At 40.9% G+C, this 117,183-nt stretch overlaps 1 protein-coding gene and 1 long non-coding RNA gene across 2 annotated transcripts; one reads left to right on the forward strand and one right to left on the reverse strand.

Moving 5' to 3' along the window:
- Nucleotides 1–239: 239 nt before the first annotated feature.
- CTDP1 (CTD phosphatase subunit 1) lies at nt 240–110,601 on the reverse strand. The gene is made up of 13 exons (XM_033069683.2): nt 110,525–110,601; nt 96,935–97,018; nt 93,626–93,719; nt 92,049–92,177; nt 90,592–90,742; nt 85,421–85,511; nt 83,610–83,776; nt 79,987–81,072; nt 71,785–71,926; nt 67,823–68,053; nt 59,123–59,288; nt 32,398–32,576; nt 240–1,276 (listed from the first exon to the last, which is right to left on the reverse strand). The coding sequence occupies exons 2-13, from the start codon at nt 96,973–96,975 to the stop codon at nt 1,135–1,137; spliced, it is 2,619 nt and encodes an 872-aa protein (XP_032925574.1). The 5' UTR covers nt 96,976–97,018; nt 110,525–110,601; the 3' UTR covers nt 240–1,134.
- LOC117001388 lies at nt 8,445–15,690 on the forward strand. The gene is made up of 3 exons (XR_004419040.1): nt 8,445–10,059; nt 15,276–15,318; nt 15,469–15,690. It is a non-coding gene; the product is annotated as an uncharacterized LOC117001388 (long non-coding RNA).
- Nucleotides 110,602–117,183: the final 6,582 nt, after the last annotated feature.

The following is a 117,183-nucleotide window of genomic DNA, read 5'->3' on the forward strand; positions in this document are numbered from 1 at the left end:
CAAAGTTGCGAAATTTGCCGACTCCCGGGGGTGCGCCTTATAGTCCGGTGCGTCTTATGGTTGTGAAATTACTGTAATCTTCTAAGCCAGCGTTTCTCTTCCAGCTACCTGCCTGAATCTACAAATTTGCACCTGCTTTCAATATTTTTCATTACTTTCAGGCGGAATAAAGGAAAGATAACATAGAAAAGTGCCTTATGTTTGACGGAAGGAAATGAACAGGAAAGAGAAACAAAGCATACAAAATGAACCTTTATTAAATGAAAGAAAATCTGTTTTGTGGGTCAAATATGAAATAGAATATACAAAAACTTTACATCAGATCTCTTGTCAAAGAAATTATATTCTATCTAGACTGAAGTAGCACTTGTTCTTTCCAAGACAACACAAATGTGTGAATATGCATCTTGTGGCAGTACAGGACCACATAGTCTTGCTGTGCTGAATTTCTGCTTATAGAGAAGGAAAGTTAAAAATCTAAACAATGCCTCTAAAGAACCCAACTATTCAACAAAGTAACCTAAAAACATGAATGTCGACCACAATGTATTCTCTTACAAGCAAATGACAGGTGGGTCAAGTGCAGAGTTCACAAAGCTTGCATATCACATTCTCTGTTTCTATACAAATATAAATAGTTCTGTTTATTTCAAAAATCCTTTTATATTTGATAGCTTTATTTGTGGAAAAGGATGACCAGTTCCATCAGGTTCCTGCTGTACTACCCAGACAATTCCATCTCCTTCATCTCCTCCTCCGTTTTAAGACTGTAACCCATAAACCACAGCCTGTAATATTTTTAGAAACTTGATGTCTGTTTAATCACAAATCTTTGTACCACTGTCCCGTACATGAAGGTTCTGCAGCGCTCCTAACATGTCTTTGGCATAGCACACCATGTCCCATTTAATACTTTTTTTTTTTGCTTAAAAAAGTATATATTCCTTTAGTAAAACAACTTAAAAACATCTATTTCTGATTTTGTAAAATAACGTATCACATCTTGAGTTGCTTTGCAAAATATACACACACATTTTGGAAAAAAATTGAGTACTGACATAAGGGACTCATCTGAAGTCCGATCTGTTTATGGGAAGTAAAATATAATTACAAATTCTGTCTTCTGCATTAATCTCACATGAAGTCATTCAGTTCAGCTTCAAGTGCTGCTGCCATTTCATCTGCTTCAGAACTGCTTCCTTCCTCATCTTCGTTGCTGGATTCTTTACTGGATTCACTGGTAGCATCATCTTCATCCAGTTTGCGCTTGTGACCCCTGGAAGGACAGACAGAGACAAGGCCCATGAATGGAGGTGTCTCAGTGCTTACCGAGAGACTCATATTCAACAGGAGAAAAAGTGAGGCTAAAGGACTCATCTTTTTTCAGGCCTAGACAAAAAGTACAGCACTTGTTTTTACATGAACTAACAGTAGCCAGTTCACACAATTCATATTTTAATTGCTGTTATGTACTGTCAGCAGTAGGTGTAAAGAACAAAGTAGTGTTAATTTGTTTCTTCCATTCTTCTGAAGACCATATGAGACTGTTGGAAAATAATGAGTAGATTTACATTCCTCTTGCATCCCAAAAGAAAGAAGAAAGCCACTGTGTGAAAGAGATATTACTAAAATACAAATGTTATATGATTTTGAAATATTCAAGTTTCTGTTTTTTTTTAAATAAAAATAAAACTGTAACTGATTAACCAAATCTCACTGCACCAGCATCTACACTTTCATGTTTCCAAACTTTGGGGTCCCATCCTTCTCTTTTGTGTCTCTTTGGATTAGTACTGCCAGGCTGAACAACACATTTCTTCGCATCTCTGGAGAATGAACCAGTTTAAACAGGAAATTGATGTGCACCATACCCTGCTGAAAGAATCATGTTCCTGGCTCTGAAAGATCTCCAAGGAAAATCTAACGCTTCAACTGGGATGTAGCCATAAGCAAAAGAATTCGGATTTGTGGAATCCTAAAATCCCTTTTCCTTGCCAAAGGGAATTTTATATCAGACGTGTACTTCTGAGACAAAAATAAAGTTGAGATTTTTGCACTGCACAGAATTCATAATGACATGTAGAAACACCTTCAAAATCTTTCCGGATAATTATGTTCAAATTTCAAGCAGAAAAATACATGTAGAGGGGCAGGCATCTCTCAAATAACTTTCCTTGCTGGGTGGGGTTTCATTAAGAAGAGAATGCACCCACTTGCAGTCATGAAAAACTAATAAAATGATCTATCTATTTTAGCTAAAAGTAGTAATTTAACTGCTGTTAATCCTGTTACTTCTGAGAGCACAGAGAAAAGCATATAGCAAGAAAGAAAGAAAGAAAGAAAGACCTTTGATAAATACTGACATGAATTGTACACACCCAAAAGAAAAAAAAGGCAAAGACCAACAGCCAAACTTGTGAGCTTGTAAGCAATGCTGAAATTCAAACCAATTTTTGTTTATATGGACACTTTTATTGCTGTTTTCCAAGAAAGAGGAATTCTCATTAGCTCAGACAGCTTGGTTTGAGGACTGGTTGACTGATACCTGACCTGCCCTTTTCTCAGTTTTTCAGGGAGATGGGCAAGGTGCAAGGTGTGCTGGGAAGTCAGAAAGGGTGGGAAGTGAGCAGTACTATGTTCTACCTTCCCTTTCTGCTGCAGGTGTGGGACAAAATGAGAGACTGCTGCTGCTTTACAGATCACCTCCTCCCATTGATGTCAGATGGGTTTTGCTGTTCAGTGTAGGGTGGTAGAAATAACATTCCTGGGTGGCAAGGCTAAAAGCCTGGGATACACTCTGGGCTCTATATCCTCAACAAGGAAAAATAGGATGAAGTAAAAGCATTACCTGAATACTTTGCTACTGAAACTCAAATGTGGTGTGCTGAGGGAGTTTTAGGGCACTAAATGTAGCCTAATTCACAATAAAAACCAGTTTCTCAGGCATAACAGTGATTATTTTCACACAGCCTCTATTAGCATGCAGTTTGGACAAGGAAGCTCCTCTGCTTAAAATGCCCAGTTGGAAGAAATCTCAGCCCATTTTCATTAAAAGCCACACAAATGTATGGAGCCTTAGCAACGCTTGCTGACTTCGTGATGAATTCAGCCTTCAGAGCTACAGTGCTATTTCAGGCATTAATGACACTATTAGCAAAGGAAAGCTAATTGGGAATTAAACCTGAAAGCCTTACTCAGCAAAAGAAGAAACGAGCAGAGCATCTTTAACAAGTAGTGGGTAAGTATACAGGCAGTGCGAACTGAGAGATAAAGTCATGAAAGAAATCTATACCACAATGCTTACAGCTGAAAACATTTGTATTCATCTGTTTGTACTGTGGAATCTGATGGTATTTGCGCACTGAAAAATGAAATTAGCAATCCGACAGTTGTAATTTACACACATGAAACATGTACACACAACTACAGATACTGTATCAGAGGATATGTCAGGACAAGCAGGCTTTTAGAGCCAGCCCAAATACTGCAAGTTTACTAGGACATAAATCAATAGCACAGATCTCATAGAAAAGAAAAAAAAGGGCCTATGAAGAAATATAAGAAATAACAACTCACTGAAATAATACCTCACTGCCAGTTCATTGTTTCTTGAAAGTGCAGAGCAGTTAATTTACTAAATAATTACAGCAAAGACTAGCAAAATTATTGATTTATGCAAGAAAGTAACTTTTAAAATTTCAATGCACTTCACAGCAACTAGACTTTGGTGAGGGCAATCAACAAAATACAGGGATCTGAAATACTGTGACTAATTAATTAAAGAATGAAGTTCCAGCCTACAAAAAGTCTTTACAGAAACCTTAATGGATGCCTCTCCCATATTTCATCCCTCATTCGGTTGTATTAAACAGTATCTTTGGAAACCCAAAAGCATGACCATTATCTATTTTGCCAGTTCTTGTTATTTCAGCAAGGCTAGAATGACAGCTCTGTTCAATCTTGACATGAAACATTATGTAGGTAAGAAAAAAACATGTAAGAAACAAAAAAGAAAACACAGCTAAGTATTAGTTTTCTATAGAAAAAACAAAAAAAATCTCTCCTGAATGTTAGCATTTTTTAAATTACAATATAAAAATCTTTCAGTATTTGTGTACTGTAAACTGCAGCTTCATAGGTATTCAAAAAACATTTAAATGAATATTATGATATCAAATAAAAAGCTAACCCTGACAGAAATATGGAGGAAGAACATCAGGAGCACAGAACTGCATTTTTTCTTTGTTAATTCAGAAAAAAGTGGTAACATTCTGTTAATAATTTCTACCTTCAAAGAAAAAGCAGTATTATCCCCATGGCAGTGTATCTATAAAATAACAAACCATTTAGAATGTATATTTTCCTCACTGCTTTGTGCCCATTCTTTGTCACTTCCAGTTTCAGAGCTATAGTGCGTAGCACTTTTCAGTGGAGAACTTAAGCTCATACAGGATTCCTTCTTACCATTTGGAGAAAATGATTCAGCAGCATTGCAGGCTTCCATTAGCCTGATCTGCATTTTTGTAACAAATTTTGCTTGACTGCTTTTAAAAGCCAAACACGTCGATAATAACTGAGTATCTTTAACCTCACATATGAACAACTGCCAAAACACTGAATGCAGAACTTTAAATATCTGACAATTCTGTGAATAAACTTCTACAATCCAGATTTCCTTTTCCTTTACATTAAGTATTTTTTCCTTTGTAATACCAAGCATTAGGAGGGAAAGAGAAACTAAATTTCATGAAATCTAATCTATTTAAATGAATTGTCAAGAGATTTAAATAAACTACAAGTGTCATTCACAATGATATTAAAAATGAAAAGAAAAAACCACATTTGTAATTATATACATATAAAAGTAGTTTTTAAGAAAATTTCATATACAGAATCCTAATGAGAAACAGTGATATTCTGAATTGACAGGTTTAAAAAGTTGCAATAGCACAAGGTGTATGCCTATAAAAACAGCACAGAAAAATTTACTGAAAATAAAAATTTAGCTCTTGATCAGTTAAAATGACCACTAAAATGTGATTGCAATGTACAGGTTGACTGAAAACTGCATTCTTATGAACTCACTTTAAATTTAGTTCACTAGGAGAGCCATAGGGAACAAAGTGAAAGAAGTCCAGTATTTTTTGTTTCTATTATCTTAAGGCCTTAATTTATAAATGGCTGAAAATAATGTTGGAAAAAACACTCTTCTTAACTGAAAAGCAGATTGACTGTGGTTTGTTTTGCATCCCAATGGCACCCCTTTAAGAAATACAGTGCTACATTAAAATAGAAACATCTAATTAGCAAAGGAACTCAAAGGGCAACATAACCCTTGCTTTAAACAAAGCAAACTTAAATCTTTTCCAAACCTTATGTTAAACTCATAAATGAAAACTACAGAAAGTATTTAAATAGATGTTCACATATCCTTTAAACTCCAAATACCCACAATCCCCATCACTATTCTGACAATGAGTAAACCTCTAATTTTTTGCAAGTCGACCTGACTTTTTTCAATAGCTCCTAAAATCAGTACAATAATAGAGTCTGCAGACTAAACGTGTTTAGTCTTTTACAAGCAATCAGCTTACAGCATTGACATTATAAATTAGGACTTCAATTTGCTACCAAATACAGCCAAGTTTCTCTCTAATGAGAACACTCACACAGCAGCCATAAGTAGTTTGGAAGGCAAGGGTTTGGAAAGGGCATTTTGAAACTGCATGCTGCCTTCCAACATCATCACAGCCCTGCAACACAACCTACACTGCCCCTGGCACGCCTCTGAAGCTCCATGGGGAAGGTCTGTCCTGGTTTCCATACACACCTAGACCACAGCTTTCGGTAAACTCCTTTCACAATGGAAAGAAGGTGATGCGGCATTTGGTGATGCAACTAGAATTTGACTTCCTTCCATAGGAATTTGATTATAGGGACAACATATTCAGATAAACTAGTTCTCTGGCAATATTCTTCAGTTATTAAGAATCAGGGCTGGTTATCCAGTAAAACTCTTCCTCGACCCATTCTGAAGATGCCAGCCCAGTACTTGGCTAACAAGCTGTAGTGCCTTGAGCTCTGAGAACACACAAACTGAAAATCAATGTTGTGAGCATTAATATGTTACATGAGACAGACAGACAAGATGGTTAAATTTCCAGAGAGATGTTCCAAGTTTTGTGGTTATGTTTTTTTAACATGGGATACATGGCAATATCTTCAAGGTCCCTTCCAAGCCAAACCACTCTGCTTCTATGCCCTTTTATGTACACTTGATACAAGAGTGAGCAATTGTCCATAGCCTGCCTGTAACTCAGGTGTCTACCCTCTGGCAATTTCCCTCATACATCTGTGCAGGAACATTGTATTTTCTGTCCCCGTGCTCCCCCCTGGCACTAGCACAGTGCACTGCCAGGCACAGAGCCGTGGGAACAACAAATAGCCCCACCCCAGCACTACTGGCAAGCTGCAGAGTGCGTTTTCACTTGACGCTCCTGCTGGGACAAACAGGACACTATTTAGCGCCGCAGGAACAAATGCCAGACATCTCATATATCTCCTCAAGAACTCATCCAACGCTGTCTGCAGGATTACAGGATCATCCAGAAATCTAATATGCAGAAAAATGCACCGAGAATGTTCCTTGCACAGCCTCAGGGTGCAGAGAACCCCTGCAGTTGGAGGAACAGTGTGCTTTCAACACTCCTCACAAAAACCTCTCCCAGGCACCCACCAATTCCAACTGACATCTCCAAAGAGTATTTCAACTAACACAACAGTAAAGTGAGAGCTAATTAAATTTTTTACAGCCTCAGTGCCTTTCTGTTTTAAAATTTAGCACACCTGTGCACAAAAGCAATGGTGAGAAACTATTCTGGAAGCTTAAAACCATCCTACAACAGCTTTATAGGTAGTTCTCTGAACTAAACACTCAACGTATATCTAAATTGAGAGTATTTTAAGTCAGGAAGTCACAGAAAATGTAAAATAACACACCATAAGTAATTTCTGGATTTAACAAGGATAGTTTGTAAATTTTGCTTAAATTGTCTCATTGATGAGCCTGTGTTTTCCTAATATTCAGAGCAAGGGGAAAGTTAAGTAACAACTTACTTCCTCAAACTAATTTCTGTTATAGGAAGGCAGTAGTCTCAGAGACGAAGAATAATGTCCTCATTAGAGATCTAAATATGAGTCATTGTTTTAAAGAATGGTTGCATGCAATAAAAAATTAAGATGAAAAGTGGGCAAAAAACCTAAGATATATGGGCAATTTAGAAAATTCAAAACCATACATCAAAACAAGAAGTTGGAAAAGACGCATCATCTGATTTATCTGAGAAGTCAAACTGCCTTCATTTTTTCTTACAGGAGCTCAGTGTGCATGTGGAGGTACCCCTGTGCCAATATAATGGAGAACCAACGCCAGTTTGAAGACCCCCAGCACTGCAAAGTAATGCTTGGAGTCCTGATTGGATTTGCCAGCATTACTCAGAAAGCACTGAGAGCACTCTTCAATGTGCATTATTTGGCTTCTTAAACTGTTAAGATGAAATTTCGCTGATAACACATTGACTTTGCTAACCAAGGAGACTGGAAGTATATGGCAGCTTTTAAAATTAGATATCCATAGATTATCTTAATCTGTCTATTATGGACTGCACCAAGTTATACTGAAAGATGATTTTGTCAAAGCCTTCAACTCTGATTTTTACTTGTTTTAAATAAATAATTGAGATCAAATTGCAAATAACTAAACCAAACATCCTTCCAGGATGTTCATTCACTGCTTTGCTCACAAGAATATTAATTAAGAATATTTCTGCTTCATCACAAAATATTGAAAATAAGATAAAACACATCATTGACTCTCTATGGATACTGGCAGTACTGTCATCTCCACTGAGGCACAAAAAACAGACCTCAAATCCCTTTAAAATGTTGTGTTCTATGGGCCAAAATAAACCCGCACTTTCCACACAGGTGTATCCTTTCATGAAATGCACTAGCTCACTCCTGCCAAAAATGGTCAGACTTTCATCCTCCTCACACTGCCATGTGATTTATCTGGATAATCCCCCAGTTTATTGACTCTGCTCACAGTCTGGTAAGCCAGCTGTCCACCATCTCTGTAGTCACGTTCCAGTGAGCACTTCCTGCACAACAGTTGGGGAACTGGAGCTGTTACAAGGCTGAGGGTTACACCGTGGTACCTGGGACTGAGATTGCTTCATCTAGCAACAGGTTGCAAGATTTGTTCCCTGTATCAAACATCTTCCTGAAATATTATATTTCTCTACTACTTATTTCTTTATCCCAATGGCAAGACATGTTATTATCACTCCTCACTTCTTCCTTCCCCAAATTCCTAGCCCTAACAACTTAGATTTTTCTTTTACTTATTTATTGAAATTGTACAAAATAAATATTTTTTCATGCATTAAAACAGGTTTTGGAAGACTGTTTTGAAGACACAACTGCATTATGATACAAAGCTGCAGAGAACCTAGAAAATAATTTATCAGCATTAGAAAGTCAACACTTGACTTTGAACAGTTCATTTTTCTACAGGATGTTTTAGAAAAGCTAGTAAGTTAGAAAAAAAAATGACATCAAGGCAGGAGGTCACTTCTTGGTAAAATAGATTTTCAAAAATTTGTTAGAAATTGATTTAGAAACTGCTAGGTTTCCATTAGAAACAGAGCAAAGTAGTGTCAAGGCTTGGTTTACAAGTAAGAAAAATCTGAGTTGAGGTTTTAAAAATATCTGCCAGAACCTTACGTGAATTTTACAGCAGTTTTATAAAGTTAGCATAAATTATAATATACAGCATAAAAATACATGCAATACATTTGAAATAGAATGCCACCCATCTTTCTTTTACTGGGCAATTCCAACAAACTCCCTAAAAAGTGGGTCTGCATTCATTAAATTTGGATCTCTACAATACTGGGTCAGCAAGCATCACAAATTCATCTGGATCAAAAGGCATGTGCCAACCCCCAGCCTATGCCAAACGGAATCACACTGTTGAGAATTCCCCGTACCTGTTGTTTTCACACCAGCTATGATGTGACAAACGACCCAGTGCAGCAGATCACAGCTCTCCTGCCTCACAGTCTTGATCCCCTCTACAGTCTGCTCTACAATTTTTCTGTCGATATTTCTGGAATAAATGTGAACTAGCAAAGGCAGTTTATACTTGATCTGTACTTTCTGGTGCAAAGCTGCAATTTTTATGATGGTGCTGTCCAAAACCCAGGTTCAAGGTATTATTCAGCTGCAGTCTCCTCCATACCACTAATGAAGAAGGCAGCTGAAGGAGAAGCAGCTCATTATCTTTTATCAGTTCAGAGTAAAAGGCAGATACTGAACCTGTGTCCTGGAGAGTTAATTTTCTTTCCAATAGCCAGTACAGTGTGATGTTTTGAATTCAGTATGAGGCTGATGTTGATAACATCCAGATGGCTCAGTTGTTGCTCTGCAGTGCTTGCTCTGAGGCAGGGGCTTTTCAGGTTCCCATGCTCTGCCAGTGAGGAGCTGCACAAGGACTTGGGTGGGAGCATGACCAGGACAGCTGACTCAAACTGGCCAAAGGGATATTCTGGGCCACAGAATATCATGTGCAGTATTGAAACTGGGGGGTCATTGGACAGGAGAGACTGATTGCTGCTGAGGGAGAAGCAGCAAGCTGGTGATCAGTTGTATCGTGCATCACTTGTTTCCCTAAGAGTAATTAAACCTAACTCCTTCTCATTACAATTATTATGATGCTATTACAATATTTTATTTTGCTTCAATTATTAAACTGTTCTTATCTTAAGCCATAGGTTTACTTTCTTCCTGGTTCTCCGCCACAGCTGACCTCACTCAGATACCCTGGCTCCTTCTCAGCCTGCACAGGTAATCCTCAGGGGCGAGGGGGAAGCCTGGCCACCTACCAAGATCTTGCAGGCAGTTCTGGCCCCACTGCTCAGATGCTGTTTGTTCACCCTTGCTAACATCTGGGACACTAAAAACTACCATTCAGTGGTCTGAAGCAAACGGCAACCTCAGGTGAGATATGCATTTTTTTGTTAATCTGCAAGCTTTACATGTTCTCTACCTAGCAGGAACATCCTTCGCAAGAACATTTACTGTGATGGGTTTGTCTGATGGGTTATTTCACTGCAACTGGCAAAACATACGCTGTCACGTATTCAATTGTGTTTTCCAGTAAATATTTACTGGGATAGCGAAAAGCGCACTCAAGCCACAGTGGTAGTGTGAGAAACAGCAAAAAGAGGCTCTGAACAGGAGCCATTTCCCTCATCCAACACGGACCTCTTCTGTGCAATGCAGTGGAAATATGCTCGGTCACACAGTAAAGGACATGTTTGCTGCTGTGACATCCACTGTGGTGTGGGGAATTAAAACATCTCTATTTTGCTTTCCAGCTGCATGGCTGACAACAATGCAGGGACAGAGCTCCACAACTGGCTTGATACAACAGTCTTCTGAAGCAAGTTCAAGTTTTCTGAAATATCTTTGTTCTTTCCAATTGAAGAACCTATTAGGAGTTCAAGTGATTAATAAACTACTTGGAAATGGGAATATCTACCCATTTTGATTCCTAGATTTCCCCCCTCCATTAAGAAGCAGCACTGCTTCTCTTCTAGCAACATTTTTAGCGCACACTTCAAGCTGGCATTTTAATTGAGGATATACACTGCTGTTTAGCAGCCATTAAAGACTTGCAGGGATCAAGATAAATGCACATTAGTTATTATGTGGAATTTAAAGTACTTTTAGAATTCATTAGGGAAACTCGAGCTATTTTTCTTGATCGGAACAATGTTGCCTTACAGTATTCCTACTAATGTCCTAGGTCTCAACACAATGAAGGATTAAAAACCTTCACTGACAGTTCTTAATGTAATTCTTGGTTTCCTTATTCTCAAGAGATATTTAGATAGCCATATATCTTACTAAGGAAAAACATAAGTTGTTTAATAGCTCATAAATTTCGTTGAAGCATTCAGCCTGACTGAGGAAAAAATGCTGCCCAAATTACCTGAGGGACAACCCCCTGCTATACTTCAGTTCCCAGTACAGCTCTCTCACCACCACGCAAACCAAAGCTGTATGTTATGGGTTTGCCTCACCCTGAACTTCTGCTTTACATCTCTCTTATCCCACACCATTAGCCACAGATGCAAAACAACATTAATATCTATGGACTGCTGGAATGGGCTAGTGGTGCTGGGAGTCATAAGTCCATAAATACTCACACAGTGCTAGGGGAACTGTTATGTGAGTGAAAGCAGGTTACTGGAACCTGATGTTGTTAATTACTCCTGTGCAGGAACAGAAATACATCCAAAACAATCTGATGCTCTAGTTTCTTACCAGAAGTCAGATTCCATCAGAGGAAGGAACTGTCCCCTCTGTGTGTCGTAAGTGCTCTGAAGACAGAATGGTTTTCCCACTCCTCCCTTTTTGAGTGAACACTAGGAGCTCAAGCTTTTAAATTCACTCAGGGTTCTAGTTCTTGCCGTGGCAACCACATGAACCAAGCTGGGGGCTGCTCATTCTTCAAGGTGGAAGACCATTAAGCAGATCAAGTCAGTAACTCCCACATACTTTTCCCATTATCCTAGTTTACTGCAGCCTTCATTTCTTCAAACTTAAATTATGCTTTTGGGATTTTTTTGGATCAAGGAATACCTAAATGAAGTGTTTCACACAACAGCATCTCTCGCTGCTGGGCTAAAGGAACCAGCATCAGGTAGCTGCCCTTTGTGCATTGTTCTGAGAACTCTTCACTCCCACAACCTAGAAGCTCAATGGGTAGCATTACATTATCAAGAGTTCTCCTTGTCTGGAAGCTTTTCATACAGGATCAGACAGCTCCTAGTACCCTGGGTTAGGGTTAGACTGCAATGTCATCAACACAAGCTCTCTTCCTTCTTCCCCGCAAGCACATAATTCTGCTGTAGGCTCCCAGAACTTGTCCAGGGCTATTCTGACTCCCAGGTAGTTAATCCATACACTTTTTATCAACTTCGATCTCGGCAATACAGACTTTACAGATCACTTAACTGTGATATACTAATTAATGCTAACAAAACATTCTTTATTCTGAGACAAACTCATTGCTACTGCACAAGCGCAAGAAAAACAGAGCTAGATGAAAAGACAAACATGTTGACCTAATTTCTTCTCACTCATCTTGATCACTGCTTAAGCCTAGGTTTGGGGGTCCTGGAAGGGTGCCAGGATCGTCCCTGCCACATATGGCCTCTACTCCAAGCTGAAGTGTTGTTTTTCATTGCTTTGTACTTCTTCTTCAGCTGGCCTCACAGTTAAACAAGAATCCTCTGCTAGAAAGCACATCTCTTTTCTCTGTTCTTTCTCTCTGATTATGTGAATGCCTCTCATCATTTTTCAGCCCTCACTCGTCCCAGAATGATTGTAACAAATGATTTCTAAAGTCTGCTTCTACAAAAATCCAGCTCTTGTAGACTGGTGCTTCTGCAGATATATTACTGAAAATTATTTTCCCTCAGGCTCTAGTCACTTCATTGTCCCAGGATGGAAGCTATTAGTTAATGGCTCTGCAGTGATAAAAGGCAACGACTGCAGAAAGACTTCTATTTCAAATACATTGACGCATTAGTGAGAAATCAATTACATTACTTCACTCAGAACTCTTAAGTTATAGACAGTCATTGAATTATTATAGACAGCAAAAGTTAGAACAGGGAAATGTAAGAATAACAGCAATTCCTGTACATACTTTAGCATTTATTAGTACATTTAAGGAGACAAGGAGAACAAGGCAAGTACTTTCTGCTTGATGACCTATACTGATTCCAAACTTTTGCTTTCATCCCTAGAAAAAATGGCAACTTAGATTCCCAAGTTCATTTTGCAGATACCAGTACAATCCTATTGAAAAGCACAAGTGAAACCTATTTAGTCTTAAAGTGAATTGAGAAAAATGAGGATATATTTTAACTGCATTTTCTAATACTTGTAAAATGCTAGTAACATACAGACTCTTAACTGCTTGTGTATCCTTCCCCTGAGGTACTAGAACTGTTAGAACTTACCACTGTGTAGACTTGCACAGTTAGTGGTACTGAAACAGGTACACTGAAATACTACATGGTATTGAAATAGGAAAACCCATGACCAATAAATGGTACTGGTAACTTAAATCAAAAACATACTAAGACAAACTAGCTTTCAAAACTTACACTGAAAGCAGTAAAGAGAACTTTACGCTATTTTTCAGTTTTCCAAAGATGCTTCTTTTCCTGATCTCAATTGCACAATTGATATATTAATTAACAGGTATAACCACAATATCGGTGAAAGCCAAGTAATAGCTGCACATGCAGACACAAACGGACTGAATAATATTGTATTATTGCATCTGAACAACTTCTAGGTATTTTCACAGTAAAAGAAGCTAAAAGACAGACGTTCATTCTAATCACATTGTATTTCGGAGCATTTTCAAGCTTCCCATCTGATGTGGTCTAACACAAACACAAGTATTATAATCCACCACTTTGTAAGAAAAGTAGTCTTGTGCAGTCTGTATATATTTGGCAATTTACATACTGGGAAGGGAAACATGAAGATATCACAGAATTATGTTACAATATCTCACACAAGTTCAAAGCACCACTCTTCAGCTTTTTGATGAACAATGAAAAAATCTTTCTAGAACTATAACAACTTACATTATTCTTCACATAAAACTTAATAGATTTAGGTGACAGTTTGGAGAACACCTCATTCGTACCACCAAATGCTAGAGAAACTTGCCAAAAGAAGCAACATCATACCCATAGAGAAGGAGGTCTGGAAAAAATCTCTTAAAAAAAGGAAAGAAGGTTAAAAAATTCAACTGCTTTTTATATTTGATAGGCCAGATGTGAAAAAAACCTTATGTTTTGTGGATATAAATGTTACTGTTACCATTTATTCAAGTTGTTTAGGAACACCGTACAAGAAAATAGCTCAGATATTCTTTCCAAAAAGCCTCATCCTAGGAGAAATCAGCAAAAGTAATTCAGTCCTACTGAACTTCAGCTATTGCACCTACTTTGTAAGACTTGGGGAAAAACTCCAGGTATTTGTGATAATATTGCTGTTTACAAGGACACAATGAGCTCCACTGACCAGACAACAAGTCAGCAGCACACTGGATGTATTCCATTCTGCTGCTGCAGCTTTGAGCAGAGCCAGCTCTCTTTGGACAGCTGACATGGACATAATAGGCATACCTACAACTTTGGTCATTTTAGGACTGTGGGAAAGGCCCACCTATACCTTAAAGATGCCTTGAGATCAACCCACGCTCTCACAGTGCACATTAATTCTGTGCCAAGGTTTGCTTGGTTGGACCTGAGAACTTTTAGACTGTGCAGTTCACTTTCTAAAAGCCTTTAGGAGAATAAGAATCTCCATTTTAAAAAAAGGAAAAAAAAACCCTGCAATGGAAATTTAGTAGCTTGACACTTTGAGCAAACATGCACAAGCTGTGCATTTGCTCCTTGTAGGAAATACAGAGAAATACAAGACCAAGACTGAAGTCTCATGATCGAAATGTGAACCAGCACTTTGGTTAATTTTAGCTGCAGTTAATAGTCTAGATGTGTGAAAGTTCACACTCTCAGTTCTTGCCTGTGATTTTTTTTTCCTTATCCAGTTAATGATCTGAGGCTTTCCAAAATGCCTGTTCTCTTTAACAGATATTATATTAGACCTTTGCAGTAACTCCAAGTATTTCAGAACGTGTCAGAAGCAGCAATGAAGTGAACAATGTCCTTCTGTGATTCTTCCTGAAGCAAACTTTGCATCTATCATTTGTGCTTAGTGTATCAATGATGTAAATTTGTCTTAGGAGTCTTGGAACAAGAACCTTCTTCTTCAGTAGTTGAATCAGCACACTTTTGCTTCTCTATGCATTTTATACATTTTTGAATATGCAACACACCTAGTTAGACCTGTATCTTCTCAGTAGTCTTTCAGTGATTTTGCAGCAAACGAAGATTGAACCAGTTGAGTATCTCAGCATTCCCACGCACAGTGCAATCCCTTTCTCCTTTCTTTGCACATGAATAACTTCAACACAGGAAAACTATTTTGTCAAAAAAAAAATTCAGGATACATCTCTGACAAATAGAAAGAGGAAAGCCTTTCATGTAAGAATACAGTAAGAAGAGAAACAGCTATAAATATACAGAAGAATTAAAATTGCTTATCTGTTTTTACAGGAATTGTAAGCCTAGTGCAGTAACTGGAAAACTGGAATTTCAGGTAATTATACCACATCTGGGAAGCTTTACTGAAGAACTATTCCAACACATCTTTGTTGAAGTCTCAACCCCAAGTGTGAAAGTTTGAGTGTCAGGTGTCAAAGATCAGCTCTGGAATAATTAATATCTCATGCAATCTCTTTCATTACAGAACAGTAACTGACACCAGAAGAACAAGAGGAAGATGTTGCTCCCCCGTTAAGTTCTAACTACAACAACCCTCATGTTGGAATCCTCAGTGTCTTGCAAAAGAGAGCTTAAGTTTCTTAATGCAAATTCTGGACAACAAAAGCAGCTCCTTTTCATCTGCTCATCATACTAAAGTATTTTCTAATACTAGAAAGTTAGGCTAGTACTTTTTCCATGCTGTCACTCTGGAAATATTGTTATCCATGTTATATAACTGCAAATTTTTAGTTTTTTTTAAACAAAAGGGGATTTGAGAGAAAAAGCACTATGCAGTTCTGATGTTTGTATCTCTCTGAAAACTAGCTTATAAGTTTCCTGCTTCCCACAGGATTAAGAGTATGCTTATGTGAAGGAGAAAAATGTACAAATACGAGTAGTAGTTAGCTCCATGTGTGTGGTAGTTTTGCATCTGCAACATTACCTTCTTATTTTCATTTAAAAACATATTTCTTCCTTTAAAACTGTTTGGAAAAACCTGAGATAGCTTAAGGGGGAAAAAATAAAATATACTTTGAATTTATCAGTGCTTTCTCACATTGGTTCCTCTCTAGTGACTCTTTTTGCTGCTTTGCTTTTGAAGATTAGGGAAATCAACACATTTTTCCCATTTGTCAAATAAATCCTAAGTAACTTCATCTGAAACATGATGTTATTCTTCAGTAGGCACAAATGTGCAATAGGGAAAGGTAATCTCTTTTAAGTATTCTGTGAGGAATCTATGAAGGATTACTTATACCTTTAATTTCCCTCACAGAATCACACAACTTTTAAAGAAACCTAAGGCTACAGGCTGTCAACACTGTTGTTTAAGCTGTTAAATGCCACCATCAAGAATGAGAGTAAAGAAAACAAAAGCAATGCATGTTTCCCAAATGGAGTTGCAAGCACAAAGCTTGCTTAATCACACCCCATATCTTTCTTAAATCTCCTGATTTTAATAATTTTCATAATATTTTTCTAAAGCATTAGATAGGCACACAAAAAATATACAACACTATATTCCAGATAAGCAAATGAAATGTGTTTTAATAAGAATACACAGTAATTTTCCTATAAGATTCACTGATGAGTCTTCAGGGCAAAACTACCCAGGCTGAACTGCAGAGATCTTTCCATTGCACACAGGCTTATCCCTCAGAACTGATGCCTAGGTTTTGGGGAGAATTGTCCATTTCCATCCCCTTTTCAATTTTTATAAATAATTGTCTAAGGCAAAAAGCTACGACTATTTATATCATTAAAAGCTGATCGCTTTATATCAACATATGTAACTTTCAGTATGAAAACTATTGCTTTTAAAATGCTTTATCTTCAACACATATACAAGACAGCAATCACATAAAATTTCTTCTTACAGAGATTGTAATTTGGATTTTTTTTGCTAGTGGAACACAGCTTTTTGTCCCTGCTGCCCAAGAAATTATGAGTTTCAATCTCTGTCTTACCATATTTTATGATCCCCAGATAGGAATGACAATCAAGATATACATAAATATACACATATGCAGTAAGAACTTTGATTTCTGAAAGGAAGCCATCTGAAGTGTGTAATAGACTTGACAGTCTCCTTTTAAAATCAAGATAGGGTTTTATCAATTGCCTTCTAGAAACCTTAAGATTATTTAAAAGCTTTTATGTAACGGAAACAGATGACAACTTTCTTAAGCCTAAGGAAAAGAAGAAGACAGATGATGTTTAAGAGAGTGATGAGAGAAGAGATGATGTTGAATAAGCATTCAAGGGAGTATAAAAGCCTCAGCCAGCCCATGGGAATTATTCATTCACGTTTTTATTTATAGAAAGATACTATGGCATATTCATTTAGAAGAGTGGCTTTAGATAATGGGAAGTCTAACCAATTATAGAGCTGTAAAACACTACCAGCAGGAGTAACTGACAGAATATCTAAGACAGGCACTCCTCTACCTAAACTCTTAAGACATTCAAATAGCGTGATTCAGAAACTTCTCTTCCTTCAGACTGGGTGCCACTGAACGACATACCTAAAATAAAATGCAGTCATCCCATTACCCCTGCAAGGGTTTTACCAGTCACAGAAAGGGTGTACCACAGCATCAAGAAACTCCAGTGATGACTTGGTACCACAAATACCTTGTACCATAACGTATGTGGTGCTTTACATCCAAAACACCTAATTTTGTTTTATGAGAGCAGATTTCTGTCTCTATTGTTTTTAGGATTTGATTTTGCTGGGTTATTTTTCCTCTGATCCCCCAGAACTATCCAGTTCCTTACATCAAGACATCATCCCTGACACTTTACATCACTTCTATTAGTTTCCCTAAAATTTCTACCTTCCTTAATTAAAATTCTCCATCATCCTCACAAGAAAAATCGGTAAAAGTTGAAAAGAGATGAGATGGAGAAGGGTTCCCCCGCATACAAGAACTGCGGAGTGTTTTGCTGGAAAAAAAGATGTTCCTGGGATAAGCAATGTAAATGTCATAGCTATTACACTCTAATATTCATCTTATATCTGTGCTCAAAGCTCCAGCATCACCTTAAAGCTCATATATTTCCCTTTACGAACAGTAAAGGAGGTTAAATCCATGAAGAGCTGGAAGAAGAACTTCACAAACATAGGCAATGAGAACAGTTTGAGGGGTTATTTTTAATATAAGATTTAGCAATGCTAAAACTTTGCAGGAGGTGACAGCAATTTTCAAAGCTGCTTTAATTGGTACAGTGAAAGAAAACTTCCAAGGCTTATAAAAGTTTGTCATTGTTGCTGAGCTCTTTGGGAATGTGAGCCTTTCTACTGAGGAGAACACAGCATTTCTCCTTCTTTCTTCCATACTTTGATGCAAAGTGTCCATAGTATCTAGAGAAAGTGATTTTTATTTGGAACAGCTTTTAATAACAGGCTATGTATCAAATATTTTTACAGAAAACTATCCTTACAAAAAATACTCCTTAGGTTTTACACCTGTACAAAACAGGGGCAACACGACTTTGTGGGGAGGATCATTTCCCTCTCTTTCGTCCCAGTGAGATACACAAAGATCAGATCAGTATCACAGGATAAATGGGGTTATTCCTGACAACAGAAAACTCACATTATTTGAGCATTATCAGGTGCAACATGAGCACATTGCAAGAGACCGCAAGCAAAAAAATTTAGACACACTGATAGAAGCTAGACCTTTGCAAGACCCAGATTTATGTACTACAACTCAACAGAATGTTCCCATATGGGTGTGAAAGCAGCAGAATAATGGTAAACACACTCAAAAGAAGCCCTTCAGAGATAGCACACTGGAAACATCCTATATGTAGTCAGTTCTGGTGGGTTCATAAGCTATTCAAAAGAACTTGCTGGTCAGGAAGTTGTGCTGCTTGGAGGTGCTGGACCTGAATTTGTACAAACTCAGCTCCAGCATTTCAGTGTCCATTGGTATGTATCCAGCACTCAGTTATATTGCTCAGATATTTACTCCATGGTTCTCTACTCCTTCAGTGCACAGTATGGCCTCAGCCTTCCTGTCACAGCACTGCACAGTGCTGATCCCAAGCAACAGGGAAGCCAGTGAGGATAGCTGCTCTGCTGGATCTCAGGTATGAATGAGGCAGAGGCTTGGGGGTGGGAAGGCTGAAGCCAGCCTTAGCTGCAATGACCATGAGATGCTGATGTTGTCAAAGACAACAGGAAGGTCTTGTACCATAAGTGTGAAATGGAAAAATCAGAGCCTGCTGCTGAACAGGGCAAGGAATCCGGTGACATGGACATGGAAAAGGCTGAGGTAATAGTGCCTCCTTTGACTCAGTCTTTCTTTACTAGCAAGATAAATCTTCAGGGGCCAGAGAAGATGGTGAAAGACTCCAGCAAGGAAGAGGATCAGCACTGGGAAGGACACCTAAGCAAATGGGTCGCACCTGACTCCATGGTTCCTGATGAGACACACACACCCACGTGTGCCAAGGGAGATGGGTGATGTCATTGTGAGGCCACTCTCAATCTTTAGAGATTATGGTGGTTCAGAGATGTGCCTGATGATTGGAGCAATGCAAATGTCACTCCTACCTTTAAAATGAGCTGGACTGAGGGAAGGTCAGCCTCACTTCAGCCTCTGGGAAGGCTGAAAGAACAACTGATCCAGGAAACCATTGCTAGTCATGTGAAAGACAAGGTGATCAGTAGTGCTAAATATGGGTTCATCAAGGGGAAACTGACTGACCAACCTGATACACTCCTACAATGAAATGACTGGCTTGGTAAATGAGGGAAAAGCAGAGAATACTTCACTAAGGCCTTTGGCTCTGTGTCTCAAGATCCTCAGACACACTTGCTGTAGGAGTGGAGTATAGATCTAATGAACATGTACAAAATCCTGAATGGATAGTGTAAAGAAAATGAAGCCAGGTTCTTCTCAGTGGTGTCCAGTGAAAGAGAAACCAGGCACAAACTGAAATATAAACGCTCCCTCTAAACATCAGGGAACAGTTTCTCGCTGTGATAGTGATTAAGCACTGGCATGGGTTATCCAGAGAGGCTGTTGAGGCTTTATCCTTGGAGATACTAAAAACATCTCCTTGCCTCTCCAGCTCTTTTGAGAACTCCTGTCTTACACAAGTATTTCAGGCTTCTCAAACACCAGAGAAGTCATCAAACACTGGAAACTTTATGATCCTGTGAAAAACCTGATGCAGAACAATGCTAGATGATGCTTGCAGAGATACGAAATTATTCATCTTTGTTATGGAAGCAGCTACCAGTGCTGAGCACCTGGGCATCCATCTGAGGGCCAGAAGAACTTGAGGAGACGTCCAGCACTTCATTACTCTTGCCTGTTCTCCCCATCTTTCACCCAAATATATTCCAAAACTTCTAGAAAAATCCCAGCAGCATGCTGGTCCTGCCTCTACCACCACAGCACTAGGACACACAGATGAGCAGACTTGCTATAATGAGATCTACTTTTCCCGTAATTTTCATTCTCTGTTGCTTCAAACCCAATCAACTGCTTCCCAGGTGCAGCTGTGGTAGTGATAATCAATCATTGCATTCTCCAGTTTTACATACTGATCCATTAGCTCTCAGAGAAAAAAGGACCACAGCCAAACAAACCCAGGCTATACATTATAAAGACAAGATATTAAGTGATCTATCTCTGCAAATCTGCTGAAAATCTGAATTCCTTCTCCCTGGACAACAAGAAAACAGTGGAAAAAACAGAACATAGGAACAGTTTTCTGTGGCTGGAAGAGCTCGCACAACGTCATCTTTCTCATTATGAATTTGGGAAGAGGGTTCCTTGCAAAATTCCGCAAAAATTCTCAGGGGCTACTCAAGGTTTCCGGAAAAAAACAATAGAATCCCAGAGGCTTGGTTTCTACAACTTTCTTCAGTTCATCTGAATGTATCTGATTTTGTGCCTACATTTCTGTATGTGGATAAAACACAGTTTCAAGCAAGAAGACACCACATGACCATTGAAAACACTAAGATTATGGTAATTAATGACTAAGACTCTACTGAGAACAGAGTGAATGCATGAATCATATACAATTTTCTGATTTTCTCAATGCAGCGGCAGCTCATGTATCTAAAGCTGAAGATGGTACAAATTGCCTGTTAGGCTCTTCCCTGAGTGTGTAAGAAAATGTTTGTATGCATTACAGATAATTAAGCTGTTGGCCTGCTTGCTTTCCTAGGTAAGTATCCTAAGCAGAGGAAAGGACTTTTAATTATTTCAGCTTTTCACTTCTAAGTCTTGCAGGTTGCAAATGCAATTTATATATGTAGCCAAGAGAAGACCTTCCAACACAAATTGTAATTTTTCAGTGTAACTGGATGACAGTAGAGTATTACAGACAACATTATGGGAGTAAAACTAACTGTAAAATTGCAGAGAAGACTTCTCTGAAAAAAACTGGAGGCAAAACTGCAATGACATCTTTCCCCTATATACTGAGTATTCAAATTCCTTTTCTCAAGTACTTTTCTTGACAACTGGATGCGCACTGTTTACCAACAAGACTAAGCAGCAGCCAGAAACACAACTGCTATTTAGTCTGAAACTTAAATGAAGCTGTAGTAGGCATATTTTCGGTAAGAGCTTGAAACTTTGGGCCATTAAAATCATTAACAAGCTTGAAGATATGAATGACTCATCTACTTAAGTGCTTTCATATAGAAACTGAGCCATGTATTCATTTGCTTATACAGCTCTTTTTACCATTTATCAGTGTCATGCTTACAGTAATTTAACCACTTGAAAATTTAAAATAGCGTACTGCGATGTCCCAACATTTAAATGATCAAGAAATAACTGCTAAATTGTGTTCACTGTCTAGATATATGAATATCAAAAGAGATTAAAAAAAGGAATCCAACTCTGTAAGCATATAAAAGTTTAAACAGAATAATTCCAGTGACTTTATTACTTTTGTCCTGTTGACACTGTATGCACTGAGACAGTACATTTGGCATTCATACAAGTGGGTCTTACAGTTGATTAAGGCAGAAATAGGGTTTTAATCTGAGCTCTCAGTTCATTCTCTGGATTGAAGGTGCATTAGTGGCTGGCCCACAGCAAGCTCTTGGAGTGAAACCCCAGCTTACATTGACCTAAAGGAAATAAGAGTCCTGAGATCCCTTTGGGAGCCACGCCAAAGCATTGCTTCAAAAGCACACTCCTCACCTGGGTTAAAACACTAATGGAGTTACACAACCTCCAAGAACCAAGGGCACCCTCACTACCATTTGCTCCTTGGCTGAGTACTTACTTTGCGTACAGAAACGCCTTAATTTCTCACAACTGCTTTCAAACATTTGCCAATAAATGTCCTACAGTTTGCTCTCTGATTTAACCCTGAGGAAACCTGAAATAAATAATATATCAATTTATTTTGTGCTTTTGCTAATTGTTTCCTGAGCAGCTAGAGTAGTTCAAACGATACTTGATGATTTAAAAGCTTTTAGACCTGTCCACATTAATTTTTCTATATGAGATCATAAAGCTCAATTTATTTAAATGAAGAATAAAATAAAAAGGTCCTCTACCACAGCAGAAGAAAACTAAACACAAAATCTAAAAGTGAAGGACACACAGACCAGACGTGGATGTTTAAGATAGCAATGGAAAGATTAACTTCTCATTAAAAACCTAACAAATTGATACAGATTTTATCTCAAAAATCCCACATGGGAACAGTCCACAGTGCAGAATACCAAATGAAGAATAAAAATATTTTTCACCAATTCCAAGGTTTTTTTACATGTATTTGAGAACTCCATTCAATTTTTCCAAAAAGCAGTGTCAACCTCCCTTTCTAACAGCATTCCCTCTTGCAACAGATCTCCCAGATACCCTTTTGTAGAAATTAATTATTTTTTGTTTTAAATAGAAATGTAATATTTTCCTAAACTATCAATTTAGCTGGGCATGTCAGCCATTTTTCTCCTCTCTACTATAAAATAAAATCGTGTATTGAAAATAGCACCACACATTTATACTCCTTAGAATACACCTACCTACGATTAATTTCCAGCATCTTTCTATCCTACTGGATTTACAAGGGTGTAGAATATCCCTCTACATCTTCACCTTCTCCTGACATCAAGGCCACAAAAACATGAAAGAACTCTCATGAATGCATTTTTCAACCCAATTATTTCCGTATGATTTAAAGTTGGTCTTCCAGGCTTAACATGCTCAAAGCTTTGGAGAGGGCGGAAAAAACATAAGCTCTAGCTTTACAGGGCATTCATTATATCAGAATGGAGACTCAACCAAATTTAATATTGAGAAAAAACTTGAAAATTCCATTTTTAGCATAGAGAAACCTACAGAGACCTTTCCATCAAGTAAAGACTTCCTAGGAAGATTATACAGAACAAAGCAGAGCAATTTTGGTATAATCCTTTCACGGTAATGAAATTCTGAATCCTATGTAAAAAGCTATTTAAGAAGCACCCAACAACATACATCTGAGCAAACTCCTGCAATGCATCCAAGAAAGACATATTAGCCAGTTCAGACACAGTAAGCAAGCAGAATGTTACTGCCATTTTGTAAATGACATTATTTCAAATATTGGGTATAAAAGAATCAGATGATTCAATCTTAAATTCAAAAAGATTCCTTGAAATGTTAAGTAAGTAAATATTAAGTGAAGTAACTTTGAAACACAATGGAACATATTTAAAATCTTAAATGACCTGAAATGTAGACCTAAAGAGAGAATCCCTTGTGACTTTGACCAAATCTGTGTGTTCATTGTACTCCTTTCTGCTCAGAGAAGAAAAAACCCCTAGAACAAAAGCAAACTTTAAACAGAAGTGAACAGTACCCCATAAATAGCTAAAGTCTAAACACTGTCTGACCAGCTGGAAGGCACCTAAGGAGTTAGGGATCCTTCATACTGTTAACCCTGTTTAGTGAGCCTGGTAAACCTCACTGGAGAGCAAGTGTTAAGACCCAGATAAACTGTTTCACAGCTTTTTTAGAAGGTAGGTATCTTACCAGTAGAAAAATCCTGGCATATTAAGCTGAAAAAGAAAGAAGAAAGCAGAATTCTGCAATCCCTCTCCACAGGAAGCACTCCTTTCCTCTCACCTGACTAGGTGACTTGCCCACAACAATTCTGCTCTTGAACATAAGATGACTGGTAACTTTCTCATATGGGGAGACACTGACAAGGAGCAAGTGGCCAGCATAGTAACTTGCTTTTTGAGCCACAAGTAACCAACAGGCCTCACAATTCTTCTGGTTGCTGCAGACATAAAAAGTAGTTTTCCTCTTAAAAAATAATTTCACATGGTGGAAAAAACCCGACTCTCTGCTCTGCCCTTCACTCTAAGAAAACACACAGGCGAGCATTGACTACAGGTGACAGCTTCCTCAGGCCAGAAGTCATGCTGGATCCCCATCTTGCTCTAACAAGAAGAAAAAAAATGCAAGCAGTTTCTCTTATCAAGAGAGCTTAAAATCTATTTTCTGTAATAGTTTTAATTAATTACAGAGTAACTCAGCATTTTATAAGAAAACACAATGATGCTTAATCTCATTAGTGAGAAGAAAAATCTCTGTCTTCTACTGGCACTGTTACAGGGCTTGCACTGTCATAGCCATCTGAATGCTTGTATTCTCTCTATTGTAAAAGTCTTCAAATACTCCTTTCAAAAGAAAGATCTTTTACCAAACTATGTTACTTCACCTGCAAATGAAACACTACTCAATATATATAATATTTGTGAGGCCACAGTATAAGAATGACTTTTTTTAGAAGTGTGTTTACAGCCAAGTGATATAATTGGCATATTTTAAAAAATGGTATTTAAAGATAACTGCTGGGGTGATAAACAAAAATATGATGGCATGTAGATGCAGTTTCAATAGTAACATTTCCAGTAACATTTCCTAATTCCTTTCTCTTAAAATTTGTCCAAATTGTCTGGTAAACCAGGAGCCAAGAGGACCTGAAAAAGGCCCACCCTTGATACATTAACTATCAACTGAGATACAGCATTTGTTTCCATTTATTCAATCCTCTAGAACCTGGATCTACAATTTTCTAGCTGGCAAACTGAAAGTTGTTGATTCAATGCAGCAGAAGGTGTAGTACTTGGGACGACACATACTTGAAAAAAGTCTCCTTTGGAGAAAAAAAAAGTTAATTAAAATGGCTGCAAAAAGCTGTTATTACCTCAATATTGACTTTCTCATGTGGAAATTTTGGGTAACAAGAAAAAACAGAAAACAGGAACAAGAGATCTTTCAAATAAAAACATTCCTATATGAAAAGTTATTTTTAATATATAAGTACAGAAGCAAATTTCTCTTTGCATGCCCAGAATCCTCTTCCATTTTAGAGTCTTCATCAAAATCACTTCCAAACAGGAATGACATTAAAATTTTGCAGAACAGCCGGCTCATGTAAAAACAGCAAGATGTGCTGCCAACAGAAGCACTGCTCTTTAGAGGCTGATCCTGGATTTCAGTCTGGAGTGTTTCACCATTGCTTCTGGGAAAAAACCCTCACTGAAACTGCAGCAATTTTTTAATTGCTTATGTGGACTACATCAAAGAGTCTGTTTACTTCCCAACTGTTAGAAATGTAAGGAAATTCAGTCATTTAAACACACTCTCGGCTTGCAGAAACTATGAGAACAATTATTATGCCAAGGAAAAAAATGTACCAGAAGAAATCAAGAAAAAATTCTACTTTGCAGGTTGAATGCAATCAATAGTTTTGGGAAAAATGAAGTTGGTGAAAGTTTCAGCTCTTGATGTTTCAAAACGCTCCTCTGAATAGCCATTTAAACTCATCACAAGAGTACTATATAGACTTGGAACATGTTGGCCAATCCAGGTGTTGTACTGAAGCCAGGTGGGGCATTGTTCTTTATCTTTTCATAACCCATCCTTCCTTCCGGGAGTCATTTTCTGCTAATGGCCCATTGAGTTCCACTGTGTGACTGATAAAATTACTTCATCCCATTGGAAGTTGCTCCAGCCAGGGGGAAGAACCCAACATTTCTTACCAAGATAAAAACAGAGGTTTTGGGACACTAAGGGAGCCCCTTTCTCCACTGGACTCCAGAGGAAAACCGGATTTCTCCACATCACCACTGGACCTCCAGAGGGAAAATGCACCTTCTGCATGAGCACTGCTTCAACTGAATCACATCTGTCCCTGCAGGAGGATGCAGCCACCATTTAATGGGACTGCTACCAACACCCTGCCTGACGGGGGTGTCAGGCTGTACTCTGACTTTGTCAGGATTTGGAGTTGTTTCTTTGTAGTACTGTATTTCTATTTTAATTGCCCTAGTAAAGAACTGTTATTTCTAATTACCATATTTTTGCCTGAAAGCCCCTTGATTTCAAAATTATAATAATTTGGAGGGAGGGGGTTTACATTCTCCATTTCAAAGAGAAGCTCCTGCCTTTCTCAGCAGACACCTGTCCTCCAAACTAAAACAGCAGCTTTTTGTTCTTTGTCCATATATAAGCCGCACCTGATTATAAGCCGCACTTCTGGGTTTGGACCAAAATTTTAGTCAAAATGATGCGGCTTATAATCGTGAAATTACAAGTACAAGTACCACCTTGCAACTTGCAAAAAACCAGTCAGAATTTGGTTACGTAAAAAAATATTCATCACATTGTCTTATTACCTGATGGATGCTTTCTTCTCCCAGATGTTTAATTTAGAACGCTGAATTAGACTGAACTTACAGGACATTAACCATGGGAGACAAATTTGGGCTGTTCTCTGTGAAACAGACTCAAACAATTTGAAACTTCTTAAGTGTAATAATCCATAAAATTGGAGCCATCACATCATCTATGTTGAGCTTCCTTAACTTGCTTCACCCTAAGAAAAGAATTTCCAGGGAAGCACCTTCAAACTGACAAATGCCACCTATCACTGCAAATTCTTAAAGCAAATCAGCCTTTCCCACAACTGGGAGAGGAGGTGGTTGCCTGTCAAGGATCTCTAATTTTGCAGAGTTTAGGTCTGTTTTTTCCCCTACTCAGTGATTATACATTCTCTTTAAAGGCTGAGTGGGTTTCCTGCTTTGTTAAGGAGACATATTGGATCTCTCTAAAATAGAGTGAGACGCTCATTAAAATGCATTAAATGCACTCAAGTAGGAAAACAGTATTTACTTACCAAATTTCATCAAGGAACAATGAGTTGCTGCTCCTATCAAACATACTTCCATTGATTTGGGATTCATTATCTCACTGCCAAAATCAATAAAAGGGCCACATTTGCTTCCTTTAGATTTCCAGCAATCTTAATTCTATGCAGAGATCTTAAATCCCCTGAACAAGCTGCAAGATTTAAGCTCATTCACCAACGTTTAACTGAAGTGATGCCTCTGCAACACGAAGGTAGATGGAATAAGCTTTGAGAGAACAGTCTTTAAAATGAGACACGTTCCTCTGTAATCCCATGGCCACTGACATGGCAGGCCCACAGCCAAAACCACAGTGCAGCTTTAGAAATGAACTGATCTCTAGCTGTGGCCAATTCCAATAATGAACTCTGGTTCTTACTGAGGGAGTCTGAACAAGAGATTTTTAGAAGGACCTAACTATTGCGCATGACAAAACTCTAATGGCTCCAGAAATGTGAAGTACTTTAGAATAACCACGCATCGCAGAATTCAGATTACAAGTTTGAAATAATGATGTGGGAGAAGCTCTATCAAGGAGAGTAAAATTTCAATTTTCTTGAGACACACAACATTTTGCAATTACCTGCAAATGTAAGCAATTGTTTACTTTAGGATTTGTTCACTCCAGAGTTAATGTTTTCCTGAACATCCAAGCACTGACCATATACAGAAATTTCTGATCTCCTTTCCTTTCCCAGTTATAGGTATAACTGAGTGTCCCCTTAAATAAAATCTATTCTAAAGGAAAGGAGATAATGAAAGATTTAGTTCTTAAAATTAACTTCACACAATATATTTTTTCCTAGGGTGACCTTACACAGAAGTTCTTTAACAGACAGACTGCTTGATGATTAAGTGAGCTATGCTAATGCAACAAATGATCCAGGAGGCAGGAAATGATGACTTTAAATCACCAATATTTCTAAATTTAGATCTTCAGCCCTTCTATACTGTAAAAATCAAATCAACAGCATACTCACATGATCTAGAAAGGAATTTTGGAAGACTGTTCTGTGTAATAACATTGCAACTTTACTAGTGAAACAATGCAAAGACTTGCTTGGGTAAGAAAACAGAGGAAGCATCATTCTTTGGCAAAATGATTGAATTTCTACAATTATTTTGTCAGCCATATTTGAGATGTGCTGCTGGCTATTAAGGGTACTTTCAAGAAGACTTTGACCACATACCAGATAATTCTTTAATATGTTTTGAATGGTTTGTCACTGCAATTGTTTTTGAAAAATATCCCAGACTATAACAAATCTGAGTCTGACAGCTTGGGAAGCACTGAGCTGTAAAAGACTTAAGTCCCAGCATTCTCAAAGTAAAGTGTCTCAAGACTGGGAACAGGAATAAAGTTACAGTGACAATGAATATACTTTCAACTGAGATAAAGGATGTCACCAACAAAATTTGGCACTGGAGTTTGCAGCAGTCTTTTGTGTCACTAAGAAAGAAAGAAAGAAAGAAAGAAAGAAAGACTGTAATTTCTGTTTTCTAGAAGAATGGCTGTGGTAAGGAAGTACAGTAAATTCACGAATACAAGCCGCACTGAGTATAAGCTGCATCTCTGGGTGTTGGCAAATATTTCGTTTTTTGTCCATAAATAAGCCGCACCTGAATATAAGCCGCTCTGTCGTTCGCAGCGAGGACCCGCGTGCAACAAAGTTGCCAAACAGTAACAGAACAGCGGTAGGACAGAGTTTACTGGCTCAGCTAAGGCTGTGCAGGCTCGGCCCGCTAGGGGTTGCTGACGGGGCCAGGGGGCCCAGCTTAGTGGGGCCGCTTGGCGGGGCCACTGGGGGCCAGCCGCCACTGCCACTGGGCTCGGTCACCACGGCCCGGTGCTGCCCTGTGGTGGCAGGCAGGGACGGAGCCCCCCACGCTCCCGTGGTGGCGGGTGGGGACGGAGCCCCCCGCCGCCGCCCCGAGCCACAGTAGTGGCGGCCCGGGTCCCCCGCCGCCTCCCAGAGCCGCGGCAGGGGCAGCCCGGGTCCCCCGTCGCCTCTCCAAGCCGCGGCGGCCCGGGTCCCCTGCCGCCTCCCAGAGCTGTGGCAATGGCAGCGCGGGGCCCCCCCGTCTCTCCCCCGGGCTGCGGCAGAGGAGCGAAGGAAAGAGCTCTCCCGCCTCTCTCCCCGCCCCCCGTGCTGCCTGCAGGCAGCCAGGCTCCACCCGCGGTGCAACAGAGTAGCAATTTGTAACAATCGCAAAATGCCGACTTTGCAGCAGCTCAGCTCTGCACTCTGGCTGGCACTTCTGAGGTTGTAAATGTCATAAAATTACTCACATATTAGCCGCTCCTGAGTATTAGCCGCATTACCAGTTTAGGAGCAAAATCTTAGTTAAATTGGTGCGGCTTGTATTCGTGAAATTACTGTACTATTATACTTGAAAAAACCACTTAGGAATCAAAATATCAGTGTTCCTTTCAAAATTCTAGCAAATGGGCACAGAAAAGATAGTTGAGGGATTTCTGAGGCCCTGAGTTTAATTTTCCTTGATTATAAGTTAGCAATGGATCTAGGAGAAAGGCTGCATTTCCCCTCCAATAGGAGCCATCAGTTTTCGTGAAGATTTTTTTTTTTCTCCATGCTTGAGAATTTCAGAAGTGGCACCAATCACAGAAATTAAGGTATTCTGTAAGTTTCAAGACTGAAGACTAATATTAAATGTAAGCACTAGATTTTTTTTGTGAGAGCTATAGCTCCAGTGTCAGTAACTGCTGGAAAGGTGTTGAGGAGAAGCAGAAACCTCTCTACCGTCTCTGTAGGTCTCATCTCTAACAGGAATGAGCTGAGCCAGATTATAGGAGTAGTGGATCATATCTGGACTGTTTCTTGTTCATCTTCTGTTCTTCAGAAACTGCTTTTACACTACCCCTCTTACACAGTATCCCTTTAGCACATACAACACTGAATGAACATGAAAACATCAATTTAAAGCTTCAAACTTAAAATGTAATTGGAATGATGGGTTCCTTTCTTATCTAGCAGAATTTCCTGCCTAGTAGACACTGGGTCAGCATCTGAACCAGCACTTTGTGAGTATGTTTTCCAGTGTGCCATTCAAGCTCAAACCTGAATGCAATTTAGCAAACTGACAAGGAAACTCTTCAAAGGTGAAGAGGCTGAAAATAGAAGTTACTTAAGAAGCTGCTCAAGGACTTTATCCCAGCAAGAGCACTACTATATCTATATAGTTTCTGAGTGAAGGAGAATTGCCAAACCTTCCTGTACGTAGAATAAAACTTAATTACAAGTGCACTTGCTCTATCTTTTCACACCATACTTGTGGAATAGTATTTAGCAATATTCCTTAATGTGACTCTTTCTTCCTTTTGGTTTCCAGAAACTGGTATGTCTTCATACAAAACATCACAGTGTTAGGATGCCTGAACAGTGACATGCCACCACCATGCCTTGCTACTTCAAGCTGTGTTCTAAAACATTCATCATTTGCATGCCTTTCTTCTTCCAAACTTCAATTAGGAGAAAATTTTTAACTATCCATTTGTGAGAAATCGAATTCTCATAACTTTCAGACCTTTTTCTGAAGAAGTTCAATGACTAGAAATACCCATGATAAACTAAAAGAAATACCCATGATAAGTTAAACCAAAACCATGCAAACTTCCCCTGTAGCTCTTTCTCCAATAAACCCAACACACAGTAACATTATTACCCCAATCAAAATCTCTCCATAAACATTTATAGATCACATTCTGTGGCAATTTTTTCAGTTTCTGTCACACCACCTTTGTGTGCTAGAACAAAGGTCAGAACATAAAAATAATGTAAGCCAGTTGCTTAAGACCTACTTACTTGTATTATCTTATCCAGTACAGTAATTTCACGATTACAAGCCACACTGACTATAAACCGCACCGCCAGGTGTTGGTAAACATTTTGTTCTTTGTCCATACACAAGCCGCACCCAATTATAAGCTGCTCTGTCGTTCGCAGCGAGGACCCGCATGCAACAAAGTTGCCAAATAGTAACAGAATCGCGGGATGGCGGGGTTTACTGGCTCGGCTGGCCGTGAGGGCTTGGGGCTGCCGACGGGACCAGGTGGCCCAGTTCGGTGCTGCTGCTCGGCTCGGGGTCGGCTGCCGCCGCTGGGCTCGCTCGCCTCGGCCCTGCGCCGCAGTGGCAGGGAGGCATGGAGCCCGCCGGCACCCACGGTGGTGGTGGTGGAAGGCGGGGATGGAGCCCCCCGCTCCCACAGCACATGGGGACAGGAGCCCCTGCCTCCCCCTGAGTCGCGGGGCCAGCAGGAGGGAGTTCCCCCGCCTCTCCCCCACCCCTTGCTGCCTGCACAGAGCCCAGCTCCACCCACCACAGTAACCAATTTGTAACAATTGTGTTAATGCCAGGTTTTACTGGCAGGTGCTCGACTTAGCAGTTTGTACTTACTTTGTTTTCACTTCCGGGGTTGGAAATGTCAGAAAATTATTCACATATTAGCCGCTCCTGAGTGTAAGCCGCATTTCCGGTGTGGGAGCAAAATTTTGGTCAAAACGGTGCAGCTTGTAATCATGAAATTACTGTATTTATATATCCTGAAGTATAGGATGATGACCTATCCAATTCTAAATTAAAGTCTTATATTGCTTGCTCTAAATTGTTAAGCTTAAAAACTACTAACAGGCTGCAAACTGAGAACCATTCATTACCATATTTAACATAAGCACTTAGTTTATTAAGTTCTACTATACTAGCAACTTGGTTGATAGTCATCCAACAGTTAGTGCTGGGACACTAAAATCAGTTTTGAAGAAGAGACTAGCAAGTTTAAATTTCTTTCTAAGTGGAAAAGCATCCCAACAACTTCATTGTTACAAATGACCAACATAAAATCATCTCAAAAATTCAGGACAAAAAAAGCACAGTTTTCCAAACCATGCTTTATTTTACTTAAAGTGACACTGCAGAGGACATGGTTCTATATCTAACACAGGACTGCATCAACTTTGAAAGAAGTGCATTCAGTTGCCTTCAGTCCTTTCTGAACAGGTGATAATCTCGATCTCAACATGACATTTACTAAGACTACTCTCTTAAATAAATCCCAAAACATTGCAGAGATAAGCATGACAACTTCACAGACTTACAAGAAAAAGTTGCCTACACATAGTTTAACATCATATTGCAAATATCAGATAGTAAGAAAGCATGCTGAATAGCACAAACACAATGAAACATCATTAACACTTCTTAGATTTGAAAAATTCATACCTGGGTAAACTGCCTGTTAAACTTCTTTCACTTGATGATGATGATGATGATCCAGGTCTCTGATCTGCCTTCCTCCCTAGAGTCTCTGTTGCACTTGTCTGAGGTTTTTCACCTTCCTCTTCTGGCTTTTTTTTTTCAGTATCACTTTCATCACTGCCTTCTCCTAAGATGTCATCCACCTGCCAAAGAGTGGAGGAGTCAGTTTATCTTCCAGCAGACTACTCTGTAGTAATCTTTCATAATTATTGGATCACTCTTCAATAATCATTAAGAATATGCTTCAGGTTTCCTTGGCCTGCTCTGTCAAAATTTAAATTAAACACCAATGTCTTCGACACAGCCTCTATAACAATTCTAGCAATATTTTATTCAAATAAAGTATATTTTTTCTATGCTTAGCTTAAGATATATATACATATAATCACATACATGATAGTCACACAAGAAACTATTATAAAAAGAGTGCTGTCTTCTGTAATTAAAGGGATAGATGATTTATACTATCGTAAAATACTGTTGCATACTGTCTCCCAGATACATTTTATAACATATAGAATCAGTTGGGTAAGGAATATTAAAATCTCTAGTAAGAATTCTTGTATTTTCAGGTATTCCTTGATGCATATGTAACTGTAAAGTCTATTTCTAAATAATACAATATGAATGAAACAGAATGTACAAACCCCATTTTAACACAATTGCCCGATTGTGCTAATTAATAAGGACAAATCTATCAAAAGGCTTGCATATTTTGTTAAATAACTGTTTGTCCTTTACTTTTGAAAAGTTACCACAGGATTTGATAGTCCTCTAAAAACCTATGAGTTTGCTGTGACAAGTCTGGATCTGCTGAAACCATCATTAAAAGCAAATCATAATGATAAGCCACCCTAATGAGCTTCAAAAGGTTATATTCTCTTTGAGTTAGCATTCAACCTTCAGACTTAGCATTCAACCTTCAGACAGATATGAAAACATAAGAAAACACAGGTGAAGATCCCCCAGTCTCTCAATTTTTTGAACGGTAGAAGACATGGAAATAAGCCATGTGTGAGCATTTCTCTATTGATATTTAAGAATTTTTCTTAGAAGCAGCTTATCTCCACATAAATTATGCTTCACTACTGTTCTTTGTTCTCACTAATCTTCACCTGCTTTAATCAAGAATGAAAATATCTGTATGGAAAATGGACTAAAAGGTTTTATGTTGTTTATCTGCTGCTTTTACATGAATAATCCCAAAAGCTAAAAGAAAGCTGTAAGTCACTTATATCTGGTTATTCATAAATGGACCTTTAATTTCTTTGTTTAGCTCATTAAAAGCAACTGCAAACCAGTTTAGAGCACCCAAATCCAGATGGCAGTTTCAGGTAGAAACTGCAGGAATTGCTGCGTCAAATGAAATTACATCAGTCCAAAAATGTTTTTCCTGTGAGCAGAAGTTATTATACACATGGCAAATAAGAATCATGGAATGCAGTTAAGGGTCAGGGAGAGGAAAAGCACTGCTAGAGATAAGGCATCAATGAACCAAAGAGAAGAATGTGAAGTACACAAGATGGGGATTTTTCTGAATGTACAGAATGCAGTGAAAGTCTCAAGTGTTTTAAGTGTTACAGTAAGGATGGGATAGCATGGGATAGCAGGAAGACCCTGCCTGTATAGCTTTGGTAGAAGACAATGGCCAGTAATTGACAGCACAGATCCACAGCTCTAACAACTTCTTTCCTGCAAGTCTCTACCACTTAAAATTACAGTCCTTCATTCCAAAAGCAATACTTTTCCAGAAAGACTTATGTTTAAAACTATGTTCTCACTCCAAATATGTTAAGGTTTTCAAAGGTTAAAGTCACGCTGATAGACATTCAGTATTACAGATGCATCTCTCAAACTGAAGTTTGATAGTATTTTAAAATCTACTTTATGTGAACAGTTTTGGCAGACTAGTAGTCTAGTTATTGCCATGTTTGTTTTTCTTTCATCCTGGACAATGATAATGTTGTTTGAAATAAGAAATGCCATTTAATATTAGAATTACTAGGATTAGTTGTACACATGTATATGCCATTTATCTGAAAGGTCATATAAAATATATGTACAAATCCTAAAAATACATCAAATTTGGAAAATCATTGCATATGAAAATGATGTGGGATGGTTCTGACAAATCTCTAACTAGAAAGGCACCCAAAACATAGATTCCTGCTTAATTATTGGCTAAATTGCGAAACTGCTGAAAAATATAAGTATTACATCTTCATCTTCCACAATTCTCAAAAGAAATGGAAAACAAACCCTATTTTCATTGAGGCAGTGAGACTTCAGCTCATGACACTTGAACAAGTTAATAGGTATAGATAGTTGGTGTTTAGATGTCAAATACAGTAATTTCATGAATACAAGCCGCACTGAGTATAAGCCGCATCTCTGGGTGTTGGCAAATATTTCGTTTTTTGTCCATAAATAAGTTGCACCCGAGTATAAGCCGCTCTGTCATTCTCAGTGAGGACCCGCGTGCAACAAAGTTGCCAAATAGTAACAGAACCGCGGCAGGGCGAGGTTTACTGGTTCGGCTCAGGCTGTGCAGGTTCGGGTTGCTCGGGGCTGCCGACGGGGCCAGGTGGCCCAGCTCAGTGCTGCCGCTCGGCGGGGCCGCTGGGGGTCGGCCGCCACTGCCACTGGGCTCAGTCACCACGGCCCGGCGCTGCCCTGTGGTGGCAGGCAGGGACGGAGCCCCCCCCCCGCTCCCGCGGCGGGCGGGGACGGAGCACCCCGCCGCCTCCCAGAGCTGTGGCGATGGCAGCGCGGGGCCCCCCCGTCTCTCCCCCGGGCTGCGGCAGAGGAGCGAAGGAAAGAGCTCTCCCTCCTCTCTCCCCGCCCCCCGTGCTGCCTGCAGGAAGCCAGGCTCCACCCGCGGCGCAACAGAGTAGCAATTTGTAACAATCGCAAAATGCCGGCTTTGCAGCTGCTCGGCACTCTGGCTGGCACTTCTGAGGTTGTAAATGTCATAAAATTATTCACATATTAGCCGCTCCTGAGTATTAGCTGCATTTCCGGTTTGGGAGCAAAATCTTAGTCAAAATGGTGCGGTTTGTATTCCTGAAATTACTGTAAATTTTTTTTGCCTATCATTAACTCTGAACAAATAAGGAAGTTCAAAGAACAAAAGAAAACCTTTAATCTGATTCAGAACATGACAGATACAGATGTACCAAGTAACAACTATAGTTTCAGCTTACGTGATTAGATTTTATGATTAATATAAATAGAACATAACACTTCAGAAGAAAATGCCAGCTAATACCAAATCTTACTGATAAGATACAGTGAAGGGCTGCTTACTGCTTTAACCCACACCACCTACCTTTGAAATAGACCTATAACCCAGCAACAATGATTAACATTGAAAAAGAAAAATGATTCATCCCTCGAAAATGATGAAGTTGCTCAATTCAGCAAGAGAATCAAAAGCCTGACAAATCTTTAAACACTTAATTATAAAAGCCAGTAAAAGTCCTCATGTGACAAAGCTGTTTTATTTCTCATTTAGGAGGAGCAGAGCATACACTCATGCAAAGTATAAAAAACCATAAAGCAATGAGATTTTTAGTCTCATTCTCAAATTAAGAGCTGAAAAGTACCAAAAGCTTTGCTGAAAGGAAAGTCAAAGCCTTCCATAGTACTAACCAGATCAGCTGAAAGTGATTTTACTCCAGAAGTTCACACATTCAAAATGAATCAAGACCCCAAGAAAAACACCAAAAAAGAAACTGCTATGAGCAATTTCAGTTTTTCCTAAAGTTACAGGCAATGTTCTGATACAGCTTTATGGGTATGAAACAGAGCTATGATGACACATTTTTGGAAGTAACAACTACACACACAGTAATGCAAACCACATATTTAAAAACAAAAAGGAGCTGTGAATAAACTCTAATTCTTGTTTTTCAACTAGCAAGTACTTTAGGATTCAAGATGTAATAGAACTGAGAAGCTACCTTTGACAGCCAACCAGGACATTTGCAGCTGCTTAAAAGATGTCTTAAAAGTGGTACAATTGTCTGAAACACCTCTTTACTGGAATTACAGAAAATATTCTACAAAAAGAATAGGTTTGATAAACAGCAGTAAATTTTGTGCTCCAGGACTGCACAGAGGATATACACATTTTTGCCCTTCCCCACCAGTCTTTCCATAAAGATTTTTTCTCCAACGGATTAAGCAAGTTAAGGGAGAGACAGAAAAAAGCACCAAATATTTACAAGGAGTCCTTCAGGTATATTTCTACTGCTACTAAGATGACTCTTCATTGTAAACAATGCAAGTAATTGGTATTGACAGTAAGTACAGTTAAAACCCAACTCCATTTCAGCATAAAACCTGTGTGTCCTGAGCGTTTATTTCAGGTTCTGTTGAAAACATTTCATTTTAGGAAGAACTTGCAAAAGCTAATACAGTCTGCCATCTGAATGTGTCAAAAGGTTTCAATGGGTACCTTATATTGCCCCCATGGTACATGAAGTAAAAAAAAACCTCTAAAATGATCCTATAATCTTTACTCTTGGCTCCCCATCCAACATTCCCTTCTGCTTTGTCCCAAACTATTGCTTTTTAGTACATTACAGAAATCAGCTATTTTAGAAACTTTAAAAGAGCAGCAAAATGAGAAGACAAAGAGGAGGTAGGAAAAGGGACATGGAAAATTACAAACTAAGCAGCACTTCTGAGCATGTGACATTAACAAGGAACGGTGGGATTAGATTGTAAATCAAACTAGAGAGAGTGGTGGTTCCATCCTTCTGGAACTGCCTGTACACTGAACTTTCAAATCTTCCATGGAAGAGGTGTGAAAACAAAACTGCTTGGTCTGTGGCAAAATAAATGTAAATAATAATGTAAAAATTTATTAACTCCACACTATAAAGTAATTTGCAGGAACTAAGACAGCATTGATAACTCAGGTGCAGTTATATTCCCATAACCCAGCTTACAAGAGGTCACCCAACAGTGCACACATTCACTTGACAAATCATTATTGTGGCACAATCACAAATGCTTGCCCTCTCTTTCCTCAAGCTCCTCAAAGTGTACACCAGGCATTTGGTAAAGCAAGGAAAGGTTTGTCAAGACAGGGACAGAACGGATTTGTTCTTGGACAATGGACTTGGAAAGTTTAACTGCTCAATACAAAAGAAACACGGTTTGGCAAAGAAGAGCGAGAGGCCATGACAGGACTGCCAAAGCCCCTGCATGAGCGAGCAGGAGGCAGAAAGCAAAGTAGTGGGTCACTTATCTTTCATGGGCAGTCATCTTAATTTCAAATCCCACTGGGTTCTGTGCTAAACAGCATAATACAGACGCTACCCATATGTCAAACTTAAGCAAGATCAGGTGCTAATTATGCAACTTCGTATGTCAGAGTAAAGTTTCTGTAATAGCTGCCTATTTGAATGCTACCTTCTACTGAATACAGCATTAGTTTTTACATATATGTTACATTGTGCCCTTGATAAAAAGGGCTGAGTTCAACAATACATATATAAAATATTCTTAATTTCTAGTGAAGTCGAACAGCAAAAAAGCAATATCAAAATATAAAGAAATACAGTAGTACTTAGAGTTCAATTGAAATTCCAGAATAAAGCAAACCTTTCCTAGGATAAGAAAAAATACCTGAAGTGAATTTGTATTAATTATCACAGATCAGCAGTTATTTACTCTGTGAATAAATTCAACAAAGAACCTGGTTTTAATGGTGTAAAATAGTTTTATGACAAGCTTTCAGAATATCCAAATAGTTTCAAAACAAGGCAATGTTTTTCTTTGTAATTTTTATCACTTACTGTATTTATATTCATAAACACTTTCTGTCTCTACCTTTCAACAAAGACAGCCCCAATGATACTTACCACTAGTTTCTTTATTTGCAATTAAAGTAACATTACAACTGGTTTTTTAAAATAGAAAAGTATTAATGAAATAAAGACATTACTGCTTTGTTCCTCAGTAGCTGAAGTCCCAGAAAAAGAAATTTTCATGCTCAAAAAGTGCCATTTAAAATACATTTTGCTTTTCTAAATAATTGATGGTATATTTTTGAGTGGGAGGTGATTGCCTTTTTCCTCTGTGAAGGGGCATTAACCATGGGTAGCTTTTTTTTGTTTTAGGCAGTCAACAGATTTCTGAATTATATTCAAAGTCAGGCCTTTAAAATGAGAGTAAAACCAAACCTCTAACTTGCACTTCCTGGCACTTGAGGTCTGGAATTATTTTCACCTACTGTTATCAAACTGCACATAGAAATATTAGCAGCTCCTGGTAATAACCTTCCAGTTTCAGGATGAAAAGCAATTATGTGAGAAGAAAAAGTCTTGGCTTGAGGCTGAGCATAGTTGCTATGCTCAGATTTGAAAACCAGCAATTTAAAAACACCATGTGGAAGTTACTTATAAGGAGCCCCACTGCAGTCCCTGGAGGTTGCACTGGGACCCTGATGGGAAATGAAGTGGTAGTGCAGCCCCAATAGCTGGAGTTCTCAACGCTGCTGACAGCACCGGCTACAATGCCAACAGAAGTTTTAATTGCAGCCCTGGGCAACAGACTGTGCTCCTAAAAGGCAGATCTGAAGGGAAAAAACTGAACCCCCACTGCCTCTGATAATCTGACCCCTTAACCTCTGCAAATGAAAAGGGAAGGTAACTGCAACTACAGCTGCACAATTCACTATATCTGGGCTTTACTACTGCAGTTAATACTTTGACTAGAGTGAAATGTCACTTAGAGATTGCATATCAATATTATTATTAAAAAGCAACACTAGTCACAATCTTGTATCCTTGCTTATGATTGAATGGGATTGATTCTTCAAAGACTGCCATTTAAAACTTTGAATTTCTCACCTGGAGAGCAACGTCTGGATTTGAGCGGAAACCTCGTAAACATTCTTAAGATGCCTAGAAAAAAATATGTGGGACTGCTAAAAGAAACACAAGGTGCAATCCTTCCTTGATAATTAGGGTGCCTTAAGTGCTCACTTAAGGACTCCAAAGTCTTTATAAAACATAAATTTTATTATGGAACAAGCGGGAATGGCTTTCAGCTGAAAGAGGAGAGATTTAGATTAGACATGAGGAGGAATTCTTCCCTGTGAGGATGGTGAATCACTGGAACAGCCCAGAGAAACTGTGGATGCCATATCCCTGGAAGTGTTCAAAGGCTAGGTTGAATGGGGCTCAGCACAACCTGATCTGGCCATGGCAGGGAAGTTGGAACAAGTCCCATGGCAGGGGGCTGGAATGAGATGACCTAAGTCCTTTCCAGTCCAAACCATTATATGGTTCTCTGATTATTACTATAACAAAAATTGCTTTCTTTTATTACATTGGCAACACTTCACTGATGCTGGAAAGAGGAAAAAGACCATTCCTAACTACAAATTTGTGAAATTTAAATTAAATTCACATAGCCTAAAAGTTACTGATTTTAATATTCACAACAATTTTTTAATTCACAGACTCTAAAGAGAAAATGTCTCAAGGGAGATAATACAATCATTTCTCTAAAGCCTTTCTGAGTCAGGGACATCACTGGAGCCTGGAAGCTATGGCTTTTTCCGATTATAAAGCCATCCATAACTCTAATCTTCCTTTTCTTTATTCTGTTTTCAAAAGAAATCCTCTGCCAAAGGATCGTTAAATAGCAACAGGCCTGTAAATCTTCACTGTAATTTTTTTCAAAGGGTGAAGTCTAAGATAAAAAAAAATTTACCACAATATCTATGGCCAGAATACAGTTGTTCACCTATCCAGGAGGACAGACTCGATAGGAACCACTTGAAAACAAGAACAGCATTTTAACTCCACCTTCCCTGCCCATCAGTTTATGGCTGGGATGGAGAGGAGAGATAGCCTGAGCCCACTGGAAGCAGCAAGCCTGGAGCTTTCTGTTCTTTGGTTGGAGCGTTTCTAAAACAATGACACCCTAGCATACATAAGAGCTCTGTGGCTGCTAAATGCAATGATTCTTCAATTTAGACTGCTGAAAATATCCATACCAAAATTCCAGAAAAGGCTCCAACAATGTAAGTTAATGGTCAGTGAGTAAGAGCATGATCTACAGCTACCCTTCAGAGAAAGAATGCGTTTTTAGTCTGTTACTGGTCGTTATTTATGAAGAGTTCTGGCCTTAGGTAAGGCAAAAAAGCAAGTAGTTGGAAGAGGTTTGTCCTGGGGTTCTTTGCAGGGAAGCAATTGTCTGCTGACATGGGGAACAGAACACGGCCTCCTCAACAGCAAATGACTTTTCAGGTCATTCTCATAGCTATAAGCAACTGTGGCTTGCACCATGACCTTACTGCACAGAAAAGAATCCACTTAGTTTGACATCACAAATTTTTTTCCAAATATGGAAGAATCTAATAATTTTTAATTTAGCTTTGATATTAATTTTTTTCTGTATATGAAAACTTTTAATTTAACTTTTTCCTTGATGAGCTGAAAAGCTTTTTTATGTTTATTCCTAGCAGGTGAATGTTTAGGTATAGTTAACTGAGAAGCAAGATACTCCCACTCATATCTTCAAAAAAAGCTAGCAAGTATTTCAGCATGCTTTTCAGAGGTGATATTAAGGCAACAATCAAACAATCAAACCTTTCTACAATAGACACAGTCTGTATCAAGAGATTTGGGCTGAATTTAAGTCACTTTGAAACAAAAATTTTTCTCATACAAAGATGTCACTGGAAGGACAAGCTGTATGAATTAGGTTGAATTGTTCCTCTGTACATTTAAGGGAGAATTTGTGATGTAACTCAGTCCTATTTCTTCTGAGTAACCTCAGAAGAACTTGTCTTTTACATTCTGTCTCATCTGCTTTTTTTTTTTTATTATTAGAGCACTTTTTTCTCCTTTTAAATTTCTGACTCAAGTTTTTAAAGTCGCACAATGCATTTATGCAAGTATCCAATACCCCTTTATCTCAAACACTTCAAATGCAGATTTCACTGTTCTCTTCTACAATTACCACTGGCTCATCAGAACAGGTGATGAATCAGAAATATCAGAAATGACTAGTCTTGTTCATGATTAAACAGAAATTTCCATACACTGAGAACTACCTTTGTCCTATCTTGATTTTGATAAAGGTATGCTTCATATTAGAATATCAAATGTGGCAGTGTTTTTATATCTACTTTGGTAGGTTGAAAAATAATTGCTCTAAGCAGTTTAAGGAATATTACCAAACCTTAGAAAAAAGCTTTTATGAGATTTCTTTCGTACGTAATTCATTTAGAGATTGACTTGTATGTCCTGGATGACTACATGTAAATTAAAATGCATCCTGCTGAAACTAAAGCTGGTCAGAAAAAGTCATACATTTATATACTCAGTCATGAGCTGCATGTTCTTCAGTATCAGTTCCCCTACTGAAAAAATCACAGCTTTGACTAGTAAATACACTTAATACTTGCAAAGTTGAAGGAAGTGGAAACTATTTGAGTACTCAGCATTTCCACTATGCAAAATATTAATCTTTTTTTTTCTACCTCAATTATCCCATCCTTTATGTGAAAAACACCTTATGGGACATCTGAGAGACTGTCAGTCTGTAAACACCAAGAATCACAGAATAATTTAAGTTGGAAGGGACTTCTGACGGTCACCTTGTCCAGCTCCCTGCTTAAAGTCAGATCAGTTCTATAAAGTTACTCCAGGCTTTGTCCAGGAGCATTTAAAATATCTTCAAATATGGAGATCTAGGACATCTCTTCTGAAGTTTGATAACCCTTGAGGTAAGGAGGTTTTTCATTATATAGAGTCAAAGTAATCCTCATTGCAATTTGCGTCTGCTGCCTCCTGCCCCATCACTGCACATCTTCAGGAATTGTTCACCTTTGTCTTTTTTTAAACTCTTATGCTCTTGTTGACAGCTGCTGAACTCTCATCATCATCACTGAATGAGTTGCTACGAGTTTAAAAGGATACATACTTTTTAAAGTAAACTGGCTAGTTTGGATCTTGTGGGAGCTCTAGGCAAGAGGTTTAATACAGCATGCCTTTTTCTACTAGGACAGTCAATTAACCATGACACCTTAAGCATTCATTTCTGATCTCCGAAGGGTTGATATGTCAATAATAATGGAAATAAAACCATCAAGACTATGAATTAAAAAAACCAAATAGGGCATGCTGTAGTTCAGTTTTATTTTCATAAATTCAAAACTTTTTCTCAGAGAGCCAGGGTAAGAACACTGAAATTACAGGACAAAAACTGAGCACCAAAAGGGAAAATTAGATTTATCTGAGGTTTTTTTCCCTCTCCCCTGTGTAACACTACCAATTATCAAGCAGAAACACGAGTACACCTTCAACAAACAGGGGGTACATTTAAATTTAGCCATAGGTTTTCCTGGTCTTGCAAGAGGAGTAGAAGCAAGAAGTCAGAAGAGACTGCTGTAGAGTGATGCAACAAAACTATCTCCCTTGCTCACTGTGTGACATCTCAGAGACAGCAGCAGTTTAGTGACCTTCAACTGCTTATTTAACTGGGTTACTGCTTAGCTACACCACTTCCCTGTCTCACTTCATTTCATGTCTACACTAACACACAAGCAGTAACAGTACACCACAGCAGGTATAAGCAGCAGCAAAGAGACTTTGGAGAAGTTATATCAACAGTATTACCATATGCTCTTTTGTGACCAATACAGAATTTCATAATCTGATAAACTGAACCATGCACCAATACTGCAGCCTGTTGGTACTATCAGTAAATTCTCTTGTGCAGAGTAAAATCTGTGTCACTGGGCCATCTTTCAAGTTTACCTCTACCTGCAAGCCTTAAAAAACAAAACAAAACAAACCTGGAACAGAAGAGAAGTTCAAGCTGCGTGTTGAAGTTCAAATGCCACATATCACCAAGTGTCCTGATTTCACTTTAGGCAAACATTCACCTCAAGGAAATGAGGCAGTGAGTGAATTCCCAGGTGACAGTCTGTTGCACTCAAATTCTGTTAGTCTTTTTGTAGAAATAAGCACTATCTAAATATCCATAGATTGGAATATCTACAGAATCTGTTGATGCTATACAAACAGAATACTAATGTACATAAACTCCTAGAGGGAAAAGAACAAGGAGAAAATTCTTATCAAAATACATCTTTGCTGTTCTTTGATTCACAGAAACTATCAAGTGTGCAAGATAAACTAACATTACTGTAATCTTCTCCCAGTCAACAAAAAAAGTCTGGTAAAGACTAGAAGTATCAGTATCTGCTCCTTTTTTTTTTTAACGGAGGTGGACATTTCAGGGATTTCAGCTTGCTGCACGCATGTTGCTACAGCTCTTGTCTTGAAAAACTTTATAGCAACAGGTTAAAAAGCTAGCCTACAGACATACTGCTCACCTGTTTTAAATCAAGACAGTATCACACTTCTTGCTCTCAAAGCCTTCCTTTAAAGTAGAAAGTAAATTTTGCTGATACACAGCAAAGAACAGCTTTGTCTTATAATAGAACTGTCAGTCTGGCTATTAACTGATGCACAGTTTTGCCAGAAGTTGTCATAACTTTCTTCTTATTCCTAGAGATTTAGCAAGAGACATGCACAATATAAATTTATTTAAAAATAAATTAATCTAATTTGCTAATGAAAGAACTCTTGCACAAGTTGTTTAAATACTGTCACAAAATGCCACTGACATATTAGGTTAGAAATCCTAACATTCTATTTAAAATGACACATGGTAATTTAAGAGGGCACAGAGCCTAGGCTCTGAGTGATCTTTTCTGACACTTCAGTGCCAAGGGGAGACATCAGTAGGAAGCTGCTAATGAAGTGCTGAGGGCAGCATGACAGCAGTATGTTGCTATCAAGGAATTATACAATTTCTGAGCTCCTAACCTGGTTTTATACTATTTAGGTTATATAAAGGCATAGAAATTTTGGTAAAAGTAATTTAGCACAAAAAATACTTAGTCCACTTGTACTGCTTTTAATCAGTCCCTCAGAGCAAGCCTTTTTTGGACATAAATACTATTGAGTAACCTCTGGACAGTATCTGCTCTCATGCAGTTTCACTTAAAACCACAAAATAATATATGAATGGTGAACAAATCTATTGTAGTGTTTCCATCCTCCATGTGCATTTTGTAAAGGACAGCACACTGATGACCCAAACGTAATAAGCAATGGGATTCCTAGCAGCTAGCTAGGATGAAGCATCATCCACTGCTAAAACTCACTTGCACTCTGGCCCAGCTGATTTCTTTGTGTAAGAGTGGCAGCTCTGAAGAGGTATGGACAGGTTTCCTTCATCAATTCAGCTTAATGACTGCCCAAATGGTTTTTAAAAGAAAATGGGACAGTTCTCAACATATACTTACTTTTTTATCTGGAAATATCTGCTGAACTGGTGGATGGAGTTTAAAATCGTATTTTTTTCCCCTAACATGAGACATGATCCAGGTTTTTGCAGCCTGCATTTCTCAACAGAAAAATCTCAGCTTTTATGAAAGAAGTACTAGGACACTAATCTGCATATGCTCTTTCAAGTCATCCCCAAAGGCATCAGCTAATAGTGCAGTCAACCTGCAAGTACACTTAGCATATTATCCTTGAAAACTGCTGAGAAGCATTTAGGGCTTAATCCATTTGGTTATTCCATTACAATGAGAAAACCAAGAGTGGGAGGGAACTTAATTTGAACTAATTTCCAAACACTTCAACCTGAATTACAGATTATTTAAACCACCTTTGAGGCTCTAATATGCTTTGGCTCAGAGGCAAACACTAAACTTCTGAAATGCTGCAACCAGAAATGCAGTCTCTTATTGCACAGAACAACAGCCATAATTACGGACTTTACTTAAGAAGGTACAAGAACCCAAGCAATCTTCACCCTAAAAAGAAGATACATAAAAGCATAAAAAAAAGTTGCTGATACAACATGGACGCCACCCTCCCATTTTTTGCATCTCAACTTTCAAAGCTTTCTCTCAATGAGTCCTTGTTATCGCGTTTTAACAAGATTCTCTCTTAGCACGATGCTGGGTTTCACCATCCCAAGGTTAACTGAAAGCACACCTTTTGCTTAGAGAGACTGAATATTCATCACTACATATATATTTCAGAGAAAAATAAGGTTGTTCTCCTTTTCGGAGGTTGAACTCCTTTAGTTCTTGTTCAGCAGAATATAAAGCTGTTCAGAAGTGACAGTCGAAGCGAAATTGAAAACATTATGGTAAGAACAAAAGACAGGCAAAAAATTGCTTTCATTTACCTGCATGCACAAGCTTCCTGCAGTTATCACAGCTGCAAAAGAACTCAAACTATTGATTTGTAGAGCAACTGGGGTACAGTAGGGCTTACCAGCTCAAAACTACTGCTATAAAAACACTGATATGCTGGGCTCAGCATAGATTTATTCACCCATACTATGAACAATGCCCCCCCGCCCCAAGGTGGGTAAGCCAGGTTGGATCTGCCTTGACTTGCTAATTTTAACTTAGTATTGGCAGACATCAGCTGGCCTCATGAAGTCGTGAAGTTTGTCAGTGAACTTCCTTCTTTAATAAGCCTAATTATCTTGGTTTTATTATTAAAAGAACCAAGAGATAGTTATCAATGTGCTCAAGTTAACAAAACCACCTCAAATAATAAGCATTGGAGAAAATTATTTCTGGTTTTATGAGAAATTTAAGGATGACAGGGAAGACAGAGGAGTTTTGAAACAGTTTCTACTGAACTGGGCAATGGGACTGCTTGACTCTTTACAGACAATCATGTAGGTTTAAGTGAAGTAGTACTGAAATATGAGCACTGTGTATGTGGAAGCATCATGCATAGCTAGCCTACTCAACAGCCAGAATTAGGCATGGAGTAAATTAAGGAAAAAGAAAAGAAGCAATCCATAATACAGTGAAAGATAAGCCCAGCAGCTGAAGAGTGGTCTGTTTCTACAAGCTCAATATTAAGGTGATTGAATACCATGCAGGTTCTGATATGATCATGGTATGACAGCTATATCCAGTCCTCAATACCTCTGGGATGAAGCAAGTTTGATGTTGGAGCATTGAAATATCTGGAATAGGCAGCTGTCTGTGTTAATCTCAGAGAAAGCAGTATCATCATATTTGCTAGAAAGAGTGACAGGGAATATTGTCCAGAGCTGACTGCGACCTCTGGCAATTAAAAAGTGCAAGCTCATATACAAATCCTGTAACAACACAGAGCAACGATGTTGCTCTCAAGATCCAAATTTAATGCCACTACTGTAAACATGAAAAAGTTACTGCAGCACAGCCATTTGGGCAATTATTCATTTTTGCAACTCATTTCTGCAGAGAATTTTGTACATCAGTAGGGGCCACTAGTTCTGCAGCTTTTCCTAACCTCTGTTCAAGGTACACATGGAATGGAAATAGTAGTGCTGACACAGGAGCTAGAACACTTGGAGCTGAAGGACTATTGCACAGAGTGGCTGTATTCAGTGTGCTTGAAGCTGGCACCTAAAAGAATACAGACTATCAAAGCAGAGATGTTTTCCCTTGAAAATGTCTCTGAAGTGAGCAATTGCAATTAATGCATAAGTTAAATTTAACAGTAAGTGAGCTAATGATAACTGATCAAGATCAGGTGATTAAAAGGCAAATTTAGTACAAACTGAACTGTCCTTCAAGGCTGTATGTAGAAATAACCCAGCCTTTGTGCCACCAAAATGGACTTGTATTTTTATCACCCCAGAATTCCAACCACAAATTACAGTAATTTCACGAATACAAGCCGCACCAATTTGACCAAAATTTTGGTGGAAACCCGGAAGTGCGGCCAATATTCCGGGGCGGCTAATACATTAACAAAATTCTAAAAGCTGCCAACACGGAAGTGAGAGCCCGCGGCAGCCCCAAGCCAAGCTGGAGCCCGGCCGGCCCCGGCTGAGGTGGGAAAGCCTGGCAAAGGCGGGGCCAGCAGTGTTGGGGGCGGGCGGCAGAGCCTGGGCCAGCAGGGCGGGGCAGGGGGGCGGCAGAGCCCGGGCCAGCAGGGCGGGGGAGCCCGGGAGAACTGGGGCTAGCAGTGCAGGGGAGCATGGCAGAAGCAGGAAGGCCGGCGGGTGGGGCTGCCTGGCAGCGGGGGAAGCCCAGCAGAATCGGGGCCAGCAGCGTGGGGGAGCCCGGCGGTGCGGGGGCCTGCAGTGCCGGCCAGGGCGAGGAAACGCGGCGGTGGTGCAGACGGGAGGGGGCGGCCGGCGAGCCCGGCGGCGGCAGCCCTGCCAGCCGGGCGAGCGAACGCGGCAGCGGGGCGGTGCTGACGGGAGAGGGGGGCCAGCGAGCCCGGCGGCGGCAGCAGCACCACCCGACCAGCCCCGCCGAGCCGTGGCGCTGAGCTGGGCCACCCGGCCCCGTCGGCAACCATGAGCGGGCCGAGCCTGCCTGGCCCCGCCCCGAGCCAGTAAAGCCCGCTATGCCGCGATCCTGTTACTAATTGGCCAATTTGTGAAAGCTGCGCACGGATTCTCGCGACGAACGAAAGTGCGGCTAATATTCGGGGTGCGGCTTATCTATTGACAAAGACAGCAACATTGTCGAGGCACCGGGGGTGCGGCTTATAATCCGTGCGGCTTGTATTCGTGAAACTACTGTAAATTTGCTAGCAAACTAGCATTATGTAAATGTTTGCAAAGATTCTTCACAGCACTTAACATACATTATGCTATACTGCATATCTATATTTCTTTATATGTTGAAATACAAATATCAAAAGATCTTGACAAAAACAAAAAAAAGTTATGAAAAAACAGTTCAGACTTAGACTGGGACTTGAGCAGACACCTTTAAATATCACTCATGGAGAGTAACAGCTCAAATTTAAATGTAAAAACATGTTAGACTTGTGATGAGGCACAATCAGGCCCTGTATGCAGCTGCTCAGAACTATGTTAGAGATCAGCTTGCAAATTGTTTAACACGGCTCATGCAACTCATTTTTAACTGTGGCCAATTAGTGTTGACAGCCTAGCTGCATTTCATTTAGCATATGGAGATGGACGTATATGTTAAAATAAGGTTATTGAATGCCATTTAAAAAGGTTTTGCCCCATTTTATTGAGTAAACAAACAGCTGAAAAAGGCTTTCAGCTTCCCCTCACTAAGGCCAAGCAGTGACAATGTACTACCACAGCCAGTTGAAAAATCACAGAATGTATGGAAAAGCCTTCTTCCCTACAGAATAACCAACACCTTGTACATACATTCTAGAGGTGGGAACTTTATAGAACTACTTTCCATTTCATATGGAGTAACATTAGAACAACACATTTGCTATAAAATCAGGCACAGTTTAAAAGCCTGAAGTTGTTCATATCTGCAGTATCACAGAGCTCAAGATTTATCCTAATTTGCATAATAATTTTTACTCTATGCTTAACAGAATGATAGCAACATGGAAAAGAAGCTAATCTCCTAAAAACCCAAGCTTACAATGAAACAATTTTGTGAACACCTTTGGGAGAATGGCAGAGGAACTGAATCAACTGTTAATTGAATCAGGAAGGTGTGAAGACTATGTAATACGGCAGAAGCATCCTTGCTGACAAGTAAATCAAACCAATCTTGGACTAACAAAGTTTTGTCTGGATTTCCCTGTTTTTCTATTGACAATCCATCAATCTGATTACTTTGAGTTTTATCAGATTCCTCAAAAAGAAGTTAGAAGCAAGCATGACTACTTCTTTAGTTGATGTCCACTTGGTGCAGCCCATTACTAGTATTTATTGCAGGACAAATATTTGTACTTAGCTTATGAATAAAGTAGGTATAATAGAAGTGAAGTGTCAATTAAAAAGAGGGAACAGCCTTGAAGTCATGTCAGGGGAGGTTTGGGGTAGATATCAGAACAAGGTTTTTTACCCAGAGGGTGGTTGGGCACTGGAACAGGCTCCCCAGGGAAGTGGTCACAGCACCAAGCCTGACAGAGTTCAAGGAGTATTTGGATGGCACTCTTGAGTACAATAAATTCATGACTATAAGGCGCACCCTTTTGACTAAAATTTTCCCTCGAACCCAGAAGTGCACCTTCTAGTCCGGTGTGCCTTATATAATGGACAAAGTTGTGAAATTTGCCAAACCGAAAGTGTGAGCCACAACTGGGGGGCTGTGCCGGGATGCAGCGCGGTCGCCGGCCGGGGGGAAGCCAGGAGCCATGAGCCGTGCCAGCCGGCGCTGAGGCGGGTGGGAGTGCCGGGGCCTGCTGCCCGGGGAGGGCGCCTGGAGCTGCGTTTAAAGGCTACACCAATGTTTGAAAAATGTTTGCAAATTGAGCACCTGCCAGTAATTCGTTACTTTGTTGCGGGCCGCACAGCTCCTTGCTGCAAAAAAAAAGTGCGCCTTATAGTCCGGTGCACCTTATATGATCTACAAAGTTGCGAAATTTGCCAACTACCGGGGGGTATGCCTTATAGTCCGGTGCGCCTTATGGTCGTGAAATTACTGTATATGATGCGACTCTTGGGGATGATGCTGTGCAGGGCCAGGAGCTAGACTCAATGATCCTTGTGGGTCCTTCCCACTCATCTTATTCTATAATTCTGTGAAACATTTTCTTTTATTTTCTCCTTAACAGCCTGACCAGCCAAGAACTTGATTGATCCTGTTCATTTAGCTCAAAAGTCTTATATAATATTTTAATTAACAACTTGTCATGACTGCATTAAACTAATTCTTACATATACGGGGAGTCTCCATTTTCATCTACAAAATGCAGCTATTTATACCGCATGTCATCTGAATGCCAAAAGGTTATTGTATGTTTCCCATATTTCCTCATGGCATACAAATTCAAAAGATAACTAAAATGAAAATAAGACATCCAAGTATACAAAAAAACCCAGTATTTAAATAGTATTTTCTAAGCAACCTGTGCAGAAAAACAGAAGTGATCCACAACTGATTGCCTACTTCAGATAATATCAATAAAAATCCTTTTCCTATTTTTGTAATGAGTTGTCTCCTTGTAAAAAACGGTAGTACATGTGAAGAAGCCTCTCCAAACATCTCTAAAAAGTGTTAACCATGATGCCCTCAAACAAAACCAACAGGCCATCAGTTCTATGCAATTAGTGCATAAACTAATGGTCTGCAGAGAATACCAGACCAAAAAAAAAAAGTCAAACATATGTTTCACATTTTGATAATCCATTTGAACCTCACTAGCCTTATCTACACTACATTTATTTTGATGTCCTATCTATTAGGTGAATAACAATCAGAGTGTCAATGTTTCTGGTCAGGATGATTTATAATTTAAGCATGACCAATACTACTAAAAAAAAAAAGTTTATGTCTTCTGAAACAAAAAAAGAAAAGAAGAAAACATAGCTACTCTTTAGAGTAGTTTTCCATTTTCTGGTGGAAAATGAATTCTTCAAAGCAAAACAAAGGCAGAAGCAAACTACTAATGCTCAGCTTCTTTTAAGTGCTTATCTTCCTTCTCTCTGATGCACTGCACCAGTATCTTAATTCTATCCTGCTGATTGTCTCTGCCAAACTATTAAAAATAGCACTGGAAAACTTTACTCAGTTTTCTATACTAATCAGATGAGACATGGGTGAAATAATTGCTTTACTATTATAATACATTAATGCTCAATTGCTTCTATATTATTTAACCATGTTAGAGAAGTGAGAATGTCAAAACTGTAAAATGGGAGATGCAGTAAATATACTTTCCTTCTTATACAACTGCTTTAAGCTATGTTCTTTAAAAAAACCATGTTTCATTTCTTGGTGTATCAGCCAGCCATCACTTGTTCATGAAGACAAGCCAGCAACCTGATTCCTAGCATTGCACTCTCACCGTTTCTCTCCAGAAAACTCAGCTTTCAGTGAAAGAAAGCAAGCAACATATGTAGTTTTGCTGGGTTAAGCCATTTCATAACAAGCACTCCACAGCAAAAACAGAAAGCTGTCCAGAGCATGGGGGCCAGAGAGAATGTGAGTCAGCACATGAAGGAAGGTTACAATAGGGTTGCCAGTAGCACCAGGAAGCACCAACAGACTAAGATCAGCCATTTTCAGTCTCCTCAGGTCTGCTTATATCAAAACATGCTTTGGCAAATCCTTTTCATAGCAGTCTCTTACTGTCTCAATGGAGAGCATCACATTTAACTTACTTTCTTCTCAGTTGTGTACTTTCACTAATAGTTATTTCAAATTGTTTTTACAAGTCCAGTTCAAGTGAAAGCTGTCAACTGAAACACAAGACCCCATCATTTCCAAGGGCCAAGGGGCCTGGATGACAGTCACTAACAACAGCAAGTATACACACAAACTTATTCTTTTTACTCCTAAAAAAAAGGTACAATTTATAAGAAGCTAACCAAATTTAACATCTGTACCATTTATGACACTGCACATGCTAAGGTGGCAAACAAGAAAATTTATATGAGAAACCAGGTTGTGGAAATTTAAAAACTGTTCTATGCGAGATAATTGTCCAAGGGAGCCCAGGCAGCTATAATTTGCTCTAGAGACCACATCCTCCACATTAAACTAGTACTTTTTAACTAGCCAAGAGGCTAACCACTTACTGAGATAATAGTTTTCAACAATTTGAAGGAAAAAAACCACTCCCTCCTAATTCACTGCATGATACAGTCACTAATTTGAAATAAAAAACAGAAATTAAGGTATAAATTTGCTTAGATAAAAGCAAAATGCAGAGTGACAAAATGTAAAAGTGTAAGTGGTCTTATAAAAGAGCAGAATGCTGCTCTTTCAGTCTTCGTATACGGCATATAAATTACGATTTAGTTCAAGGAAAAGAATGTGCAGAATACATCCCAAATCAACAGAACAATCTTGATGCAGAAGTAGCTCATTAGGTGATTCTCACTCAAGAAAAATCTGTATACTTAAATGCACTCATGCACAGAACATACCTTTGCAATGTGGTCACTCTGCAGCTGCTGACCACATATCCCAACCAGATGGTAGGAATCCCTGCAGCTCCACTAACTGAAGTCAGAGATGGGAAAGCTAGAGGTCGGACTGGTATCAGATTTGCGCCCTCTCTTCCCTGTCCCAAGTCCCAAACTGAGAGGAATTTAAACCAACAAAATATTTCACCTTAGAAAGCAGAGATGATGATACTTGACAAGACACAGATGGTATTCACAAACACCATGATCAAATCACAGTAACAAACAAAACCCTAAGCATCATACAGCTGGTAAACTATGCGTGCACAGCTGTTCCAGGATGTCAGTAATCCCAGGCCATCCTGAATCAGAAGGTACTGAAAAACAAACAGAAATCTTTCTGCCTTACTGAACTTGTTTAATCTTACTGCTTACTGGAGGTTCCTTTTCAATTTCCTTCCCATTTGTGAAACTCATACTGGCATCTGTTGAGGATGGGTCCTGAAAGTACTGACACATAAGAGGACCTATGGTTGTCTGCCTTCTGCTGTTACCATGGATGTAGCAGCAGCTGAGATATGAGCAAATAAGAGCAGGATCTCGAGCTAAGCTCAGGATAATTTCTTTTTCCTTTATCACTGACATCTTATAAAGGGACCAGATTCTTGCTATGCATTTCTACTATTTACATGGACTGGTAAGTTAGAAAGCACCTGAAAAATAACTTAAGGGAACTGTACTCACATCCATGGTTCTAAAATTAACAGATGAGAGTAACTTGTAGCCAAAAGGAAGACAGGAATGAAAACTCTTGACTTTGTTTACTTACTTCATGGTAAAGTCACTTATCATACACAGGAACGTCAGTGTAATTATGAAAGGGATACTTATTAAAAAAGGAAAAATCTTTATATAAAGCTGACTCAATTTTTAAAACAAGCTAGCACAATGCATGAGGCTAAAAACCAACCTTTTGTGTCCGCAACAAATACCCATGAAGAAAGAACACATTTTACAGAAAAACAAAGTCAAGGTCCATCAGGAAGCAATCATATGTAAAAACAAACAGCTTATTTATAACACATAGGACACAACACTTAGGATTAGATTAACTTAACTAAGCAACTGAGCATGATTCCAGTCTTAAAGTTCTCTCCAAATGTAATTTAGGAATACAAATTTAGAAGAAAATGATCCCTAACAAAAAGGAACTAGTAATCAGTTCTGGAAAAATAGGCTCACAAGATGATGCATGAGTAACCTCTGGGAATGAGAGCAACATAGCATCCTGTACTGAGATAATCAGTTATGAATGGAAAGGCACGTGTATGTCTTCACATGGTTGGCGTGTCATTCCCTTCCTTTGCGTAACTTGCTTTAGCTAATACATCTTATTTCTGGAAACAAGTAAGAGTCATTTGAAGCCTGAATTCCACTTTCTGTTTTTTCTCAGTAAACTACAGCAGATCCACACAACATTGTAGTGACTGGTAGGTCAGGAACTTCCACCTATCCCTGGCAAAGGATGATAATGCCATACAGTCCCATCCTAAGCACGTAACAAAGGCTCCAGCAGGTGAGCAAGTCCATTCCTGCTGAAATGGGGAACAAGAACAGCTGCAGACAGCTGTTTCTTCACCCTGCAGGACAGGCTTCTGCAACAGCTACTTTTCAGCACAGACACTGAAAACAAAACTGGGTAACTTGCTTGTAAAGTGATAGAATTGATCCTAAGAAAACTAAAGTCATACTGGAACAGCTGTTAGGGACCAGAGGTTTCTAGTTAGTTATTGACTGCATTCAATTGATTGGATACCATTTCTTTAAAGACTTTTCTTTGGTGAACATTACAGCATACTAGACACAATTCTATATAAATAGCATTTTTATGGAATGGTCTTTTGTAGGTCTGTAGCAGACAACCAATCATTTAGAAGTAAAGAATTATCCAGTCCTGTAAAAATTACTATAAACAAGCTAATTTGACTAGCAGCACTTGATTCTGCCCTTTACTGTCCCATAATAGAGATAAACAGTAATCAGTTGAAAAGGACTTTTGTAGTACAGGCTAGTACAGAAAAAGGGGAAAACATTCTCTCAACTGTGAGGCAGCAGCACCAGGAGGCTGCACATTTCCCAAGCAGGGATACATTCCTTATGCACTTACTCTGATTTGGCAATTACCCTTTGAACAACAATTGTATTACACTAAACACTCTTGTGCTTCCACTTTTCTAAAATTCTAGCAGTCTTTCATGTCAGAGGGAAAGGAAGCTACCATTGGATCTGATCTCCCAGATCTTTGGCACTGAAAAAGATACAAAAGGCTAAGTGACCTTAAACAGCAACCCAACAGCTGAAATAATTTCCTTTGATTTACTTGGTATGCATAGCACAAATACAACTGAAAAAATAAGATAAGTTAGAAAAATCTACATAAGATCAAATTTTAAGAGAGATGCTTATCCACAGTAGTTCTTCCCAACGGAACCACGGAAGAGCTACAGCTTTTTTTACTAGGAAAAGCAACAAACACACTTTCAAACAGGTTAAGGAAGGAAAGAGATTTAATTTGGGAATGTATCATAATTAAATTCTCTTTATCAGCTTCCATTTTCATACTTCTAACAAAACTCTCCCACATATAAATTATACACAAATTCAGAATTACCTGGGGCTGTGTGGCCTTTCACAGCTTTTTGAAAAGAAAAAGCAAGATTTTCTTTAGATGTTAGCTACAAGGGAGTTATTTATTGCAAGTTATACCCATAGAAACAGTACCGATTAATGCTTGTATTTTCTATTTCATTGAAAAAAATCCCAGTACCTACAGCTAAAAGACTCCTTTTGATCTTATCTGAATTTGTGAGGGAATTCAGCAGAAATACTGAGAATGCAGTTTTAAAGCTCTGAATGAAATTCTGCCTTCACTCTTATTCCCAGCTCTTCCCATCCTCTGCCTGCTCCTGGCACTAGCACTCATGCAGCAGCAATGGTGGCTTATTTCAGGAAGCTGGAAATTACTGAGATTAATCTGGAAATGATATTTTTTATCTCAACCAGCTCCTTGAGCTCTCTTGCCATAAGGTCCCATGATTACCAACAATGGCTTAGGGCAGAGACACAGCAATTGAGCCTGGAATCGCTTACACAGCAGCAAGGTCCTGCTGGAACTTGCTTTCCCTCTCCTTGGACCACATACTCCTAACCCAAACAGCCTCAGCATGAGCACCTGAGAAGTGGAGCAAGAAATCACTGCTGTGACTGGAAAAGACACCCTCACTCTGCCCAGGTAATCTGCAGTCAGCTGCAGTCAGCTGCAGGTCTTGTGGCTGCCATAGCCACTTGAATGCATACAAATGAACCAAAAGCATTTCTGTGGCAAAAGCAGAAATTCCACATCTCTTAGTGACAATCTGGTTCCAGAAAAGTTCTTACCCTTTAACATGTTTTGATAAAGAATGAGGTGGGCGCAAACAACTTTCTCTGGAAGTTGAATTTGTCACAGTGTGACCAAAGTGAACTGAGTCTCAACTACCAAGGCTTATCAAGCTTATTTTGACTTTATTTGATAATGATCCTGACAGCAGACTCCCCTGTGTACACACCACTAAACTTTTATATTTTATAGACTACGTTACCACACATCATCTGTTTCCCAAGTTACTGCCACACAACACCATAAAATCCAGTTTAGTTACTTGCATTATATTTCTTCTACATGAACACAATACCTTTACTAAGGTGATGCTAATAGTCCCAAGTTTTCCTTGCCTGTCTTTTATAGTCAGCTTCCAGGAGACAATGACCTGCTGGCACTTCCACGTACTGTTCAACCTTCCTGATATATGTCCTGTGTGCACCCTTCCTCCACATCTCAGTGCTAATATTTGATCCTTGATAAAATCACAATGGAAGCTAAAATACCAGACAAATCCCATGCTGCTTCTGCACCAAACAAACCCCAAACAAACCCTGCTACTGATTCAGCTACTCCAGAAACAGAGACTTGGTGGAAGGGAAAAATTTTACCTCAAATCATACTCCTGGAACCAAAGTTAAGTCAACTACGAAAAAAAGAGTCAGTGGAATTTGGGCTTAATTTTTCTCTGAAGTTCATGCAGAGCAGTTTCCAAGCACAATATGCTGCTTAAGCAAAAGCATAATTTAAAACCAAATAATTGTAATTTAAGATGTTTATAGGTTGTAGTAGAAGTAGAAAAATTTCTTTAGTCAAATGTAGCAGCAGAGAGCAATCAATCACAAAACAAACAGTGCAAAGAGATTCAGACTTTTTACAAGGTTCCTAAACAGTATATTTAAAAACAGAACAATAAATACTTTTTCAGTGAGCCTGAAAAACTCACACTTCCTTTTGACTCAGTGCACCCACTGGATCAGCAATTCATATTTTTCAAAAGCCACATGATCAGAAAAAAAATGTTAGTCCATAAAGTCATAAAGGCAACCCATAATATCAACTGTCTTTAAGTATCACTGATGATACAGATGGATTCAGGAACTGGCATCATGACAAGAAGAAATGCTGTTTCTGAGAAAGTTTGAGATCAAATGGACAAAGTACTTCAGAACATAAAGCAAAACAAATCAAAAGTTGTCAACTCCAAGAGTTCCCAGGTCAAGTTAAAAGCCTGGAGTCACCTGAAACTTAAAGATCATCACAGCAGTTGAAAGTTATGGGACATTTCCCCAGAATACCAGCTTAAAGTTCTTCTGAAAGTCCATCTCAAATTTACCCTGTGCTATATATATGTCTCTTTCTTTTGCTGGTGAAATATGCAGTTCCCTTCTCACACTTTTATTACATTTTCTGAAGAGAACTCAAAGCCTGTTATAGCTAGAACCTCGGAACGAACTTACTGGCAAGAACATGGCAAGTTAAATGCTCCTGTCCCCACCCCAATGAACTAAGCTTGAAGATGAATTCAAGCTCCAGGGTCACTACACTTTATAGTAAAGTCACATAGAGGATAAATTTATAAAAACATGGTGACCAGTGACAAGTAATTTTTCTTCTGTGTATCATTTAATATTACGTAAGATGGTGGCTCATTTGAAAAAAGTGCATAGAATGACAAGCAAAAAGTGAGCAGCTAGAGGTTCACAATGAATTGCAAATAATGTGCTTTTGTATGAAAGATGTGCAGTTCACTCTGCAACAGAAAGCTCCCTTCATCTGCAAAACAATTATAGCTATGATGTAACAACACTGCAATTACACGTCTATGGAAAACGAGGCCCTAACCTCTTGCTTGTCTCCCCAATCTCCCATACAGTCTGTGCCTTTTACACCTGCAGACCTCTTCTTTCTCCCATCCCACCACTGATTTTTGTGCAGATTATTTTGCGGCTTACTGTTAAAAAAAAAAAAAAAAAAAAAAAAAAAAAAAAAAAAAAAAAAAAGCAAAGCAAATACAGTAAATTCACGAATACAAGCCGCACTGACTATAAGCCGCATCTCTGGGTGTTGGCAAATATTTTGGTTTTTGTCCATAGATAAGCCGCACACGAATATAAGCCGCTCTGTCGTTCGCAGCGAGGACCCGCGTGCAATTATTAACAGAACGGCGGGAGGGCGGGGTTTACTGGCTGAGCTAAGGCTGTGCAGGCTCGGCCCGCTAGGGGCCGCTGACGGGGCCAGGTGGGCCAGCACGGTGCTGCAGCTCGGGGCCGGCCGCCGCTGCCCCTGGGCTCGGTCACCCCGGGTCGGCGCTGCCCTGCGGTGGCAGGCAGGGACGGAGCTTCCCCTGCTCCTACGGCAGCGGCGGCGGGCGGGGACGGAGCTTTCCCGCGCCCGTGGCGCCGGCGGCGGGCAGGGACGGAGTTTCCCCGCTCCTGCCGCGGCGGCGGCGGGCGGGGACAAAGCACCCCGTCGGCTCCCCGAGCCGCGGCAATGGCTGCGCGGGGCTCCCGTCGGCTCCCCGGGCCACAGCAATGGCGGCGCGCGCTTCCCCCCCCCTCCCTGGGCCGCAGCAATGGCGGCGCCGGCTTCCCCCCCCCTCCCCGGGCCGCAGCAATGGCGGCGCCGGCTTCCCCCCCCCCCCTCCCCGGGCCGCAGCAATGGCGGCGCCGGCTTCCCCCCCCTCCCCGGGCCGCGGTAGGGGCGGCCCGGGTCCCCCCTCTCCTCCCCGGGCCGCGGTAGGGGCGGCCCGGGTCCCCCCTCTCCTCCCCGGGCCGCGGTAGGGGCGGCCCGGGTCCCCCCTCTCCTCCCCGGGCTGCAGCAATGGCGGCGCCGGGCCCCCCCCCCGTCTCTCCCCTGGGCTGTGGCAGAGGAGGAAAGAGAGCTCTCCCGCCTCTCTCCCCGCCCCCCGTGCTGCCTACACGGAGCCAGGCTCCACCCGCGGTGCAACAAAGTAGCGATTTGTAACAATCGCAAAATGCCGACTTTGCAGCTGCTCGGGTCAGCACTCTGGCAGGCACTTCTGAGGTTGTATTAGCCGCTCCTGATTATTAGCCGCATTTCCGGTTTAGGAGCAAAATCTTAGTCAAATTGGTGCGGCTTGTATTCGTGAAATTACTGTAACCTGTAAAGCTATCCACAGAGCAAATTTGCTAACATGTTTAATGTGAAGAAGCTATTTTTAAATTAAGTTCTACATTAAAGGTCTACTTACACACCACAGTATTTTGTTCTGCTTTGCAGAACATAACTGCATTTTAGCCTGAGCCATACTTTTATCTGCTGTGGTTTTTATTTAAAGTTACAGTTGTGTCATACAAGGTCAGTCCACATACATGCATAATTTAACAAAAGTTAGAATGTTAAAAATCTGTCAGAATTAGTTAAGCTCACCTCTTTATCCATACTCTCTAAATCCTCTTTACATAGAGTGTACAGGGGCATTGTTTCAGACATACTTGGCTGGCGTTTCCTCTTAGATGGACCAGGCTGCTCTTCATTTTCACTTGCTGGTAGGTCGTCTTCTTCAAACATTTGCTGTTGATGTGGCTGAACAACTCTGAAAAAATTCAAATGTCTCACATAAGAAAGATTTACTTGGTTCAGAGCTACAAATAAAATTCTAGAAACAATTTGTGATTGCCTTTTATCTACGACTTTGCTTAGTAAAGCTCTGTGTTCATCAACAGGTCAGTCAAGTCCCTCTGATTAATGCTTTGATTTTCAGTCTGACAGGTGAAGGTTTTACTTTACCTTTGACAATAAACTCACTCTTCTGCCTTTGCATTGTTCTGTTAAGTAACCATCAAAACTTTCTTGCTGCCAAGAGCTTCAGTAGCTGCAGATGCCTTGCCCTTAAAATACATTAATATTCCTGTACAAGTGGAGTTTCTCCACCACTTGACAAACTTCATTATTCCAAAAGCAATGCCTACATTCTAAAGCATTTTTCCCGATCTATGCTAAGTTTTTAACTCTGAGTCTCTAAGTATACCCTTCTATTTCTCAACCTTACAGACAAGAATTGTGCATGTAGAAAGAACACTTTTGCAGCATCAGTCTTCAGACATTTCCCACATGCTAAGCCTGGATAAGATGCAAACCAGCGAATATTTCTTTTTGGTTAGCATATTGAAATAGGATAGCTTTTTCTTTTAGTCTGTATTCTATTATATTGTTAATTACTATACTTAATGCAAACATGCAGATACAAAAAGCAATATCAAAATCTCCATTAAAACTGATAAAATAATCATAGCTTCATGAGAGTTGCTTTATAGCAATAAAAAGATAGACTATATGTACAACAGCAGGAGACTTCTAACTTCCTTGGGTAAATTTTTCTGTGACCATTACTTAAGTACAGTAATTTCACGACTATAAGGCGCACCCTTTTGACTAAAATTTTCCCTGGAACCCGGAAGTGCGCCTTATAGTCCAGTGCACCTTATCTGATGGACAAAGTTCAAAAAAATTGCCTACCCGGAAGTGCGAGCTGCGAGCCACGGGGGGAGCCAGCAGGGCCATGGCTGCCAGGTGGAGGTGGGGTGGAGTAGGGGCGGGCACGCCCCGGCCCTGTGCAGGCGGAGCCGCCCCTCCAGAGGCACGCCCCGGCTCCGTGCAGGCGGAGCCGCCCCTACACAGGCATGCCCCAGCCCCGTGCAGGCGGAGCCGCCCCTCCACAGGCACACCCCGGCCCCGTGCAGGCGGGACGGCCCCTCTAGAAGCATCCCCCGGCCCCGTGGAGGCGGAGCCGTCTCTCCAGAGGCACGCCCCGGCCCCGTGCAGGCGGAGCTGCCCCTACACAGGCACGCCCCGGCCCCGTGCAGGCGGAGCCGCCCCTACACAGGCACGCCCCGGCCCCGTGCAGGCGGAGCCGCCCCTACACAGGCACGCCCCGGCCCCGTGCAGGCGGAGCCGCCCCTACACAGGCACGCCCCGGCCCCGTGCAGGCGGAGCCGCCCCTACACAGGCACGCCCCGGCCCCGTGCAGGCGGAGCCGCCCCTACACAGGCACGCCCCGGCCCCGTGCAGGCGGAGCCGTCCCTCCAGAGGCACACCCCGGCCCCATGCAGGCGGGACGGCCCCTCTAGAAGCACCCCCCGGCCCCGTGGAGGCGGAGCCGCCCCTCCACAGGCACCCCCTGGCCCCGTGGAGGCGGCACGGCCCCTACAGAGGCACGCCCGGGCCTCGTGGAGGCAGAGCCGCCCCTCCACAGGCACACCCCGGCCCCGTGGAGGCGGGACGGCCCCTCTAGAAGCACCCCCCGGCCCCGTGGAGGCGGAGCCGTCTCTCCAGAGGCACGCCCCGGCCCCGTGCAGGCGGAGCTGCCCCTACACAGGCACGCCCCGGCACCGTGCAGGCGGAGCCGCCCCTACACAGGCACGCCCCGGCCCCGTGCAGGCGGAGCCGTCCCTCCAGAGGCACCCTCCGGCCCTGTGCAAGCGGGACGGCCCCTCTAGAGGCACCCCCCAGCCCCGTGCAAGCGGGACGGCCCGTCCAGAGGCACCCCCCGGGCCCCGTGCAGGCGGAGCCGCCCCTCCACAGGCACCCCCCGGGCCCCGTGCAGGCGGAGCCGCCCCTCCACAGGCACCCCCTGGCCCCGTGGAGGCGTCACGGCCCCTACAGAGGCACGCCCGGGCCTCGTGGAGGCAGAGCCGCCCCTCCACAGGCACCCTCCAGCCCCGTGGAGGCGGAGCCGCCCCTCCACAGGCACCCACCGGCCCCATGGAGGTGGAGCCGCCCCTCCACAGGCACCCACCGGCCCCGTGGAGGCGGAGCCGCCCCTCCACAGGCACCCACCGGCCCCGTGGAGGCGGAGCCGCCCCTCCACAGGCACCCACTGGCCCCGTGGAGGCAGCACGGAGGGGCGGCGGCCATAGCCCGGCCCCGGAGAGGCAGCACGGAGGGGTGGCGGCCATAGCCCGGCCCCGGAGAGGCAGCACGGAGGGGTGGCGGCCATAGCCCGGCCCCGGAGAGGCAGCACGGAGGGGCGGCGGCCATGCCCCGGCCCAGCCGGATGCAGGCGGGCCTGGGGCCCCGCGGCACCGCCCCTGCCAGGTACAGGCGGGCCCGGGGGCCAATGACTGCCGGGTTGAGGCGGGGCCTCGGCCAGCAACCGCGCGGAGGGAGCTGGAGGCGGAGCCTCGCTGCAAAAAAAAGTGCGCCCTATAGTCCGGTGCGCCTTATCTGATCTACAAAGTTGCGAATTTTGCCAACTCCCGGCGGGTGCGCCTTATAGTCCGGTGCGCCTTATGGTCGTGAAATTACTGTACTAAAAACTTCTAGAAGCTAAATTACTATACAATACAGATAACCTACCAGTACTGTCTGCCACATTAGCCTCCTGGAACAAATTACAGCAGCTCAGCATCACTTAGAATCCAATTCAAAGGTCATAAAGCTCCTGGGTCACAATATTTATGTTCACCATAAGACTGTGCATTTGGAGAATATTACCAAAAGCAGGTATAAAAGTGACTTTTGAAATCAGAAGCAGTTTCAAGGTGCAACTAACAGGTGAGAGGCCATCAATCTGAGGGCTACTGTAACTGAAAAAGGCTACAGTGTAGTCTCTGCAGACAAGAGTTTTATGCAGAACAGCTGATTCTCATCAAGCCAGGAATTACAAGAATCAGCTTTAGACCAACAGTCCCCCACAAAAAAAAGCCATTACAAACCTATGCAAATCTAGTCAGCCATAGGTAAGGTCCTACAAACTTATTTCTCCTTTTGTGAATTTGACAACTTCTTAAGAATGTTATCTAAATATCAAGGGTGTTTTTACCTCAGCACTTAGATTCCAGAATATATGAAATCTAAAAGCCACACAAAGCTGTCGATTGTGCTCATTTTGACAGCTCATATTTTGCAAATATGCATCTCTCTTCTCATATCCCATGGACAGGTGCAGGAAATTTGAAATCTTGCTTTGAATGGGAAGTTGTGAAGGAAAAGAGCCCAGACACTGCCATGCTACTCAGACCTGCCCTCTCTGCTGCAGAAGACCCCCAGTAACATAGCACAACTCACTCAGCAGACACATATGCCTCTGTAGTCTCTTATTCCTATACAGTGGAATTTCTTGTGAAGCTTAACCAGCTTGGATGCTGTGAAAATGAACTAACGTAACTGTTTTGTTTGCTAGAGTTTCTCAACACCACTAACAGTTTTTGGGTTGTGCGGGTTTTTTTTCTCCCCTATACAATGTTTTCTATTTTCAAGATCACCCTGTTCTCTTTTGCCATTAAATTGCTCTCAGACAGTAATTTTCATAAGTAGATGACAAAAATATGGCATTCCAATATATTTTCCAAAAAGTTCTTTTAAAGTATCATTTCCTTGAACTTTTAATATGCAACCTAGGCAGGAAAGGTGGCAACATCATTTACATTCTTAGCAAAAGAGAGAATGACAAAACAAAAGCTAAAGGCATCTTACACAGCTCTATTAAATATATGACAAACGCGACCATTCCAAGAATTACAGAAGTTGTATGTATCATGACACCCAAGCAGATTTTCTTAGACTAGCAGTAAATCTAAATAAATCTAGCAATTTTTTTAAGAACACACTGTCATACAGTTGACAAGAACAACTCCTTTTGTAGAATAGTGTGAGATCATACTTGACTACATAGCACACAAATATTAACTGTAAAATAACTGTATTAATAGCTTCTAAAGGCCTCTGTCAGATGTTTTTCCTCGTATTTTCCCACTGCTCCTAGGTAAGAAACACTGCCTTCTCATGAAAGCATTCCAAAAGCAATGTGAAGTAAAGTTGTCTTAGAGACATTTTTATTTTGTCAAAAACATTTTTTAAGCTTTTACATTTTCAGCTGCCTGTAAACTTCAATAAAAATTGAAAACACAAAAATGCAGGAATTTACATTTATTCTAATTAAATGAGATTCATAAGTACAGTAATTTCATGACTATAAGGCGCACCCTTTTGACTAAAATTTTGGTCCAAACCTGTAAGTGTGCCTTATAGTCCAGTGCGCTTTATACAACGTACAAAGTTGCAAAATTTGCCAACCTGCGAGGGGGCGCGGGAGCGGGTGGCTGCAGCCAGTAGGAGCCGCACGGGGAAGGAGGAAGCGAGCGGCCCCGTGCTGCCCTGAAGCGCAGCAACCCTGAGGTGTGAGCTGTGGCCATCCTGAGCTGCGGCAGCACCGAGCCACCCTGAACCGTGGCAGCCGGGAGTGCCGGGCCCGTGCACAGGGAGGACGCTTGGGGTTGCCTTTAAAGGCTACACCAATCTGTGAAAAATGTTTGCAAATTGAGCACCTGCCCGTAAACTTCACAATGGTGCAATTCCGTTACCAATTCATTACTTTGTTGCATGCAGCACAGCTCCTCGCTGCAAAAAAAGTGCGCCTTCTAGTCCAGTACACCTTATAGAATGTACAAAGTCGTGAAATTTGCTGACTCCTGGAGGTGAGCCTTATAATCTGGTGCGCCTTATAGTCATGAAATTAATGTACTTTTCAAAACAAGCCACCAAATTCAACCCTGCAGGGTTTGGTTGGTGCTTGCCAGTCTTACATGCACAAGGACATATGTGCAGGGTAGGCTCAACATTTGTAGAAGTAACAAGCACTTGACACATCAGGGTAAAAGCTAAAATAACATCATCATCATGCAAGCGTTAAAAATATTTAAATTCCAGCCATGTGCTCAATTTGGCACTGCATATTTTTGCCGTCACAACAACACTGATAACATTAAGTAGGAAAAACGGTAACTATGAGCATATAAATTCAGACAAAAACATTGTAAGTGAAATTAATTCATACAAATCTTCAAGTGTGAATTAAGCCATCAACATCTGCTTGACACACCTCTTCAAACCAAGCATTTGGTGCATCTTAGCATTATTGTAAACCAGGGTGCCACTTTTAACTTTTCACATGTAAATGACACCCATGTTTTAAGCCTTGCCTCATCTGTTAACATATTACTAACGTTCATTAAATGTAACTTATAGTATAACTTTTTTCTTTATTCCAGTCTAAGCTGCCATTAGCTTTTGCATTACTTTGAACAACATACATTACACATCTCATGACCCATTACAATTTTAGTGTTTACTGTAATGTTTGCAGAATACTGTTTCTGTATGAAAATGCAAATTGTTGAGATACATAAGGCATGTCAAAGCTCTGACATGTAGGTTATTTTTAGAGAGGAATCCTTCCCATTCTCAGACAAAGAAGAGCTGCCCCCGAGCAGCATTGCATTCCCTTTCCTTCTACTACAGCTGCAAACTTTGTTCAGTCTTCTGCACGGGCTGCAACAGCTGTGATAAAAAAAGCAGGTGCTCAAGAATCAGAGTTGAGCACAACGGCAAGACCTGTTGCTTGAAATGTTGACTACATTAACTAAATGTAATTCAAATCTGTAATTCACTGGTGACAGTTTCACTTCAAATTGCATATACAAATTTAAACTAACTACATCCAATTTTAAATTATGTTTCAAGTTTAATCTGAGAAAGAAACTAAAAATGTTGAAATCCAACACAGTGAGAACTGAAACCATTCTTATGAAATGGTATTCAGATAACTTGAAGCCCTTTGCAATAACCGGTCCTGCAAGGAAGAGGTTTTCTGCTAAGCACAACGAGGTCTATTCTTAAGACACCAAGAACCATTGCTATGCCACGTGCAGCTACCATGTCCCCAAGGGCTTCCACTCACAGCAGTGCAACTCCGTTTCCCACTATCTGAAATTCAGAATCACACGAAGATTTGAGAAACTATCAAATGATTGGAGGCTTTGACTACATCCCCCCGCAACACGAGCGGTTGTGAGGGTCAACAACTTTAACTGTGCTTAAAAATCAATGGTTTAGTTGCAAATATTCCCCTCTTTCTGTAGAATGTGAACGAGGGAGCACATTATGTCTGTCAGGACAAAAAATACATTGTCTGCGACCAATAAATTATTGCACAAACACAGTTCTCTTAAGACAAGTACTATATCAAATTTTAAAGTGGATGTGAATCTTTTTTAAAAAGCCGTCATTGACATATGTGTTAAGATAAAGCTCACAGTACTGCCTCAGCTCTTCCTCAGTAAAGACACAGCAAAGCTGTTTCTATTCAGCTTTTTGTTACTTCTTCACAGTCTTCCTGCTCTGTCTGCACTGTGGTGTTAAAACACTGCCTTGCTTTTCTCCTAGACTTTGCCAAAACATTCCTCAGGATCTTAAGAAGGTGGAACTGTTCTGGGAATAGAGATGTATCCCAATTGTGTTTACAGGTCACCAACTACACCACTAGAACCAAATCAACAGGAAATTAGAATGAAAATAATTTTTCTCAGCCCAGACTTTATGCTCATCTCTTTTCTTACAGCTGCTTAGTTGTGGGGTAAAGTTGCAGCACTGAGTAACCAGATTCACAGTCAGATTAAAACATCACAATTCTGAGCACTAACAGTTCCAAAAATCCCCACTGAATTGAAATAATAGAAGAGAGCAGAACAGAGACACAGCCTCACTCCACCCCTCAAATCTGTTTGAAGCTTTACAAAACTCAGCTAAGAGTACAGCTAAAGTATATTTCTCTCCTTCTCAATAAGATAGTCAAGAAGCACATCAGCATTAATGAAAAATAGGGTTAGGTGTGGACAAACTCTTCATCAGGTTGTTGACAAAAGTAGGGAAACCATTAAAACCTATTCTTTTGAAAGCATTCAATAATGTATTAATATCAACATAACCCATCATACTGAAGCACCTTACAAGTGTCATGACAATTATACAGGTAAAACCTTCCCAGCTTTATTTCTAGAAAAATTCTTTTCCACAATAACTGACCAAAATACCCAGAAAATTTTCAGCTCCTCCTCTCTGGATGCTGTGTCTTGACTATTTAAAAAGTTTCTAATACTCATTTACCGTATCATAGTAAACTAAAACATACTTTTGAAAGTTAAAAAGGAAGTGAAAACAGGACATCTTCACAAACAAGAGAGACTCAAAAAACCTGTGTTTTTTGAGGGGAACCTTTGTTTTTCAGAGGAAAGCTAAAATAAGAAAAAGGTTACAAACAGCTAACAACTAGAAAAAAAAAAAGGCTGAAATATTTAACAACTGGAAGACAGAGTGGAAACATAAGCTACACTACTACACTAAATATTTACAAGGGATAACACTGCTGAAGTGGCAAGGAAGGGAGAAGAAAGGCAGAAAACTGGGCATTTATAGTTGTGATTTCTACTTTTTGAAGACTGAATTGCTTGATAAAAACTGCTGTACTCTGATCACATCAGACAAGGGAATGCAGATCACACTTTACAAAGAAAAGCTTTGTTATACCTGGATACTTCTTTACCACTGGGAATGAAAAAGCCTTGCTAAGCTTGTTATAATTCCAGAAAGTCAGATCTTTTATTTAGGTAATTGAGGATGAATTCTAGATATTTTACACACTTAAGAGACAAGGGGTGCTTTTGCAGCTTAACACAAATTTTGACTACGTCTAGAGAGATACTAGCCTTTGTACTTCAAAAAGCAGACTGCCTCTTCTTCCTTCGGAATTAGTGTCTTGACTTTGTAGTCTAAGGATTAGTAATGAGCACTCAGCCTTACAGCCTTTATTTCACAATGCTCAGTCAGCTATATACCTCTTCCATCGCTTCTGATATTTCTAAAAAACAATTTAATGCCCCATTTGAAGGGATTAAGTGAAGAGGATAATTTTATAAACAAGAGCCAAATGTTATCAGGTATATTTTATTAACAAAAAGCAATCCAGTATGCTAAGACTCATTAAGAAACACCAAGCTACTTCACTTCAGAGATCAGTAAGTGTAACATTCTTTAGACTAAACACACTACACGCCGTATTTATTTGGTTTGAGGTTTCCAGTTCCAGTTCAGTGAGGCACAAAAAGCCATCTGGAATTGCAGCATCCTGACTTCACTTCAGCTGATTATTCACTTTTGTTCATTTTCTTGGCTTTTTAGAAAACAAAGTAAAGCAAAAATGCCGATTTAATCAAATGAAAGGATAATGAGAGTAAGACTTACTACAGAATCTAGAAATGTAGATAATGTGACTCTTAGTTATGCTTTAGGTACCTGAAGGACGAGTGTTCACCGTGGACTGGCAAGGTGATGGGAGGAGCTGGAGACTGGATGTACATTGACTGCCCAGTTGTCTGTGTGCCTTTCCTGATCAGCTTTCCAGTGTTAGGATCATAAATTCGAACTTCAGGACCAGGTTGAGACTTTGGATGGATGGGTGTTGGGTGAAACAGAGCTGTCTGAAATGTGCTGGGTGTATCAGGAAACGTGGCAGGGCTATTTTCTCTGTTAGACAAAGTTTAGGAAAAAAAATTGCATTAGAAATTTAAATGAGCTATCTAACCAGAACGTAAAAAACAAGCATTTCTTTTTCTTCTTAAGCAGAAGAGGGAAACAGTTTGGAAAATCTCTGAAGAAACATTTCTTCTCCTCCACCTCATTAAAACCTCACTAAATTTAAAATAGAAAACTGCAAATACAAGATAATGTCACATTTAACTTACTAAAATATTAATAAGTCTGCCTTAAAAATTGTCTAAACACAAAGTTACTGAAATTGCTTCCAGGTAGTAACAACAGTACAATTAGCATAGCATGATAATCTGCATATATGAAACAAAAAAAAAGTAGGCTATTGTACCAATCTATTTACTCTCCAAATTTGCTCTGTAAGCAAGTAAACACATAGTACTAACTTGCAAGCCAGCCTAATTTTTAAAAATACTAAATTGCCTATGATCACTCTACTGCATTTTAAAAACATAACTTCAGAAGTGTCAGCAGAAATACTCAGATCAGACTGCAGAAATCACTATTATAATATGCTATCCAATTATGATGAAGTGCCACCAAAAAAAAAAGGCAAGCAAATTGAATAATTAAAAAAAATCAAATAAAACAGTATGTTATATGCCATGAAAGCAATGTTATATTAAAAAAAGATTCAATTAATTTGTAACAAATATTAGAAGTGTCACAAAACTGGAGATGCTTTTTACCAGATGTTTTTGTGAATGTTTCTGAAGTAGTCTTGTAGCAATAACACAGTAAACCAATTTCAAGTTTACCTACTCTTTTCTTGCTATCTTAAGCTCATTTTACATGCAAATGTTTTCTCAGACTTCTCCCTTCCCCTAGTTTGTAAGTGCTTTGAACCCATAATCACTATTTCAAGCAGTTACATTAAGGAGAAAATATTTTCCAAAGTAGCTGCATGTATTGGGTTAAAATAAAAGTACAGTAATTTCATGACTATAAGGCGCACCCTTTTGACTAAAATTTTCCCTCAAACCCGGAAGTGCGCCTTATAGTCCAGTGCGCCTTATAGTCCAGTGCGCCTTATCTGATGTACAAAGCAGCGAAATTTGCCAAACTGGAAGTGTGAGCTGAGAGCCGTGGGGGGAGCCGGAAGTGCCACAGCAGCCGGCTGGGGGCGGGCCCGGAGGCCCGCGGCACTGCCCCTGCTGGGTGGAGGCGGGCCAGGGGGCCCGAGGCACCGCCCCTCTCCGGTCCAGGCAGTCCTGGGGCCCCACGGCTGCCGGGTGAATGTGGGCAAGGGGGGCCGCGGCACCCGCCTTCCCGGGTCCAGGAAGTCCCGGGAGCCCATGGCTGCCGGGTGAATGTGGGCTAGGGGGGCCGCGGCACCCCCCTTCCCGGGTGGAAGGGGTCCCGGGAGCCCATGGCTGCCGGATGAAGGCAGGCTAGGGGGCCGGCGGCAACCCCGCTCCTGGGTCCAGGCAGTCCTGGGGAGCCATGGCTGCCGGGTGAATGTGGGCTAGGGGGGCCGCGGCAACCCCCTTCCCGGGTGGAAGCAGTCCCGGGGCCCCATGGCTGCTGCGTGAATGCGGGCTAGGGGCCCCGCGGCACCCCTCTTTCTGGGTGGAAGTAGTCCTGGGAGCCCACGGCTGCCAGATGAAGGTGGGCTAGGGGCCCCGCGGCACCCCTGCTCCTGGGTCCAGGCAGTCCCGGGGAGCCATGGCTGCCATGTGAAGGCGGGCTAGGGGCGCCGCGGTACCCCCGCTCCTGGGTCCAGGCAGTCCTGGGGGCCCATGGCTGCCGTGTGAAGGCGGGCTAGGGGGGCCGCGATACCCCCGCTCCTGGGTCCAGGCAGTCCTGGGCAGCCATGGCTGCTGCGTGAATGTGGGCAAGGGGGGCCGCGGCACCCCTCTTCCCGGGTGGAAGCAGTCCTGGGAGCCCACGGCTGCCGAATGAATGTGGGCTAGGGGGGCCGCGGCACCCCCGCTCCTGGGTCCAGGCAGTCCCAGGGAGCCATGGCTGCCATGTGAAGGTGGGCTAGGGGGGCCGGCGGCACCCCCGCTCCTGGGTCCAGGCAGTCCCGGGGAGCCATGGCTGCCGCGTGAATGCGGGCTAGGGGGCCGACGGCACCCCCACTCCTGGGTCCAGGCAGTCCCGGGGGCCCATGGCTGCCGGGCGAAGGCGGGCTCGGTGGCTCGCGGCACCGCCCCTACCAGGTGGAGGCGGGCCCGGGGGCCAATGGCTGCCGGGTTGAGGCGGGGCCTCGGCCAGCAACCGCACGGGGTGAGCTGGGGGCGGGGCCTCGCTGCAAAAAAAAAGTGCGCCTTATAGACCGGCGCGCCTTATCTGATCTACAAAGTTGCGAATTTTGCCGAATCCGGGGGGGTGTGCCTTATAGTCCGGTGCACCTTATAGTCGTGAAATTACTGTATTTGTATTAAGATAGATATCTTACTGACTGAAGCTTGGGTGGGGGGGAAGTATGAAGTTAAGATGTATTGTATTTGAAACACAGAAGTCAGAAAAACTATCATGTTTAAGTAAAATGGAAGAGTAAATTAATAGAGGAAGGAAGACTAACATTCATCTAGACATCAAAAAATAATGTTCACAAGCCACTGTCCAGGTTTCTGCTGCAAACTTAGCAGTGTCAGGTCTCTGAGACAAATTAAGCACCCCATGCAAATATTCCAAAGTTTGATTAAAAACCATCTGATAGTACTTTCTAAAGAGTAAGTATCCTAGTCAAGCCATAAGTAGGCTACATGTCTTTCCCTAACTTATAGGGATCCTGCGTCTCTACCTAGTGTCACTTTGATAAATGTCCTCGCTTCCACATGTTTATTCCGGTGTCTTCAAAGCCTTATACATCCATGTTCTGCTCTCAAGGGGTATCTTGTAAGTAAAAAGTAAATCTCTAGCATAGTCAGTCACACCAGTATCAGTTTAATACAGAAACCCCATTATGCTGTGCTCCTTCCTGTCTAAACATGGAAGGGAAGGTCCTCCATTAGGCTTGCAAGAGTGTTGGTCTATCCAAACACATAAGTCAAGAAGCAGAAGCTGGCTTGACAGAACCTTGTCATGAGTTACTTTAGCCATGCCACTATCCTGCAGGGAACTGTTATTGACAGCCATCCGACTTTTTCTTTGCTAATAATATTTTTGGCTGCCTCTTCTACCTACTGTCAATCTAGTGTATTATTTATTTTTTACCTTTTCTCTTTCAGTACTTTCTTATCATCCCAAAACTGCCTTTCACTACTTCCTTTCTTCCAGGTTTTGCTGCTATCTTCATGCCTTCCAATTTTTCTTAGAATTTTCTATGGTATTTTTCTGTTTCTCTCTTTCTTGTCACTACCAAATTTCACCTAAAAATGCCATACTTTACCAGTTCTTCATGTAGTCAAAGTATGTATATTTTTTGGCAGCATGAATGATCCTGTGCCTTGGTGGCACTCCCCATGTTAGTTTACGGACAAACTGAAAAGGGTAACTTCTCCAAATTAAAAGACCTAACAACAGTTAATTGCTAAGAAGTTTTCTTCTGACTGTGTTAGTTACTGAACTGTTTCCTGATCCCTTGACAGTCTCAAGCTTAAGCAAAGGAGAAATGGACAAAAATAGGGAATTCTTCCATAGAATCCATAAGCATTACACACCATTCTGCACTTGTCAGAAACCAATTTATTAACAAATCAGCATTACTGTATGAATAACCTGTTTTCATGGCCCCTATTCCCTCAAGGAATAGCACGTACCTGTGTGTTTTGATGTAGTCATCCTTTAAGGGAAAGAGTTGTTCCTCAACTTTGTCCCAGCGCTCCAGGCAGCTCCACAGCCAATCAGGGTTTACAACATGGAGATCCTTGCAGTCCTGAGCTTGTCGTACTTTTTCTGTGCCTATTACAGAGTCAAACACAACATAACAGTGTTCCCAGAAACACAGAAGATAAACCAGCGTGTAGTTAAAACTAAGAACATTTTGTCATCAGTTGTATGTAAAAAAACCCCAGCACTTCTCCCCAGTCCAACAAAACAATCAAAGCTAATAAAAGGAAGAATCTAAGTAAGATGCAGAACCTCAGACTCAAACTAGACGAAGATAACTTTCTGAAGAACTGGCACCCTAGAAGTAGCCCACTACGATTTATACAGAAAATCTGCATCTTCTCTGCATGTCAGCCCAACAAACAACACAAATGCACTTTTGAATAACATCTCCTTCACTTACATTTGTTAGTAGTCCAAGAAGAAGCAGCTTTTCAATGCTGTTGAAGCCTGACTAACCATACCAACTTTTTTACACATGGTCCCCTGTTCATACAGAGTGCTACCTTCTAACAGGCTGTCACCCACCCAACCTCCACCTACCAGAAGTGGAAGCAAAGCAGATAGAATTCTTTTGTGCTGAAACAGGAACAAAGAATGTGAAGTTAAACATGTCAGGCTAGCATGCAGTCCAGGGTGAAACCACCAACAGAGCAGCTTGCAAGTAACAGGTGATCTTAAATTCTACTCTCTGGGGATGCTAGAGCAAGAGACAAACTCAGTAAAGTTGCTATAAATCTGCCAAATAGCACCGAAATCAGCGCTGTGGTTTAATCCAAGCCATTCTTTGACTCCTCCAAGCACCCCAGTGGGATGGGGAGGAGAATAAGGGAAAAAACATTAACACTAGTGAGTTAACAACAGCTAATGAAATAAAGTAAAATATAATAATACCAATAATATGAGCCCTTTTCTGTTTTCACACATGTGAGAACAATGAAGCAATGAAGCCTTCAGTAAAAAAAAATAAATCAAGATTCAGAACAACTCTGACAAAGAAACAAGAACAATAAATTAATTTGATGTTTTCATCACAGTCCCCTGGAGTTTCATCTTCATGACTGTCATTTAACAATATGATTTCACTTGTTTCAATTTAGATGAAAATCTTGAAGTACCCACACTTCTCCATATAATTTGAAGATGAGACAAAGCAGCTAATCTCAAATATCTAATACCTCTGTGCAACCTGAACTACAATCCACTAGGACAGACAGATGAACTGAAATGCACTTGAGGACTGACCTAACTAATTGGTTAGATAGCTCAGTCTAAGACATCTGTAAGACTAAAAGACAAAATAAACAGAAAGGGCAGGGGATAATTGTCCTTTATCAAACTGTTGAAAGCCTCTGTTTCCCTTCCTTTCATCCTCCAAACCCAATGGAGTACAGGAGTAGGGCTACATTTTTATCTATATACACGTGATTGTTCATGGTTTCAGATTAACAGAAAACAATGTTTTGTACACAAATACATTTATTTTTTTCAGCTGTAAATGCAACCAATTGCACAGTTCAGGATGTAAGAGCTGTACATATAAAGCTTTACTCTACACTAGTATCATTAAAAAAACCCAGTTAATTTAAGAACCCAAGATAAACACAAACACAAAAATAAGTATTTCGAGATACAGCCCTGTTCAAACCTCTACTGGTTTGGACAGGCCACATTTTAATTTTTGCATGGAATAAAAATAAAACCACTGTCCAACAAAGATTCAGTGAAAAACAGTTTTAGAACAACAACTGTGTTAAACCCAGCACACCTTTGCAGTTCAAGAACTTTTAACTGGCTAAAACATAAAACCCTAATAAGGGAGGTCAGTGTAATCCCTGCATCACACATGCCCCAATTTAAGAAACCTGCTTTCCAATTACAGACTATAAGGCGCACCCTTTTGACTAAAATTTTTCCCTGAACCCGGAAGGGCGCCTTATAGTCCGGTGCGCCTTATCTGATGTACAAAGTTGCAAAATGCGCAAATCCGGAAGTGTGAGCCGCAATGGGGGGGCGGTGCCGCAGGAGTTCTGACTTGCAAGGGGGGCGGGAGCGGGTGGCCACGGCCAGCAGGAGCCGCGTGGGGAGGGAGGGAGCTGCCCCCGGCCCCGGCACGGGGAGGGCACCTGGCGCTGCGTTTAAAGGCTACTCCAGTCTGTGAAAAATGTTTGCAAACTGCCAGTAATTCGTTACTTTGTTACACGCGGCTCAGCTCCTCACTGCACAAAAAAAAAAAAACCAGGGGCGAGCCTCTGCCAGTAATTTGTTACTTTGTTGCATGCGGCTCAGCTCCTCGCTGCAAAAAAAAAAAAAAAAAAAAAGTGCGAGCCGTAAGCCCAGCTGTGAGTGGGGGACAGGAGCAGCCAGCCCCTGGCCAGCGGTGGCCGCGTGGGCCAAGAGGCATCACCCGCCCCCGCTCCCAGCCCCGCCGACCGTGTGGGCTGAAAGGGACCGCCCACCCCTGGCCAATGGCAGCCGCACAGAGAGAGAAGGGGCGGGGCAGCCCATGGCCAGCGGTAGCCGCACAGGGAGAGAGGGGGCGGGCAGCGCTGTGCCGCCTCGAGCTGCAGACCATCCCGAGCCACCCTGAACCACAGCAACCCTGAGGTGTGAACCGTGGCCGCTCTGAACCGTGGTAGCCGCAAGCCCCGCCTCGCCAGCCAGGGGCGGGCAGGAGTGCCGGGCCCCACCCACGGGGAGGGTGCTTGGGGCTGCATTTAAAGGTTACACCAATCTGTTAAAATGTTTCCAATTTGAGCACATGCCAGTAAACTCCACAGGGGATTCCGTTACTAATTTGTTACTTTGTTGCGCACAGCACGGATCTTCGCGGCAAAAAAATTGTGCGCTTTATAGTCCAGTGCGCCTTATGGTCGTGAAATTACTGTAATTATCAGTTACAAAAGCAACTGAGAAATTTCATGCAACAATTGCTGGAAATGAACCAGTTTACAGTGCCAGAAAGAGCTTTGACTGGAGGTATTATTAATATTTAATTAACCTCAATAGGAATTGTAGAAATACCTGCAGTTAGAAACAATTATGTATAAAGTTGTATTCTGTATTTAATTTATACACAGGGTATATTTTAGAGGAAATAAAGCAAAGGTTCTGAAAGACAATCAGTTGACTAGATCTGGGAAAAAAACGCTTGAAGTAGTTTAGGGCTTAGCTTGGACATTGGTTTCTTCTGAGAAAAAAGGAGAAAAGGAATGACAACATCAGAAAAACAAACCAGTAAAAAGACAGTTGTTATAAACAAGATGCTAAAATCACGTTTGTAAGCATAAGAGTTTCAGAGTTTAAAAAAAAAAAAAGGCAACAAAAGCAATACTGTCCTGCACATGACAGCTCTGGAGCTGACTGAATACCACACACAAAGCAGTGGTTTCACTAGTAAGCACACACAATGGTTAATGAGAGCTGATGATACTGTTGGACAGATGGGACTATGCTGCTCCTTTTGGATTTAATCAGGGGAAATACGGACATAACTGTAATATTGCACCTGCACCTCATGTTAAATCTGAGGTTACACAAGGAGATGGTTTTTTCCAAATGTTTTTCAAACTCATGTTTCTGCACTGTTGTCAGGTGTTTCATCTTGCTGCCCTTTCTTCCCCATCCCCACATTATGCATTCACACATCTGTTTCCTACTGGATGCATGCTGAAGAGCTATGCAAATTCTTCTAGTTGACAGGATGATGACAGAAAACTTAATCATGAAAGCTAAAATAGCACAATTTTGTATGAAGTTGCTACTGGAATTAGATGGTCTTTAAGGTCCATAACAACCTAAACGTTCTAGGATTCTGTGAAAGTTGGTGACACAGACTTGTGTGTAACTGAACATGCCTCCCAAGAGTCAAAAGTCTTACATTTCTCACCTCCACAACATCAAGGCTTTCTGCCTCATCCCCATTTCTGAAGTGCAGTGGCCTATTGCAAACCCCAGCATGCTGAAAACTGCATGAGGGAACACAACTGCATCCTCTTGGGGAGGGAGGGTTTCCTATTTCAGCTGACACCTTCACAAATCAAGATTTCACATGTATAATGTACCTAAAGGAACATTTGGTGAAACACCAAATTTAACTGGGAGGAGAAATAGCTCTGAGATAGTATTTCCTGTCTCCTCTCCCCTCCACCAGTGTAACTTCTCCTTTGTGAATTATGACTATTAAAACAAAACAGCAGAAAGGTTTTCATCCATCCAAGCAACGGTTCTTCTGATGCAGCCAAAAACACCTGAATTACCCAGCTGAGCTGAAAATCACTTTGAGAAAAACTAATTTTCCAGACTACCTTTTTGCATTATTGTCATCTAATCACCTTTCCCTACTTCAAATTCTAAAGTTCCTCCAAGAAGTTAAAAAGGCATGGGTTTCCCACATGAAGCAACTGGGTGCCAAATTATTCACACCTACTCTCTCATGGATACAGTCTGAAGCAGATAGTATCAGCAAATGTTATTTTCAAAGCTGAGGAAAGTGCTTATCAATTCTACTTCTGAACTTGTTGAAAACAGTGTTCAGCCAACTGTGGCCTCTGATTCAATTTCACCCATGAGGAACTCAGTGTGAATGCTCAAGGCTGTGCCAGGACTAACCAAAGCACACGATGGGGAGAGATCACCAGCAGCACTTGCAGAACTCTCTCCTGATCCCAACACACCAAACTCAACACATCCTTATGATAGGCAGTTTGCAAATGGGCTGCCAGACTTTGTGACAGATGTGCTGTTCTGAAGCTATGCCTAAAGTTCAGGTTTAACTCTGCACTGTGCCTTACCAACAAAAGCAGTAGGCTTACTTGGTCAGTAGCCAAGTTTAGAGCAATGCTTAGTTTGATTCTTTTAAAAAGACACAGCCCTTTAACATATTTTTCACAAAAAACCACTGTTGACACAGCACAGGTATAGGAAATGGCATGGACTCAAATATATTTTGAAAAATAAAAGAAAAATTTAGGGCCTAAACTGATGTATTTTAATTCCTACCACATTACAGTAATTTTTAAGAGATCTGAATCGCTGTATCTGCTCCACCAGCAAAAACATCAACTACAGTGTCTTTTATCAGTTCAGGAAGGAATATAACAAGGTTTATGAAATAATGTGATAACTGCTTAGCCAAGTGTGTACACAGCTATAAAATCTCATCCCACAGTGCAGTTTACTGATGCTTAAAGCAAACAGCAGATGTTTCAAAAACTGAAGATTTATGCAGCCCATAGACAAGCGGAAAGTACTACAGGATAGCCTTTTCTCAGTCATGTTTTATGAAAGTTGACTAGATGATGCAAAGATCCTGCATTTTACAGTAATTCAGGCAGACATTTTCTGCCCTATGTAATGAAAAAGTCCTAATTTTTTCAAGAACAAGGACTTATTTAATTTCAGAATTCAGAGTACCTATGTCTACAGGGAAACAAACGGCCTATCTGCAGAGAAAGAGACGAGTATATATAAAGAATAAAAGAAATTTAAACTATTTACTCTATTAGGCTGTGAAGAATGCTGTAAAAACAATCTAAAATGTTTTTCAGTAGCTATTAATTCCAATGCACCAAGCTATGATGAGGTCACTTCACAGGGGAAACCCCAGCACTTCAAGATCTAAAGGGTTTCACACTGACTTCTTCCCTTTTACGTCCTCTGCCACGTTGTTCCTTTGCCTTCAAAATGAAAAAACTAATAGTATTTACTCCCAAACACTGCTGCAGATTAAGTAACTGCCTTTCCTTACACTTCAGCTAGTGCAAAGTAAACATGCACATTCAGCTGCTTGTCAGTCTCAAGTCTGCTTCTGTTAGTGGTGCCACCTAAAAAGACTGAACTAAAAGGTATTTTAGAATCACTTTTCACACACATTAAAAAAAGAAAAAAAAGATAAAAGTATAGATAACAATGTTGCCTGGTCTCACATCACTGACTTCTAAATAAAAGTCAAGAAGGGACATACTTTTGTTTCCCCTTTTCACCAGTGCTTCAGATGTTTGCCACGGAAGCCAAAGATGCAATATTTGTGTGGCTTACTGTAAGCAAGAGGCTTGTAAGAATTCGCTCTCTAACCATAAAAGAATCACTATGAAAATCACATTGACAGATGAATTATCACAAATCCAGCTGCAACAGGACAAAATTTATATCCTTAAAATCACTGATTAAGAAGTGTCCTTCATGAAATTAGAATGATGCAGAATAACTACTCTCATCTTTCAGAGGTGAGAGTAATAGCCTCCAGTTAAAAAAAAAAAAAAAACCCCATCACAAAACCAAAACCCCATCACAAAACCAGTCAATCCAAAAGGATCTTCAAAGGGTTATTGGATAACACAGTTTTAATCACTCTAAATCCCTCTATTTCATTGCCATTGTTACAGAAATAATTAAGTGATGATGAAAGATGACAACAGTATTTATTCTTAGGTAGAAATGATTGCCAATTTACCTCATCTAGAATTGGCACAATATGCAATTTAATAAAAAAAACAACGTTAAAACAGTTTTTCATATTCAGATATACTTTAGTACAATTCACTAAGAATGTTCAGGTGGCAAATAATTTACTTATAAAAATAGAACACAAGGATGCATAGATGCATCTACATAAAGACAGAACTTTCAAACTGTACATTAAAAAAAACCTCAATAAAAATTCAACTGCTTCTCATTACCATATGATGTATACCTTAATGTGTTTTTCAAAACTTTTCACTCTAGAGAAATGTGTATGTTTGGGAGAGTCTCATTTACATCTATCCTATCAATTTTACCCCATCACACAATAGTTGAATCTGATGTATAGTAACTACATTCAGAAGTCATCTAGTTTAAAATATACAAAGTAACTTTGAAATTAAGTATTTTAAGATTTGAAATTGGAAAAACATCTCTTACATTGATGGTTATTATGTCGCCAATGAAGTATGATGAACTTGCATAATTCCTTGCTGAAATAAGCATTACTATTTATGAAATTTTAAAACAGCTGTTCAGCAACTGTAGTAAAACAATGGAGTCCCAAACTGGTGTGTCCATTGATTTCAAAACTTTCACATTCACTGTTGCAATTATCACATCTTAACAGCCCAGAATCCCAGTTAATCTCAATGCATCTAATTCCACCTCCTCAGTTTTAGGTTGCTTTTACTACTAAAATGTCTATCTCCATTTATATCACATGCTTTTACTACATAAATGCCTCCTGACATACAGACTTTTGAGGAAAGTACCCGCTCCTTAAAATATAAGCCAATGAAACCAAGCTGCCTCTGTTGTACTAAAACCCCACATGAACTGCAGTCAAAAAACACCCAAAACGATAGGTGGCAGATAATGTATTTATTTGCTTATGATACCTCAGTGTGTACTACCTGTTTTAGATTATTTAAAACATGCAATTTTACTTTTGGATTTCATGGGTTTGACTACCAGATATTTAGATCCCATGTAATTTTGAAAGGCCAGCAATGAGGGAACTAAGGCTCAGGGTGTACCCAAAAAAAGAGTGTGCAAGAAGCCAGAGCTGCTGACTGGTAGCTCCTCTATGGCAGCTACCAATGGTACATTTCTATCCATTACAGCTACGAAGAAACAGGCAGTTTTGTCAAAGACAACCTAAAAGTTACACGGAACTCTTACATTTCCTCTGACAAAACAATGTAGGTTAAGCACAGTGCAGTGACGGTGTTAACTGTCTCTTAAAACAATTTGTTTGAATTCCATACCATGTGAAACTAAACCATAAGATACATATCTGAGAAACTGAGAAAGAAAGCACTTATAGCAAGACGACCACAAACTTTTCATCGACACAAATATTACAAGTTTCTATTCAACAACTTTGAGTCTTTGACTATTAGTATTGTCAATTCTTAACAAAAAACCTGGGATGTGCCACATTCAGAGGGTACATCAGAGGGTATTAAGTGGGTCGTACTTTTAACAATTATGTCATATTTGAGCATGAAGAAGAGAAAGATTCCTTTATAAAGGCTGCTAAATTCTTTTAGGAAGAATTCTTCCTTTGATTTCTATTCTAACTTCAGTTACATTCAAGTCTGTAGATTATACAAAAGAGCTCAAGGCATGAACTCTAACAGACTAAAAGTTGCTCAAATACCTACCTGTCCTTGCTGCAATGAGGTGTGTTGCTTTATCAGGATCATCAGCACTCAGTACAAGATTCTTCACAATTTTAGCTCCAAGTGCTGTGGCATGGTAGTGTTCCCGTGTCTTTTCAATAGGGAAGTTTGTGGGGTAAAGTCCGCTAAATATTATGGTTACATCTGCCAAGACTTTACTTTTTAGTTCTGGTACTATTTTTCTGATGTCTGGAATTTCCTCAATCTCTTTTTTCAGGTATTTATCATACTTTGTGTAATAATCAGTGTGAACTCGCACAAGGATCTCCTCGAGGTATATTAAATGGTCGTCATCATCTGTATCATCTTCCTCCTCTTCCTCCTCCATGCTCTGGTTTAAGGACTCACCCATTGTCATTCCAGACTGTTCACTAATCTGAGATTCTGTTTCAGCTTCTTTCTTGTCTCCAGACCCATTTCCTAAATCACAAAGGCTTTCCTGTTCACTTTCCTCTTGTGCTTCAAGATCAATTTTGTCCTGGGTATTTTCACTAGGTAAAGACTGCGTGTCCCCAGAATGGTTCACCAGACCATCCTTTTTCTCACTCACATCAGTGCAACTCTCTTGCTGCAAACTTTCATCCTGCAGAGGTTGTTCAGATTTCTTCCAACTTCTTTTTTCCTCATTCTCACTATCTGATACAGAAGTGGATGACTTTTTGGTATCCAATCCATCATCGCTTTCACTGTCGCTAGACAGCTCAAAGTCCAAGTCATTTGTTGTCTTTTCTTGGGTCTGCTGCTTCTCTGTAACTGCACTATCAATTTGTTCTGAAAAAATCTGAGATTCTTTTGTATTTGCCATATCATCAGTGACCTCATTGTCCATTTTGTGTACAGTGCTAAAATTTAAGGAGTCCTGAGCATCAACAATATCATGAGAGTTCACATCCCCATCAGATGTTTCACTGCTTACAGAAGTACTCCCATTTGCAGTGCAAGTGTCCTTTGCAGTTTTCTTGAGACCATTACTGTGCTCTTCCACACATATAACATTCTTTATTTCTTCAACATCTTTTGCTGAAATCACTGCTGAATCCAATGTCTCAGGTTTTGTAGAGTGGTTTGCTAAGACATGGGCAAGAAAGAAAACATACATATTTTCCCTTTTTTCATTTTTAACACAGTTTACATATGGACTTTGATTTCATTATGCTTAGAAGTGATCACTAGGCTTTTCAAAATTGTTAAAATTCTCTAGGTGCCAATGATTGCTAGAAAGGACTGTCAAGCCTAACAAACACTACTTTTGTAAAGAAGTTATATGAGCAGTTTCTTTCTTTTCTTTAAATCACAGGTAATAAGTAATTATTTGTTAACTCTACAAGCATTAAAGGATTTATCTTGTAGTGTAAGTTTTAAAATTACAACTTAGAGCAATGAAAATAAACAAATGGGGTGCAGATAGGCAGAATTTACGTCATAAAGTCCTTATACAGAACTACAGTACAAGAACTTACAGTAATTTCACGAATACAAGCCGCACCAATTTGACCAAAATTTTGGTGGAAACCCGGAAGTGCGGCCAATATTCCGGGGCGGCTAATACATTAACAAAATTCTAAAAGCTGCCAACACGGAAGTGAGAGCCCGCGGCAGCCCCAAGTCAAGCTGGAGCCCGGCCAGCCCCGGCAGAGGTGGGAAAGCCTGGCAGAGGCGGGGCCAGCAGTATGGGGGGCGGGCGGCAGAGCCTGAGCCAGCAGGGCGGGGCAGGGAGGGCGGCAGAGCCTGGGCCAGCAGGGCGGGGGAGCCCGGGAGAACTGGGGCTAGCAGTGCAGGGGAGCATGGCAGAAGCAGGAAGGCCGGCGGGTGGGGCTGCCTGGCAGCGGGGGAAGCCCAGCAGAATCGGGGCCAGCAGCGTGGGGGTGCCTGGCGGTGCGGGGGCTTGCAGTGCCGGCCAGGGCGAGGAAACGCGGCGGTGGTGCAGACGGGAGGGGGCGGCCGGCTAGCCTGGCGGCGGTGGCAGCCCTGCCGGCCGGGCGAGCGAACGCGGCGCGGGGCGGGCGGCGAGCCCGGCGGTGGCGGCAGCCCTGCCGGCAGGGCTAGCAAACGCGGCGCGGGGTGGCCGGCGAGCCCGGTGGCGGCGGCGGCAGCCCTGCCAGCCGGGCGAGCGAACGCGGCAGCGGGGCGGTGCTGACGGGAGAGGGGGGCCAGCGAGCCCGGCGGCGGCAGCAGCACCACCCGGCCAGCCCCGCCGAGCCGTGGCACTGAGCTGGGCCACCCGGCCCCGTCGGCAACCATGAGCGGGCCGAGCCTGCCTGGCCCCGCCCGAGCCAGTAAACCCCGCTATGCCGCGATCCTGTTACTAATTGGCCAATTTGTGAAAGCTGCGCACGGATTCTCGCGACGAACGAAAGTGCGGCTAATATTCGGGGTGCGGCTTATCTATTGACAAAGACAGCAACCTTGTCGAGGCACCGGAAGTGCGGCTTATAATCCGTGCGGCTTGTATTCGTGAAACTACTGTAATTTATAAACAGCCATGTCTTTCATATTAGCTGGTTTTAATAACAAAATAATTGAACTTCAGTCTTTGAAAATATATATGGATTTTAGCAACACAAAAATGACATCCAAGTTCAATTTAAGACTGATGGAAGGCAAGTAAAAGGGTAATGGAGTCAAAAGCAGAAAAATAGTTTTAGGATGTGTCTGCAGAAGTAGAGAGACAATTAAAGAAAATGTAGACTTCCAAAACTTTGCACACAAACACTCACTGGGAACACTTATATGAAATCATGCTACTTTGTCTCCCTTTTGCGATCGTGTTCCTGCCCTGCAAGTAACAACAGGAGTCAAGTGTAGAGGCCCCAAACCACAATGACCCAATTCAGGTTGATCATATTATCTCTATTGTTGTATTGGGCATTTCTACTTCAAGAAGGGAAAGAGCACAATGTCACAAGTATTAAATTAAAAAAACCCAAACCCTTGGCTAAACTGGAAAAAGTTTGACAATTCTTTCTTATGACATTGTGTTTCAAATACATTTTGCCCCTGAATAATTACCAATATAGTAATGTGTACTTTCTAAATCCATTATGTGTATTACACTGCTGAGCCTGTTGAACATAAGGTTCTTGTGTCAAATGCCAGAACACCTTGTTCAGTAGGTGTTAAAAATTCACACTAATTTTATTAGCATGATTTAGATTGGGAGGCAAGCAGATTTCGACATTCATTTTCAGCAGTGTGTTGAGGCTAGAGTTTATTACCTATTCCTCCAAGTCCCAAGGGCAAGGAAGGGGACTGAAGAGGTGAAACCTATAGAGAAGAAAAAATCAGCATGTTTTACATGGGGGTGTGAAGGAGAAATTGTCCTCCTCTACACAGTCTTGAACAGCTTGGTGCATTGCCAAATCAGCTCTCAACCACAACATTTAATACTGCTTCAATTCTGATCCAGTTGATGCCAAAATGGAATGTTCTCAGTAAGAACAGTCCAGTTTTACCAAGCTACTCACATTGTGCTGTCAACTTCAGTGGTCTGGGATTGCCCATACAAGCACAACTGCAGTATTACTAAGGCCATCTCAATGACTTACATCAGTCATGTCTGAAAAGTAGACTAAGTTACAAACATGGTTTCAAAACAGTCTAATTACCTTTCTTCTTCATTTGCATTTCTCTTGATCCAGGAGGTGCATTAATATCTCCTATCCCCTGAAAGTATACATATTTCTTCACAGTTATCAAATTGGGTGCAAACTTCCAAACATCCTCTCTATCATCAATGATGCAAACCATGGAATCTCCACAAGGAAAGAGATCTCTAAGGGACAAAACAGTTGATAAATTAAGCAGGTTTTGGAAATTTAAATGGCATTGAAAGCAACTTCTGTTGATGCTCTGGTTATTATGAGTATGTCTGAAGAACACAGAACTTATAAAAGAAACTTATAACATCAGTAATATTAAAATTATGAAATTCAAAATACAAGCTTCAAACAAATTAAAGCTAGTGGGAAAGAAAGGAAATAGCTCTTTAAAAATCTATCTCCCAAAGGCTAAAAGCAGAAAACAAGAAACTTCCATGAGAACAAATCATTACAACATTTCAGCCTAGTCTTCACTGGTTTTTGTCAATCAATAGCCCCAAGTCAACTACCACAAGGTCAATACACTACCTATATATGAATAGGTGAAAGACACAAGAAGAGTTTTTAAAGAGTAAATTCATTCAATCCAAGGTAAAAGCAATGGAAGTATTAATATCACCCATCACCTAGGGGCTAGAGGAGGTAGAGTACAGTAATTCCACGATTATAAGCCGCACCATTTTGACTAAAATTTTGCTCCCAAACCAGAAATGCATCTTACACCCAGGAGCGGCCAATATATGAAAAAAGTTCGGAAATTTCCAAACCCGGAAGTGCAAGCTGAGGTGCCGAGCCCAGCACCCACCAGTAAAACCCGGGATTGCACGATTGTTACAAATTGGGTACTCTGTTGCTTGGTGGGTGGAGGCGGGCTCGGTGCTGGGGGGCTCCCTCCTGCCAGCCCTGCGGTCCGGGGGGCAGGTGGGGGTTCTGTGCAGCCGGTCCTGTGGCGGCAGCAGGGAGCGGGGGCTCCGTGCCTCCCTCCTGCCGGCACCGTGGGGCAGCACTGGGCCAGGGTGAGTGATCCCCCAATTCCTTTACTAATTCGTTACTTTGTTGCACGTGGGTCGTCGCTGTGAACGAAAATGCGGCTTATAATCTGGTGCAGCTTATAATCTGGTGCAGCTTATACATGGACAAAGACCTAAACATTGCTGACACCTGGACATGTGGCTTATAATCAGGTGCGGCCTGTAATCGTGAAATTACTGTACTTAAGATGCATACAAAAAATAGAGCAAGAAAAAGAAAAAAAGCTTCTCATTTGCTACAGTCAAGTGTGGAGGGGCAATAACTTCTAGTATTCCATCAAGCTGCATTAAACATATCTTAGAAAAAATCTTGGCTTTATACTCTGAGAAAGATCAGAATGTGAATTTAGACTAGAATATGAATTCAAGGTTCTAGATGACCTAATTTCAAGAAACACTAGGAACAGAAGGTGCTTTTAGCACATTTGAAAGCCAGAATACTAGGTTTTCAATTATGAAACAAGTCCAAACTGAGAATTTTGGTTTAATTAAAAAAACATAGCATAAAAGTCATTATACAAGATCACAAGACAATGTGGAAATATGGTTGTTATTACAAGAATAAGAAGTGTAAGTGAAAACATGATGCCATGGCATCACACTCTTACTGTTCTGCTACCACAAAACCCATTAAGTAGAAATGCTGCAATGCCCAACATCTCAGTTTTACTGAGATGGTGTTGATATTTAAGAAGCAGACAAATGCAGAGGGAGCAATTTTTATTTTATTTAGCATATTTTCTGTTTGTTGTCCTGTTCTGTATAATGACTAAGACATATACATACCTAAGATTCCCAGTTTTAGAAAATGGATCGATACATTCATCCCTTGACAATATCCGATGGGAAAAAAGCTTCTTTTCAGGATCCAAAAATCCTTTTGGAAGAAAAAATTAAAAAGTTAATGTTCAAAATGTTTATTCCTTGTTTATGTTTTATATACTTCTGCTATTTTAATTTGTGCAACAGCAGTTTTACAGACAATTTTAAGGCATGAGATCAGATGGGAGAAATTACAGAGGATCAAGTATTTGTAGCTAATTCAGTAACATTAATTAAAAAAACTCCATCCAATTTTCTTTCAAGATGGCAACAAAATGGAATTTGTGAAAGCCAAATAAATAAGGCTGAAAGAGATACAGCAGGTGATAGATACACAATTTTTGCAACTTACATTTATCTGTCTATAGTTGGTTCTTAAAGGCTAAATGTTCTCCTTAGCTCATTATGCCTAGGGACTGCAGAGAAGTCTCTCAGGAGTCGGCAATGTGCTGTTAAGGGACAGTTCCAGCCGGAGCTCTCGCATTTGTAGGTTTTAAGTTGTACCTCTAACAACTACTTTAATACATTTACACATAATGAATATATCCTGGGACTTCTAGAAATACTTAGGCCCAGCTGTAGTAACTTTTCTGACTACACTCTTTAAAAAAAAACAAAAACAAAAAAAAAATTAATCAAACACAAAAAACCCCTCAAAACCAAAACAGAAGCTGTGCTAGCTGATCTTAAAGCAAGATAAAGTGCCATTATTTAGGGAGATGACTTGGGTGTACAAACACACATGCACATGCTTCTGAACTTAGGCTCCAATAATGAAGTTCACCTTTATGAACAGATCACAGCCACATAATTGCTTAGAAAGAAACGGGCATATTACATGCTAAGCAGTATTTTTTATTTTACTGAATTTGTACTGAAACTAGTATCAACTTCTCATTCTTATGAATATTATGAATAATACAAAGCAGACAATACTTACTTGGGAACCATCTTTTCAAGCTTTACTGTCTTTTACTTTAAATGATGGCCATGTTATAACCAGAAACAATTCAAAATGACTACATAGTCTATGGACCAACTTTAATTTTCTTTCAAGGAGCTCAAATTTGCACAGAACATATGTTCAACTCCTTTTAACAGTCTTGCTCCCAAGAGTACTTTAAGTTGGGACTTCAAAAACAAAGTTTAAAAAAACCCTAAAAATCAGTCATCACTTCTGAAAGTTGATCCTGTATGTAATTAATATTGATATGTAACTGGAATAACTTAAAACCCATAAAAGCAAGAAAATTCTGAGTTAAGGACAGAGGTTCAACCTTAACTCACCCGACTATGCTTAAGAATTGCTGCAAACTCGTAGAATCATCCCCTGTAGTGAGACCCTTGCAGTACCTAGGCATAATGAATTGAGAGAATTAGCTACAAATATTTATTGCTGTACACACAGATAGTTTGACAAACTACAAAAGCTGTCATACAAGTTGTTGATCTCCCCAACAACATTCTCTTCTGCTAATTGTCTAAATACATAGGAACTCTCTACAGTGAATTAGACACAAGTGCACTGATTACGTGGCAAAGCTTCAATGAAACGCTCAGCTGCAATGTTGCTGAGCTAAAACTATAAGAAAAATGAAGCTGAACTAAAAAAGTCCCAATGCAGAAAGCCTGGCTGCTAGGGATTAGAGACAAGGTAGCATTCCAAAGCTTCACATTAATGCTTTACCGCTAAACTAAAACCACACTGAGGATAGAGCTCATCAAAGATCCATCTGCAAAGATACAAGCCCACCTTAGGAGAGTCCAAAGCTAAGCTACCTGAGTAACAACACAGAAAACAGCATTGGTCTCTTTTTAAAAAGTTCCTTCCAGGTCAAACTGTTTGGTTTCTTTCAGATATTCCGTAGTCAACTAAATCAACATAAGAAAGAATTTGATGTTTTCACATCTCAAGGAAAGGGCAGGTAACATTTAATTCATTTCATCATTTGTTTTCTTCAACACACCAGGCACCCACCAAAGCCCCTCTCTCATTCTCCTCTGCAGCTGGACAGGTGAGAGAAAATATAATGAAGGATTCGTGGGCTGAGACAGTGACCAAGACTGGGACAAACTGAGCTTCCATTTAGTCTCATAAATTAGACACTGTACTAGGTATGCCCCCAAGTTTCTTGAACAAATTGAAGACACTATAATTAACCTCTACCACATTAGGAAGGACTATCCAGTAGACTACCTAGTAGAGACTATTGCGCCAGTTGTTTCCCATTATGACAAAATGGATCTTTGCACATAGACTTACCAATAAGTATTGCCTGCTCTTACATAGACTCTCTTAAGAAACTAACTCATTTTGGGGATGTCGCAAATCTTAGAGAAACACTGAGCTAAATATATAACTTCTCCTGGGAACTGCTAACAATTGGAAACAACATGAATTTGAGTAAGTCCTTTTCTAAATAAAACTAAAATTGAATTTCTGAAGAATCAGGTTAGCTTCAGTTCTGCTTGAGATTCTACTGTACAACCTGGAAAGAGCTGTTGACCCAATCATTCAAAAGCTGGGACACTTCAGACACTGGTGATTATACATACTGTATACATTCTGCAATATACTTGCTTTAACAAACCATACAACCATATAAACTCTCAACTTGGTACTACTTCCTAAATTTAATTGTAAATCTGAAGTGATTTCACATTGCTTTATTGCTGCTTAATAGCTTCTGAACTCAAAATTCTCTGTAGCATTTTACAACTACCTTTTAAGCTGACATCGGTTTTAAATATACCAAACTTCTCTTGTACAGAGCAGAAAAAGAAATTAAGTAACAATTGCTCAAAGTAATTATTTAATAGAGAAATACTCCAGGGAGCTTTAGATAATAAAATCCAAAGCTCATCTTCATAAACATACTACCAGATATCACTTTGTAAATACATCAAACTAGAAAAGGGTTTAGGATAAATTATTTCAGCAGATACAAATGGTGTTTACAAATATCAGCTAATCCCACTTAACAGCTGGCAGGAGTCAGCTGAGATGAGAGAAAAGGACTGACAAGATGTCATCTCTTTTCAAAAGCCTTTTAGGACATGAAAGGAGCAGGTCGGAATTCAGAAACCACAAAGATATATAGGATGTCTACAGAGGACCTAAGCAAACAACCTTTTTCTCACGAAAAAGATCCCCAGTATTCTATTAAAAGTTCTTTATGTAATACAGGGATAACAAGTATCAAACAGCCCAGTGAGAAACCATTTAACCAATACTGCCATCAAGTGTTCTCTACATATATCAGCTATGTATTTCTCTAGTACTGCATCTTGGCTGCACAGGTGGACCAAAGACACTGTCCACAGATTTTAGCTGAAACTATTGCCAGCACTGCTAATATAACCCACTTGCAGCTTGAATGCTTTTGATGAGGTTAAACAGCTTCCAGCAGAAATCCAGAAGTCTGTGGGTGAGAGGAAGCAGCAATACCCTAATTTGCTCATTTGGTGGCTATTTTCTCTACAGAATAAATGGCGTAGCTTGAGTATGATGACCTCAATAAATGTCAGCCTGTGGAAGCACAGGGACTACAGGGTAATCCACATGGGAGTTCAGAGACTAAAATGGGCAGAGGATCAAATCACACTTTGAGAGAAGACAGGAAAAGCACTTAGACATTGTGAGTTAACTGCAATTCCTCCCTAGCTCTGAAGGCCATTTGCTAGACAGCTTCTGACCATGCAGATCCAGGTGAGGAAGACTGCCCCCTCATTTTCTGACTACCATGTATTTAAACCTAGTGCATTAGATAACTATTCCTCTTTTGCCACAGAAGATAAAAATGCATTCTAAGGAGGACAGAAAGGCACAGAATTGCTCATGCATTAGCAGTACACAACACTTAACCCAACAGCAAGACTGACAAAGCTTTAGGAAGATTCTTCAAACTATGGTCAAGACTGAGTGACATAGAAACATTCACTTGGACTGGTAGAACAGCACATGCCTCAAATCTTTCAAGGAGTATTAGCTGGACACCACAAGCAAGCATCACATTCTGGTTAGAGAAATACTGTACATTGTCATTCAGTATCTCTTATAGTTGTCCTTACAAGCCTCTTTGATGGTATTTAACATGCATAAAGAATTGTTTGACTTTATTTTTTTTTCTCAAGCATTTTAGAAGTAACTAGCAAAGCTAGGTCTGTAACTATTTTGGAATTTTCCTTTCTTGCCAAGAAGTGGGATTACTGTTGATTGAAACACTCCTGACAATATGACAAAAAAAAAGCAAATGTGAAAGACAACTTAAAAAAAGCTAGGAGACATGGAACAGCAGCATGGATTGACAGAGTCATAACCTAAAATATCATATTGTCTCAGACCAACAGACTTGATAAAGGGAAATTTGAGGAGGAGATTTGACAGGGAAAACTAAAATTGGCTTTCACCCCATATTGACAGTTTAAACACATGATGTCCCTCCTAACATGATTCAGACTCATACACTTGCATAACCAGGGCAGGTTTCTTTTATGCTTCTTGGAAAAAAGAAAACATTTCAGCTAGTGACCCACACAATAGACTACTACTGTTAGAATTTAGATAAAGTTTTCACTTACTACAAGAAAATATTTTTAAATTCCTGAGAAAAATAAGTGAAAATACTGCTAGATTTCTGCTTTTCATGAAGTAAGTGTATATCAGGACACAAACAGAATTGTTGTAAATTAATATACAGCAGCAGAAGTTCCTTTGGTAAAAGGAAACAAGACGGGGGGAGTGGTGCTCCCCACAGGACAAGATGATGTCACATTGTTGAATTTTATGAAACAGTTACATTAGATCTGTAAGACAAATGAAGTTGCAGATCACTGTTAGGGTCCATCAACATAATTTCTTGCTTAGTAAGAAGGCACTAGTTAACAATCTGATTCTCTAACCATCAATGATGCGAAGCACATCTGATGGGGAAAAAAAGTATTATTTCTAAATTTACAAGCCATATAGGCACTGCTCTGTAAACAGGCTATAAGCTCTACTTACTGAAGCATTTAGGAGGTGGTTTTGCACAAAACAAAGAACAAATACTTGAAAACAACTGCATAAAGAAAATTAATTATATCAGAATGAAGGCAGGGTAGGTATATATTGTTAAACGTAACATACTACTCACCTGCAATTGTATGTGCATACAGTCTGCTGCCAAAAGTAAAAACATGTAATTCATAGAGCTTGGCAATTTTTTCCAGGAATTCCTTACAATGAGGACGCAAACGGGTGTGCAGCATTGGCTCACCTCGACCTAACTGAAAATGAAATATTCCCTAGAAGAAAAACCATGTTGAATATTATCAAAATAGCAGACAAAAATGCCAGCATTCCAGAGCTACCCTCATCCCTCACTTCAACTTTATTTGGTCCTATGAGATAAAGATTATGTGGCTCAATAAAATCCAAACCACATTTTTGCTCTGTGCCAGGCAGCCCAACAATAAAGCTTTCAAATGCAGGAAGCTGTACTGTTGAAAAATTTATGATGCAGGTGGCTTTCATTCAAACCTTTACTTATGGCAGACCAATCTGAGAAATTTCCCAACCTGCTTGTTTCAGAGAAGTTCAGGATCTCACTACAATCAATACCTCTCCGTAAACTTCTGACAGATTCATTTCAATATGCATTGAGCTCAGAGAAAGTATTTTCTTCATCCAACAAAGTCTGTCTATGGAAACATAACATCAGAGTAAACCAGGAAGGAAGTTTCCTAATAAAGATTCCAGTTAAAAACCTAAAATACTTTAAAAATTATTTTTCTTCAAACCACAAATTTATACTGATCTGATAGAAGCACAGCCTTTCAGACACCCTAGATTTTTTAATGCTTAAATTGAATATTCATGGTTCCCTTTCCTCTTAATTGCAATGTACATTTCTGGCTTGCTTTTTCCTAGCAGTTGTGAACAGATGCTGACCCTACTGGACATGCAAGAATGGCAAGAGGAAAGAAAATAACTAGACAATCACAGTTTGCATGATGTTGATGTTTGAGTTTGCATCTTCTTATTCCAGACACTACACATTTCAACAAGTCTCTTGTTTTAGAGCTTCCAAATTAGAAATGTTGCAAGCCAATACAAGCCTTGTCAGTTCAATAACAAGTGTTTCATGAAGAAATTAAACCACAACACACAAACTGTCCCCGCCTCATTCTCCCAAGAAAGATTTAAAAAAAATCCCTACACATACTCATGGATTGACAGACATATGAACACACAGGACTGCTCAAAAAGGGACTTGGAACAGCAATTCACTGTATCTGCCTCAGACTTGGAGGGAAAATAGTCTATTACTGAGAACTCAGCTTGTTAACTGCAGAGGAAGGAAAGCAGAGATCAAAAATAGCTACCTGAAACAGCTCTCAAAATGATTAGAAAGGAAAAGTGCAGGAAAGTATGAATGGAAGAAAGAAAAATGTCAATTTAAATGTAGAAAAAAAGGAACACATTACAGAATACTTGTTTCTCATTTTCTTTTATTCTTCAACTACAATTTCACCTAACCACAGAATATTCTTTTAAAGACTCAATTTTAGAAACACTCCTCTTGTTATATTGAAAGGTAACCCCAAATACCTTATTAGACATTTGCTGGCAGTGCTGTTCTGTAGTATGAATCAGTGTCTGGTCCAAATCTACCATGAGTACCAGTTTTCTATTTCGATGTAGTCGCTGTTGATCTTCTCTTCCCAGCTGCTCAGCTTGCTGTAACAGAAATATTCACTGCTAAGCTTAGCTTCGCAGAAATACAATAGGTGTATTGTCTTTAGTGTACTGTACAGAAGTCCTTCTGCTACAAACTAACTGCACAAGAAATGATGTCTCAACATAACTGCAGCAATGGCAGCTGCTAAAATTTTTTACAGAAAAAAAATGCTGTCAAAGTCTATTCTTAGATCTTTGACATGCTATTAACTCCTAAAATTCAAAAACTCAACATAAAACTTTCAAATGTAACAAATAAATAACCAATGACTTCATTAAAGGCCCAGTGTCCTGACAGGAAATAAAAGTAGCTTTGAGCACAAAGGAAAATTCATCAGTAGGTCTGAGAACTTTTGACTGTTATGTCCAGCAATTTTGCATCATTAAGCACAATATGTCTGAAAATCCTATGCTAAGTATAAAACTGAAGCTGCTGCTGATAGAAATGATACCTACAAACTTCAGATTACAGAATGTATGCCTTCAGACATACATAAGATTATGCAGTGTCACATGGGCACTAATATTAAGACTTTATAATCCAGTAAATATGAGTGGTTTACTCTCCCTGCATGTATTTACAAACTTTGCAAGTACCACTCGAAGCTCTGTGTTCTGATAGCAAGTTGCAGTGTTACCCTCAAGACAGCTGAATTTTAAGTTAGAGCACTATGAAGCAGCAAGGATCAAGTGCAAAGTGCCCTTTGAAACACTCCTCTATGATGGGGACACCTCTTGCTGCTTATATCTTCACAGTTCTCCTCACTGGTGTGCTTTGAAGAATTACCATAAAAAAAGTACCAAGTAGCAACATGAAAAAGTAAAGAGAGATTAGGTTGATAAAGAAGATAAACAGAATGTTCATCTTCAAAACAGACATGCTCCTCTCCCCTATAATTGAGGTATAAACAAGCATATTTTGAAAACTGAGACAAATATTTGAAATATTCATGAATTCAGAATACTTGGAATACTTGAAAAATGAAGAAATAATTTTAACATCCAGGTAAGTTGAAGCAAATTAGTTTCACTGTATCTAGTGGGTCAAATTTCAAGGTGAAGGTTAAAGCTAGGTTTCAGAGACATTGCAAGCTTTGAACAGATTTTAGCTAATGGAACTTTTCCAACTGCTCACTCTTGGTGACAAAAATGTTCAACTAGTAAGTTTGCAGGTTGATGTCAAAGTGACATCTTTTCAGTGTACAGTTCTAAAAAAATCCCTAGGTTTTAACTAATAAAAACTAATAAACCATGAGAAAAATCAATCTACACTAAGATAACTCACAAATCCCTGGGGCTACTGATGTTCAATACCGAATTCATCTTCAAAGGGAAGCCAAAATTCCAGTATCAAGTACACAGAACATTTATAAAACTACTGTAATTAAGTTTCTCAACTGTGGAGCTACTGTGGAAGGCATGAACAAAGAAATCATGATGATACTTACCTCAGAGCTAACTTTTAGTTCTGGGACACTGTGAACCATTGATACCGTTGCCGTGGATAATGGCACGCTCTGTTTTCCATTTTTGCTTCGTATCCTAATCACATAGGGAAGAGAGAACACGAGAGAATAACAGTTTAGTGAAATGTTAAACAGACTAAAATCTGTGGCCTCAAACTAATTACCACCAAAAATATGACTAAAAAGTGCTATTTTAACAAACACACTCTTCCAAATTCTTCCTAATGCAAGTTACTAGACAAAATGGATAGAGATCAAAGAAGCTCACCAGAAAAAAACATGCAGTCACTGTAGTAAGTTACACTTCCATACAATTATTTTGTGACACATAACACTATGAAACACATGGATGTATTGATTTGCGTCAAAAAACAAGATATAAACTAGGTATAACTACCAAATCACTCAAATTTAAAACTACCAGAAAGGAACCCTGTTTCTTTCTGCTTTTTCTGCAATCATTCGGCATTCAATTATCTACTTGTTTTCCAAGTCAGAGTATGAAAAATATAAGCAAAGGATAGGCAAAGTTACTCTGTGCACACAGAATGACTTACAGAATTCTCCTGCTTCAAAAATACCATCCAAAAAAAATCCCCTTACATGTTCCTTCCACTGGCAGAAAAAAGAGTGAGGAACTCTGTATGCGTGTGTCTATTTTATTTATGTGCATATTATACACACAGCCCTACTGGTATACAGATGTGTGCATATACAGATATCAACACAGAATAGGTGTCACCCTCGTGTGTGCACATGCATGTGAGACAGGGTGAGCACACACACAGTACAAAACTGCTTGAAAACTGACCAAGTATCCCTGCATAGGATCCCTTTCACTAGCATAGGTTAATCAATTTATTGGGAATTCTGACACTTAATTCATGATTCACCAATATTAAGAAATACTACCATACAGATTTTGTCCTAGGTGACACATGCACACCTTTTAGTTTTCCCACGTACCAGTCCTATCAACGAGAAGATTTGGTACCAGATCTACAAAAAGAGTTAAACTTAAACCAGATTTCACTTTATGACAAGCAAACTGTTGAGGAACAACTGTACTGAGCTGAGTTGAGGCAGACACAACCACAGACAGGTATCTTTCCCTGTACCATGATGTATGGCAGTATTGATGTCTAGGAACAAAAGTATTTTCAGTAATTTCACGATTACAAGCTGCACCGTTTTGTTGCACAGCGGGTGGAGCCGGGCTCTGTGCAGGCAGCACGGTGGGGGGGAGCGTTCTCTCCTGTTGGCCCCACGGCCCAGGGGGAGGAGGGGGGCTCCCGTCCCCTCCTGCCGCCGCCGTCGTGGGTGCCAGTGGGTTCCATCCCCACCTCCCACCACCGTCGCAGGTGCTGGTGGGCTCCGTGCCCCCCTGCCACCACAGCGCAGTGCCGGGCCGGGGCGAGCGAGCCCAGCGGTGGTGGTGGCTGGCCCCGAGTGGCCCTGCCGAGCTGGGCCACCTGGCCCCATCAGCAGCCCCGAGCCCTCATGCCCAAGCTGAGGCAGTAAACCCCGCCATCCCGCGATTCTGTTACTATTTGGCAACTTTGTTGCATGCAGGTCCTCGCTGCGAACGACACAGCAGTTTATAATTGGGTGCGGCTTGTGTATGGACAAAGAACGAAATGTTTGCCAACACCCGGAGATGCGGTTTATAGTCAGTGCGGCTTGTAATCGTGAAATTACTGTATTTGGTCTGAAGTTTACATGTACATTTTAGCATCCTTACATCCTTTGCTTCAGAAAATCTAATCTATCACCCTGAGTAGTATTTTAAATGAACCTTTGAAATTCATTAACCGCTTTCAGACCATTAGTTGAATGACTGCTAAGAACACTGTACTTGTTTTTCTCCAAGCAAGAAAAGCATAAATGATTTTCAACTGTCTTCTGATGTAGGCTTAGCAGTCATAACACAGTATTTCAGATGTATAAGCCATTTTGTATGAAATGAAGACAGACACGTAAGACATAGTAAGAAGTATTAAGTGAAAACAACTTAATTTGCTGGACACCTTGAATCTGTCTGCATTTATCGTAGAAAACTATAGCAGTAGAGCAATATTTAGATGCGATTGTATTCAAACCTCAAATGAAGTACTCATTCAGGACAGAAAAAGTTCTAATCATGATTATTCTAACTTTGCTAGGTTTGCCAAATAATACTTGTTTACAAAATATTAACATTTAACTTTAAATAAAAAGTTTACCCAAACATTAACCAGGTTGCTTCTTGCAAAGCACTCACAATATTCAGTTCACTCGCACTGGATTGTGGGATAACGTTCATAAAATAATTCGTAACTATGAGCATGAATTAAAATGAAATCAAAGTATTTCCAGTCAAATGAAATGAGTATGTAACATTAATTTATAAAATCCAGGCAACTATAGAGCTCGTTTTGGAACAGCTGTTGAATTAGTAATTTGATATGCATAAGAAACATCCTCTTTACCAAGCAATGAAACACAACAAAGGAGAAATACAATCATCTTTTGAATTTGGTTTCCTTTTTGCCTAAGGCTTAAATTCCTTTAGTTCCATGGCAGAGTATCTCACAAAAAAACTTGCAAAGAGCTAAGAAGCCTTAAATTGAGAGCATGGAGACAAGCTAGCTCCCATTCAGACACAGTACACATGAAGTAAGCTCATATGCATGAGACCGCTAGTACCTCTCAGCTATTTGCACCTGCACAGATAAAGTTCTCAGCCTTACTAAGCAAGCCACTGTTGACACACCATGCAACTCTCAGTCTTAGTGGTGAGTACACAGAAAGCAAAGTGTGATGAGAAATTTACCTCTCTACATGTGCTCCTTGTATTTTCTACCTAAGTTGCCATACACTATCTCCATGAGAAAAGAGCATGCACAGTTCTTGAATTCTAAATGAGTGGAGACCTCTCTTTACAACCTTTAGCAACCTGAAAGGCCTAAGAGAAACCTAGAGAGGAACTATTTACAAGGATGTGTGGAGACAGGACAAGGGGGAATGGCTTTAAACAAAAAAGGGTAGGTTTCATTAGCTATAAGAATAGAATTGTTCTCTGTGAGGGTGATGAGGCACTGGAACAGCTTGCACAGAGAAGCTGCAGACATCCCATCCCTGAAAACGTTTAAGGCCAGTCTGGATGGGACCCTGAGCAACTTTGTCAAGTGGAAGGTATCCCTCCTCATGGCAAAGGGGTTGGAACTAGATGACCTCCAAGTCTCCTCCAGCTGAGGATATTTTATGACTCTTAATAGACGAGAGCTTGAAAAAAGACCTAGCAGTACTTACTGAGTTAAGTCCTGGCCACATTCTGCGCACAAGCCTTTCATAACAACAGGATGGCTGCATCCTTCCAGCCTCACCAAGACAGTCCTGAAAAAGACGTAGGCATTCCATTTACAGAAGGCAGATTACAGATATGTAGATTAGTAAACCATAGACTGAATGAATTCAAAGAATAAATTCTGGTTATGACTCAAGCGTCAGTCCCTTAATCTATATGCTTTTGCCACAACATGGTGAAAAAGATAACCATCTAAATTTTAAAATTATTAATTTTCACAACTTTAAAAGTCACTGAATCACACAGTAAGGTCAATTTCTAACCACATTTTAGCAAGGAAGTTTGATGAGAACGAGTATTGTTTGTCCAGAAACAGTTTACGTTCACTTAGATGCAGCTCCCCATTAAAACCCTACTGAGCTACACATGAAAATGAAATGAAAACCTAAGTGGAAACTCCAACATCACAGAAGTGCCCAGGTTCTCTTCTTTTAAAATCCCTGAATCCAACCATTAACCTAACACTGCCAAGTCCACCATTAAACCACATCCCTAAGCACCACATCTGCATGTCTTAAATCATCCAGGGATGGCATCTTGACCCCTTCCCTGGGCAGCCCATTCCATTGCTTGACAACCCTCCCCATGGAAGAAATTTCTCCTGATATCCAGTACAAACCACCTCTAGCACAACTTGAGGCAATTTCCTCTCCTACTGCTTGATACTTGGAAGAAGCAACTCACTCCCACCCAGCTAAAGCCTCCTTTCAGGCATTTATAGACAGTGCTAAGTCCTCCCTTGAATTTCCTTTCCTCCAGACTAAACACCCACAGTTCCCTCAGCTGCTCCTCATCAGATGTGCTCCAGCTTCACTGCCCTTCTCTGGACATGCCCCAGGGTTTCGATGTCCTATTTGTACTGACAAGTCCAAAATTTAACCCAGGATTTGAGGTGTAGCCTGATGAGTGCCAAACACTGAGGCAGACGAGTTTTATACCAACTTCATGTTAGTTTATTATTTCCATGGCAGATATATATTGCTTCAATCATCTCATAAAAATATTTTAAAAATCTGATCCTTAAACCTTGACTCACCACATCTTACAATAAAGACACAGGAACTGATATTTTATTCTTTCTTTTACACAATGACTAAATCAAACCAGAAATTAGAGCTGGAAACAGAAATGTGACATTCACTACTCCAAACTCTTTAGAAGACAAACTCTACTTTTCAGTTTAATAGTCAAACTGAAGTATTCCTCATCCAGTTATCGAAATTGTCTTGAAAATATCATTATTTTCTCTCAAATACTTAACAGTCACTATAAGACACTTGTTTTCTTCATTACAGATGGAGAAACTGATCTTTCAGACCTTTTATTAAAAAAATTCTAATAAATAGATATAGTTCAGTTACTACAAAATTTCACCAACTCTGTGATGAGCTACAGTATCTCCCTAATATTTAAAAAAAAAATTTAAGTCAAGCAGTTAATTAAAGACTCCAATCAAAAAGCAAAAAAACCAACAAAACCCAAGCTTCTTTCATAAATTGGCTGTAGAATTTTAAGTGCGGCCTCAAATCTGTACTGCAATAAACAGACTGCAACGTGAAAAAAACTGTTTTGCATGCCCAAATCTCTCATTTATATATCTGACTACTAAGTGTTTGGGAATTCCAAGCAGAAATCCAGTTTCTAAATAATACCTGCAACTGCTTACTTGCAGCGTGTCCCTTGTTCTTCAACAACCAGAAGAATGACGACTCTACTAACAAAACTGCAGTTCATGCCCACAATGAGGATTATTTTCCTCTTTGAGAGCAAAAACTAGATTCGGGTCAGGTTTATTTCAAAAGAAGCCTCCACAAGCCATCATACTACCAGTACGTCCATTTACAAAAGTGCAGAGCTATGCTCATCCCACTCGCAGTCATCTTCTGCTTGGAGATTACACCTCCTCTTTGTGCGTAGGCATCTTAGATCTCCTTTTTTTCATAGTATGTATTTCAGAGAAAACAAATAATCAGTCTTGGCTTTTTAGAAGAATTGCACAAGATTAAGTATTTTAGTGGCCCTTCACTAGTGGCAATTCACTGCATGATTATTTAACAGATTTCACAGAATTTAGGTCCCCCCTCTTCCCCCACATTGGTTGCATTATTTCATTTGCCTCCCCACTCCTTTTGACAATATGTCTATCTTGCTGTCTTTTATGCTGATTCATTGCTAAGCTCCTTTTTAGGCTACCAACACACACTAATGACCATGTCAGAATTTTTCATCCTCACCATGTGCTCAATTTATGAATCAGAAATTACAGACACACCTAAAAGGCCAAAAAACCGTCCATGGTACAAGCTACAGAAACATGCTTAAGAGATTACACTGAGTTTATACCCTAAAGGAATTGGTTCTCCATAGTTCAGAAGAAAAAAACACCTTCCAATGCCATCTTGGAAGCCACGATATCTCTAGACATTCTCTACCCTGCAGCCAAGGTAACTTCATACTCCTCCTATGCAACAGGAGATGCTGGCACATTCCTGGGTCAAGATGTGATTGGACATGCAAGAGAAAAGACTTTATTAAGAAAATTAGAGTTCTACTCTGTACCTTACCTCATACCAAGCCTGACCACTAAACAGTAGTTTTGCCCCTGCAAAATCTAAACATAACCAGAACTCATGGTCACACTTAGATACTGGAGATAAAATAAAAAGTACACGATATAAAGTCCTCTGTCATACTGTTCTCTAATGTGATGCTAAACCCAAAGGACAAACTCCAGAGGAAAAACTCCAGAGCCCTGATAAACTTCTGAGCACATAAAACCAAAAGGTCAAGTTTCAGTTACAACTATCAGGATCTAAGGCAGACTTCTCTCAGGGAAAAAGCCCAACACTACTTCGTGCTCCAGAAAGAAAGCCTGAACTCTATTAAGGCCTAGATATACTTAAATTATAGCACGTTTTATTTACTAAAAAAGGAAAAAACACACACCTCAAGTAGAATGACTTTTAAAAATTTCACACCTGGAACCTCTCCTTTTACTGCTGAAGGGAGGGATTTTCAAAATGTAATGGCCAAAATCAAAGCCAATTATCAGACAAAAGAGCTGAATCCAAGTGCTCATGTCTGGTCTTAAATGGCAACATATATCAAAAACGGGTTTAGGTTTCTGCCAGTTCTGTTCTCTGGGTTGTAAGTGAAATCCACTTAGAAGAACAGAGCCTTTCCCTACTCCATTTCTACAAAGAATAAACAGATTCTCCCTTCCACTCCAAGTATGAGGAACTACAGCACACTTTACTGCTGGAAACATTAACAGCATCTTCCTCTTCTTCAGGATCCACAAAGTGATAAGCAGCGGTAATTATCTACTTCAACAACAACATTCCAAGGAAACTGCCACAAAAAATGCAAAATCTTTTTCTAGTTTTACAAACTGTCCCAACTGTGCAGATGAGTTGGGTGAAGCAATTGGGTAAGTAGGACTACACTGTGACAAGCAAACTTTTTTTTCTGACCAACCATGGAGGTGGCAGTTCATTCCAATAGGCAGCCTGGGTATTGCTAAATGACTGCAGCAGAACCACAAACTACCCACGTGGTTTCTTTGGTACATTTGGTACAACGGAACTTGAACTAGTAAATAAGGAAACCCACTCTGGGCCCGTATTCACGTTCCTTCCAGATGTACTTTAAACAACACAGAAATCAGGTAAAATTTTATTTTTTGTGGCCACAATCATGAATAAGAACAGATATTTACCAACAGCCTCAGGATGCAGGTAACCATAACTCACCACTGTTCTCCCAGTGCTTCTACACTTACATCCTGTTTCTAAACCAAGTCTTTTAAGAACATCTGCTTCAAGTCAGCAGCATTGTGAAAAAAAAAAAGTGGAGGGGAGTCTGGCCAGCTGCAGCACACGAGTACGACGGCCATGAGACCTCTTTGTAGCTGTCTTTAGTAAAGCTCTGTATCTTACGGATACTCAGCACAACACAGGAATAGAGAAGTTCCCTCTGCTACTCAGAACAAGTCTAACCCGACTGTACATTAACCATGACCTTCCACCTTGGCTTTACTTCCAGAGGCAACAGCTCCAATGTCATGCTGCCAGAGAAAAGCAATGGCCTACTTTCTTTACTCCCCACCCTCCTATTTCCACTGAAAGTCCACTCCCTCCTCTGGCACATCCAGAAAAGATGATCTCAGTACCCTGCAAGGTAGAACTCACCAATCCTAAATAAGTTTTCTGCAGCTTTTAAAGTCAAGCAGCTGGTAAGAGCAGTCCAGTAAGCATGTACATATTTCATAAAGACTGGGGAAAGACAGACAGTTTGAGCAACTCACATTTTCTCTCCACAGTAACCAGGTCACTTTGTTAGCATTTAGCTTGCCTATCTGTAAAGACTAGCTTGGACAACTTCAAGTGATGGAAACATAAGTTTTATTTATTATCTTAAAGTCTTCTTAGGGGACCATGCATTGGTACGGAAAATATAGTGCAAATTTACAAGATGAAGCTACTGCCCTGCACTGACTAGTATCTCATGTGAGTGATGGCAGCCAAGGCATTGCTGGGTTTCCCCAGATCTGTTTGGTATAAAGAGAGATGCCAAACACCACAAGAAACACACAGACCAAGTTGTCACTGTGATCACTCAAAGCTGCTGTCCTCAATCTGATGCCATATGCCCTTCCAATTCGCAGTGTACTAACACAGCAAAAGGAGATGTTGGTGTGCAAGTGAACAGAAGTCACTGCCCTGGTTTGGCAGAACGCTCAAGACAGTGTTACTGGCAACTGTCAAGGAAAAGCACCGAATGAACACAGTATCAGATCAATGATTATTAATACCAACCATTACTGAATCAACCAACAGACCTAGAAAAAATATGAGCACAAAATCCTTTAGTTGTCAGATGAAGTTAGAATTAACCTAAAGCCTGCTTCTACAGTTTTCATTAGTCAGATTTCTGAAACACTACATTTTTGTTTGCTTATACCAGAACAGTATTTTGTGGTATGTCTGCAGCATTTAGAACCCCTACAACCAACTTAATTCAATCCACAGCCTTTGTTACATATGACTCCAGTTCTGTAGCAAGGATATTTTCAAAGCCTGAATCACCTTAGTCTTGCCATGTAAGAGTATTTAACAACTGGATTTATATATTTATTTATTTAATCCTCATTAATATCTGTGAAGAAGCCAAGGGAGTCCTTGAATAATTGATTAAAAATGCCAAGGACTCACAAGGACACATGGTCCTTGTTGCTACAGGCAACACATGGCCTACAGCCTCTTCAAGTTGTCGGAGGAAATGTCCGCTACAGCAGCCACTTGACTCACACTCAAGGACAGCAAACACAGCTGCATTTCAAACATGCATGAACCCCAAAGGTCACACCCAAACAAGTCAGACCTTCTGCTAAAATACCCCCAAACCCAAACAAAACCCCCATACTCTAGCCTAGAGGACTAGGTAACAATTGCTGTGAGCAGTAGCTCACAGAAAGTACAGTTCACACTTCAAGCCATCATCTCAGTTATCCAAAGGTAATGGGGAAATACTGGTCTTGAGATTATTTTTCCTCTGTTAAATACAGACTATTCACAACTAGGGACTTCATGTGTTACGAACTTTTTTCTTCTATTTTTCAGGCAAAATACCTATTCAGGTTTAGACTAAGGTCATAAATGCCAAGAGAAACCCAGGTCCAGAGTTTCTGGGTTTTATTTATTATCAAAAAACATCTTAAGCTTAAAGTAAGTTTATTTCCATGATTTGCAAGGCTTTAAGTATTTCCATTTACTTCTGGAAAATAGTTTGCATTACAAGCAAAGAGGTAACCCTCTTTCACCTTTTATGCATTCACCCATGAATAGCTTCTTGCACGTTTCAAAAATCCACTGTTAACAGCTAACAATGCATAATAAAAAGGTACAAAAAACTCCTGACAAATGGCTTGCAGTGCCCTTTGCATAAGATCTAGTAACTCTTTCAAATATTATTTACAATATGTTTTTATTTAGAACATTTTAAATCAGAAGTATTATTATTTAGGAGAATTCAAGACCATTTTGTTTTTAAAGGGAAAAGGTAAAAATACAGTTCTCAATGCTTTTAAATAGAACCCCATCAAAACTATGAAGTTCACACAGAATGAATTCAGAAGTGGAAGGATGTAAGCCCGTAACTCTGTAACTTGTTTCTTTAGCACTTCTAATAATCACAGAAGAAAACAGTCTGTCATATCTCAGTAATTCATTTAAGCAATAAACAGTTCTGCAGCCTACTCCCCCCATTATCGTCAGCTGCTGATATTACTTTCATGCATTCGCTTTTCTATTGCCACTTCTCTCTGACTATTGTGTTACCCAGTCACACAGCAGTTCTCAAACACATGCTGCAAAACTCCACCTGAGAGTTCAGCAACATCCATCTGACTGCAGGATCAATCCAAATCTACATGATGAACGCTGGCAATCTAAGCAGCAGTTATTAAAAAATTTGAAGTGACTGAGCAGTGACTATACAGCCTTCTTTTGACAGAAAATAATTAACCTAAACCTGATGTTTCTCAAACAACACTCGAACTTTCGCGTCAGGTACTCGCAGATGAACTGCTGCAAATCTGGACAACAGTCTTGGATTAATCCCACCGCTGACTAATTTTTGTTTCTTTTTCAGGCATGCACCTCTCACTCAGATAAAGGCACATAATTTTCCCTTATCTCAGACTAACTTACCACTGCATTCCTCCTATCCCCAGTCAAGAGCACCTCTAATTACCAGCACAAATCTGGTTTGCCTCCTGCACCTGTAGGCTCACATCCACAGAAACAGCAAGAGATGAACACCGAAACAGCCTGGACACTAAAGCAGAAAAGGGTGACAGAGAGAGACAGCTTCAAACACACACATACACACAGAGTGACATCAAAGCTATAAACATGGGCTTTACTTCATCCTGTGAAAAGAAATCTGGGAGGATTCTGCGATCTCTCCCCCTCTGCCTTGGAAGGTTGCATCTAGTAACAGAATATTACACTTTCCCCAAACATTTTATCACCTTTCCCACTGAAACCATGCACTTAATCACGGGTCCCTTTGTCTGCTACTTCCAAACAACAAAACGGGAAGAGGCTGACTGCAGGATGCACAACCCTCAAGTCTAACAGCCCCCTCCGTCCTTTCCCTTCATAGATACTGTGTCAAACAATCTGGACACTACATCCTGCGTGCTGTCCTCTGGGACTTGCTGTTAAACCAAATGAACACACTTAGATAGGAAAAATTAACAACTCTTAACACACTTAAGAGCAACTATGAATTGAACTGTCCTAAGTTACACCACAGTGTTCAAACAAGGAGCAGCAGCTCCACATTTGACAACAACCATATGACAGCAACAGCACCATGTGAGCCCAGAAGCTCAACATGCTCTGAAAGCAGAGGACAACAGTTTAAAAAGCTGCTCATCTTATGAAAGATAAATGCAATAAACAGCTGTAAAGTTAATTAAATTGCCTTCCTGAGCAATGTTCTCCTTGGCTAGGGCCACTTGCTCCCCCCCTGGCCCTTTCATGAATGAGAATCCAAAGCATTCATTCCACTAAGCTTGGACCAAGACCACTTGCCTTTCACCTTTTCGAATGCTGTGAAGTCTTTGATGTGATTTTTAAATTAGGAAGCACTAGAAAGCAAACAAATAGGCATTATTCAATTCTACTGTGTCAGAATCACTGTCTTGCACTACACATTTTCTTGGAATAGTTGTAGAAAAGCCTTTTCTTAAAATATTTTTTAAATGGTATTAGTGCAATAGTGACCTGGCAATATTCCAACTCTTGTCTTAAAAAAGAAAGCATTTCCTTTAACACTGCATTAAAGAAAATTGGGGGAATCTTTTCATCTTCCACAGTCTTTTTAAGACTACCAGTCTCTCCTGTTGGTGACAGTTCTGTATTTCCCCTATTTCCAATTCCGTAGATCTAACTTCAGCAAAACCAAACCTATAGAAAAATGTAAACTCAAGATCCTTAAAGTGTAACGTGTAATTCATTAATTGCTCTCCAGGAAGCAATTTCATGCTCCCCTATATGCTTCAAAAGGCAACTACTGTCAATTGAGCTATCCATATATATGGTAGAAGACCTTAAGTTAATCTTCAACTTTTTAACTATACAAAATAGATATCCATAACAATATTTCACGACAACTTACAATTAACTGTCTATTATCATTTTCCAAAAGAGGTCCAAAAATTTAAAGGCTGACAGCTCTTTATTGAACCTAGAGACTACTATGTCTCACCTGAATATATTTTTATATACTCTTGTTGATGTTTAAGAATTCGCAATACCATCACCCCATATTCACTTTTATTCAGTGAGTTTGAATGTTTGATTAGCCATTTACCTAAGGGGAGTCTTCCATTAGATAAATCTGACCTTGAAAATCCAAACAGTTGTGATCCCTGCTAGGGCAAACCCTTAAGTTAACATCAAACAACAGAGTCATCAAATCAGAAAGGGCCAAGTAGGTATGCAAGTGAGATTGCTCAAGAGAAGAAAAACTCTTTGGGTCAAACTTCCAGAACAATTCAAAGCTAAAGTCTCGATGCTCTCTTCCTTCCTCAAACTTCTCCAATCCCTCCCAGGACAAACGCCTATGTATTATTGTGCAACATAAGATTAAAGGTCTCATTGCAGTCCTCCAGTCCATAAGTTTTCTCTTCAGAAGAGAACAATTACAGAAAACCATGTGGCAGTTGCTGAGAAGAAACAATATGCACATTTGCCTTCCAAGAAGACTGGTTTTCTAAGCAACTCTAGTATTAAAATAAAGCTCAAAAATACCCTAAAGAAACTAGATAGCAATAATTAAAAAAGAAAATCCATTGCCATTTGGGTAAAAATACAATCTGTTTCCAGCACAGACATCTACAAACTAACATTTTTCAAAAACTGCTGTAGCCCAACTGTAGTTCTACAATGGGATGCATAAAACAGTACCATGAGCTATACCTCATTCTGTCTGCTGGTCCATACATTCACACACAGCAAAAAGTCCTTGAGTTCAAGTAAGACGAGTAAATCATAGTACAAACTAAGAGAGCAGAAAATTCCCTGGCTCGGGAGAAACCTTGTAAAGATAAGAATGCTACTAAAGACTATCATACAAAGTGCCAAATGGAACACACACAACCTCAAAAGTGTTATTCCCCAGTGTTGACATGCCATTTATTGCCTTGATGACTCTACTGGCATTTACACAATCACTTTGATCTGACCTATCTATGGGCTACTGTTGAAAGGATAAATTACTACCCCTTTTCCTACATCACGCTTCTGTTGAACCAACTGAACAAAATGAGGAATTGATTACCATGGACCATTTTACAGGAGATTGGGCAGGAAGGACAGAATGAAAAAAAGAGATGAGAAACCAAGCCATCTTCAACTACATGACTTCCAACACCCTACTCAATGCAAGCTGAAGGCACTGGTTTGAGCATCCCTTCCAGCCAAGCCCCATATTAGCATGAAGCAATGAGGAAACCATGGTCTAAGAAAGCCACACCGAGAAAAACTGCATACACAAGGCTGCTACAACCACACTACTGGTAAATTGCAAGCCTGATGCCTGCCTCCAGCCAAACCTGACTGAGCAGCTAGATCCTCTTAGATAAAGAAGCTCCTACAAGTTTTGTGAAAACATGCACATGAAAAGAAAAGGAACTTTGTCCCTCTGCCATCCACTACAATGAGTGATCTTGTGAGTTTCCAACTTATTAGGAGCCTAGGAACAGAAGAAAGAAGGCAATGAAAGACAAAAGCCCTCAATTAGAACTTGCAACTTTTTCACTATCCAGCACAACCAAACACCAGAAAGACAGCCTTCTTGTAATATTTCTTGGTATCACACTATATGGCAGAAAGGAGAGTAGGAAAACTTAGAAAAAAGAGACAAGTCAAAAACATGCAGATTGAAACTTACTAAAAAAAATAATGGGATGAATTCAGGCATAAAAAGGAATTAGATAAGAGATACAGTGAATTGGGATTGTTAAGTATTACTCAACAACTCTCAGTGTTTGGCAATGAGGGGTTTTTTTAGACTCATAACTTCATTAAGTATTTGCCAGGATATTATGAAAACATTTGTTTCTAACCAACAGCAAGGTGTTTTACCTGTAGAATAAACTGCAATTCATTAGCTTTTTATTCCCCTTGGAAGACTGTAAGATGCATGGTTCTGGGGTTAAGTGTACAGCAAACTAGGCCCTGAGCCTATGTGACATTAGATAACCAAAACCAGATATTATTTTAAAGATATATAATCAAATTTCTGGCACCAAAAAAAAAAAAAAAAAATCAAGCAATGACACAAAAATCTATAGCTTTAGAGAACAAATCCCCAGCTCTTTCCTGCCATCTTCTCCAAAAAACAAGTTTTGCTTCAATAGGATCCAGACAGTTTAAACAAGATTTTTATTACAACACAAATATACTCTGCGTAAGAATATGAATTTTTGCTATTAAAGGTATGTGGTAAGTCACAAAGATACCCAGGTTAAATATACATGTAATAAATATTTCAGAAGACTCTTCTAATGTGAGCCAAACAAGACCCTTGCAATAGTCTGTCCCATCAGTAGGGCAATCATTTTATATGAGAAAAGATTGTGTTACTATTTGCATAAAACATTAATACTAACCCAGCCCAGAATCCTGCCACACCTGTAGCACCTTCAGAATTATTAACTTTGATGGGTAACTGGCACTAATGATACACAGCAGCACAGGATTTTTGGCATTTTATTTGTTGCTCCTGCTACACATCAAAATTATGCTTCATTAACATCAAAGGCCTTTCATTAACTGCTTCCTGTACTCCCTGTTATTTACAGTCCTAAAAGGTTAGACACCTTTCTCTCTCACGTTCCAGTCTGACATGTGATGCAAGCTTACCTCTGCAAGAATAAGCAAAAGCTACCTACTGCTTCCTGCTCTGGGCTCTCCCCTGGGGAAAGTTTGCATTCTCTCAATTCTGAAAAGTGAGTAATAACACTACAAAAAATTAAGTGCTATAAATGTACAAAATTACTTTCACGCAGCAAAAGATTTCATCTCATGCTTAATATGAAAGAAAAATAGTCAAAAGTTAGAAATGCGTCATCTTAATTGGGAGAGACTTTTGCTAAACAGTACCTTTATTTCCAGCAATATTATGACCTAACCAACATAGAAGAAAATTGAGCCACTCACATAGTTTATCCTCAAATAAAAATCAGCTTGTCTTCTCATGTTCTAATGAAAAGAAAAAATATTTTGAATAGAAACAGCACTTCTACAGTGTATTGGGGTCTGACAAATACTTGCAAACATCTTTGGTTTCAAGAGAATTCAGTGCTAAATCAGCCAAGTTAATTTTTCTGAAGGCAGCACGGCACCTACCATTCTGGAAAGTTTGAATTACAAAAAGTTCATCTTCTGCAGATGATGAATAAATTTCAGCTATGTTACTTTAATCACACCTGTGTTTTAATAATGCAATATCTTAACACATTGATATATTGTTGATAGATAGTGAAATGTTATTATTTCAATTCCACAAAATGGGAAGCCACAGGCAAGAGATTAAATGCTTGCAAAAAAACCCTGTTTAAGCGACCAAAGAAATGCAGTTATGTCTTCAATTGTTGACCAATACTACCCTTACTTCATGTTTAATCTACCTCTTCACCTGAACTTTTCCCTTGCACTCACCCAGTAAATACCACTGCAACACACAACAGAGAAACCTGACTGAAAAGTCAGAATTCCAGAAGCGTAATGCCTAGCAATAGTCAATATCAAATACAATCTTTCACTCATGTAAGATAAAAATTTTATAGAAGCTAAGAAAAATGGTAATAAAGAACACCATTTATTTTCTAATTGCCTCAAAGCAAGGACCTGCTAATTGCACTCAGACTCACGACTATCCAATTCAATAAGAACACTGTATAAAAATTGGTGCATTCCAGTCCATGAAGTTAACATTGAGAAAAGCCAAAACTAAAATGCTGCTATATCAGCAGCAGACCCAGACTACTTTAAATTAATAACATTTTTCACTTAGAATACTTTTAGTCTGGTTCTCCTTCCAAGTGCTTAGCTAACACAATGAAAAGACCACATAAAGTCATCTGCCCTTCTATTCAGTGCTAGCAACATTAATTTAATCAAGCATATGGCGCTTTTAAAATTTCAGTCTGTACTTTTAAGATCTTTTTTAGTCTGACTAGCATTTACAGTACTTTTGTTCTACATCAGGTATTAAAGACTGCCCATGCTGCGCCAGATGCAGTAGCAGAGTGCTGATGTGGCACAAAAGGAAAGCCATCGTCTTATCTCAGAGATATCTCTACAGCAAGAAACATACAGCTTGCACCTCCTCAGTAGCATGTTCTATGACTAACTGATATAAAAATGCATCTGACTGTTTTCTTTTCTTGAACCTGTGAGAGCACCCCTGTACACAGATGTTTTGCATAAATGAGTAAATCTCAATCAAGAAAGTTTAGGCCTGGCTGCTCCCACCTAAAAATCAAGAGAACTGCAATCAAAGAAAATAGCTTGCTGCCATAAAACAGAGGAAGTAGATTGTTTAACTAGTTTCCTGTTGAGAAAGAATAAATCTGCTTAAAGTACAGGGCAGCAGGCTATTTGCCCAATTTAACCTAGAAATCTGAGCAGCCCACTATCTATCAGGCACTGAAAAACTTAAAAGTCAACAAGCATTCAGCCTTATTAATATAAGCCCATTGCTAAACCATAAAAAAGAGGGTTTTTTAGTCCCTTGTTCTTCTGAAAGTTTAAGTTAGAACATCTTGGTTATAACTGTGAAGCCTTATACATTAAAACATCAACAGAATTAAAAATATTTAGGCTGCTGATATTAGGTGTAATGTACTTAGTAATTTTAAAATGCCTTGCTGCACTGCTGTTTCCCATTGAAATCTCTTCTATTGAGCACAAAATGATCTGTTTGCTCCCTGAGTTTTGCACCAACCTAACCACCAAACTAAAACGCGTATGTAAGGAGAAGAGGCAATAGGCAGAAAATGATGCAGAGGAAGTTCCACCTGAACACCGGGAACAACTTGGTTTTTGTGCTGGTGACTGTGCACTGGAAGAGGCTCCCCAGAGTGTGGGGCCTCCCCCACTGCAGATATCCCAGAACCGTCTGGATGCAACCCCGTTCAACAAGCCGTAGGGCGACTCTGCATGAGCAGCGAGGTTGGACCAGATTACCCACTGTGATCCCTTCCAACCTAACTCATTCTGTGATTCTGCCATTTCCAAGCAGTGTTCCCAGTAAAAGCAGCGTTAAGAGAACCCCGCTCTGAAACACGGCAGTGGAGCATGAGCCCTCGGCACCTCCCCGGCCGCTTCCTCCTCCTCGCACGGCAGCCTCCCTGCGCAGAGGTGCGGAGGAAGGGCCTTTGTGAGCAGGGCCCGCCCGGCCCCCTGCAAGAAGCGCGAAAGCCGCGTTCCGCCAAGGCCGCCGCGGCGCGCACTCACCCGGGCGCGATGACCTGGCCGGGCCGCGCGCACAGCTCGCGCACCACGCCGGGCCGCTCCGCGCGCAGCCTGCGCTCGGGGCCGCCGCGCTGCGGGCGGGCGGAGGCGCCGCTGGCGGCGGGCGGCAGCGGGGCGGCGGCGGGGCCGGCGGGGCGCGGGGCGGGCGGCGGCAGCGGCGGCAGCGGGGCGCAGAGCGCCAGCACCGACCCGATCTGCACCGCCGCCCCCACCGACACCTTCCACTCCAGCAGACGCAGCGGCCGCGGGCCGGGAGCGCGGATCTCAGCCACCGACGCCAGCCCTTCCGCGCCGGGCCCGCCGCCCCGCTCCGGCCGCTCCTCCATGGCCCCCGGCCGGGGTCGGAGGGTGGGTCGGGGACGCCCAGCAGTGAAGCCGGACCTGGCGCTGCCGCCGCCGGGAGGGTTTGCAGCGCCGCGATAGTCACCGGTGGCGCCGACAACGACGGGGTCACGGCAGCTCCGCGCAGGCGCCGCACCGCGCGTCCGGCTGCGCTTAAAGGCACAGGCGCGGGCGGCCCGGCCCGCGGGGCGGCGCGGGGAGGAACTACGGCTCCCGGCAGCCCCCGCGCCCCGCCCGCCGGCCCCGGATGGCGTCACAGAACCGGAAGTGGAGAATATCCCGAGTTCGGGCTCACGGGGATCTTCGCGTGCGGCTGATGGCCTGCACAGAGTTCCCCCCCCCCCCCCCCCCCCCCAGAATCACATCATGTGCCTGCGAGCGTTGTCCGAGCCTTTCTTGTGCTCTGTCGGGGTTGGTGCTGTGACTTCTTCCCTGGAGAGCCTGTCCCAGCTCTCAGCCATCCTCTGGGTGAAGAACCTTTTCCTGATATCCACCTGTCTTGGTTTAGCCCCAGCCAGCAGTCACCACTATGCAGCCACTTTCTCACTTCCCCACCAGCAGCACTGGGGAGAGACTTGGAAGAGTAAGAGCTGGAAAACTCGTGGAATTAAGACATTTAATTAGGAATAGCAAAAGCCCTGAACTTAAGCAAAGCAAAGCAAGGAATTGATTCACTGCTTCCCGTGGGCAGGCAGGTGTTCTGCCATCCCTGGGGAGCAGAGCCCCATCACGTGGAACAAGTTGGGAATACAAACGCCATCACTCCAAATGTCCCCTCCTTCCTCCCTCCACTTTATTTACTGACCATGATGTCACTGGTCTGTCACTGGAATGTCCCTCTGGTCTGTTGGGTTCACCTGTCCTGGCTGGGTCTCCTCCCAAGCACCCCCACATTCCTTGCCAGCGTGGCAGTATGAAACCAGAAAAGGCCTTGGCTTTGTGCAAGCCCTGCTCAGCAATAACAAAACTGTCTATATTATCAGCCCTGTGCTCAGCAAAAATCTAAAACACAGCCCCATGACAGCCACTGTGAATAAAGTTAACTCTACCCTAGCAACAACCAGACCACCAATCTAAATCTGCGACATAGCTTCATGCCATTCCCTTGGGTCCTTTTGCTGGTCACCACAGAGAAGAGATTGGTACTTGCCCATCCTCTTCCCCTCACAAGGAAGCTGTGGACTGCAGTGAAGTCCCCCCTCAGTCTCCTCCAGGCTGAACAGACAAGTGACCTCAGCTGCTGCTCATATGGCTTCTGCTCGAGACCCTTCGCCATTCTCATGGCCCTCCTTTGGCCACACTCTAATAACTTTATATCTTTTTTATATTGTGGTGCCTAAAACTGCGCACAGCACGTGAGGTGAGGCTGCACCTTTGCAGAGCACATTTTGACAGTCCCCTCACTCTGCTGTGCTGGTGCTGCCCAAGGCCTGGACCCTGAGGAGCTTGTGGAAGCTCTGCAGTGCTCTCCAGGTCTCCCATGGGTCAGAGGACAGGTGGAAAAGGAGAGCGCCCTTGCCTGGCAGAGCAGCCAGCTCAGTACACTGGCAGAGCAGGGAGGAGGAATAGGGATGTCCAGCAGAGAGGAGTTTGAATGTGGACATATCCATGGAGGAGCTTGGACGTGGACATGACCCTGGAGAGGCACAGCCTAGCAGGGACACCTTTGCTGTCCTCCACAGGCCAACAGGGCTGACTGGAGCTGAGGTCAGAGATGTCCATAAGGGCACGTGTGCATCTCCATCAAAAGATGCCAAGGACATTCTTCCCACCCCTGGCAGCCACGTGCCAAGGATACTTTTATTTCTTCAGCCACATTGCCAAGGATGGAGGACTCATGCCATGCCAAGCCTTGTGCTGCCTGCTCCGGAGCAATGAGATGCTCTTAGCTTCCATGGGAATGGGAATGCTCAACTACCTCAACATCTTGCTTGTGTAGCAAGTGCACCAAATCTTTTTACCTCGTTGGTATTCCCTGAATTAATGTCTTGACCTAAAAGCTCAGAGCAGCAGATACCAGGGGCTTTCACAAGGGGTCTTTTCCAGAGAGTGATGGCTTGCTAATGGATAGGATTTTGATAGGGATGTTGAGGAATACGTTCAGTGTCCGTAGCTCAGTATGCAGGTGCAGTGTGAGCTGCAGGTGTATCTCTGGAGGGGCAGGAGGCTGAGCCTGAGCCCAAGGTGAGAGGCCATGACCTGCCAACCCAAAGGGCCTGGGGACCTGTGGCCCACCCAGGGGACCTGGGCAACCCAGAGACACAGGAGGAACTGATGATTCCAGACTTTCCCATATTTGAACTTAGAAGGTATAAAATCCCAGGGTTTTCCTTTGTTGCTCCTTAGAGGCACCTACATCAAGCTGTTATTTTGATATTGCACCATGATTAAATTGTTTTAAGGATCAGGATGTCTGAGACTCTGCTAAGGGAAACCTGGAGTTGAGCCCATAAGGAAACCTTGTCTGACTGGAAGTATGGGGGATGTAGCTGCCAAAGGGGCCTTGGTCCCAGATTAGGTGATGCCAGAGTAGCTCCTGCATGGTCAGACAGGGAAGCCTCCTTAACAGGGAGAAGCCTGTCAGCATACAGTCTATAGAAAGTCTCCAAGCAGTAGGTACTCCTGAGATTTTCCCTGTTAGCATTAGTTGAGAGACCTTGAAACAAGGTCAGTGTGAACTAGTTTGGAGTTGGACCTGCAAGACTTTGCTGTGAACATCATGATGAGCTTGGGTTGTGAGGCAGCCACTATCACCAGCAACCAGAGATTGGGAAATTCTGAAGTGAAAGTTGCTGTACCTCTTTTACCAGCTCCTCGTACACAGGCACAATGACATATTGTTTCCTAGTGTGTATTATTTGTAATGTTCTTTTCCTACTATCCTGTGCATGTAGTAAAGCTACTTCATTAAAGGTGGGTACTTTTTGCATACTATTCTATCTCTATCTCTCTACTACTTGTGTTGCTTTATTTGCTCTTTCATAATCTGGAATAAATAAAATCTGAAAAGAAAATTTAAAAAAAATCAGCACTGAAGCACATGAAAACTGAACTTTGAACTCCCAGTAAGCTCTGATAAGGCCACCTTCGAACCCTATGAGAAAGTCCTGACGTGCACCATTTCTCAACTCTCATCTCAGTGTTTTTAGCTCACACTCGGGCTTCTTTCTTTTGTAGGGTGGATTTATATTGTTTTGCTTAGGGGCAGCAGGTTGAGGACTACCTGGAGAGTGCAAAGGAAAAAAATATAGCCTCAAGAAGCAGGAGAATTCATCAGGAATTTCACTATTAAAACTTTTTAGACTTCCAAGTCTAGCAAAATCCAGTTCCATCAAGACTGGTAGTCATAATAGTCAAGGAAAGGCTGAAATAATAGCTGAGGTGAGAAGGGACCTTTGGAGATCATCTAGTCGTAACTCTGCATCTCAAAGCAAGGGCAACTTGCTCGTTGCTGAGGGCCATGTCCAGTTGGGTTTTGACTGTCTCCAAGGATGGTGACTCTATGGCCTCTCTAAGCAACCTGTGCCAGTGTTCAACCAACCTTACAGTGAAAAAAGCTTTTTCTTGTGTTTAAGTGGAATTTGGTGTGCTTCAGTTCATGCCAGTTGCCTCTTGTCCTCTTACACAGCACCACTGACAAGAGTCAGTCCTTGTCTTCTTTATCAACCCTCCCCCACCTCCATCAAATATTTATACACATTGGTAAAATCCCTCTGGAACCTTCTTTTCTCCAGGCTGAACTGTCGCAGCTCTCTCAGCCTCCTCTCACCTGACAGACGTTCCAAGCATTTTAACAGCGTTGTGCCCCTTTACTCCTGTTGCTCCAGTATGTCCATGCCTCTCCTGCACTGGACCTAGCGTACCCAATGTGGTGTCACGAGTGCTGAGTGCAGGGGAAGGAGCACCTCGCTCAAACCTATTGGCAGTGCTCTTCCTAGTGCAGCATGGAATGCTGTTGCCCTCTTTGCTGCAAGGTTTACCTTTGCTGGTTCAAGGGGAGCTTGGTGTCCATCAGGATCCCCAGGGCCTTCATTGCAGAGCTGCTTTCCAGACACTTGGCCTCCAGCCTGTCCAGGTGCCTGGGGTTGTTCCTACCCGCAAGCAAGACTTGGCATTTCCTTTTCTTGAACTTCATAAAGTTCCTCTCTCCATTTCTCCAGGGTGTCAAAGCCCCTCTGGAGAGCAGCACAACCATTCAGCCTGTCACCCACTCCTCCCAGCTTGGTATGACCTGCAGACTTGCTGAATGTGCACTCTGCACCACAGTCAAGGTTATTAATGAAGATGTTAAATGGTATTTGTTCCCAGTATTGTCCCCTGGGCAAAGCACCAGTGAATGGGTAACTAGTGACAGGACACTCCTAGCACATCATAAAGCACCAGGGACAAACTTCATATTCATTTATAGTAACCTTTTTACCCCCCTCATTTCTGACATAGAGAATAACCTTTTTAAGAAAATCAGGAAAGACTGTCAATTTTATCCAGATTCTCTGTGTGTAATCTTGCCTTATGTTTGAAGATTAGCTCAGGTGAGCCAACTTTGTTTGTACTGAATGTCCCATTATTGTATGTGGAGAAGATAGTCATGGCAGCAGAGCAGAACCATGGCACAAAAGTGATCTGGCTTTATTTGTCCTACACATATTGCAAACTGATGGTTACTCTTTTTTGTTTTGCCTGCTAATCCCCCTCACTCCAAGACACACATTTAAGGTCGTGCAGCTTTAACACCTGCCCTTTTCTTGAAAGCTGGCTTACCACACAGCTTTTATATGTTTCAATGCCATATCTGTCTTACCAGAATAGACAGTATTTGATCCCTGCTGGTGGGTTTGATGGAGTGACTGAAGTCTGACACTTCAAGTAAGGGATGAAGTGAGAAGAGCTCACCTCCCCTGAACAATTCTGATATGTTAGCTCTTCTCTCTGGAGCAAATTAAAGGTTTGCTGCAGCTTGTGCAGTACTGCTGACCTCAGGAAGCCTCTGCAGCCCCTCCTTCCGCAGAAACTATTTTGTGATTTTCTCTGCACCTGTAATTGTGCAGATGAACAGCTCAGATGGGAGAATAACAACAGAAATCTACATAATAATTATTATGGTTTCTGGTTACTTTGATTGCAGTGAGACAAAAGTTTGCAAAATAATCGCACCAATCAATCCTAGGTAGGTGCAAGGGAAAATCCCTAAGATGGTGTGTGATGAGAGCATTAGGGGAAGAATCTGTAATTCTATTAAGCTAGTGACTCCTAAGGAGCACACTGTGTTAGGAGGCTTGACTTCATGTCTGGGTATGCCAGATGGCTTCCATCAAGCGGCAGATGTTTTCCCCAGTCTTCCCCTGAAAAAGGACATCAGAATTTAACCACGCCTTTGTATTTGAATACATAGCATGAACAAAAGCATATGGTGTAGAAATCAGCTTCATAGAATTGTTGGGTGAAAGCACTGGGGTGGTAGATATAGCCTTGTGGCAAAGCACTTCTTGAAAATTATAGATTTTTAAAAATACATGCATTGTAAAAATAAGCTGACTTCCAAGAAGATAAACAAGATAATCTGCAGTGTAGTTACTTAAGGTTGAAACATGCTTACTAAGACTTCTTTTAAAATAAAAGCCACGTGACCCTGCTTTATGTGTTGTAGCCTTAATGAAAATTCAAAATGTATTCTATAGTGCCTCTTAAAGATGACTTGGGTGAATATCTTCCTATTCAGACTGTCGACTGATGCTGTAAGCCTGTCACAGCATACTTAATCCTCACTAATACCTGTTCCATAGTAATTCTTGGGAGCGTGTAGAGCACAAGGTGGTCAACCTCCCAAAATCTTCAAGTGGTTTACAGAGATCTGCAAATGAGAGGAAGCCACAAGGCTCTCACTCCATACTTCACTGCTCCCGGGAGAGCTGTGGGGTGATTTGCAGACAGGGTGTGACAGCAGCTCACCAGTGACCCACGGACCCTGCTCCAGCCTGAAGCCCAGGCGTGCAGCTGCGGTGCAGGGTGTCTGGGCAAAGTCACTCTCAGCTTCCCTTGTGGCTGGGGATTTGAATGGGCCAGCCACCCTGGTGCTAGACAGCCCCATTGCCAATTACGTGATGTAATGTTATTATGAGAGCTGTTGCTGAACTACTCAGAAGTGATGCACAAGTTGTTCAGGAGTCACAGACTGGCCAGTCCCTATGGCAGGGAGTTTATAGCTGTTTATATATAATTCCTCAGTATAAAAAGTCTGAAAGGTGGTATCACATTTAAATATTATGAAAAAATAAGGAGACATTCAAAAGGTCTCACAG

The sequence above is a fragment of the Catharus ustulatus genome, chromosome 1 (genome assembly GCF_009819885.2).
Source record: "Catharus ustulatus isolate bCatUst1 chromosome 1, bCatUst1.pri.v2, whole genome shotgun sequence".
In the NCBI taxonomy this organism is placed as follows: Eukaryota; Metazoa; Chordata; class Aves; order Passeriformes; family Turdidae; genus Catharus; species Catharus ustulatus.

Excerpts from the sequence above, each read along its gene's own strand:
- CTDP1 (XM_033069683.2), bottom strand. The coding sequence starts at position 96,975 with ATGAAAGGCTTGTGCGCAGAATGTGGCCAGGACTTAACTCA. Across the intron at positions 92,178-93,625 it reads AACTAAAAGTTAGCTCTGAG|CAAGCTGAGCAGCTGGGAAG; the intron begins GTAAGTATCATC and ends TTTCTGTTACAG. Across the intron at positions 90,743-92,048 it reads GCCAGCAAATGTCTAATAAG|GGAATATTTCATTTTCAGTT; the intron begins GTATTTGGGGTT and ends TTTTTCTTCTAG.